The sequence below is a fragment of the Coregonus clupeaformis genome, chromosome 1 (genome assembly GCF_020615455.1).
Source record: "Coregonus clupeaformis isolate EN_2021a chromosome 1, ASM2061545v1, whole genome shotgun sequence".
NCBI classification, from domain to species: Eukaryota; Metazoa; Chordata; class Actinopteri; order Salmoniformes; family Salmonidae; genus Coregonus; species Coregonus clupeaformis.
This window is the reverse complement of record NC_059192.1, coordinates 67581948-67726126: the sequence shown is the minus strand read 5'-3', so window position 1 is coordinate 67726126 and position 144179 is coordinate 67581948. Positions and strand designations below refer to the sequence as shown.

Sequence of the window (144179 nt, the reverse complement as noted above, 5' to 3'; positions counted from 1 at the left end):
TTAAATTCTAAATATATGTTTTGTTTTACAATTCCAATTCAATTTCAATTAAAACAGTCCAAACTATCTAATTCCAATTCCATAACTTGATGATTTCTGAAATTCTAATTCAACTTAAATTCTCCACATCATGAGTGAATTGAATAATTGAATTGGAATTTGAAATTGATTTGGAATTGAACCAAACCCTGGTATACGCATACTACAAGGCACTTCAGAAGAATTTCACATATACCAGCCTGTTCTTGTAGACTAGACGTAACATAATAAATGTAAATACGGGTCACTCAACTATGATATGTTACATTTGGTATGGTTACATAAGACAGATGGTTACTTAAGGCAAAAACAAAAGTAGGGTGGTTGGTCGGGGTGGATGGGTGAGCATATAACGAGAACGTCTAACAACTCAAAGGTTGTGAGTTCGAATCTCATCACGGACAATTTTAGCTAATTAGCAACATACTTTTTACTTACTTTTTAGCTACTTTGTTAGCATGTTAGCTAACCCTTCCCCTAACCCAAACCTTAATATGCTAGCTAACACTTTCCCTAACCCTATCCTTAACCCTTTTAGCTAACCCTTCCCCTAACCCTAACCCTTTAACCCTAACCTTAACCCCTAGCCTAGCTAACGTTAGCCAGCTACCTAAGTTAGCCATCTAGCTAGAATTCGTAACATATCATGATTTTTGCAAATGCGTAAGAAATTGTACTCTTTGCAAATTCGTAACATATAATACAAATTGTAATTAGTAACATATCATACAAAATGGGTGATGGACATCCACAAATTAATAAATACCATACGAAACTTAAAATATCATAGTAATTGGGGTGTCTCTGCTTTACATACAGAATAATACGAAATGCTCTGAGACAAGCACACAGGTCCTAATCCAGGCACTTGTCATCTCCCGTCTGGATTACTGCAACTCGCTGTTGTCTGGGCTCCCTGCCTGTGCCATTACACCCCTACAATTTATCCAGAACGCTGCAGCCCGTCTGGTGTTCAACCTTCCCAAGTTCTCTCATGTCACCCCGCTCCTCCGCACACTCCACTGGCTTCCAGTTGAGGCTCGCATCTACTACAAGACCATGGTGCTTGCCTACGGAGCTGTGAGGGGAATGGCACCTTCAGGCTCTGATTAGACCCTACACCCAAACGAGGGCATTACGTTCATCCACCTCTGGCCTGCTAGCCCCCCTACCTCTATGGAAGCACAGTTCCCGCTCAGCCCAGTCAAAGCTATTCGCTGCTCTGGCACCCCAATGGTGGAACAAGCTCCCCCACAACGCCAGGACACGGAGTCACTGACCACCTTCCAGAGACACTTGAAACCCTACCTCTTTAAAGAATACCTGGAATAGTATAAAAGTAATCCTTCTACCCCCACCTCCCCCATCCCGCCTCTGCTAAATGACGTCAATGTAAATCACAGTAGGATTGGTGAGGATAATGTATTGGAGGAAGAACTAAAGTGCAGGTGACGCCTTGCGAGGATATCTGGCTTGGTGAAGTTCAAATTATAACGTACAGTGGGGAGAACAATGTCACGGTTTCGGCCGAGGCTGCCCCTCCTCCTTGTTCGGGCAGGCTTCGGCGGTCGTCGTCCCCGGAGTACTAGCTGCCACCGTTCGATGTTTCATGTTTGTTTGGTTTTGTCTGTTTGTAACACCTGTCCCTTGTTAGTGTTTGATTGTGTTTCCTATTTAAGTTTCGTATGTTGGGTCAGGTGTTATGTGTGATTGTTTTTGTCAGCTGTGTTCTTGTTGATGTTTTTTTCTCTCATTCTGTTTTGTTTGAGAGTCCGCACTGCGTGCGCCTTTTCTTGTTTTACGCACTGATGGTTGTGTGCGTTTAGTCGCTCTTGCCTCCCGGTTGGGTTGGCATTTTCACCTGTTTGGAGTTCTTTGTGACTACTAAAGACTGTTGACGAACACCTTTGTGCCTGCGCTTGATTCCCTGCACCACATCCACACTCAGCGTTCTGACAGAATCACACATCACCCATGGAATCAGCAGGAGCAACCGCGCCAACAGAGAGCATGGAGGACCGTCTTCATGGACAGGAGGACCGGATCAACCAGATCGGTCATGCCCTGGAGCGGGTGATGAACACTCTCCACCGATGGGAAAACAGCGGGGTACCCACGGCCCCACCTACCGGACCATCCCCATCGGTCAGTCCTCCTGTTCAACTTCCGGAACCCAGTGGGATTCGGCTCTCGCTCCCGAGGGCGTACGACGGCTCCGCTGCCGGGTGTCAAGGGTTCCTGCTGCAAGTGGAGCTCTACCTCGCCACCGTACACCCGGCGCCCTCGGGACACGAGAGCGTCTCCGCCCTCATCTCCTGTCTCACCGGCAAGGCGTTGGAGTGGGCCAACGCCGAATGGAGGAGAATGGACACCGCTACCACTACCTATGCGGAGTTCTCCCGCCGCTTCCGTGCCGTGTTTGACCATCCACCAGAAGGGAAGGCGGCGGGGGAGCGTCTGTTCTACCTCCGACAGGGGATGAGGAGCGCCCAGGACTTTGCTCTGGAATTCCGGACTCTAGCGGCAGATGCAGGGTGGAATGAGCGGGCCCTCATAGACCACTTCCGTTGCAGCCTCCGGGAGGACGTCCAGAGAGAGTTGGCGTGCAGGGATACAGTGGGGAAAAAAAGTATTTAGTCAGCCACCAATTGTGCAAGTTCTCCCACTTAAAAATATGAGAGAGGCCTGTAATTTTCATCATAGGTACACGTCAACTATGACAGACAAATTGAGAATTTTTTTGGGAGAAAATCACATTGTAGGATTTTTAATGAATTTATTTGCAAATTATGGTGGAAAATAAGTATTTGGTCACCTACAAACAAGCACGATTTCTGGCTCTCACAGACCTGTAACTTCTTCTTTAAGAGGCTCCTCTGTCCTCCACTCGTTACCTGTATTAATGGCACCTGTTTTAACTTGTTATCAGTATAAAAGACACCTGTCCACAACCTCAAACAGTCACACTCCGAACTCCAATATAGCCAAGACCAAAGAGCTGTCAAAGGACACCAGAAACAAAATTGTAGACCTGCACCAGGCTGGGAAGACTGAATCTCCAATAGGTAAGCATGTTGGTTTGAAGAAATCAACTGTGGGAGCAATTATTAGGAAATGGAAGACATACAAGACCACTGATAATCTCCCTCGATCTGGGGCTCCACGCAAGATCTCACCCCGTGGGGTCAAAATGATCACAAGAACGGTGAGCAAAAATCCCAGAACCACACGGGGGGACCTAGTGAATGACCTGCAGAGAGCTGGGACCAAAGTAACAAAGCCTACCATCAGTAACACACTACGCCGCCAGGGACTCAAATCCTGCAGTGCGAGACGTGTCCCCCTGCTTAAGCCAGTACATGTCCAGGCCCGTCTGAAGTTTGCTAGAGTGCATTTGGATGATCCAGAAGAGGATTGGGAGAATGTCATATGGTCAGATGAAACCAAAATATAACTTTTTGGTAAAAACTCAACTCGTCGTGTTTGGAGGACAAAGAATGCTGAGTTGCATCCAAAGAATACCATACCTACTGTGAAGCATGGGGGTGGAAACATCTGCAAAGGGTCCCTTTCTGCAAAGGGACCAGGACGACTGATCCATGTAAAGGAAAGAATGAATGGGGCCATGTATCATGAGATTTTGAATGAAAACCTCCTTCCATCAGCAAGGGCATTGAAGATGAAACATGGCTGGGTCTTTCAGCATGACAATGATCCCAAACACACCGCCCGGGCAACGAAGGAGTGGCTTCGTAAGAAGCATTTCAAGGTCCTGGAGTGGCCTAGCCAGTCTCCAGATCTCAACCCCATAGAACATCTTTGGAGGGAGTTGAAAGTCCATGTTGCCCAGCGACACCCCCAAAACATCACTGCTCTAGAGGAGATCTGCATGGAGGAATGGGCCAAAATACCAGCAACACTGTGTGAAAACCTTGTGAAGACTTACAGAAAACATTTGACCTGTGTCATTGCCAACAAAGGGTATATAACAAAGTATTGAGAAACTTTTGTTATTGACCAAATACTTATTTTCCACCATAATTTGCAAATAAATTCATTAAAAATCCTGCAATGTAATTTTCTGGAAAAAAAATTCTAATTTTGTCTGTCATAGTTGACGTGTACCTATGATGAAATTACAGACCTCTCTCATCTTTTTAAGTGGGAGAACTTGCACAATTGGTGGCTGACTAAATACTTTTTTCCCCACTGTACCTCGTTGTCGTTTGACCAACTTGTCGACATGGCCATTCGGCTGGACACCCTGCTCGCCACCCGTGGACGTCCCGGGTGGGGTTCGCCCATTTCACCCTCCAGCACCTCCGAGCCGAGCCCTATGGAGCTCGGGGGTGCTGGCGCTAGAGAACGGAGGAATAGGAACCCGAGGGGGGCCGTTCCCTGCACTAACTGTGGCCGTGGAGGGCACACCGCGGCTAGGTGTTGTGGAGGGTCCCCCGGTGGAGGAGAAGGCAGGCCACGCATTGGGGGGTCCCCCCAGGTGAGTAGGCGCCCTACTTACCCAGAGCTTTCTGTCGTTCACCTAACCTTGCCTGTTTGTTTTCCACAGGTTGCACCTCGTTCCCAGCATAAGGCGCTAGTAGATTCAGGCGCAGCTGGGAATTTTGTAGATCGCCAGTTTTGTGTAGAGTTAGGGATTCCTCTCCTTCCCGTTGATAAGCCTTTCCCTGTTCATGCCCTAGATAGCCGTCCGTTAGGATCTGGGTTAATTAGGGAGGTCACAGCACCCCTTAAGATGATGGCGCAGGAGGGTCATGAGGAAACGATTCAGCTCTATCTGATTGACTCTCCTGCGTATCCGGTGGTGCTGGGGCTTCCCTGGTTGATGACCCATGACCCTACTATTTCGTGGCGAGAGAAAGCTCTTAAAGGGTGGTCTGCCCAGTGTGAGGGGCGGTGTCTGGGTGTTTCCATAGGGGCGACCTCGGTGGAAAGTCCGAATCTAATGCCAGCACTGCATATTCCCCCCGAGTATGAGGATTTGAAACTGGTGTTTAGTAAAACTAGGGCGGCGCAGCTGCCGCCTCATAGACTGGGGGATTGTGCGATAGATCTCCAGTCAGGAGCAGCTCTCCCGCGGAGCCATGTGTATCCCTTGTCTCAAGAGGAGAGGAAGGCAATGGAAACTTACATCGCTGAGTCTCTGAGACAGGGATACATACGGCCCTCCACTTCACCCGCTTCCTCGAGTTTCTTTTTTGTGAAGAAAAAGGATGGAGGTCTGCGCCCGTGTATTGATTACCGCGGTCTCAATCAGATTACGGTGAAGTACAGCTATCCACTTCCTCTGATTGCGACTATGACGGAGTCATTACACGGTGCTCAGTTCTTCACAAAATTGGATCTCAGGAGCGCTTATAACTTGGTGCGCATTAGAGAGGGCGATGAATGGAAGACAGCGTTTAGCACGACCTCCGGACATTACGAGTATCTCGTCATGCCATATGGGTTAATGAATGCTCCCTCAGTCTTCCAATCCTTCGTCGATGAGATTTTCCGGGACATGCAGGGACAGGGAGTAGTCGTGTACATAGACGATATTCTGGTGTACAGTTCTACCCGAGCAGAGCATGTAGCCCTGGTGCGCCGAGTATTGAGGAGGCTGTTGGAGCATGACCTATATGTCAAGGCAGAGAAATGTCTGTTCTTTCAGAAGTCGGTCTCCTTTCTGGGTTATCAGTTGTCTGCGTCAGGGGTGAAGATGGAGGTGGACCGGGTGTCAGCTGTGCGTAATTGGCAGACCCCAACCACTGTGAAGGAGGTGCAACAGTTCTTGGGTTTTGCGAATTATTACCGGAGGTTTATCCGGGGTTTTGGACAGGTGGCAGCTCCCATAACGTCTCTGTTGAAGGGGGGTCCGGTGCGCTTGCGGTGGTCAGCTGAGGCGGACAGGGCTTTTGGGAAACTGAAGGACCTGTTTACCTCGGCGCCGGTGTTGGCGCATCCGGATCCCGCTTTACCTTTCCAGGTAGAGGTAGACGCGTCAGAGGCCGGTATAGGGGCCGTTCTCTCCCAACGGTCTGGCACACCACCTAAACTCCGTCCCTGTGCTTTTTATTCTAAAAAGCTCAGTCCGGCGGAGCGGAATTATGACGTAGGAGACAGGGAGCTGTTAGCCGTGGTACAGGCCCTAAAGGTGTGGCGGCATTGGCTTGAGGGGGCTCAACACCCTTTCCTCATTCTAACTGACCACCGTAACCTGGAATACATCCGGGCAGCTAGGAGACTGAATCCTCGCCAGGCCCGCTGGACTATGTTTCTAGCCCGGTTTGTGTTTAAAATTACTTACATCCCTGGGTCCCAGAACGGGAAGGCAGATGCCCTGTCTCGGCGGTATGACTCGGAGGAGAGGTCCGTTGAGCCCACTCCCATACTACCAGAGTCTTGTCTGGTTGCACCGGTGGTATGGGAGGTTGATGCCGAGATCGAGCGGGCGTTACGCACCGACCCAAGTCCTCCACAGTGTCCAGTGGGTCGGACGTACGTTCCGCTCGAGGTACGCGATCGCCTCATTTATTGGGCTCATACGTCCCCCTCCTCTGGACATCCAGGTATCGGCCGGACAGTTCACTGCCTTAGCACTAAGTACTGGTGGCCAACGTTAGCCAGGGATGTGAGGATTTATGTCTCCTCCTGTTCGGTGTGTGCCCAGTGTAAGGCGCCCAGACATTTGCCCAGGGGTAAGCTACAACCCCTGCCCGTTCCACAACGACCCTGGTCCCACCTCTCGGTGGATTTTGTTACAGACCTTCCCCCCTCACAGGGGAATACTACCATCCTGGTCGTTGTGGATCGGTTCTCGAAGGCCTGTCGTCTCCTTCCCATGCCGGGTCTACCCACTGCCCTACAGACCGCTGAGGCTCTGTTTACCCATGTCTTCCGGCATTACGGGTACCCGAGGATATAGTGTCTGATCGAGGCCCCCAGTTCACCTCCAGAGTGTGGAGAGCGTTTATGGAACGGTTGGGGTTTCGGTAAGCCTTACCTCGGGTTACCATCCGGAGAGTAATGGGCAGGTTGAACGTGTTAACCAGGATGTGGGTAGGTTTCTGAGGTCTTATTGCCAGGGCCGGCCGGAGGAGTGGGCGAGATACGTTCCTTGGGCCGAGATGGCACAGAACTCTCTCCGCCACTCCTCCACCCAACTAACCCCTTTCCAGTGTGTGTTAGGGTACCAGCCGGTTCTGGCACCTTGGCACGAGAGCCAGACCGAGGCCCCTGCGGTGGATGAGTGGGTGCGGCGCTCGGAGGAGACATGGAACGCTGCCCACGTACATCTGCAGCGGGCCATCCGTCGGCAGAAGACGAGCGCCGATCTCCACCGCAGTGAGGGGACTGTGTACGCACCTGGAGATCGAGTCTGGCTCTCGACCAGAAACCTGCCCCTCCGCCTGCCCTGCCGGAAGCTGGGTCGGCGGTTTGTGGGGCCATTCAAAGTCCTGAGGAGGTTGATCGAGGTGTGTTACAGGTTAGAACTGCCTATTGATTATAGGAATATTAACCCCTCGTTCCATGTGTCTCTCCTCAGGCCGGTGGTAGCTGGTCCACTCCAGGAGTATGAGATAGAAGAGACTCCTCCGCCCCCGTTGGACATCGAGGGGGCTCCGGCGTACACTGTGAGGTCCATCCTTGATTCGAGACGCCGGATGGGGGGTCTCCAATATCTCGTGGAGTGGGAGGGGTACGGCCCGGAGGAGCGGTGCTGGGTGCCGAGGAGGGACATATTAGACCAGTCCCTGCTGACCGAGTTCCATCGGGGTCATCCTACGCGCCCTGCTCCGCGTCGTCCTGGTCGTCCCCGAGGCCGGGGTCGGCGCACGGCTGGAGCCGCGCGTCAAGGGGGGGGTACTGTCACGGTTTCGGCTGAGGCTGCCCCTCCTCCTTGTTCGGGCAGGCTTCGGCGGTCGTCGTCCCCGGAGTACTAGCTGCCACCGTTCGATGTTTCATGTTTGTTTGGTTTTGTCTGTTTGTAACACCTGTCCCTTGTTAGTGTTTGATTGTGTTTCCTATTTAAGTTTCGTATGTTGGGTCAGGTGTTATGTGTGATTGTTTTTGTCAGCTTTGTTCTTGTTGATGGTTTTTTCTCTCATTCTGTTTTGTTTGAGAGTCCGCACTGCGTGCGCCTTTTCTTGTTTTAGGCACTGATGGTTGTGTGCGTTTAGTCGCTCTTGCCTCTTGTTGGGTTGGCATTTTCAACTGTTTGGAGTTCTTTGTGACTACTAAAGACTGTTGACGAACACCTTTGTGCCTGCGCTTGATTCCCTGCACCACATCCACACTCAGCGTTCTGACAAACAAGTATTTGATACACTGCCGATTTTGCAGGTTTTCCTACTTACAAAGCATGTAGAGGTCTGTAATTTTTATCATAGGTACACTTCAACTGTGAGAGACGGAATCTAAAACAAAAATCCAGAAAATCACATTGTATGATTTTTAAGTAATTAATTTGCATTTTATTGTATGACATAAGTATTTGATACATCAGAAAAGCAGAACTTAATATTTGGTACAGAAACCTTTGTTTGCAATTACAGAGATCATACGTTTCCTGTAGGTCTTGACCAGGGTTGCACACACTGCAGCAGGGATTTTGGCCCACTCCTCCATACAGACCTTCTCCAGATCCTTCAGGTTTCGAGGCTGTCGCTGGGCAATACGGACTTTCAGCTCCCTCCAAAGATGTTCTATTGTGTTCAGGTCTGGAGACTGGCTAGGCCACTCCAGGACCTTGAGATGCTTCTTGCGGAGCCACTCCTTAGTTGCCCTGGCTGTGTGTTTCGGGTCATTGTCATGCTGGAAGACCCAGCCACGACCCATCTTCAATGCTCTTACTGAGGGAAGGAGGTTGTTGGCCAAGATCTCGCGATACAAGGCCCCTTCCATCCTCCCCTCAATACGGTGCAGTCGTCCTGTCCCCTTTGCAGAAAAGCATCCCCAAAGAATGATTTTTCCACCTCCACGCTTCACAGTTGGGATGGTGTTCTTGGGGTTGCACTCATCCTTCTTCTTCCTCCAAACACGGCGAGTGGAGTTTAGACCAAAAAGCTCTATTTTTGTCTCATCAGACCACATGGCCTTCTCCCATTCCTCCTCTGGATCACCCAGATGGTCATTGGCAAACTTCAGACGGGCCTGGACATGCGCTGGCTTGAGCAGGGGGACCTTGCGTGCGCTGCAGGACTTTAATCCATGACGGCGTAGTGTGTTACTAATGGTTTTCTTTGAGACTGTGGTCCCAGCTCTCTTCAGGTCATTGACCAGGTCCTGCCGTGTAGTTCTGGGCTGATCCCTCACCTTCCTCATGATCATTGATGCCCCACGAGGTGAGATCTTGCATGGAGCCCCAGACTGAGGGTGATTGACCGTCATCTTGAACTTCTTCCATTTTCTCATAATTGTGCCAACAGTTGTTGCCTTCTCACCAAGCTGCTTGCCTATTGTCCTGTAGCCCATCCCAGCCTTGTGCAGGTCTACAATTTTAACCCTGATGTCCTTACACAGCGCTCTGGTCTTGGCCATTGTGGAGAGGTTGGAGTCTGTTTGATTGAGTGTGTGGACAGGTGTCTTTTATACAGGTAACGAGTTCAAACAGGTGCAGTTAATACAGGTAATGAGTGGAGAACAGGAGGGCTTCTTAAAGAAAAACTAACAGGTCTGTGAGAGCCGGAATTCTTACTGGTTGGTAGGTGATCAAATACTTATGTCATGCAATAAAATGCAAATTCATTACTTAAAAATCATACAATGTGATTTTCTGGATTTTTGTTTTAGATTCTGTCTCTCACAGTTGAAGTGTACCTATGATAAAAATTACAGACCTCTACATGCTTTGTAAGTAGGAAAACCTGCAAAATCGGCAGTGTATCAAATACTCTCTGGTCTTGTCCACAATGGACAAGACCAGAGAGCTGTGTAAGGACATCAAGGATAAAATTGTAGACCTGCACAAGGCTGGGATGGGCTACAGGACAATAGGCAAGCAGCTTGGTGAGAAGGCAACAACTGTTGGCGCGATTATTAGAAAATGGAAGAAGTTCAAGATGACTGTCAATCACCCTCGGTCTGGGGCTCCATGCAAGATCTCACCTCGTGGGGCATCAATGATCATGAGGAAGGTGAGGGATCAGCCCAGAACTACACGGCAGGACCTGGTCAATGACCTGAAGAGAGCTGGGACCACAGTCTCAGAAAAAAACATTAGTAACACACTACGCCGTCATGGATTAAAATCCTGCAGAACACGCAAGGTCCCCCTGCTCAAGCCAGAACATGTCCAGGCCCATCTGAAGTTTGCCAATGACCATCTGGATGATCCAGAGGAGGAATGGGAGAAGGTCATGTGGTCTGATGAGACAAAAAGAGAGCTTTTTGGTCTAAACTCCACTCACTGTGTTTGGAGGAAGAAGAAGGATGAGTATGGAGGTGGAAACATAATTCTTTGGGGATGCTTTTGTGCAAAGGGGACAGGACGACTGCACCGTATTGAGGGGAGGATGGATGGGGCCATGTATCGTGAGATCTTGGCCAACAACCTCCTTCCCTCAGTAAGAGCTTTGAAGATGGTTCGTGGCTGGGTCTTCCAGCATGACAACGACCCGAAACATACAGCCAGGGCAACTAAGGAGTGGCTCCGTAAGAAGCATCTCAAGGTCTTGGAGTGGCCTAGCCAGTCTCCAGACCTGAACCCAATAGAACATCTTTGGAGGGAGCTGAAAGTCCATATTCCCCAGCGACAGCCCCGAAACCTGAAGGATCTGGAGAAGGTCTGTATGGAGGAGTGGGCCAAAATCCCTGCTGCAGTGTGTGCAAACCTGGTCAAGACCTACAGGAAACGTATGATCTCTGTAATTGCAAACAAAGGTTTCTGTACCAAATATTAAGTTGTGCTTTTCTGATGTATCAAATACTTATGTCATGCAATAAAATGCAAATTAATTACTTAAAAATCATACAATGTGATTTTCTGGATTTTTGTTTTAGATTCCGTCTTTCACAGTTGAAGTGTACCTATGATACATTTTACAGACCTCTACATGCTTTGTAAGTAGGAAAACCTGCAAAATCGGCAGTGTATCAAATACTTGTTCTCCCCACTGAATATATATAAATTGCAAATATGTCATTTGAGATGGGCTGGTCGTACATATAGGGTCGGTTTCCCGGAAACTGATTAAGCCTAGTCCTGGACTAAAAAGCATGTTCAATGGAAATTCTCCATTGAAATAGGTTTTTAGTGCAGGACCAGGCTTAATATGTGTCCGGGAAACTGGCCCATATTATATTATGTCGGAAAAAGTCAGTTATGAATTATTCTGTCCTAGTTAAAACCAAGTTATCATCCAATAGGCTTTGATTACATTTCCAATATCCTCGCCCACGTGGAAATTCTGTAAGAGTAATATATATGCCAATTATTTGATGGTCCGACCGCATTCTGTCCCCTATCAACACTTTTTAAGCTTTTGGTGCTAGAGAGAATGACATAAGAAAGTAGTCAAGACGACTAGCTTGATTGAGCCTCCGCCATGTATATCTCACTAGGTCAGGATATTTAAGCCTCCATATATCCACTAGTTCCAATATATCCATGACATTCGTGATTTCCTTAAGTGCATGAGGGTGATAGTTTGTAGTGTTTTTTCCTTTACGGTCCATAGAGGTATTTAAAACCGTATTATAATCTCCCACCATAATAATAGAGTCTTGTATTGCTTGTAGGATTGATCAACTATTATACATATTTTCAAAGAAGCGTGGATCATCATTATTTGGACCGTATAGGTTAACGAGCCATATCTGTTTATGGTCCAATAACATATTTAAAATCATCTATCTACCTTGAGGATCTGTTTGGACAATTTGCACATTAGGATCAAAATTACTGTTAATTAATATCACACTTTTTGAATGTCTTTGCCCATGGGAGAAATATATTTCACCCCCCTAGTCCTATTTCCACACAACTTCATCTAAAATTGTTGAATGACTTTCCTGTAAACAATAGATATTATATTCCTTCTCTTTTAGCCAGGTAAATACTGGTTGTCTTTTCTTATTATCTCCTAAGCCATTACAATTACAGTGAGGGAAAAAAGTATTTGATCCCCTGCTGATTTTGTACGTTTGCCCACTGACAAAGAAATGATCAGTCTATAATTTTATTGGTAGGTTAATTTGAACAGTGAGAGACAGAATAACAACAACAAAATCCAGAAAAACGCATGTCAAAAATGTTATAAATTGATTTGCATTTTAATGAGGGAAATAAGTATTTGACCCCCTCTCAATCAGAAAGATTTCTGGCTCCCAGGTGTCTTTTATACAGGTAACGAGCTGAGCTGAAAAATTACAGTCCTCTACATGCTTTGTAAGTAGGAAAACCTGAAAAATCGGCAGTGTATCAAATACTTTTTCTCCCCACTGTATGGATTCTGTGAAGATTTGAATTTTTTTTTGAAATTGTATGTGTGTATAATCTATTACTACAGATTTGATGATGTAATGATGGAACAAATAATATTCATATACCAACTTGCGCACCCAAACGTAGATGTACGTCAGGGTTGGGACAAATATTAAAGTTATCTGAGTTGGTTCCGTTTATGGATCATTTGATAAAGATAAAGTTAAAGCAGGATCTGGGAGATAGTCTCAGGAAAAGTGTGGTGTATGTCCACTTTTGCCCAATGAAAATATAAACGGTTATGGGATTTTCTCCGTCCGGGTAGTACATTTAAAATAAAACTCCCCATAAGGCCTGAAATTAGTTTTTTTTCCACAGTATGAGAGGAGTTGCTATATTTATCGAATAAACCCTTTTTCCCATAGAGTTAGAGCGAATTAAGATGGAATCTCAACGTAATTTATAACGTAGTACAAAGCCTAACTTAGGGTTTTCCATCAAGATAATTATAATTGCGGAGCTAATGTGATGTAGTAAAGTAATTTCAATATGTCACAAGAGACTAGTTAATCTGTTTTTAATAAAAGGAGCAAGATCTGTTTTTCCTTCAATGGATGTCGATTTAATTCTGTAATGAATACTCGGACAGAGTGGTAAGATCCAATCGCAGAATAGCGATGCTTTATTAGAGTACAGACAAGGGAATAGCTTAATCGTGGTCGGGCGGGCTGTGGTCAAAACCGGGCCAGGCAGAGACAGGCAGAGGTACCAAGGGAGCGGGCTTAGTCGTAGTCGAGGTCACAGACACAGGATCAGAGGACGGTAATCACTGGGGTAGACAAGCAGAGGATTAAGCAATTCGGGGAGTCAAACAACAAGGCACAGGTCGGATACACGGGTAATCAAAAACAACAAACTCTCTCTCTCTCTCTCTCTCTCTCTCTCGGAACAAAATGCTTAGCAAGTCACAATGGAACAATACCTCGCACCGACTGAACTTCTGAGCACACCTTATATCCTCCACTAATTACTGGCAGGTGTGCTCAGAACTCAGGTGAACCAGATCGAGTCTGATGACTCCCCCTCTCGGTAGATCGGGGAAGTGTCAGACTCTGTCTAGACCCAGCCAACCCCCGATCCCTTACAGTATCCCCCTCCCCAGGGCCGGCTCCTGACGGCCTTCTACCTCTACCGGGTGGTCTTCCTCTGGGTCGGGGTCCTGGATGATCTGGGTGTTCAGCGTGGAAGGTGGCCTTGAGAGCGGGGTCCAGTATGTCCTTAGCAGGGATCCAGGACCATTCCTCAGGTCCATATCCCTCCCAGTCCATGAGATATTCGATGCCCCCTCGTCTCCGTCTTGACTACAGTATCTCGTGAACTGTACAGGTGGTGTCCTGTTCATCCTCCAAAGGTGGTGTAGTAGGTTGTTGAGCAATTGGGGGGTACATCGGGCTATAGTGGACAGCCTTCAACAGGGAGACGTGGAACGTAGGGTTTATCCCGTAGTGTCGAGGGAGTAACAGACGGTAGGTGACAGGGTTAATACGTCTCAGTACCTTGAAAGGCCCGATGTACCTGGGTTGGAGCTTCTTGCAGCTCCGTCGGAACCGCAGGTCTCGGGTAGACAGCCACACTCATTGCCCGGGTTGATAAGTGGGAGTAGGTCTCCGGCGTCGGTCGGCGTAGGTCTTTTGCTGTTGTGAGGCCTGACTGAGATGTTGATGGGCCGTCTCCCAGACCTGCGCACTCCGACGGAACCACTCGTCCACAGCCGGTACCATCCCGGGTGCGGTATCCCAGGGGAACAGGGGTGGTTGATACCCTAGAACACACTGGAAGGGCGTTAGACGTAGGGAGGTGTGAATGAGTGAGTTCTGAGCATACTCTACCCAAGGAAGGAATCGGCTCCACTCTTGCGGCTGCCGCGAACATTGTTGCCGTAGATATTTCCCAATTTCCTGGTTGAGCCGTTCTGTCTGCCCATTGGCCTGGGGATGATATCCAGAGGTGAGGCTCACCGAGATGCCCAAGAGTTCGCAGAAGGCCTTCCATACCCGGGATACGAACTGGGGTTCCCCGGTCGGAAACAATATCCTCCGGAACACCAAACTGCCGGAACACCTGGTTAAACATAGTCTCAGCCATCTGAGTGGCGTTAGGTAAACGGGTCATGGGGACTAACCGGCACATCTTGGAGAATCGGTCGATGACCACGAGAATTACAGTATGGCCCTCTGATTCCGGTAGATCGGTAACAAAGTCCATAGCAATGTGCGACCAGGGTCGTTGAGGAGTTGGAAATGGCATCAGCTTACCCTCCGGTAGTGCACGAGGCGCCTTGGACTGAGCACATACTGGGCAGGATAATACGTAGTCTCTGACGTCATCTGTGAGGGAATCCCACCAGTATTTTCGGCTGATGAGTCATGTAGTTCGAGTGATTCATCCTGGGATGAGCAGATCCCAGCGACGTGTGGCACCATTCCATCAGTTGAGGTCGAAGCGGAGCTGGTACAAACACCTTAGACACCGGGGTTTCTGGAGGGGCTGGTTCCGCTTGTAGGCTCTCCTGAATAGTGTCATCGATAGCCCACCTCACAGGACCAGCACGGCAACTCATGGGGAGGATAGGTTCTGGTTCCACGGGTCTTTCCGGGCGCTCGAACCGTCGGGAAAGCGCGTCCGCCTTACAATTCTTGGATCCGGGAATATAAGAGACAGTGAATTGGAAACGGTTGAAGAATAAAGACCATCTTGCCTGTCGGGAGTTCAGTCGTTTCACACTGTGAAGATACTCCAGATTGCGGTGGTCCGTGAGCACTTGGAACGGATGATCTGCTCCCTCCAGCCAATGTCTCCACTCCTCCAGTGCTAACTTCACCGCCAGTAATTCCCGATTTCCCACGTCGTAGTTCTGCTCGGCCGGATTCAGCTTCTTAGAAAAAAAAAGCACAGGGTCGTGATTTAGGCGTCTCACCTTGGCGCTGGGATAGCACGGCTCCAACTCCAACCTCCGAGGCATCCACCTCCACGATAAACGGCAAGGTAGGATCCGGCTTACATAAAATGGGAGCGGTGGTAAAGCGTTGTTTCAACGTCTCGAAAGCCTGCACTGCCCCCTCCGTCCATTTCAGACTACGACCCTTGTAGCTGGTCATCGCCGACAGGGGAGCTGCGGTTGTGCTGAAATTACGCACGAACCGTCTATAGTAATTGGCGAACCCTAAGAATCTCTGGAGCTCCTTCACCGTCTGGGGTTGAGGCCAGTCTCGTACAGCTTGCACCTTGGATTCATCCAGTTTTACCCCGTCGGGAGTGAGTATGGCCCCAAGGAAGGAAATCGTAGTGACATGGAATTCACTCTTTTCGGCCTTCACGAACAGAGAGTGTTGTCGGAGTCGATCCAGAACCTGTCGTACATGGGACACATGTTCACTCAGAGAGTTAGAGTAGATGAGGATGTCATCAATATACACTATAACAAAGCGATCAATCAAGTCCCTGAAAATGTCATTCATGAACGCCTGGAACACAGAGGGCGCGTTAATAAGTCCATAGGGCATGACACAATATTCATAATGTCCTCGATGGGTGATGAAAGCGGTCTTCCATTCATCCCCTTCTCTAATGCGCACCAGATTGTACGGCCTGCCCCACCTGCTCGAGGGCTGCTGGAATCAAAGGAAGAGGGTAACGATTTTTAATGGTTATCGTTCAAACCTCGATAGTCTATACAAGGACGCAGTCCGCCATCCTTTTTCTTAACAAAGAAGAAACTGGATGCGGCGGGAGACGTAGATGGGCGAATGGCCCCTTGCTGTAGTGCCTCATCAATATACTGGCTCATAGATTCTCGTTCCGGCTGTGACAAAGGGTAGATTCTTCCGCGAGGAGGTGTAGCCCTGGATAGCAGATCAATTGCACAGTCCCAGGCCCGATGCGGTGGTAACACGGTAGCCCTCTCCTTGGAGAACACCTGCGCGTAATCCTGGTACTCTGTTGGAACAACAGTAGACACCGCACCCTGCGCATCCTCCACAGTAGACGTCTTGCAAGGTAAATTGAGGCACTCTGCCCTACATACCTCACTCCAAGCCGTGATATCGCCAGATTTCCAGGAGATGACAGGATCATGGGTAACGAGCCAGGGGTGACCGAGAACTAGCGGCTCCCGTGGAGCGGAGATGACAAAAAAAATGATGTTCTCATGGTGTATGGAGCCCACTTGTAACTGGATTACCATGGGCTCACCGTCTAGCGCGTTGACTCGCAGGGGAGGTTGAATTGGGATAAGTTGAACTCCCAATTCCTCAGCGAGACCCACATCCATAAAACTGGCAGCCGCCCCGGAATCAATAAGACCTTCCAATCTGCGCACTCTCTCTCCAACAGATAAGGTAACTGGCACATACATTTGTTTGGATGTGATGTTGAAAACGGAAGTCTCACTCACCGGTTTGGCAGTTCCGAGGCGATATTCTGGGGTACGGTTTGGTCGTACCGGACATTGCCGAATGAAATGACCCGACTGACCACAATACAGGCATAGTCCGTCTTGCCGACGTTGTTGTCTCACCGAACCCTGTAGGGGTGACCGTCCCAGTTGGATAGGTTCCTCCTCAGATTCTCTCCTCCGCTCTGACGATTGCATAGGACCAGTGACCGAGGGCTCCCGGACTGTGGATACCTTGTGTTGCACCATCTGATTATCAATAGCGATGGCGATGTTGATAAACTCATGTAGTGCAGTGATATCTCCCCGACAAGCCAACTCAGTCTGTACTTCTTTGCGCAGCCCTCTTCGGAAAACGGTGAGCAAAGCAGTCTCGCTCCATCCGCTACCGGCTGCTATAGTACGGAACTCTAAAGCGTAGTCGGCTACTGTGCGACGGCCCTGCTGAAGTTCGCATAGTTGGTCTCCCACACTACGCCCAGATACTGGGTGGTCGAACACCTCTTGGAACAGTCTCTTGAACTGAACTTCCGCATTCAACTCGGGGACCTCAGCTGCCCAAAGCGCAGTAGCCCAATCCAGTGCTCTTCCCGTTAGCAGAGAAATCATGAAATCCACCCTGCTACGGTCATCGGGAAACATAGTATGATTATATGACATATACAGGAACGTCTGGAGTAGAAACCCCTGACATTTGCCAGGTTCCCCGTCGTACCTTGTCGGTAGAGAAATCGGAGGTGCATGACGAGGACTGACCGTGCTCGGGGTGGTGCCTTCAGCCGCACCAGCGTTGAGTAGCTGCAGGAGTTCATTCATCCGTTTCTCCTGTATCTCCCATCGCCGAACCAGATCGAGTCTGATGACTCCCCCTCTCGGTAGATCGGGGAAGTGTCAGACTCTGTCTAGACCCAGCCAACCCCCGATCCCTTACAAATTCGTTTGATTGCTATGATTGTGAATTTATTCCCTTTGCGCATGTGACATTTTTGCAAAGAAACCCTTCAATGTACTTTAATGCTATTTTCTGGTAATTGTTTCATTATTATGTGCCAGTATTTGTGGGATTTCTTTGTACAGTGGGGAAAAAACGTATTTAGTCAGCCACCAATTGTGCATGTTCTCCCACTTAAAAAGATGAGAGAGGCCTGTAATGTTCATCATAGGTACACGTCAACTATGACAGACAAATTGAGAGAAATAAATACCAGAAAATCACATTGTAGGATTTTTAATGAATTTATTTGCAAATTATGGTGGAAAATAAGTATTTGGTCACCTACAAACAAGCAAGATTTCTGGCTCTCACAGACCTGTAACTTCTTCTTTAAGAGGCTCCTCTGTCCTCCACTCGTTACCTGTATTAATGGCACCTGTTTGAACTTGTTATCAGTATAAAAGACACCTGTCCACAACCTCAAACAGTCACACTCCAAACTCCACTATGGCCAAGACCAAAGAGCTGTCAAAGGACACCAGAAACAAAATTGTAGACTTGCACCAGGCTGGGAAGACTGAATCTGCAATAGGTAAGCAGCTTGGTTTGAAGAAATCAACTGTGGGAGCAATTATTAGGAAATGGAAGACATACAAGACCACTGATAATCTCCCTCGATCTGGGGCTCCACGCAAGATCTCACCCTGTGGGGTCAAAATGATCACAAGAACGGTGAGCAAAAATCCCAGAACCACACGGGGGGACCCAGTGAATGACCTGCAGAGAGCTGGGACCAAAGTAATAAAGCATACCATCAGTAACACACTACGCCGCCAGGGACTCAAATCCTGCAGTGCCAGACGTGTCCCCCTGCTTAAGCCAGTACATGTCCAGGCCCGCCTGAAGTTTGCTAGAGTGCATTTGGATGATCCAGAAGAGGATTGGGAGAATGTCTGGTGCAAAGTAGCAGATTTTCCATTAAAAGGCACATTGAGTAACATTTTATTAGCAGAATGTAGAAATGATTTAGAGAAGTTTGAGGAAACTAGGAAAGGCAAGACGTCAAATAGATTGGGATTAATTTAGAAAGTGGGAGAGGGAAGCTGAAAGACAGTCTGACAGGAAAGTTAAAGGAACAATGGTGAAAGAAAGTAACGAGAAGAAACAGACAGAGGAAGATTTCTTCGGATGGGGCCACAGTGTCTCCGGACCGCTCCTGTCTCAGCCTCCAGTATTTATGCTGCAGTAGTTTATGTGTCGGGGGGCTGGGGTTAGTTGGTTATACCTGGAGTACTTCTCCTGTCTTATCCAGTGTCCTGTGTGAATTTAAGTATGCTCTCTCTAATTCTCTCGTTCTCTCTTTCTCTCTGAGAACCTGAGCCCTAGGACCATACGTCAGGACTACCGGGCATGATGACACCTTGCTGTCCCCAGTCCGCCTGGCCTTGCTGCTATTCCAGTTTCAACTGTTCTGCCTGCGGCTACGAAACCCCTACCTGTCCCAGACCTGCTGTTTTCAACTCTAAATGATCGGCTATGAAAAGCCAACTGAGAGACCTGAGCCCTAGGACCATACGTCGGGACTACCGGCCGTGGTGACTCCCTTGCTGTCCCCAGTCCGCCTGGCCTTGCTGCTATTCCAGTTTAAACTGTTCTGCCTGCGGTTATGGAACCCCTACCTGTCCCAGACCTGCTGTTTTAAACTCTAATGATCGGCTATGAAAAGCCAACTGAGATTTATTCCTGATTATTATTTGACCATGCTTGTCACTTATGAACATTTTTGAACATCTTGGCATGGTTCTGTTATAATCTCCACCCGGCACAGCCAGAAGAGGACTGGCCACCCCTCATAGCCTGGTTCCTCTCTAGGTTTCTTCCTAGGTTTTGCCTTTCTAGGGAGTTTTTCCTAGCCACCGTGCTTCTACACCTGCATTACTAGCTGTTTGGGGTTTTAGGCTGGGTTTCTGTACAGCACTTCGAGATATTAGCTGATGTAAGAAGGGCTATATAAAATAAAATTGATTGATTGATTGATTGAAGATCAGAAAAGAAGCGCAAGAGTATTCTAACAATTCGGCTCGAATATGAAAAAGTCCAATCATAACATTGGGCAGTATTTCCCTGCAGACGGGAAATATGCGAGACCGGATACAAATTCATTGCTTTAACTAATTATGACAATTTGTTGGTTACGCTACCCTTTTGAACCGCATTGCATATCATTGCATCGGACTTGCTAATATATTTTCTATATGCTATCCAACTACCCAACGTTCATTGACTTGATTATTCACTTAATTCTTAGTTTAGCTAAATGGTATAGTCATTGTGCGTTTTCGATTGACATTGTTAAATGGGGTGCTTGGTAAGTTCGCTCTGGCTATTTGTTCAGATTTCGGAGTACAAGAGCGCAGAATAACTGATGAATTTACGAACGCTCAACACCCGTTGCATATGGCCGGTGTAAGTAAACGTCAGGGAAAATAACTTCATTAAATTATTGTCACACCCTGGCTCTGGGACTCTATATGTTGAGCCAGGGTGTGGATAGTCTATATGTTGTATTTCTATGATGGCCTGAGTGACTCCCAATCAGAGGCAACGAGTGTCAGCTGGTTGTCTCTGATTGGGAGCCATATTTAACTGTCTGTCTTTCACTTTGTGTTTGTGGTTTCTTGTTCTTGTTCAGTTTGTTTATGTAACCAGAGACATCACGTTTTCGTCGGTTATTTTGATCGTGTGATCAGTCTAATAAATAATATGTTCGCATTCAACGCTGCGCCTTGGTCCTCCTCTATTAACGACGATCGTGACAGAAGAAACCACCGGAACTGGACCAAGCAGCCTAGTGAGGAGCAGAGTGGGTGGACTTGGCAACAGTGGAGGCAGAACTTCGACTGGGTCAAGCCGAATGAGGAGCTGAATGGCAGAGATTGGAAGCAGAAGAGCGAGAGTTGGGCGAGAATTATCGAGGCCTGGCCCACGGGGGAGAGAGACTCCCAGAATTTTTTTAGGGGGGGGGGCTCACGACGTCGGACCAGCAGGAGGCCGCGATAGAGCGGCCCAGCGGGTTGCCAGAGGAGGCCGCCAGGTTACGGGGGCCACTGGTTGAAGAGGGGATGGAGGATGTAGAGGCACGGCGAGAGGTACTGGCGTGTGTTGCCAGTCCGGTCCGGCCCGTTCCAGATCCCGGTGTAGGGCCAGTGGTGTGTGTCCCCAGTACGGTCCGGTCTGTTCCTGCTCCCCGCACCAAGTCAGGGGTGCGCATCGTCAGCCCGGTCCGGCCCGTTCCTACTCCATGCACCAAGCCAGGGGTGCGCATCGTCAGCCCGGTCCGGCCCGTTCCTACTCCACGCACCAAGCCAGGGGTGCGCATCGTCAGCCCGGTCCGGCCCGTTCCTACTCCACGCACCAAGCCAGGGGTGTGCGTTGTCAGACCCGCACAACCCGTGCCTGGGTCACCGGTGCCTGGTAAGGTACCGGTCAGCTGCTCCACACAGGAGCCTAAGCGGTCCGCTTCAACGATGTCCGGTCCAGCTCCAGCCAGCGGGGCCAGACCGAACCAGGGGCGCCACGGGGGGATGGTGGAAGGGTGGTGGTCAAGCCCGGAACCGGAACCGCCTCCGAGGAGGAATGCCCACCCAGCCCTCCCCTGGTTTGTGTACGTTTAGGCGCGGTCGCAGTCCGCGCCTTTAGGAGGGGGTACTGTCACACCCTGGCTCTGGGACTCTATATGTTGAGCCAGGGTGTGGATAGTCTATATGTTGTATTTCTATGTTGGCCTGAGTGACTCCCAATCAGAGGCAACGAGTGTCAGCTGGTTGTCTCTGATTGGGAGCCATATTTAACTGCCTGTCTTTCACTTTGTGTTTGTGGTTTCTTGTTCTTGTTCGGTTTGTTTATGTAACCAGAGACATCACGTTTTCGTCAGTTATTTTGATCGTGTGATCAGTCTAATAAATAATATGTTCGCATTCAACGCTGCGCCTTGGTCCTCCTCTATTAACGACGATCGTGACAATTATTGCCAGCAGCACAGTTAGTTTTCAACACTTTGGAGTGTAATATTCATATGTGTCAGCATACTGAATTGTAATTGGATGCATTATACTGTCATATCATACTGTGCTATGATTGGTTAAGACCACCTAGGTGGTGAGGTCATTCTAAAGATGATCATGGCCAGAGACACATGGACATGGACATGCCAGTTATAGCTAGTTAATAAAGAGCTACATTTATAAATATCCTGTAGTCCTGCATTTTATTATTTTGTACAAAGCATACAAAACAAGACATGGTGTCAGAGTAAAAGGACTAATGGATTTTGCTGGAGTTCCTTCACCTCGAATGGATTGGGGGTCTACAAATCTACCCGATGCATGGCGTAAGTTCAAACAGCATGTGGAGCTGATGTTCACGGGTCCTCTGAAGGAAAGAGGAGAAGAGGAAAAGTGCAGCTACCTGCTCCTCTGGATCGGTGAAAAAGGGAGAGACATTTACAACACATGGACACTTACCGAGGCTGAATCAAAGGTAATGAAAACATACTACGATCATTTTGAAGCATATGTTGTACCAAGGACCAATACAATTTTCGCTAGGTACAAATTCCATGAGAAAGTACAAGGCGCTAGCGAATCGTTTGAACAGTTTGTCACTGAGCTGCGTCTGCTTGTGAAAGACTGTGATTATGCAAACAAGGATGAGATGGTCAGGGACCGTATTGTATTTGGAATACACTCACCACGAGTGAGAGAGAACTTTTGAATGTTGGATCAGAGTTAACGCTGGACAAAGCTATCGACATAGCCAGATCTCACGAGCTAGCACAGGTTCAGATGAAAACCATTTCAGGCGGCAGCACGAGCGCATCACGTGAACAAGCAGTGCACGCAGTCAGGCAGACATCAAAGCACACCTCCAGTGCCCAGAGAGCATGTTTCAGAACGGAGACAGACAGAACTCCAAAACAGAGCGACACAGACTCCAAACGCCCCAAAACATGTGGATATTGTGGATACAAAGTGCATGGCGAACAGGGGAATTGCCCAGCTAAAGGCAAACAGTATACTAAATGTGGAAAATGGAATCACTTTGCAAAAGTGTGCAGAGTTTACCGTGGAAAAACAGTTCATACAGTGAGTGAAGATGAAATGTCAATCAAAGAGTCAAATGCTGATGAACTGTTTATTGATTCAGTGACACAGAAAAGTCAGATATCAGAGACAGAGCAAGCCTTTGCTGACATTGAGATAGGAAGACAAGGCACAGAGCTAAAATTCAAACTAGACACTGGTGCACAAGTAAACATTATTCCTCTGAGTAAGTACAGAAGCTTGACATCTGAGTGTGAGCTACAGCCCACCATGCGCAGACTGACTGGTTATGGTGGTGAACAGCTCCTAGTAAAAGGCACATGCACTCTCAAATGCAAATACAAGGAAAGGGACATGATGTTGGACTTTTACGTTGTTGACACTCGAGCACCTGCAGTGCTAGGTCTTAAAGCATGTTTAGACATGGACCTTATCAAGCTAGTTTTATCAGTGACAGCACCAGTAGAGATAGAGAATGTCATGGAGGAGTTTGCTGATGTTTTTACAGGAATAGGACTATTCCCAGGAGAATGTACCATTCACCTTGACCCAGACGCAATCCCTGTGGTCTACCCACCGAGAAAGATTCCACTTGCTCTCCGCGCCCGTCTGAAGAAAGAGTTGGAGAGCATGGAGCAATCTGACATCGTCACCAAGGTTACAGAACCGACGGATTGGGTCAACGCGTTAGTGGTGGTGGAGAAACCACGCACAGGCAAGCTCAGAGTATGTCTCGACCCAAGAGACTTGAACAAGGCTATCAAACGCCCCCATTACCCCTTACCGACGCTAGATGGCATCGCACACAAGCTAGCGGGCGCACGCTACTTCAGTGTCATGGACGCCAGATCAGGCTACTGGGCTATCAAGCTCACAGAAGAGTCATCTAAGCTCACAACGTTCAACACACCATTTGGACGCTACAGGTTCCGTCGCCTGCCTTTTGGGATTATCTCAGCCCAAGACGAGTTTCAGCGAAAGATCGACGAGGTGTACGACGGAGTCGTGGCAATTGTGGACGACATCCTTGTCTATGGTCGAACCAAAGAGGAACACGACAGAAACCTCAGTGCGATGCTGCAAAGGTCCCGCGAGAGAGGAGTCCGGCTCAACCCCGAGAAGAGCACAGTCGGCGCTACAGAGGTCAGCTACTTCGGACATCTTCTCACAGCGAATGGAATCAAGCCAGATCCGCAGAAGATCTCAGCCATAAAGGAAATGGAGCCACCAAAGAACCGCGCAGAGCTGGAAACAGTGCTTGGCATGGTCAACTACTTAGCCAAGTTCGCACCCAGCCTCTCCAATGCTAATGCACCCCTGCGTAAGCTACTAAAGCAGTCCAGTGAGTTCCTCTGGGACAACCAACACGACATCGCTTTCCAGAAAGTGAAAGACTTGATCACTAGAGAACCAGGACCAATCCTTGCCTACTACGACCCCAACAAAGAACTCAGACTCCAGGTGGACGCGTCAAAGTATGGACTAGGGGCAGTGCTACTGCAAGAAGGAAAACCCATCGGCTACGCTTCCAAATCTCTCACAGACTGTGAAATCAACTACGCTCAAATCGAAAAGGAGCTGTATGCCATTCTGTTTGGATGTAAGCGTTTCCATCAGTATGTCTATGGACGACAAGTCATTGTGGAATCAGACCACAAGCCCCTCGAGTAAATCATGAGGAAACCGTTAGCCGCAGCCCCGCCAAGGCTACAGAGAATGATCCTTCAACTACAAAAATACGACTTCACAATCACTCACCGTCCAGGCAAAGACATCCCTGTCGCAGACACACTCTCCAGGAAGTTTCTTACCTACAAGGACAGCAGCCTCAGTGAAGGCATGGACATGCAGGTGCACACTGTGTACAGCAACTTACCAGTTAGTGACACAAAACTGAAGGAGATCCGAGCAGAAACCGAAAAAGACACACAACTCACACAGCTGAGGAAAGTCATACAGTCAGGATGGCCTGAGGAGAGGAGAAAATGCCCTCAGAGCGTCTCAGAGTTCTGGAACCATCGTGACGAACTATCACAGATCAATGGAATCATTTTCAAAGAAGAGAAAATCATCATTCCTACCAGTCTCAGAGAAGAGATTTTGACAAAGATCCATGCTGGACACATGGGCATGGAAAAGTGCAAACAGAGACCACGGGGCATTTTGTTTTGGCCCGGAATGTGCAAACAAATAGAGGACATGGTTGGTAAATGCCCCACCTGTCTTGAACGACGCCCCTCGAACACCAAAGAGCCAATGTTACCTCACCGTATCCCAGACCGACCCTGGTAGGTAGTGGCAACCGATCTGTTCACGTGGAACAACGAGGACTACATTATAACAGTGGACTACCACAGCAGGTACTTCGAACTCGACAAGCTTCACAGCACCACATCTGCAGCTGTGATACACAAGCTGAAAGCAGCCTTTGCCAGGCATGGCATTGTAGAGACTTTAATATCTGACAATGGGCCCTGTTACAAATCAAATGAGTTTGAATCCTTCACAAAAGCATGTAAGTTCACACACGTCACCACAAGCCCACATTACCCTCAAAGTAATGGCCTTGCTGAAAAATCTGTGCAGATCGCTAAATCACTCATGGACAAAGCAAAAGCAGACAAGAGAGACCCCTACCTCAGTCTCCTTGAATACCGCAACACTCCAGTTGACAACTTCAAATCACCAGCCCAGCTGTTGATGAGCCGCAGACTTCGCTCAATCCTTCCCAGCACCAACCAGCAGCTGCAACCTGAGGTCGTCAGCTACAAGGAAATGCATGCAAAACGTGCACAGAGGCAACAACAGCAAAAGCGATACTACGACAGGTCAGCCAGACCACTGCCACCACTGAACGACGGAGAATCAGTTAGAATCCAGGAGCATGGCTACTGGAAGCCAGCAGTCGTCATCCAACCAGCTGTCACTGAACGTTCATATCACGTTCGCACCGCAGAAGGAGCGGTGTACCGCCGCAATCGTCGTCACCTACTGAACACAAAAGAACAACACACTGACGAGATGAACTGTTCCCCTGAAAGAGAACGGGATGAACTAAACACAGACACAACACAACATTAACCATACTTACCTGCAACACCACAAGAACTGTTGACTGACACAGAAGCATGCTCAGCTTCATATCACACAAGGTCAGGAAGAGAGGTCAAGCCTAGAGCTGTCCTAGACCTGTGAAATGTCAAAGGGTGTAGGCGGATCGCTGCCCTAAAAGAGTTTCCAGACTGTAAACTTGTTATTGAAAGTTAACTTGAAATGCTTTGGTATTGTATTTGTTTGATATGTTGAGATGTCATTGCTACAGTGAAAAGCTGAGTTGCTGAGAAATATTTGTTCTAAAAGTAACAGTATGCTGAATCATTGTTTGTCTGTTATGTTGATGCAGTTGGTGCAGTTTAAATGGTTACTTACCTCGAGTTCAAACTACAGAGCATATATTCAAAAGAAACGCTTTATTGTTCTACATATTTTTTCTTTTTTTTTAAAGAAGGGGGATGTAATATTCATATGTGTCAGTATACTGAATTGTAATTGGATGCATTATACTGTCATATCATACTGTGCTATGATTGGTTAAGACCACCCAGGTGGTGAGGTCATTCTAAAGATGATCATGGCCAGAGACACATGGACATGCCAGTTATAGCTAGTTAATAAAGAGCTACGTTTATAAATATCCTGTCGTTCTGCATTTTATTATTTTGTACAAAGCATACAAAACAAGACATGGAGAACATTGAAAAAGCCTATCCAGCTCTGCTAGGGTGAGTGAAATGGTCAGAGTGAGGAGCTGTTCTCTTATTTGTGTATGGAGTTAGCTAGCAAGCTAGCCAACTTTAGCCAGTTAGCTTGGGTGCTTGACTGCCTTTGTGAAGTCAGAGAGCTTGGATCATCCCTGCTCCTTGGCCAGAGCGCCAGTTGTGCTCTGAGCAGTCTGAAAGGTTCCAAACACCCGAAGTCGTAAAACGTTTAACTAGTCATTTGTTATGCTAACAAGCTAGCAAGAGGCTGCATTAGCAACAGCATCAACTTCTGGTAGACATGCGAAGCTCAACTGAAAGGTTACCATTTGTTTACGGTATACTAAAATGAACTAATAGTATATACAGTGGGGGGGAAAAAGTATTTAGTCAGCCACCAATTGTGCAAGTTCTCCCACTTAAAAAGATGAGAGAGACCTGTAATTTTCATCATACGTACACGTCAACTATGACAGACAAATTGAGAATTTCTTTTTGCAGAAAATCACATTGTAGGATTTTTTATGAATTTATTTGCAAATTATGGTGGAAAATAAGTACTTGGTCACCTACAAACAAGTAAGATTTCTGGCTCTCACAGACCTGTAACTTCTTCTTTAAGAGGCTCCTCTGTCCTCCACTCGTTACCTGTATTAATGGCACCTGTTTGAACTTGTTATCAGCATAAAAGACACCTGTCCACAACATCAAACAGTCACACTCCAAACTCCACTATGGCCAAGACCAAAGAGCTGTCAAAGGACATCAGAAACAAAATTGTAGACCTGCACCAGGCTGGGAAGACTGAATCTGCAATAGGTAAGCAGCTTGGTTTGAAGAAATCAACTGTGGGAGCAATTATTAGGAAATGGAAGACATACAAGACCACTGATAATCTCCCTCGATCTGGGGCTCCACGCAAGATCTCACCCCGTGGGGTCAAAATGATCACAAGAACGGTGAGCAAAAACAGTACAGAGCAAAAACACAGTAGAGCCCTCCTTGTCACTAAGACAAGGTCTTTTTCACACACAGTGAAAACTCACACCCAGTGAAACTCACACACAGTGAATTCTCCTCCACACACAGGAGAGCCCTCCTTGTCACTAAGACAAGGTCTTCTTCACACACAGTGAAAACTCACCCGTCTCTGACCAGGTTATCCCTGCTCCTACAAAGATCCTAGTCAGAGATGTCCCTGCTCCAAAAGGGCAACTCATCCCAGAATTTCTCCTTTAATTAAAGATACCTCTCTTCCAACAGAGTTCACAATTAAAGATTCTAGGACTTCCCCTATCAGAAATAACTGCTACAAGAAAGTTTCTAACTATGGGTGTCTTTGCTTCAACAAAGACCTAATGTGCATAACCTGTTCCCAGAACAGGATTTTCTATGATGTTTGAAAGAAAATCAGTCTCACCCTTAATTTATTTGGTCTGTTCGGGATGGTGTATCCGCACACTGATGCCCCCTGCCGGGTCCGACGCAGGGAGTGTGTGCTCCCTGAGCCACGCCTAACGTAGCCCCTGTGCACAGTTAACCTTGGTGTCCCCGGGAACGATCAGCAAGCGGAGTTAGCCATCCCATCCTTGTTGCCAAGAATTGTAGTGGAAATTCGAACCAGAAAAGAAGATACTGTAGATTCTTCAAACAACATATTTTTATTATAAGATTAGCAAATCTGGAGCTGGTTAACAATCCACTCAACAGCAGTGCAAAGTTAAGAGCCCAACAAACAAGAGTTGGGTCTCAGCCATTATAGGAAAATACAACCTCTGTCTATGTGGCAATTTACAGGTGTGTGAGCTCATGGTGGGAACATAGCACAAAAACAAGTGATAACGCCAGTTTTGTTACTCCTTTCTGATGATAGAATTGTCGCTGCTGCTCAAGCTAATCTCCACACAGATGTGCCCTTGAAAGATACGAAAAGAACAGGATGACCCAAAACTGTGGTCACTCTCAGAGGCACTTTGTCTTTGGCCGCGTGACCAAATTATTAAGAAACAAGAGGAAAAACACTGGCTTCTTCTTACATGAGAGAAACAGACAGTGGAAATGTACAGGTTTAAGGCTCATACAGCACATGTGTATAACAAAGTTTGTAATTTTGCCACGATACCTGTTTATATAAGGTCCCACAGTTGACAGTGCATGTTGGAGAAAAAACCAAGCCATGAAGTCGAAGGATTTGTCCGTAGAGCTCCGAGGCAAGATTGTGTCGAGGCACAGATCTGGGGAAGGGTACTCAAAAATATCTGCAGAATTGAAGGTCCCCAAGAACACAGTGGCCTCAATCATTCTTAAATGGAAGAAGTTTGGAACCACCAAGACTTCTCCTAGAGCTGGCCGCACGGCCAAACTGTGCAATCGGGGGAGAAGGGCCTTGGTCAGTGAGGTGACCAAGAACCTGATGGTCACTCTGATAGAGCTCCAGAGTCTCTGTGGAGATGGGAGAACCTTCCAGAAGGACAACCATCTCTGCATCACTCCACCAATCAGGCCTTTATGGTAGAGTGGCCAGACGGAAGGCACTCCTCAGTAAAAGGCACATAACAGCCCGCTTGGACTTTGCCAAAATGCACCTAAAGACTCTCAGACCATGAGAAACAAGATTCTCTGGTCTGATGAAACCAAGATTGGCCTGAATGCCAAGCGTCACGTCTGGAGGAAACCTGGCACCATCCCTACTGTGATGCATGGTGGTGGCAGCATCATGCTGTGGGGATGTTTTTCAGCGGCAGGGACTGGGAGACTAGTCAGGATCGAGGGAAATATAAACGGAGCAAAGTACAGAGAGATCCTTGAAGAAAACCTGCTCAATGTTCCTAAGCACACAGCCAAGACAACGCAGGAGTGGCTTCAGGACAAGTCTCTGAATGTCCTTGAGTAGCCCAGCCAGAGCCCGGACTTGAACCCAATTGAACATCTCTGGAGAGACGCTCCCCATCCAACTTAACAGAGCTTGAGAGGATCTGCAGAGAAGAATGGGAGAAGATCCCCAAATACACAGTTGAAGTCGGAAGATAAACCTTAGCCAAATACATTTAAACTCAATTTTTCACAATTCCTGACATTTAATCCTAGTAAAAATTCCCTGTTTTAGGTCAGTTAGGATCACCACTTTATTTTAAGAATGTGAAATGTCAGAATAATAGTAGAGAGAATGATTTATTTCAGCTTTTATTTATTTCATCACATTCCCAATGGGTCAGAAGTTCAATTAGTATTTGGTAGTATTGCCTTTAAATTGTTTAACTTGGTTCAAACGTTTCGGGTAGCCTTCCACAAGCTTCCCACAATAAGTTGGGTGAATTCTGACCCATTCATCCTGACAGAGTCAGGTTTGTAGGCCTCCATCCTTGCACACGCTTTTTCAGTTCTGCCCACACATTTTTTATAGGATTGAGGTCAGGGCTTTGTGATGGCCACTCCAATACCTTGACTTTGTTTTCCTTAAGCCATTTTGCCACAACTTTGAAAGTATGCTTGGGGTCATTGCCAATTTGGAAGACCCATTTGCGACCAAGCTTTAACTTCCTGACTGATGTCTTGAGATGTTGCTTCAATATATCCACATAATTTTCCTTCAGAAAATAGATTGGCATCATGAGGAAGTGCACCAGTCCCTCCTGCAGCAAAGCTCCCCCACAGCATGATGCTGCCACCCCGTGCTTCACGGTTGGGATGGTGTTCTTCGGCTTGCAAGCCACCCCCTTTTTCCTCCAAACATAACAATGGTCATTATGGCCAAACAGTTATATTTTTGTTTCATCAGACCAGTGGACATTTCTCCAAAAAGTATGATCTTTGTTCCCATGTGCAGTTGCAAACCGTAGTCTGGCTTTTTATGGGGTTTTTGGAGCAGTGGCTTCTTCCTTGCTGAGCGGCCTTTCAGGTTATGTCAATATAGGACTCATTTTACTGTGGATATAGATACTTTTGTACCTGTTTCCTCCAGCGTCTTCACAAGGTCCTTTGCTGTTGTTCTGGGATTGATTTGCACTTTTCGCACCAAAGTACGTTCATCTCTAGGAGTCAGAACGCGTCTCCTTCCTGAGCGGTATGACAGCTGCGTGGTCCCATGTTGTTTATACTTGCGTACTATTGTTTGGAAATTGCTCCCAAGGATGAACCAGACTTGTGGAGGTCTACAATGTTTTTTCTGAGGTCTTGGCTGATTTCTTTTGATTTTCCCATGATGTCAAGCAAAGAGGCACTGAGTTTGAAGGTAGGCCTTGAAATAAATCCACAGGTACACCTCCAATTGACTCAAATTATGTCAGTTAGCCTATCAGAAGCTTCTAAAGCCATGACATAATTTTATGGAATTTTCCAAGCGGTTTAAAAGCACAGTCAACTTAGCGTATGTAAATTTCTGACCCACTGGAATTGTGATACAGTGAATTATAAATTAAATAATCTGTCTGTAAACAATTGTTGGAAAAATTACTTGTGTCATGCACAAAGTAGATGTCCTAACCGACTTTCAAAACTATAGTTTGTTAACAAGAAATTTGTGGAGTGGTTGAAAAAAGAGTTTTAATGACTCCAACCTAAGTGTATGTAAACTTCCGACTTCAACTGTAGGTGTGCCAAGCTTGCAGCGTCATACCCAAGAAGACTCGAGGCTGTACGCTTTTTTTGCTTTATCATTATGGGGTATTGTGTGTAGATTAATGAGGGATAAAAAAACAAACAATTTAATCAATTTAAGAATAAGGCTTTAACGTAACATTCAAGGGATCTGAATACTTTACGAATGCACTATATATAGAGATTTATTGCAGGACGTAACATATCAAATCAAATGTTATTTGTCACATACTTCGTAAATAACAGGTGTAGACTAACAGTGAAATGCTTACTTTCGGGCCCTTCCCAACAATGCAGAGAGAAACATTTAAAAATAATAACAGAAGGAATAAATTCACAATGAGTAATGATAACTTGGCTATATACACGGGAGTCAGGCGCAGGAGTGTGAAGAAGGAATATGCTTTAATCAGCCCGATAAGGTAGTCCGCAGCAATGCGTAAACATGATCCCAGTGCGACTAAAATGCGTACTGGGAACCAAACATACACGGGTAAATATTCCCGGGGATAAAATAACAAAAATGCTCAACCTAGCATTCGATACCTCCACAAAGTAACAATAACACACAAAGACATAGGGGAGCAGAGGGAATACTTATACAGACACTGATGAGGGGATATGTACCAGGTGTGTGTGAAAACAAGACAAAACAAATGGAATGATGAACAGAGGAGCGGCAGTGGCTAGAAGGCCGGTGACGATGAACGCAGAAGCCTGCCCGAACAAAGAGAGGAGGCAGCCTTGGAGGGATTCGTGACAAGAGGTTGTTGTCCTGGCACCACTGAACAATTTTTTTCAGACTATCAAGCAAAAGGCACAATCTATTTCGGAATAAGAATCCCAGTTTAATTATCAATTTCTTTGCTAGCTCATCTAAATGTGTTTTAAATAACAAGGTATTTCCATGAGGGGAATCACACAATTTGGGCAACATTCAATGTGCAGATATTAAAGTCTGTGCACAAAGTCGCATTACACTGTGCTGTACTCTTCTGCCTACTCTGTGAACCAGGCTATAGCTGATATTTGTCATACAAAAAGCAATTGTTGACCTTAAACTGGTACTGAATGCAGATAAAACAAAGTATATGCTATTCTCCAGAGCCCACAACATTGACTCCACAGACTTTAATGTCTGCATGTTGAATGGTGCCTAAATTGAGCGAGTTCTCTCATATACAGTGCCTTCAGAAAGTATTCATACCCCTTGAATTGTTCCACATTTTTTGTTACAGCCTGAACTCAAAACATATTAAATATTTTTTTTTCCTCACCCATCTACACACAATACCCCATAATGACAAAGTGAAAACATGTTTTTGAAAATTAAATACAGAAATACACTACCAGTCAAAAGTTTGGACACACCTACTCATTCAAGGGTTTTTCTTTATTTGTAAGATTTTTTGCATTGTAGATTAATAGTGAAGACATCAAAACTATGAAATAACACAAATGGAATCATGTAGCGTCCAAAAAAGTGTTAAACAAATCAAAATATACTTTATATTTGAGATTCTTCAAATAGCCACCCTTTGCCTTGATGACAGCTTTGCACACTCTTGGCATTCTCTCAACCAGCTTCATCAGGTAGTCACCTGGAATGCTTTTCAATTAACAGGTATGCCTTCTTAAAAGTTAATTCGTGGAATTTATTTCCTTCTTAATGCTTTTGAGCCAATCAGTTGTGTTGTGACAAGTAGGGGGTGTATACAGAAGATAGCCCTATTTGGTAAAAGACCAAGTCCATATTATGGCAAGAACAGCTAAAATAAGCAAAGAGAAACGACAGTCCATCATTACTTTAAGACATGAAGGTCAAATTGGTGCATTCACCTTATAGCCAGTGGGATAACCACTTTAAAATTGTGTTTTATTTTTTTTTTGGGGGTAGAAGGATTACTTTATCCTATCCCAGGTATTCCTTAAAGAGGTGGGGTTTCAAATGTCTCCGGAAGGTGGTGAGTGACTCCGCTGTCCTGGCGTCGTGAGGGAGCTTGTTCCACCATTGGGGTGCAAGAGCAGCGAACAGTTTTGACTGGACTGAGCGGGAACTGTGCTTCCGCAGAGGTAGGGGAGCCAGCAGGCCAGAGGTGGATGAACGCAATGCCCTCGTTTGGGTGTAGGGACTGATCAGAGCCTGAAGGTACGGAGGTGCTGTTCCCCTCACAGCTCCGTAGGCAAGCACCATGGTCTTGTAGCAGATGCGAGCTTCAACTGGAAGCCAGTGGAGTGTGCGGAGGAGCGGGGTGACGTGAGAGAACTTGGGAAGGTTGAACACCAGACGGGCTGCGGCATTCTGGATGAGTTGTAGGGGTTTAATGGCACAGGCAGGGAGCCCAGCCAACAGCGAGTTGCAGTAATCCAGACGGGAGATGACAAGTGCCTGGATTAGGACCTATGCCGCTTCCTGTGTAAGGCAGGGTCCTACTCTCCGAATGTTGTAGAGTATGAACCTACAGGATCGGGTCACCGCCTTGATGTTAGCGGAGAATGACAGGGTGTTGTCCAGGGTCACGCCAAGGCTCTTCGCACTCTGGGAGGAGGACACAACTGAGTTGTCAACCGTGATGGCAAGATCATGGAACGGGCAGTCCTTCCCCGGGAGGAAGAGCAGCTCCGTCTTGCCAAGGTTCAGCTTGAGGTGGTGATCCGTCATCCACACTGATATGTGTGCCAGACATGCAGAGATGCGATTCGCCACCTGGTTATCAGAAGGGGGAAAGGAGAAGATTAGTTGTGTGTCGTCTGCGTAGCAATGATAGGAGAGGCCATGTGAGGATATGACAGAGCCAAGAGACTTGGTGTATATCGAGAATAGGAGAGGGCCTAGAACTGAGCCCTGGGGGACACCAGTGGTGAGAGCACGTGGTGCGGAGACAGCTTCTCGCCACGCCACTTGGTAGGAGCGACCGGTCAGGTAGGACACAATCCAAGAGTGAGCCGCGACGGAGATGCCCAGCTCGGAGAGGGTGGAGAGGAGGATCTGATGGTTCACTTTATCAATGTTAGGCCTACTGCTGCTAGGTAGCTCTCTCTCTGCTCTCCCCCACCCCCTCTGTCTGTCCTTGATTGCAGGAGTGAAGTCTGGTGTGCGGGAGTCAGGGTTCCAGCTGCAGCTCATTCACCATAATCACCTCAGCCTTTAAGACCCGGTCAAACTTGCCACTCATCGTCAGATCATAGTCAAGACGACCATGTTAGTTTTGCTGTTGACTCAACCTGCTTGTTTTCGCCCTTTGTGTTTTTGGCCTGTTCTAGTTACTTTTCTCCTGTGCCACAGATTATTGGAACCTGACTCCTGCCTCCGCTTCACTCCTGCCACCACCATCCTGCTTTCCACTACCGGACCTCCCTTTTGGACTCACCACGGACACTAGGACATTACGGTACCACACCTGCACTGAACCTGGATCTGTTACCCTCCCTGTAAACCTGGACTTGCTCTTCCCCTATTATTGGAAACCTGGACAAATTGAACTTTGTAAATAAACCTGTTAAACCTTCTCTGGCTCGGTGTAGTTGTCTGCATTTGGGTTCAAATCCAGTTAAATCATGACAATCAAAGGCAGCAGACAGGTCTAGAAGGAGAAGAGCAGAGGGGAGAGTTAGCTTTAGAAATGCGGAGAGCCTCCGTGACACAGAGAAGAGCAGTCTCAGTTGAATGACCAGTCTTGAAACCTGACTGGTTTGGATCAAGAAGGTCATTCTGAGAGAGATAGCAAGAGAGTTGGCTAAATACGGCACGCTCAAGAGTTTTGGAGAGAAAAGAAAGAAGGGATACTGGTCTGTAGTTGTTGACATCAGAGGGATCGAGTGTTGTTTTTTTTGAGAAGGGGTGCAACTCTCGCTCTCTTGAAGACGGAAGGGACATAGCCAGCGGTCAAGGATGAGTTGATCAGCGAGGTGAGGTAAGGGAGAAGGTCACCGGAGATGGTCTAGAGAGGAGGGGATAGGGTCAAGCGGGCAGGTTGTTGGGCGGCCGGCCGTCACAAGTCGCAAGATTTTATCTGGAGAGAGAGGGGAGAAAGAAGTCAAAGCATAGGGTAGGGCAGTGTGAGCAGGACCAGCAGTGTCATTTGACTTAACAAACGAGGATCGGATGCTGTCAACCTTCTTTTCAAAATGGTTGACGAAGTCATCCATAGAGAGGGAGGAGGGGGGGAGGGGGAGGAGGATTCAGCAGGGAGGAGAAGGTGGCAAAGAGCTTCCTAGGGTTAGAGGCAGATGCTTGGAATTTATAGTGGTAGATAGTGGTCTTAGCAGCAGAAACAGATGAAGAAAATGTAGAGAGGAGGGAGTGAAAAGATGCCAGGTCTGCAGGGAGTCTAGTTTTCCTCCATTTCCGCTCGGCTGCCCGAGCCCTGTTCTGTGAGCTCACAATGAGTCATCAAGCCACGGAGCTGGAGGGGAGGACCCGAGCTGGCCGGGAGGATAGGGGACATAGAGAGTCAAAGGATGCAGAAAGGGAGGAGAGGAGGGTTGAGGAGGCAGAATCGGGAGATTGGAGGGAGAAGGATTGAGCAGAGGGAAGAGATGATAGGATGGAAGAGGAGAGAATAGTGGGAGAGAGAGAGCGAAGGTTGCGAAGGCACATTACCATCTGAGTAGGGGCAGAGTGAGTAGTGTTGGAGGAGAGCGAGAGAGAAAAGGATACAAAGTAGTTGTCGGAGACATGGAGGGGAGTTGCAGTGAGATTAGTAGAAGAACAGCATCTAGTAAAGATGAGGTCAAGCGTATTGCCTGCCTTGTGAGTAGGGGGGGGGACGGTGAGGTCAAAAGAGGAGAGGAGTGGAAAGAAGGAGGCAGAGAGAAATGAGTCAAAGGTAGACGTAGGGAGGTTGAAGTCCCCCAAAACTGTGAGGGGTGAGCCATCCTCAGGAAAGGAACTTATCAAGGCGTCAAGCTCATTGATGAACTCTCCAAGGGGACCTGGAGGGCGATAAATGACAATGATGTTAAGCTTAAATGGGCTAGTGACTGTGACAGCATGGAATTCAAATGAGGAGATAGACAGATGGGTCAGTGGAAAAATAGAGAATGTCCACTTGGGAGAGATGAGGATTCCTGTGCCACCACCCCGCTGACCAGATGCTCTCAGGGTATGCGAGAACACATGGTCAGACGAGGAGAGAGCAGTAGGAGTAGCAGTGTTTTCAGTGGTAATCCATGTTTCCGTCAGCGCCAAGAAGTTGAGGGACTGGAGGGTAGCATAGGCTGAGATGAACTCTGCCTTGTTGGCAGCAGAACGGCAGTTCCAGAGGCTGCCTGAGACTTGGAACTCCACGTGGGTGGTGCGTGCAGGGACCACCAGGTTAGAGAGGCAGCAGCCACGCGGTTTGAGGCGTTTGTATAGCCTGTGCGGAGAGGAGAGAACAGGGATAGACAGAGGCATAGTTGACAGGCTACAGAAAATGGCTACAATAATGCAAAGGAGATCGAAATGAAATGAACTAAACATCTGGGAAAGGAGAGAGCGGGGCCTCCCTCACCACAACACCCAAATATAACTCTCCCAACTTCCACCTCAGAAACTATAATTGTTGTAAACTACAGCGGTTCAATGTTTTCTAGGAATAGACTAACTTAGTTTATTCAGCTAGCTAACTTGGTACAGTATTCTTCTGTGAAAATCGTCTAGGGCACCTAGTCATAAGACGCCACAGCCAGCTAGCATGCCGGACTCCAACAACACGGTTTAGCACCAATACTCGGCCACAACAAACCATCAGTGTGTCAACACGCCAAGCAGATCATGTGTGTCCGTGTCTAACGTTGTGGGTTAGTCCCGACAGCTTGAGCGAGTCTGTCGTCAACTTATTCAGCCAGTTAGTTAGCTAGAATAGTCAGCACACTAGCTAGCCATTGCTTTCAGACAAAGAAGAAACCCCTCCTTTCACGGCACGAACACACAGAGAGAGCCAAGCTAATGTTAACTAGTCACCCATGTCCCGAATTCCTTGAACGACTCTGGCTACCAATTTGTAAAAACAAAACAGAAATGTAGGTTTTAACTTACCCCTAGCAGCTAGTGTTAGCTAGCAGCAAGTGCAAAGCTAGCCACTGAATTGACTCAGCCAGTTCGCGTCTGTTCGCTAGGTCGTTCCAGCTATTGTTTACTAGTAGCTATCCAGGTAGCAACAAGCTAGCTAAATTTCAAGCACAGTAGCCACTTACTACCTAACGTTAACGGTTCAGACAATGAGGTTAGAAAACAGCTGAATGGTAGGCATTATTGTATGTAATTATTGTAGGCAGCCAGCTGGCGTAATTACAGGCACTCTCAGGCGTGAAACAACTATACCGTTGCTAATAGTTGCCAGTAGCTACCCGCCAGCTAGTCCAGGTAGTGGGTTAGCTAGCTAGCTTCGTGCTTCACCGGGCTCAGCCGAATAAAATACTAACCTACAATAATTACATACAACAACCCACGATAACTACCTACAATACCTAACTACAATCTAAATACATAGTTTAAGCTTTACTCGACAACGGCCAAACTATGTATAAACTATGTATAAAGCCAAGCTTACCCGACGACCTCACCCGACAACCTCCTCCTCTCCTACACTCCTCCTCTCCGCTATGATGAAACGGGCTCTCATGAGGACCGCCACAGGAATGGAAGACCCAGATTTACCTCTGCTGCAGAGGATAAGTTAATTACAGTTACCAGCCTCAGAAATTGCAGACAAATAAATGCTTCACAGTGTTCAAGTCACAGACACATCTCAACATCAACTGTTCAGAGGGGACTGTGTGAATCAGGCCTTCATGGTCGAATTGCTGCAGAGAAACTCTGGCCTGCTAGCTCCCCTACCTGTACGAAAGCACAGTTCCCGCTCAGCCCAGTTAAAGCTATTTGCTGCTCTGGCACCCCAATGGTGGAACAAGCTCCCCCACGACGCCAGGACAGTGGAGTCACTGACCACCTTCCGGAGACACTTGAAACCCTACCTCTTTAAGGAATACCTGGAATAGTATAAAGTAATCCTTCTACATCTGGTTTGGGCTTAGTGGGACTATCATTTGTTTTTCAACAGGACAATGACCCAACACATCTACAGGCTGTGTAAGGGCTATTTTACCAAGAAGGAGAGTGATGGAGCGCTGCATCAGATGACCTGGCCTCCACAATCCCCCGACCTCAACCCAATCGAGATGGTTTGTGATGAGTTGGACGGCAGAGTGAAGGAAAAGCAGCCAACAAGTGCTCAGCATATGTGGGAACTCCTTCAAGACTGTTGGAAAAGCATTCCAGGTGAGGCTGGTTGAGAGAATGCCAAGAGTGTGGAAAGCTGTCATCAAGGCAAAGGGTGGCTATTTGAAGAATCTCAAATATAAAATATATTTTGATTTGTTTAACACTTTTTTGGTTACTACATGATTCCAAATGTGTTATTTCATAGTTTTGATGTCTTCACTATTATTCTACAATGTAAAAAATAGTAAAAATAAAGAAAAACCCTTGAATGAGTAGGTGTGTCCAAACTTTTGACTGGTAGTGTATCTCATTTATATAAGTAGTCAATACTTTGTAGAATCGCGGCGATTACAGCTGTGAGTCTTTTTGGGTAAGTCACTAAGAGCTTTGCACACCTGGATTGTACAATATTTACCCATTATTCTTGAAAAGATTCTTCAAGCTCTGTCAAGTTGATTGTTGATCATTGCTAGACAGCCATTTTCAAGTCTTGCCATAGATTTTCAAGCCGACTGGAAAACGGATGGCGCATTCATCAAGCCATACGGCATCACCAGGTATTCGTAATGCCCCTTGGTTGTGCCGAATGCTGTCTTCCATTCGTCCCCTTCTCGGACACGCACCAGGTTATACGCACTCCGGAGATCTAATTTTGTGAAAAAGCGCGCCCCATGCTTTGACTCGATCACAGATCGGATGAGGGGCAGACGATAACTATAACGTATTGTCCCCTTGTTCAATGCTCGGTAATCAATGCACGGGCACAGACCTCCGTCTTTCTTCTTCACAAAAAAAATAAACTTGAGGAGAAGGGCGAAGTGGAGGGACTTATGAACCCATGGCGCAGGGACTCGGAGGCGTATGTCTTCATCGCCTCCGTTTCAGCCTACGACAGGGGATATACAGTGCCCTCCACTATTATTGGCACCCCTGTTTAAGATGTGGTCGAGGACTTCCAAAAATTCTCCTTTTAAACAACATAGAACCCAAATGCAAAAAAAGAGAAAAATCCAACCTTTTATTTAAGTACATTACTTTGGTGGTAAAAAAAAAAATCACACATTTAGAAAAAAAATAACTTGAAATCATGTGTCCCACAATTATTGCCAATTATTGTTTTTTTCAACAATGTCTGGTACAGGCAGGGATGACTGGGGCCTTCAGCAAGTAAGACGCAGGGGGTAAGAAAGAATTTGAAAATCAAATATATAAATTCCCACTATGCCCATGATAAAGTTAACTACATTAAGTTGTTTGCTGCTTTGAGCAAAACTTGTATGTAATATAATCCTAACCCTAACCCTAACCGCTCTTACCAGGTGACGTGGAGAGGATCTGTGTCTGCACCACGTACACTCACTACTGTCCCCCAGGGCTTGGCCCTCTCCTCTCTATACACCAAGTCACTCGGCTCCGTCATATCCTCACGTGGTCTCTCCTATCATTGCTATGTGGATGACACTCAACTACTTTTCTCCTTCCCCCCTTCTGACACCCAGGTGGCGACACGCATCTTTTATTTTTATTTTTTTTATTTCACCTTTATTTAACCAGGTAAACCAGTTGAGAACAAGTTCTCATTTACAACTGCGACCTGGCCAAGATAAAGCAAAGCAGTGCGATAAAAACAACAACACAGAGTTACATATGGGGTAAAACAAAACAAAGTCAAAAATACAACAGAAATACATATAATATATAGTGTTCAAATTTAGCAAGTTATGGAGGTAAGGCAATAAAATAGGCTATTGTGCAAAATAATTACAAATTAGTAATAACACTGGAATGATGTGCAAGAGATGATGTGCAAATAGAGATACTGGGGTACAAATGAGCAAAATAAATAACAATATAGGGATGAGGTAGTTGGGCGGGCTAATTTCAGATGGGCTGTGTACAGGTGCAGTGATCGGTAAGGTGCTCTGACAACTGATGCTTAAAGTTAGTGAGGGAGATAAGTGTTTCCAGCTTCAGAGATTTTTGCAATTTGTTCCAGTCATTGGCAGCAGAGAACTGGAAGGAATTGCGGCCAAAGGAGGTGTTGGCTTTGGGGATGACCAGTGAGATATACCCGCTGGAGCGCAGACTACGGGTGGGTGTTGCTATGGTGACCAATGAGCTAAGATAAGGCGGGGATTTGCCTAGCAGTGATTTATAGATGGCCTGGAGCCAGTGGGTTTGGCGACGAATATGTAGTGAGGACCAGCCAACAAGAGCGTACAGGTCACAGTGGTAGGTATTATATGGGGCTTTGGAGACAAAACGGATGGCACTGTGATAGACAACATCCAATTTGCTGAGTAGAGTGTTGGAGGCTATTTTGTAAATGACATCGCCGAAGTCAAGGATCGGTAGGATAGTCAGTTTTACGAGGGCATGTTTGGCAGCATGAGTGAAGGAGGCTTTGTTGCGAAATAGGAAACCGATTCTAGATTTAACTTTGGATTGGAGATTCTTAATGTGAGTCTGGAAGGAGAGTTTACAGTCTAACCAGACACCTAGATATTTGTAGTTGACCACATACTCTAGGTCAGACCCGTCTAGAGTAGTGATTCTAGTCGGGTGGGCGGGTGCAAGCAGCGTTCGGTTGAAGAGCATGCATTTAGTTTTACTAGTGTTTAAGAGCAGTTGGAGGCTACTGAAGGAGTGTTGTATGGAATTGAAGCTCGTTTGGAGGTTTGTTAACACAGTGTCCAATGAAGGGCCAGATGTATACAAAATGGTGTCGTCTGCGTAGAGGTGGATCTGAGAGTCACCAGCAGCAAGAGCGACGTCATTGATATACACAGAGAAAAGAGTTGGCCCAAGAATTGAACCCTGTGGCACCCCCATAGAGACTGCCATAGGTCCAGACAACAGGCCCTCCGATTTGACACATTGAACTCTATCTGAGAAGTAGTTGGTGAACCAGGCGAGGCAGTCATTTGAGAAACCAAGGCTATTTAGTCTGCCAATAAGAATGCGGTGGTTGACAGAGTTGAAAGCCTTGGCCAGGTCAATGCGTGCCTGGCAGATATCTCAGCTTGGATGTCGGCCCACCACCTCAAGCTCAACCTCGACAAGACAGAGCTGCTCTTCCTCCCGGGGAAGGCAGCACAGGTCCTAATCCAGGCACTTGTCATCTCCAGTCTGGACTACTGTATCTCGCTGTTGGCTGGGCTACCCGCGTGTGCCATTAAACCGCTGCAGCTTATCCAGAACGCTTTAGCCTGCCTGTCATCCCGTCCCTCTGCACACTCCAATGGCTTCCAGTCGAAGCTCGCATCCACTACAAGATCATGGTGCTTGGCTACAGAGCAGCAAGAGGAACTGCCCCTCCCTATCTTCAGGCTATAATCAAACCCTACACCCCAACCCAAGCACTCTGTTCTGCCACCTCTGGTCACTTGGCCCTCCCACCCCTATGGGAGGGCAGCTCCAGCTCAGCCCAGTCCAAGCTCTTCTCTGTCCTGGCACTCCAATGGTGGAACCAGCTTCCCCCTGAAGCTAGGACAGCAGAGTCCCTGTCCATCTTCCGAAAGCTCCTGAAACCCTACCTCTTCAAAGAGTATCTTAAATAATCCCCTCCTCACCTCGAACCCCCCCCCCCCCCATTTTTTTGTTGTTGAAATTTTAATCTAATCTTCTTTTCTGTCTCTTCCTTGTCTCTCCTCCTATTCTCCTTTTTGCAGATATGTGGTTCTGGACTTGATGGAGAGCGACCTCCACCAGATCATCCACTCCCACCAGCCACTGACCCCGGAGCAGACGCGCTACTTCCTGTATGAGCTCTTCCGTGGCCTCAAGTATGTGCACTCGGCCAACGTCATCCACCAAGACCTCAAGCCCTCCAAACTGCTGGTCAGCGAGAACTGCGAGGAGTCCCACTCCTTTATGACCGAGTACGTGGCCACGCGCTGGTACCGCGCCCCCGAACTAATGCTCTTGCTGCACCACAGCCTGGCCATTAACCTGTGGTCCGTGGGCTGCATCTTCGCTGAGATGCTGGGCCGCAAGCAGCTGTTCCCCGGGAAGCTCTATGTCCACCAGCTGCAGCTTATTGGGTGTTGGGCACCCCTCCAGAGGGTGTGATGGGGGCTATCGGGGCCGACCGGGTGCGCTCGTAAGTGCGGAGCCTTCCGTCGCGCGCCCCCGTGCCCCTAGCCAAGTTGTACCCGCAGGCCGAGCCTGCTGCGCTGGACCTGCTGGCCGCCATGCTGCGCTTCGACCATCGTGAGCGGAGTGGAGCACCATTACTTGTCCAAGTACCATGACCAGGATAACGAGCCCATCTGCGTGCACGCCTTTGACTTTGAGTTTGACAAGGCACCCATGAGCCGGGAGCAGATCAAAGAGGCCATCCTGATGGAGATCCAGGACTTCCACTGGCGGAAGCAGAACAACCGCCAGAAGATCCAGTTCAGGCCCTTACAGAGGCAGGCTGGTGGTGGTGGCAGCAATGACCAACGGTCTGCTCAAATCTCCTCTGTCAACCTAATCAATGTCATTAGCTTCCATGCCATGACTGTCGCAGGTATCGCAGATGCAGCCGCAACCAGTGTCAGAGACTCAAGCCAATCAGCATCAGCATCACAAAACAACATGAGGGAGCCAGACTTTTGGCAGTCAGCTGCTGTCCTTCAGTAATCAGGCCCCGCCCCTTTTAGAGGTGACCCCGTGCCAATGTCTGACCCACACGTTTCCTCCCCTGACCCATACAGAGAGTTGCCAGGATGTGGACATGCCCAGCGCCATGCTTTTTCTCATGCTCTCCCAGGCCCAAGCTCAGTCACTATCGCAGTCCTTCACTCAGTCACTGTCCAAGGGGGCAAGGAGAACAGCCTGGAAAGGGACCTGGAAAGATGGAGCCATTTCCGAGGACACCAAAGCAGCACTCAAGGCGGCCTTGCTGAAGTTGGCTCTCAGAAAAAAAGCCTGAGGTAAATTGTACCAGTCTACATTTTTGGGTTTCCTCGCCTCTTAAAAAGCTCTGACATGTGCTTGTGTCATACTGTGTTCCTTTTAAAGGGATCTTTCAGCATGGGCATGACATTTAAAGCATGCTAACTGGTGGACATTGACTTACATTGGGTTTTGTGAGTGGAGGGATGGACATTGTGAATGGAGCTTCCCTCAGACCCAGCCCCACCCTCACCCTCAGCTGCTCCCCCTGGAGACTTTCTTGATGAAAGCCCCAGCACTGTCACCGAGAGAAACCAATGGCAACATGAGAGCTGTGGGAGGCCAGAACAACATCAACTTTCACCCTAACCCAGTCACTAGTGGTGCCGGGCCCATGGAGAAGCTGTGCTCAGCTCTGAGAGAGAAGCCCAGGCCCCAAACACAGAACCCTCTCTGTGGGGCCTTGGGGGCCACGTCCCAGCCTCAGCCCAGCTTAAGGTTCACAGACATCCACACGGTCACACTGCAGCTCTGAAAGTCACAGGTGGGTCTGAGTTGAGGTCCTCTGGCCTTGCTTTCTTCTTACTCTTGCTCTCTTTTAGTGACCCCATTTATATTTTCAAATCAATATTGTAGTTATGTATATTTTCTTTAGTCAGAATATTGACCATATACTATACCAGACAATATCTCATCTGGTAATCTAACATTTGTTTTGGGGTTATAAAAGTAGGTGAAGAACTAAACCACTGACTTACAAAATCTAGAGGGCGCACTTGGGACACAATACTAACAGCAAAATACTGATAGTGAACTGAGTGGGACTTGCTATCAGTTAAAGCTATTCATTATATATAGCCATTAATTCTTGAAGAAAATACCTTTAATGCCTTATGAGTTCAATTGCCTAACCCTATCAGAACCCAAAACATAAGCTGGTTTTACTCAATTGTTTGTAAACAATGGAATTGTAAACACGGTATAGCTTGAAAACATGGTTAAAAGTAAAATGTTGATCTCATGAATGGTGAGTCCTTGCATCCATAGCTCCGTCTATGGAGAAGAAGAAAATGGACTACTTCATAATTTAGATAGCTCTCCATGGCGCTGCCCATGCTGCCACAGAAGCGATCAATGGCAAAGATGAGAGGCTCTACCCTCTAGCTTTTCTAACTATGGTGTGAACTTAGACATTGGTGATGCCAGGTTTCAACGTCTCGTTGCCACTCTCAGGTGGAAGATGTGCTGCCTCTGGTGTTCTCCATCACCCCTAAGGGCAGTGGGGCCGGGTACGTAGGGGGCTTTGACCTGAGGCTATTGTTAAAAAAGAGGATAGTCTAAGTTTGGAACAGTGCTAAAGTTGTTTATTAGCTGTAAACATTTTGTGCAACAGAACCAATTACAACTGAAGTATCTGATCATCAATGAATTCGAGAAAAATCCATTTGTTTTTTAACACAGCAGCCGCATATCATCAGGTACATGAACTTGTAACTTTTTTCATTCCGGAAACTATCATTTTTCTAATGTATAATTTTTTATTCCATGATATTCTTGTTACAAAATAGAATTGTGTTGACTGTGATTAGGGCATGGGAATATAAGAGCATTTGCGAGGCTACATTAACAAACTAGGCATGCATAGCTCACATGATCCTCAAACCAAAGACTGGCGAAACTCATATTTCTAAAAGTGAATTCAAAGGCACTTTGGCATTTTTCATTTCATTATTATTTAATTCAACAACAAAAAATATTGAGATGTTGTATTATACAGCCTTAATGCAAAATGTATAGGCATGTTGTCACGACTCCCTCCAAAGCTGCCACCTCTCCTTGTTCGGGCAGGCTTCGGCATTCATCGTCACCGGCCTTCTAGCCACTGCCGCTCCTCATTTCATCATTCCATTGGTTTTGTCTTGTTCATTACACACACCTGGTTCATATCCCCTCACCAGTACCTGTGTACGTGTTCCCTCTGCCCCCTTCTCTTTGTGTGTGATTGTTTATTGTGAGGATAGTGAAGTTCGGTGGAGCTCCTTGTATTTTGTATCGCCGGGTTATTTTCCCTGTGTGCCTTGTTGGTTCCAGTGCGCCTGTTTTGCGCACTGCACTGTTTTGACGCATTACTGCATAACTCTGTTTTCCGGAATACGAGACTTGCAGCTGTAGTTGCTGCAAAAGGTGGCTCTACAAAGTATTGACCTTGGGGGGAGGTGAATAGTTATGCACGCTCAAGTTCTGTTTTTTGTCTTATTTCTTGTTTGTTTCACAAAAAAATATGTTTTGCATCTTCAAAGTGGTAGGCATGTTGTGTAAATCAAATGATACAAACCCCCCAAAAATCAATTTCAACAAAATAGGAAAAATGCTAAGGGGGGTGAATACTTTCGCAAGCCACTATAACAGCATGACGTCGTGCTCAAGTCGTATACTGGTTGTACAAAGATATTTTATTCAACTAGTTTACAACCATAACATGATGTTGTAAAGATGTCATGTGCCAAATTTTGCACACTGGGAACATATACTGTAAGATGGGTAGTGTGTAGCTAGGTTTCCATCCAATTTGCGACAGATTTTAATGTGAATATTCTAAAATCTGCATAAAACAATATGCATTATCCCACCAGAGATGTGTTTCCATCAAACTGAATCATTGCGAATAAAAGGCTGTGCTTGATGACATAGTGCAAATAAAAATAACTTTTTTAAATTCCCATTTACCGAATGAAAAATATAAATTAAATGGATTTCCATCGCATTTTCAACTCTACTGATTGTTTTGTCACAAAAACTGTTGCATTATATAGCAAACGTTCCCACTCTGGTCTTGGCACATGCGCTCTAGCCAACAGCTCACAGATACAGTGCGGGTAGGTTACCTGCATTATGACATTATTATGGACAAGAGCGATATTCTTTATATTTGTCAAACGGCAGCCAAGCATCGATCATCATGTCACCAGAAATAAGATATTTATTGAAAAGGAGCATCAAGCTCATGTGCACTTTCACCACCCTGTGGGAGGACCACAAGTTTACTCCAAGTGACTCCAAGTTTACTTCGATATGATGGTTATTATATATTTGCGCATAAAGGCATTTCCACCACGATTTCTCGCATGATTAATTTTACCGACACAAAAAGATCCCACCATGTCGAACTAACAAATTGTCTGTCTGGATTTATAATATTGTACCAGCATATTCTGTTTCGATCAGCCGGTCGTGACTTTTTTCATGCGTCAGGTAATCCATCCGCATGAAATGGTGTCAGCATTATGACAAACATTTTCGTGAAGGATATTTAATCAAAATATAACTTGAAATAGTTTAACCTGTCCCTGCTATCATGAGTTAAGTACCCACAAGCTCCATGCTATACTGTAATTAAACCAAGTTTAAAACAATAGTGAAGTAAAGAGTGCTGCCTACAATATGTGGTAACCAATCATCTAAATACATAGATGTTCCCATCCATTCAACCTTGAGAGAGTCCGAGAGTTTAGGCCTACTTAGCCTTATTCTGTGCTTCATACCATACACACATTGTGAAAAATCTGGAATATTGACTCTTTGAACTGTAACCATAACGTATTTACTCTCTCTTAGACCAAAACAGATGTGAAATTCATAGTGTCAATTCTGTTGGATTTTGAACTGTATGTCCTTTGAGTAGATCTTATAGGCCTGATGTTACCTTATACCCTACAATCCCTGACTCTACATTCACTATTGAATACATCAAGATCAGTAGGCTAAAGTTGAAACTTTAAGGGCCGGTTTCTCTGACAGATTATGTCTAGTCCTGGACTAGAAAAAAAGCATGCTCAATGGAAAATCTCCATTGAAAGTGCTTTATAGTCCAGGTCTAGGCTTAATCTCTGTCCAACAAACCATCCCTAACCACTCAGTAATGCTACATTATTATTGTGAACAAAATTATTTTATGAGGGACAATAGCTATGCTCACATAGGCACACACAGGGGTTGTGTAGACATAACATAAAGGTAATATGTCGTTTGTACTGAATGTTCTTTGGCACAGAAATTGTAGCACTCAAATCTTTAAGCTTACATAGAGCAAGCACAGTGAATGATAAAGCATGTACACAACACCTAAAATCACACACACGTAATCCTCATAGCTGTGTTAACTCACCATTTCCCTGTTAATCCCTCTTTTGCTCCACCTCTCCAGAGGTGCAATCACTCCACTTCATCTTACAGGGATGAAAGGAGTAATGGTGACTGAGAAAGAAAGGAGAGAAAACAATTGGTTGAATCAGAGGGTGGCGGAGTGTGGACCTAAAATATATACCGCAAAAAGACAAAGAACGCGGAGAAATGGAGCATGTTTATTCAATCCCTTTCATTTCCAGGCATATGTCAAAAGCATATGAGAAAGAGTAAAAAGCATATGAGAAAGAGAGACTCTAAGAAACACACCTGCTCCAAAAGGACACACACAGAATAGAGAACCATTTGTACAAACTGGCTGCTATTTCATCAGCCCCAAACAAAACTTAAGGTGTAATCATAATGATACAAAAGAAACTCAAAATTACCATCTTGGGTAAAGGCGAACACCAAGAAGGCAGAACCACTTTCCTTAAATGTATCCATAATGGAAAGAAAATGTTCTTTATTAATGTGTATGCTCCAAATTCACATGATTCTACGTTTTTTTAATTCTCTGAACAGCATATTGTTAGAATTAACTGAATTCCATCTGGTTATTGGGACAGACATTAATGACATGCTGGACAAATCTAATAAGACCAACTACAATTCACACGCAACCAAGGCTCTACAGCATATACTCTCTTATCACAACCTCATTGACACCTGGTGAGCACATAATCCTAAAGCAAAAGAGTACACTTTCTACTCAAACAGGCATAAATCATTTTCACGAATCGATTTCATACTATTATCTACACCTCGACATGCGTATGAGCTTGTCTGACCACCACGCTTACTACTGCCAACTTCAAATGTCAGAATCTCACAAGATGGCGTTTCAATGTTTCATTACTACAAAATCCTACATTCTGTGATCAATTTGAAATTGAACTAAATTAATTCATAATGATCAATATAAATTCAGTTGATGACCACCGGATTCTATGGGATGCCACCAAAGTTTTTTTTTTTTATAATGCAACTGCATTTGCATCTGGGTTGAATAAATCACAATTAAAGAAGAAAATGTTTTTAACTGTGTTAGAACGTTCTCAACAAACACTCTTTTTAGACCAAGTAGCTAATACTCTTTCAAAGTCAAGACAGAACTTGATTTATTGATAAGACAGAGAGCAGTTGTTTACTGGCCAACAAACTAAATCTACACCAAGCCAGACTAAGTTCTTTCCAAAATAATTAAGAACTCCTCTACTCTCAACAGAGGAAGCCACCTCGCTGGGAGCCCAAATCTCTCTCAATGAACTCAAAATGGCATTGGATAGCATGAATAAAGAGAAATCACCTGTTTTATTCGGCTCATGTCCCTAATACAATTTGATTTGATTTGATTTCATCGACTGGATGGGACGGTATTCCTCCTGAGGTCTATACATTTTTTGGGAATCAATTAGGTCCACTACTGCTCGAAATGATTAATCAAGCCGTTTACAAAGCTTCATTTTGGAGAGATGTGAACACAGCATTAATTTAGCTTTTATTGAAAAAAGGTAAGGATGTCACCCAGTGTTCTCACTATCGCCCCTTATCTTGAATGGTCATATCTCTGGTCTGTCTTGGAACATATGGGAATTGATTTCAATTTCATTAATATGATTAGAATATTATATGCCAATCCCACAGCCATAGTTATAACAGGCAATATCTGCTCTGCTCCGTTTAGAATCATTAGAAGCAGCAGACAAGGAGATCCAATTTGGCTTCTGCTATTCTTATTATCCATGGAACCTCTGGCCCAGGCAATTTACCAATCAAAGGAAACACCAATTTCTAAAAAATCTACTGATCATTTCATCTCATTATATGCAGTCAATATTTTACTATATCTAAACAATGTATCTCAATTGTTCCCAAATGCATTGAAGATCATAGATACATTCATCTTAATCTCAAGTTATACAATTTATCTAACCAAATCATCCCTACTGTCTCTCAAGACCCTGATGGAGGACTCCATCTCCACCAATCGATTCCCATTTGAAATATTTACATTTAATTACATTTTAGTCATTTAGCAGACGCTCTTATCCAGAGCGACTTACAGTTAGTGAGTGCATACATTCTTTTAATTTTTTTATACTGGCCCCCCCATGGGAAACGAACCCACAACCTTGGCGTTGCAAACGCCATGCTCTACCAACTGAGCCAAATCCCTGCCGGCCATTCCCTCCCCTACCCTACCCTGGACGACGCTGGGCCAATTGTGCGCCGCCCCATGGGTCTCCCGGTCGCGGCCGGCTACGACAGAGCCTGGATTCGAACCAGGATCTCTAGTGGCACAGCTAGCACTGCGATGCAGTGCCTTAGACCACTGCGCCACTCGGGAGATTAGAGAGTAGATTTGGGAGTAGATATGTTTCCTTCATTAGATAAAACCATTGCCAGAAACTTTAACAGAACGCTCAAATCAATTCAATCTGACCTCAGCAGATGGAATAATATCTGAGTTGCATTAACCAGCAGAATATCTATTGTCAAAATGAATATATTGCCATGGCTGAATTACTGTAGTTCAACGCTTCCCATGGCTCCCCCTTCTGGCTAATGGTTTAAAATTAATTGTGCAGTTTCAACATTTATATGGCAAGGTAAATGATCGCAGATAAAATGTGTACATTTACAAAGAGGGAAAGACATAGGAGGACTATCTGTACCAAACTTTAATTAGTATTTCCAGACTCTAGCATTTCACCCCATCCTAAATTGGTTTAGACATGACTCTTCTGCCCCCTGGCTGAGTTTAGAGAGAAATATGGCGTCTCCTATTGCCCTGGAAGTGTCACGGTTTACTATGCCAGAACCCAGAAGCAGACAAGGACAAGGTACGTTGAGAGAAAGGTGAGTGTTTAATTAATAGATTCCGAGTGAGGCTGAATAATCCAGGGAACAGAGCGGGTGGCGTGGATGGGTTGTTGAGGGTGCAGTGGTTGGTCCGGTACTGGCTCGGCAGCCGCCGACCATCCGGCAGAGGTTGGGTGAAGGTTCCGGGTGAGAGACTGCAGACAGAACAAAACGGAGGTCAGTACACAGCAAGAAACAAGGTGCAAAACAACAAAACTAACACTAATGGCTCAGAGGCTGATACGCTGACAAACATACTGTTCATAGCTAACGATCCGGCAGGAACTGGATGTTAGGCCAGAGCCTAAGAAGGGTGATGATCAGGACCAGGTGTGCAGATTGCTGATGGGATGCAGGTGCGGAAAACAAGAGCGCTCCCGGAGCGTTCCCGAACCCTCGGGAAGCTGGAGATTACGAACCGGAACACTAGTCACCAGACAGGACCCGACTCAGACAGCCGGGATCGTTACAGTACCCCCCCCTCCGACGAACGCCACCGGGCGGACTCCCCGAGCGCCAGGATGGAGGCGGTAGAAGTCACTGATGAGGTCCGCATCCAGGACCTGTCGCCGCGGAATCCAACTCCTCTCTTCAGGGCCATACCCCTCCCAGTCCACGAGATACTGGAAACCCCGGCCCCGCCGTCTGGAATCCATGATGCGACGCACCGTGTAGGCAGGACCACCTCCGATCATTCGAGGAGGAGGAGGAGGAGGCGGAGGAGGCAACAGAGGACTGAGGAAGACAGGCTTGAGGCAGGAGACATGAAAGGTGGGATGGACTCTGAGCGTCCTCGGTAGTTTGAGTCGAACTGCCACTGGATTGATCACCTTCTCCACCACAAACGGACCAATGAACTTCGGTAACAACTTCCTAGACTCAGTCCGTAACGGAAGATCCCGTGTGGCCAACCAAACCCTATCTCCGATGGTATAGGTGGGAGCGGGGATCCGGCGACGATTCGCCTGGAGCTGATACCGGTCCGAAACTCTAAGGAGTGCCTTTCTGGCCCGATGCCAGGTCCGGTGGCAACGACGAATATGGGCCTGAACAGAAGGCACTGAGAGCTCCTTCTCCTGAGAAGGAAACAGGGGAGGTTGGTAGCCATACAGGCACTGGAAGGGAGACATCCCAGTGGCAGATGTAGGAAGAGTATTGTGGGCATACTCAACCCAAGGCAACTGAGAGACCCAGGAGGTGGGGTTGGAAGAGACCAGACAGCGTAGCGTGGATTCCATCTTCTGGTTGGCTCTCTCCGCCTGACCATTGGATTGGGGGTGAAACCCAGATGTGAGACTGACTGTAGCTCCAATGGCCAAACAGAAGGACTTCCAGACAGCAGAGGTAAACTGAGGGCCACGGTCGGAAACGATATCACTGGGCAAACCGTGGACCCTGAAAACCTCCCCTAACCAGGATCTCGGACGTCTCCGAGGCAGAGGGAAGCTTGGCAATAGGCACAAAGTGGGCGAACTTGCTGAATCTGTCCACGATAGTCAGAACGACCGTGTTCCCCTCAGAAGCGGGCAACCCAGTGACGAAGTCCAGGGCCAGATGCGACCATGGTCGCCGGGGAATAGGAAGGGGGTGAAGTAGTCCAGAGCTGGGCCGATTGGTACTCTTATTCTGCGCACACACTGGACAGGCAGCAACAAAACCCCCGAGTATCCTCGGCCATGGCAGGCCACCAAAAACGTCTGCGAAGAAACGCCATTGTCCGAGCCACGCCAGGGTGACAAGCCATCTTGCTGGCGTGGGACCATTTGAGGACAGCAGGACGAACCGACTCAGGCACAAACAACCGACCGGGTGGACCGTTACCGGGACCGGGCTGAGTCCGAAGGGCCGCCAGCACCTCCTCCTCAATCTTCCACATAACTGCTCCCACGACGCAGTTCCGGGGAGGATTGTCTCGGTCTTGGACCCACTCTCCTCCGTCTTGGAGAACATCCGGGACAAGGCGTCCGCCTTGCCGTTCTTAGATCCAGGTCGGAACGTCAGGGCAAACTTGAATCGTCCGAAAAACAACGCCCACCTGGCCTGACGGGAGTTGAGACGTTTAGCCGATTGCACGTAAGCAAGATTCTTGTGGTCAGTCCAGACAATAAACGGTTGCTCCGCCCCCTCCAACCAGTGGCGCCACTCCTCCAAGGCAAGTTTCACCGCGAGAAGCTCCCGGTTACCCACATCGTAATTCCTCTCCGCAGGCGAAAGGCGACGAGAGTAGTAGGCGCAGGGATGGAGTTTACTGTCCGTGGAGCATCGCTGCGACAGGATGGCGCCAACTCCCACATCAGACGCGTCCACTTCAACGACGAACTGACGGGCCGTGTCCGGTTGAGAGAGAATCGGTGCGTTGGTGAATCGCCTCTTCAAATCCAGAAACGCTCGATCCGCCTCCGGATTCCACTTGAAGGTCCTGATACTGGAAGTCAAGGCAGTTAACGGAGCGGCCACACGGCTGTAATCCCGGATGAATCTGCGGTAGAAATTCGCAAACCCCAAAAATCTCTGGAGCTGCAATCTCGTACCGGGCTGGGCCCATTCCAGAACCGCTCTAACCTTCTCCTGGTCCATCCTAATCTCTCCCCTGGAGATGATGTACCCGAGAAAGGATGTCGTGTGGGCGTGAAACTCGCACTTCTCGGCCTTCACGAACAGACGATTCTCCAACAATCGCTGCAGAACCTGCCGGACATGCTGGACGTGGTCGGAAGGTTCCTTCGAGAAGATCAAAATGTCATCCAGGTAAACAAACACAAAGAGACCGATCATATCTCTCAGGACGTCGTTCCCCATACTCTGGAATACCGCTGGAGCATTGGTCAGTCCAAACGGCATCACCTGATACTCGAAGTGACCCATCGGTGTATTGAAACCCGTCAACCACTCGTCCCCCTCTCTGATCCGGACCAGGTGATACGCATTGCGTAGGTCTAGCTTGGTGAACACCGTAGCACCCTGTAAGGAGTCGAAGGCAGAACTCATCAAGGGCAGGGGATACTTGTTCTTGACCGTGATGTCATTCAACCCCCGATAATCAATACACGGTCGAAGAGAGCCATCCTTCTTACCCACAAAGAAGAATCCTGCCCCCAGGGGTGATGACGAGGGACGAACGAGACCAGCAGCTAGGGACTCCTTGATGTAGGTCTCCAACGCCTCACGTTCAGGTCGGGAGATACTGTATAACCTTCCCTTGGGGTAGACAGCTCCAGGGACCAGGTTGATGGCACAATCATATGGTCGGTGGGGGAGGGAGTGACAGAGCCTTCTGCTTACTGAAAACTTCCCCCAAATCGTGATATGTCTCGGGAACCAGGGACAAATCTGGGGGTTTAGCCTCAATCACCTGACTGGGAACCGAATGGGGGCAGGCAGTCTTGAGACAGTTAGCATGACAATCAAGGCTCCAACTCGTTACCTTGCCCGTCACCCAATCGAACGTGGGATTGTGTTCCTTCAGCCAGGGGTATCCAAGGACCAGAGGAACATGGGAAGACGGCAGAATGAAGAATGAAATCATCTCAGAATGATTCCCCGACAACCGCATCTTAACCGGTTCAGTCCTCATCGTGATACGTGCCAGACTACTGCCGTTCAGAGTGGTCGCTTCAATGGCTTCCGGCAATTGCTCCTTGGAAAGCCCCAGCTGTTCCACCAACTCGGCATCAAGAAAGCTTCCATCGGCACCTGAATCGATAAAAGCGTTAAGCGCTAAGCTCTGATTCCTGTTCACAAGGGTAGCCGGGAAACGGGGTCTGACAGAGGTACTGAGAGGTTGAAACTGGCTCGCTAAAAGTCCTCCCAACTTTAGCGAGCCGGGCAGTTTGACGACCGCCGGGAACAAGTGGAGATGTAATGTCCCGAGCTACCACAGTAGAGGCAGCAGTTGGTCTTACGTCTATGTTGACGCTCCTCCTTGGTTAACCCGTGCCGCCCCCACTTGCATGGGTTCAGAATCGGGAGCGAGGACCTCTCCACTAATCCATTGTGGTGGAGAATGATCGACGTGTTCTGGTCCACCACCCGACCCGACTGGGAACTGAGAAGCTGATCGATTGGACGGACCCCATTGCTTCTCCCTCCTTCGCTCTCGGACTCGATTATCCACCCGAATAGACAAGGCTACCAAGCTGTCCAGGTCACTAGGCTCCGGATAGGAGATCAACTCATCCTTGAGCTGCTCCGACAGACCCTGGTAAAAGGCCGCTTGCAGAGACTCCTCGTTCCACCCACTCTCCACAGCCAACGTCTTGAACTCGATCACGAAGTCGGCCACGCTGCGAGTTCCTTGGCGAAGCGAAAACAGGCGCCTAGCTGCGTCCCTCCCTCGGACGGAATGGTCGAAGAGCTTCCTCATCTCGGCCGTGAACCCCTGGTATGAAGCCATGCAGGGATCCTGTCGTTCCCAAACGGCTGAAGCCCACTCCAGCGCTCGACCACGCAGCAACTCAATCACAAAGGCTATCCTAGCCTTGTCTGTGGCATAAGAGTAGGGCTGTAGATCGAACACTAATCCACACTGCATAAGGAAGGAACGGCATCTTCCCAGCTCCCCCTCATATTTATCCGGCGTCGGAACCTTGGGCTCACGGATGGACACAGCTTCAGAAGCGGCAGGCGAGATGGGTGAAACCGGTAGTGGATCCTCCACCGGACACTTACGTTGGTTCTGGACCTCCGTCAGACCGGTAGAAAGGTTCCGAACTGACAACGCGATCTCCCGTAGTACCGTGCTATGATGGCCCAACATCTTCTCCTGCTGGGTAATAGCATGGCGAACGGAGTCCAGGTCCGCTGGGTTCATTACTGGCCGGATCGTTCTGTCACGGTTTACTATGCCAGAACCCAGAAGCAGACAAGGACAAGGTACGTTGAGAGAAAGGTGAGTGTTTAATTAATAGATTCCGAGTGAGGCTGAATAATCCAGGGAACAGAGCGGGTGGCGTGGATGGGTTGTTGAGGGTGCAGTGGTTGGTCCGGTACTGGCTCGGCAGCCGCCGACCATCCGGCAGAGGTTGGGTGAAGGTTCCGGGTGAGAGACTGCAGACAGAACAAAACGGAGGTCAGTACACAGCAAGAAACAAGGTGCAAAACAACAAAACTAACACTAATGGCTCAGAGGCTGATACGCTGACAAACATACTGTTCATAGCTAACGATCCGGCAGGAACTGGATGTTAGGCCAGAGCCTAAGAAGGGTGATGATCAGGACCAGGTGTGCAGATTGCTGATGGGATGCAGGTGCGGAAAACAAGAGCGCTCCCCGGAGCGTTCCCGAACCCTCGGGAAGCTGGAGATTACGAACCGGAACACTAGTCACCAGACAGGACCCGACTCAGACAGCCGGGATCGTTACAGGAAGAGGTGGTCTTCACTGATATATCCCTTAAACAATGTATGTAAATTATGTTTTGGTCCTATTATTGCTCACACAATTTCTATTTGGCGCAACATTTTTAAACAATGTAATTGGGAATCAAAATGGCATGCCCATACTCCAATATTTCACAATAATGCCTTGCGATCTGGAGGGCGGCCTTTTGCATCTCCCCAATGGTCCAAATGTGGAATCCATACCCTTACCGATATCATGGACAGTAAATATGACTTTGGCATCCCGTAATCCGAACCATCAATTTATACATTTTAAGTTTGTTCACAGACTGTATTTAACGCCAAGGAAACATTTTACGATGAAATTGGCCCCAACTCTAAACTGTCTAAATCAGGTGGGAACATTCCTGCATATGATGTGGGAGTGCCCTGCAGTTAAATGCTTCTGGGGAAAAGTAAAACAATTCTTTTTGAAATCCATTAAAATATTCAATGCTTTGCATTATGTTACTTAACGATGATAGCCCCCTCTGGTTGTTGTGGGGGTTTGCGGGGGAGATTTGGGGGAATCTAAGAGGAGACTCAGGGGATGGATGGGTGGGAGGGGGACTGATAAGCAACCTTGGTTGCTGGGTGGGATGGGAAGGGGTGGGAAGCATGCGTTCTTCAGGGCTGGAGAATGGGTTGGGGTTATCTTTGTATGCATTTATTTAAAAAAAAAATGTTTTACCTGTAACCCCCCTCTGAAAAAGAAAAATGATGAAACTAAATAAAAAGTTGGTCACAAAAAAAGAAAGAGAATAAGAAAGAAAGGAAGTGTGTCAAATAAGAAAATACAACATTGAGTAAATTACAGAGAGTAATTGAAAACACACTTTAGAAGCAAACTAGCTAGACTGATCATTGTATAATGTCCAAACAGGGATTAACACACTTTTTGTGTGAGTGATTGGAGTTAAGTAACAATAACGACTGTTTAGTTACAGCTAATAAAGTTAATGAATAGTTGGTGGGGGAGGTAGTAAATACTTTATTGTTCAAAATTCAAGTAGCAGGTCTGGCTAATGGTTAACCACAATCAAAGTGAATGATCATTATAGGGGCTGGCCAGATAGCTAGAACAGGGACGGATCAGGAAAGAAAGGTGTGAACTGTTCTCACTGCTCTCCCTTTCTGGGTGTTTGCCTACATAAGCTCAGTGGGGTTACCCACCAGCGTTTGGCCATCGCAACGCAGCACCAATGTAAAGTAGTCCAAAAACCTTGGCCGGAGGCCGAACTGAATTTTAAGTGACTGCTGTCCCATTTGTGTGTCTTTGCACATTACTCTCCCTCTTCCCTTGCTCTTTCTCTCCATCTGTCAGTGTGACTGGGGGGAGTTTGTTTAGCCAACTACAGCACAAGCCCCCTCTTTTCTCTCCTGAGGGGCTTCGGGACAAAATGTCTTATCCCCCTGTGTCTCCTCATGGGTAAAAGCCCGCCCCGTCCCCCCGCCCCTATATAAGAGCCGGTGAGGGAGAGATGATAAGAAGTTAGTCTTGGGACAAGCTCGGACCATGCAGTGTAAAGTCCTTCTCTGCCTCTATTTCCTGACAATCATAAAGTATGGTGAGTATTGTGCCATTGCCCTCACACTCATGATAACAAACAAGCCACATTCATTTGCACGTTTGTCCTGGTTTCACATTCAACCCAGGTGACTCTATCTGAGAGTATGGCTTTGTATGAGTTCAACTATATGAGAGTGTGGCTTTGTATGCGTTCAACTATCTCAGATAGCTGAATGATTGCTGTAATGTTGTTTTCTGATAGTGTCAATAGCAGTAGTAATAGTGAAATGAGGATTGGTTTTAGGTGTTAGACCGTTATTCTGGTAAGCATTGGATTTACATTATGTTAGTATGCAGGTAAAACTTAAGTGTTGGTCATTTTGTTTATGGAGAATTCTAAGGTTTATATGTCAGACATTGGATAGTTTTTTGCTCAACACCTAATATTGACAGTTGTCGGACTAGGATACAGCACATGCCTACAGTACGGTGGTGAATGAACATGCGTAGTTGCACATTATAGAGAATATATTAATTATTGCTTTTACTATGTGCATATATAATTACTGTTTGTTGGTAACCATTTTATTTTTCTTTAAATGTGATACATGTGAAATAGTTATTTTAAAATTAATTAAAAGGCACAATCCAAAGTCTTTCAGCCAAAAGGCAGTCCTGCCACTTGGTTTGCTACAAAGCTAATGGATGGGGTTGGAGAAATTTTACCACTTTCTGATTAATAGATGGAGCTATGATGCAAGGACTGACCACTGTCCATGAGATCAACATGTTTAAGCTAGACATTGTCAGTGGCGTGTATTCATGGTAAAAAACACATTTCCGTCTCTCTTCCGTCTCTCCATCATTTTCCTTCAATTCACAAGAGACTGAATATATCTCACTGGAGAAAGTTCAGAGCGAATGAAACAGCGCCTCTCCGTCTCTTTATGTGTAGCCCATCTATCTGATGCTGTCTGGTCAAAAGGTGTATGATATTGTTGCTGCCCGTAGCATTGAATACAAAGGAAGCCAGCAAGCATTTGGCCCCTCTTGATAAAAAATTAAAAATAATAATAATAGCCAATCAGCGTTGAGCTAAACTGAGTGAGCTCAACTGTAAATGGTCCTGGCGCATCAACAACAAAAAAAGTGTCAAGGGAAGCCAGTTTGGATTTGGAGAAATATTTCAATTGTTGCATCTCGTTGTGTTGTTGTCCTCTGGTGGCTATAGCTAGCTAGCTAGCTAAAATTGTCCCTTTCCTAAATTAGCCATGGATGGAGATAGGGATTTGAACTTGTGGTTTTACTTAATTCTCCGTACTGGCAAATGATTATAACGGCGATTCTGATCCAACCATAAATTCGTACATTGTGCCCCTTGCCTAAGAGGATGGACGTTCAATATGTAGCTAGATGTAGTAGGCTGATGTTAACTAGCTGGTTCATCGTTGCCCATGAAAGGAAGTTAGGCTAGCGAGCAAGCATTTTAGCCAGGTAGCCTAGAACAACAAAAACTAAAAGCGTGTACTGTATGACAGTTATAGACCGTTTCAGCAACATAAAAAAGAGGAGGATGGCACTGGCGCTTTTTTGTTACGGGCCCTGGATCGCTATTGTTTCACTTTGCCAGAATGAGCTGCAGAAGATCCTGAAAAAAACTATTTGTGTTTCCATCTATGCTCATAAGTGCTTAGGGTTAATCACAGACTCTTGAACTTGCCGAGTACAGTGTATTTGTAATGCCTTATCATCTTGTCACTTGTCTTCCACTTCTTACCATGCTCATTCATCTGCATAGCTTGTTTGAATGATTCTTGTGCTGTGTATTAGGCCTCTCACTATTGTTTCATGTTGCCAGAATGAGCTGCAAAATATTCTGAAACAAACTTAATTGTGTTTCCATCTATGCTCATAGGTGGCCTGCAGGCAAACAACATCACACAACGTTGAATGTACATTGATATTGTATTGTATTATCAACTGAATAAATTAAATCCAACCAACAAAAAACACAACTAAATGTGCATGTTGAAACTATTGTACTTGCCTGGTACAAGACGTACAGTACTTGCCTGGTATTTGCTTTTTGCAATGCCTGATCATCTTTCCTCATCTTACACTTCTTACCGTGATCAAACATTTGCATTTCTTGTTTGAATTATTATTGTACTGTTTTATTTCATTGCTGTGTATTAGGCCGCTATGAAGGCCAGGACGTTATTGTAAATGAGAGCATGCCTTGCCGATTTTAAGAATGGTTGTGTCACGACTTCCTCCGAAGCTGCCTCCTCTCCTTGTTCGGGCAGGCTTCGGCGCTCGTCGTCACCGGCCTTCTAGCCACTGCCGCTTCTCATCTCATCATTCCATTTGTTTTGTCTTGTTTTTACACACACCTGGTTCATATCCCCTCATCAGTACCTGTATAAGTATTCCCTCTGCCCCCCATGTCTTTGTGTGTGATTGTTTATTGTGGAGGTGACGATAGCTCGGTGGAGCTTTATATATTTGTATCGCCGGGATATTCACCCGTGTGCTTTGTTTTCTCCAGTGCGCCGTTATACCGCACCGTAGTGTTTTATGCATTGCTGTGTACCGCTGTATTTGCCGAATAAACCATTTATTCAGTGATTTACCCTCCTGCACCTGACTCCGTCCAAATCACCTGCTACAGGTTGATTAAACAATTCTGCATTTACATAGTGAAGATTAAAGATTACAAGTACACACAATTACACACATTGTTACAGATACTCCAAAAGCACAATATCAACAGTCATATCACAATGTAATCTTGTTTTTCTCTATCCACCTCCCTAAAAATGTTTTCTTAGAGAATAGTATTGTATTAGAATAGTTCAGAATAGTTTTTTCAGAATATTTTTCAGATTATTCTTTACTTTTTAGAAAGATGTAGCAATTCTATCTCACATCTTGAGGTTTCACTCATAATTCAAATTCAAAACCATGTTTACCGGGATAGTTTATGCATCAATTATTCTGTTTGTTGTCACTAATTACCTATCTTGTCGTCTACCTTCTTACAGGTCAGACACTGATCTTACGTGTCTTAGGGTCCACTAATCAGATCTTTCTTTTTATCAAGATTCCTACTATACAGTGCATTCGGAATGTATTCAGACCCCTTCCCTTTTTCCACATTTTGTTACGTTACAGCCTTATTCTAAAATTGATTAAATTATTTTTTTCCTCATCAATCTACACACAATACCCCATAATGACATCTTAGCAAATCTAGATAATAATACAAAATAAAAAAACGTATTTACATAAGTATTCAGACCCTTTGCTATGAGACACGAAATTGAGCTCAGGTGCATCTTGTTTCCATTGATCATCCTTGAGATGTTTCTACAACTTGATTGTAGTCCACCTGTGGGACATGCAGTTGATTGGATAGGATTTGGAAATGCACACACCTGTCTATATAAGGTCCCACAGTTGACAGTGCATGTCAGAGCAAAACCAAGCTATGAGGTCGAAGGAATTATCCGTAGAGCTCCGAGACAGGATTGTTTCGAGGCACAGATCTGGGGAAGGGTACCAAGAACACAGTGGCCTCCATCATTCTTAAATGGATGAAGTTTGGAACCACCAAGACACTTCCTAGAGCTGGCCGCTTGGCTAAACTGAGCAATCGGGGGAGAAGGGCCTTGGTCAAGGAGGTGACCAGGAACCCGATGGTCACTCTGACAAATATCCAGAGATCCTCTGTAGAGATGGGAGAACCATCCAGAAGGACAACCATCTCTGCAGCCCTCCACCAATCAGGCCTTTATGGTAGAGTAGCCAGACAGAAGTCACTCCTCAGTAAAAGGCACATGACAGCATGCTTGGAGTTTGTCAAAAGGCACCAAAAGGACTCGGACCATGAGAAACAAGATTCTCTGGTCTGATGAAACCAAGATTTAACTCATTGGCCTGAATGCCCGTCTATAGGAAACCTGGCACCATCCTTACGGTGAAGCATGGTGGTGGCAGCATCATGCTATGGGGATGTTTTTCAACTGCAGGGTCTGGGAGACTAGTCAGGATCGAGGGAAAGATGGACGAAGCAAAGTACAAAGAGATCCTTGATGAAAACCTGCTCCAGAGCGCTCAGGACCTCAGACTGGGGTGAAGGTTCACCTTCCAACAGGACAACGACCATAAGCACACATCCAAGACAACGCAGGAGTGGCTTCGGAACATCTCTGGAGAGACCTGAAAATAGCTGTCCCCATTCAACCTGACAGAGCTTGAGAGGATCTGCAGAGAAGAATGGGAGAAACTCCCCAAATACAGGTGTGCCAAGCTTGTAGCGTCATACCCAAGAAGACTCAAGGCTGTAATCGCTGCCAAAGGTGCTTCAACAAAGTACTGAGTAAAGGGTCTGAATACTTATGATATTTATTTAAAATGTATTTTATACATTTGCAATCATTTCTAAAAACCTGTTTTTGCTTCATCATTATGGGGTATTGTGTGTAGATTGATGAGGATGTTTTTTTCCCAATCAATTTTAGAATAAGGTTGTAACGTAACAAAATGTGGAAAAAGTCAAGGGGTCTGAATACTTTCCGAATGCACTGTACATATGCCTTTTAGTAGGCACTTTTATCTAAAGCGATTTACGGTAGTGCATAAATACAGAAAATCACATTGTAGGATTTTAATGAATTTATTTGCAAATTATGGTGGAAAATAAGTATTTGGTCACCTACAAACAAGCAAGATTTCTGGCTCTCACAGACCTGTAACTTCTTCTTTAAGAGGCTCCTCTGTCCTCCACTCGTTACCTGTATTAATGGCACCTGTTTGAACTTGTTATCAGTATAAAAGACACCTGTCCACAACCTCAAACAGTCACACTCCAAACTCCACTATGGCCAAGACCAAAGAGCTGTCAAAGGACACCAGAAACAAAATTGTAGACCTACACCAGGCTGGAAAGACAGAATATTGGTTTGAAGAAATCAACTGTGGGAGCAATTATTAGGAAGTGGAAGACATACAAGACCACTGATAATCTCCCTCGATCTGGGGCTCCACGCAAGATCTCACCCCGTGGGGTCAAAATGATCACAAGAACGGTGAGCAAAAATCCCAGAACCACACGGGGGGACCTAGTGAATGACCTGCAGAGAGCTGCGACCAAAGTAACAAAGCCTACCATCAGTAACACACTACGCCGCCAGGGACTTAAATCCTGCAGTGCCAGATGTGTCCCCCTGCTCAAGCCAGTACATGTCCAGGCCCGTCTGAAGTTTGCTAGAGTGCATTTGGATGATCCAGAAGAGGAATGGGAGAATGTCATATGGTCAGATGAAACCAAAATATAACTTTTTGGTAAAAACTAAACTCGTCGTGTTTGGAGGACAAAGAATGCTGAGTTGCATCCAAAGAACACCATACCTACTGTGAAGCATGGGGGTGGAAACATCATGCTTTGGGGCTGTTTTTCTGCAAAGGGACCAGGACGACTGATCCGTGTAAAGGAAAGAATGAATGGGGCCATGTATCATGAGATTTTGAGTGAAAACCTCCTTCCATCAGCAAGGGCATTGAAGGTGAAACGTGGCTGGGTCTTTCAGCATGACAATGATCCCAAACACACCGCCCGGGCAACGAAGGAGTGGCTTCGTAAGAAGCATTTCAAGGTCCTGGAGTGGCCTAGCCAGTCTCCAGATCTCAACCCCATAGAAAATCTTTGGAGGGAGTTGAAAGTCTGTGTTGCCCAGCGACAGCCCCAAAACATCACTGCTCTAGAGGAGATCTGCATGGAGGAATGGGCCAAAATACCAGCAACAGTGTGTGAAAACCTTGTGAAGACTTACAGAAAACGTTTGACCTGTGTCATTGCCAAGAAAGGGTATATAACAAAGTATTGAGAAACTTTTTGTTATTGACCAAATACTTATTTTCCACCATAATTTGCAAATAAATTCATTAAAATCCTACAATGTGATTTTCTGGATTTTTTTTCCTCATTTTGTCTGTCATAGTTGACGTGTACCTATGATGAAAATTACAGGCCTCTCTCATCTTTTTAAGTGGGAGAACTTGCACAATTGGTGGCTGACTAAATACTTTTTTTCCCCACTGTACTGTAGGCCTAGTATGTGTTCAAAGCCAATGGGAATGCATGCTTTTCACAACAATAATTTGTTGTTCTAACATTGTGTTGTAAGTTCTCTTTTTTATCTCTGTTATCTGTATTTCTCATGAAATTCCACTCGTGGAACAAGCAACAGTCAGGAATTTAGTCTGCCATAGGATACATACAGTGGGGAGAACAAGTATTTGATACACTGCCGATTTTGCAGGTTTTCCTACTTACAAAGCAGGTAGAGGTCTGTAATTTTTATCATAGGTACACTTCAACTGTGAGAGACGGAATCTAAAACAAAAATCCAGAAAATCACATTGTATGATTTTAAAGTAATTATTTTGCATTTTATTGCATGACATAAGTGTTTGATCTCCTACCAACCAGTAAGAATTCCAGCTCTCACAGACCTGTTAGTTTTTCTTTAAGTTTTTCTGTTCTCCATTCATTACCTGTATTAACTGCACCTGTTTGAACTCGTTACCTGTATAAAAGACACCTGTCCACACACTCAATCAAACAGACTCCAACCTCTCCACAATGGCCAAGACCAGAGAGCTCAGGGATAAAATTGTAGACCTGCACAAGGCTGGGATGGGCTACAGGACAATAGGCAAGCAGCTTGGTGAGAAGGCAACAACTGTTGGCGCAATTATTAGAAAATGGAAGAAGTTCAAGATGACGGTCAATCACACTCGGTCTGGGGCTCCATGCAAGATCTCACCTCATGGGGCATCAATGATCATGAGGAAGGTGAGGGAAAAACCATTAGTAACACACTACGCCGTCATGGATTAAAATCCTGCAGCGCACGCAAGGTCCCCCTGCTCAAGCCAGCGCATGTCCAGGCCCGTCTGAAGTTTGCCAATGACCATCTGGATGATCCAGCGGAGGAATGGGAGAAGGTCATGTGGTCTGATGAGACAAAAATAGAGCTTTTTGGTCTAAACTCCACTCGCCGTGTTTGGAGGAAGAAGAAGGATGAGTACAACCCCAAGAACACCATCCCAACCGTGAAGCATGGAGGTGGAAACATCATTCTTTGGGGATGCTTTTCTGCAAAGGGGACAGGACGACTGCACCGTATTGAGGGGAGGATGGATGGGGCCATGTATCGCGAGATCTTGGCCAACAACCTCCTTCCCTCAGTAAGAGCATTGAAGATGGGTCGTGGCTGGGTCTTCCAGCATGACAACGACCCGAAACACACAGCCAGGGCAACTAAGGAGTGGCTCCATAAGAAGCATCTCAAGGTCCTGGAATGGCCTAGCCAGTCTCCAGACCTGAACCCAATAGAAAATCTTTGGAGGGAGCTGAAAGTCCGTATTGCCCAGCGACAGCCCCGAAACCTGAAGGATCTGGAGAAGGTCTGTATGGAGGAGTGGGCCAAAATCCCTGCTGCAGTGTGTGCAAACCTGGTCAAGACCTACAGGAAACGTATGGTCTCTGTAATTGCAAACAAAGGTTTCTGTACCAAATATTAAGTTCTGCTTTTCTGATGTATCAAATACTTATGTCATGCAATAAAATGCAAATGAATTACTTAAAAATCATACAATGTGATTTTCTGGATTTTTGTTTTAGATTCCATCTCTCACAGTTGAAGTGTACCTATGATAAAAATTACAGACCTCTACATGCTTTGTAAGTAGGAAAACCTGCAAAAGCGGCAGTGTATCAAATACTTGTTCCCCCCACTGTATATAGACCACTGATATTTTATCTTTTTTTCACTCTTTCTTTCAGTCTCCCCAACTGATGTTTGGGTCCGGCCATATGCGTCTGCCCTTCTCCCCTGTTCTATCTCAGTCCCTCCTGTAGACGACTCTCTCCTGGGGGTCAGTTGGACCTCCAATGGATCTCATATAGCCTCCTTCGGGACGACAGATGACAACCATGTCGACAAAGGCTTCAATTGGGACACCAGTTTATTTGTCAATGGGACCTTCTCTCTGACTGTGCTTAATGCCACTCTTGACCAACAGGGCGTGTATGAGTGTAAAGTCAGTTACAACATCTCCGAGCTACACTCCAGCAATGTCACGTTGGGCATCAAAGGTAAGTCTTTCGTAGTCCTTTAAGTTTTAAATTAGGTCTATTGCCCTGCTTAAATACAACCTCTCTTCCACACTTCCGTGACGTAATGAATGATCTAACATGGTTGGATAGGTAAAAACATGAGATCCTCTTCACAGCTTTCACCAATCCAATAACATCCACTAAAGGGAGAAAGGAAAGGATGCCATTTAGTCGTTTCTAATTTGTAGTTGTTCTCTCATGTGACCTTCATGTATCCAGTTCTCTCAGACAAGTAAGGGCAACAGGTAGGATCTAATAGATGATGGGAAGTTAAGTTAACAAATTGGGACACAACTGATTATGTGAATCTGAACACTTCACCATAAAATCAAATAAATGAATCTCTCTATCTCATTCTTAGTTCCACCCACTCTCTCCATTCCCTCCACGGTGGTTGTGCTGGACGTGGAGAGTGAGCTTCAGTGTATTGCAGAGGGTTTTAGCCCTCCACTCATCTACTTCTCCTGGACCAGAGCTGGGGAGGTGGTCCAGCTAGAGCAAGCGGTCACAGCGGTCGACCGCACCCCAGAAGGGACCTACTGGGCAGTCAACATCTTGAAATTCATCCCTTTGGTGGACGACCAGAATGTGATCTATGGCTGTGTGGTCACTCATGCCGCCCTGGACAAACTGCTGAGCTTAGAGTTTCAACTCAGCTTTGTCTGTAAGTGTCAACTTTTTCAATTCATTACTATCATTTTATTAATACAATACATGGTTATCAACATGATACAACGTTTTCAGATTTTTTATATGGGTTAGAAGTTCATTGAACTTTTTAGAATGTTCTCACTAACCACGTTTCCTTCTGCAGATCATTTCTTCGTTCGACATCGTAGGATCTTTTTGTGTCGGTAAAATTAATAATGCGAGAAATGACAGTGGAAATGCCTTTATGCACTAATATTGATATAATAACCATCATATCGAAGAAAACTTGGAGTCACGAGATGATATGGTGTGTGGTCCTCCCACTACGACTTGGGAAACCATGCAGTTTAAATTAGGCTACAGATGAAATAAGTTATGATGGAACTTCACAGCGTGGGGAAAATGCAATGTATGAGCTTGATGCTTCTTTCCAATAAATATCGAAGGTCTTATTCTGGTGAAAACATTCTCGCTCTTATCCATAATCCCATCATAAAACCACACAGACTACAAACACTGTATCTGAGAGCTGTTGGCTAGAGCACAAGTGCCAAGACCAGAGTAGGCACATTTTATATTAACGGAACAGTAGAGTTGAAGATGCAATGGAAACACATTGAACATGAGATTTTTATTCGGTACATGAAAACTTAAGTGAAAAAGTTAATTTTGTGTGCACTATGTCATCACACACTGATTTTTATCTGCAACAAGTCAGTTTGGTGGAAACACCACTGGTGGGAAAATGTGCATGTTTTCTTTTTGCGTATTTTTGAATATTCGCATAAAAATATGTCGCCAATTGGATGGAAACCTAGCTACTAACCAGGTTTCCATCCAACCTTTATATGTGAGTAAAGTACATGACAGGCCTGATGGAAACAGAAAACATATTTCAGTAAACTTTCCAAATGTCGAGAAAACAAAACTATCTACACAAGGTTAGATCTTTTTGTGTCGGTAAAAGGAATTATGTGAGAAAACGTTTAGGTGGAAACACTTTTATGTACAAATATTGATATAATAACCATCATATCAATGTAAACTTGGAGTCATGCGATGATGTTGTGTGGTCCTCCCATTACGACTTGTCGGGAAAGCATCCAGTTTATTGAAATCCACTTATTCCTTTAATTTAACATGTACAGCAGAAAAACACCCCCAAAGCATAATGTTTCCACCTCCATGTTTGACGGTGGGGATGGTGTTCTTGAGGTCATAGGCAGCATTCCTCCTCCTCCAAAGACGGCGAGTTGAGTTGATGCCAAAGAGCTCGATTTTGGTCTCATCTGACCACAACACTTTCACCCATGTGCTTTCTTGAGCAGGGGGACCTTGCGGGCGCTGCAGGATTTCAGTCCTTCACGGCGTAGTGTGTTACCAATTGTTTTCTTGGTGACTATGGTCCCAGCTGCCTTGAGATCAGTGACAAGATCCTCCCGTGTAGTTCTGGGCTGATTCCTCACCGTTCTCATGATCATTGATGCCCCATGAGGTGAGATCTTGCATGGAGCCCCAGACCGAGTGTGATTGACCGTCATCTTGAACTTCTTCCATTTTCTAATAGTTGCGCCAACAGTTGTTGCCTTCTCACCAAGCTGCTTGCCTATTGTCCTGTAGCCCATCCCAGCCTTGTGCAGGTCTACAATTTTATCCCTGATGTCCTTACACAGCTCTCTGGTCTTTGCCATTGTGGAGAGGTTGGAGTCTGTTTGATTGAGTGTGTGGACAGGTGTCTTTTATACAGGTAATGAGTTCAAACAGGTGCAGTTAATACAGGTAATGAGTGGAGAACAGGAGGGCTTCTTAAAGAAAACTAACAGGTCTGTGAGAGCCGGAATTCTTACTGGTTGGTAGGTGATCAAATACTTATGTCATGCAATAAAATGCAAAATAATTACTTAAAAATCATACAATGTGTTTTTCTGGATTTTTGTTTTAGATTCCGTCTGTCTCTCACAGTTGAAGTGTACCTATGATAAAAATTACAGACCTCTACATGCTTTGTAAGTAGGAAAACCTGCAAAATCGGCAGTGTATCAAATACTTGTTCTCCCCACTGTAGGTACAGCAGATCCCCTTATTGTATGGGACACTTTTAAATGTGCCTTTAGAGGCCATGCAATTCAGTACTCATCTCTAAAATAAAAGGTAATTAGGTCAAAAGAGTCCATATTAACAAAGGAAATAGAAGGACTAACAGCACAGATAGATAGCAATAAAAACTGTACCATTGTCACGAGTTACAAAGCCAGAACCCAGAAGCAGACCAGGACAAGGTAAGTTGAAACGAAGGTGAGTGTTTATTTACAAATTCAAGAGTGATGCTGAATAATCCAGGGAACAGAGCGGGCGGCGTTGATTAGTTGTTGGGGGTGCAGTGGTTGATCCAATCATGGCTCGGCAGCCGCCGACCACCAGGCAGAGGTTGGATGAAGGTTCCGGACGAGTGATGTTCATGGCTAACGATCCGGCAGGGAATGGATGTTAGGCCAGAGCCTAAGAAGGGTGATGATCAGGACCAGGTGTGCAGATTGCTGATGGGATGCAGGTGCGGAAATCAAGAGAGCTCCCCGGAGCGTTCCAGAACCCTCGGGAAACTGGAGATCACGAGCAGAAAACTAGTCCACAGACAGGACCCGACTCAGACTGCCGGGATCGTTACAGTACCCCCCCCTCCGACGAACGCCACCGGGCGGACTCCCGGAGCGCCAGGATGGAGGCGGTAGAAGTCACGGATGAGGTCAGCATCTAGGATCTGTCGCCGCGGAATCCAACTCCTCTCTTCAGGACCATACCCCTCCCAGTCCACGAGATACTGGAAACCCCGGCCCCGCCGTCTGGAATCCATGATGCGTCGCACCGTGTAGGCAGGACCACCTCCGATCATCCGAGGAGGAGGAGGAGGAGGCGGAGGAGGCAACAGAGGACTGAGGAAAACAGGCTTGAGGCAGGAGACATGAAAGGTGGGATGGATTCTGAGCGTCCTCGGGAGTTTGAGTCGAACTGCCACCGGATTGATCACCTTCTCCACCACAAACGGACCAATGAACTTCGGTAACAACTTCCTAGACTCAGTCCGTAAAGGAAGATCCCGTGTGGCCAACCAGACCCTATCTCCGATGGTATAGGTGGGAGCGGGGATCCGGCGACGATTCGCCTGGAGCTGATACCGGTCCGAAACTCTAAGGAGTGCCTTTCTGGTCCGATGCCAGGTCCGGTGGCAACGACTGAATATGGGCCTGAACAGAAGGCACTGAGAGCTCCTTCTCCTGAGAAGGGAACAAGGGAGGTTGGTAGCCATACAGGCACTGGAAGGGAGACATCCCAGTGGCCGATGTAGGGAGAGTATTGTGGGCATACTCAACCCAAGGCAACTGAGAGACCCAGGAGGTGGGGTTGGAAGAGGCCAGGCAGCGTAGCGTGGATTCCATCTTCTGGTTGGCTCTCTCCGCCTGACCATTAGATTGGGGGTGAAAACCAGATGTGAGACTGACTGTAGCTCCAATGGCCAAACAGAAGGACTTCCAGACAGCAGAGGTAAACTGAGGGCCACGGTCGGAAACGATATCACTGGGCAAACCGTGGACCCTGAAAACCTCCCTAACCAGGATCTCGGACGTCTCCGAGGCAGAGGGAAGCTTGGCAATTGGCACAAAGTGGGCGAACTTGCTGAATCTGTCCACGATAGTCAGAACGACCGTGTTCCCCTCAGAAGCGGGCAACCCAGTGACAAAGTCCAGGGCCAGATGCGACCATGGTCGCCGGGGAATAGGAAGGGGGTGAAGTAGTCCAGAGCTGGGCCGATTGGTACTCTTATTCTGCGCACACACTGGACAGGCAGCAACATAACCCCGAGTATCCTCGGCCATGGCAGGCCACCAAAACGTCTGCGAAGAAACGCCATCGTCCGAGCCACGCCAGGGTGACAAGCCATCTTGCTGGCGTGGGACCATTTGAGGACCGCGGGACGAACCGACTCAGGCACAAACAACCGACCGGGTGGACCGTTACCGGGACCGGGCTGCGTCCGAAGGGCCGCCATCACCTCCTCCTCAATCTTCCACCTAACAGCTCCCACGACGCAGTTCCGGGGAGAATTGTCTCGGTCTTGGACCCACTCTCCTCCGTCTTGGAGAACATCCGAGACAAGGCGTCCGCCTTGCCGTTCTTAGATCCAGGTCGGAACGTCAGGGAAAAATTGAATCGTCCGAAAAACAACGACCACCTGGCCTGGACGGGAGTTGAGACGTCTAGCCGATTGCACGTAAGCAAGATTCTTGTGGTCAGTCCAGACAATAAACGGTTGCTCCGCCCCCTCCAACCAGTGGCGCCACTCCTCCAAGGCAAGTTTCACCGCGAGAAGCTCCCGGTTACCCACATCGTAATTCCTCTCCGCAGGCGAAAGGCGACGAGAGTAGTAGGCGCAGGGATGGAGTTTACTGTCCGTGGAGCATCGCTGCGACAGGATGGCGCCAACTCCCACATCAGACGCGTCCACTTCAACGACGAACTGACGGGCCGTGTCCGGTTGAGAGAGAATCGGTGCGTTGGTGAATCGCCTCTTCAAATCCAGAAACGCTCGATCCGCCTCCGGATTCCACTTGAAGCTCCTGATACTGGAAGTCAAGGCAGTTAACGGAGCGGCCACACGGCTGTAATCCCGGATGAATCTGCGGTAGAAATTCGCAAACCCCAAAAATCTCTGGAGCTGCAATCTCGTACCGGGCTGGGCCCATTCCAGAACCGCTCTAACCTTCTCCTGGTCCATCCTAATCTCTCCCCTGGAGATGATGTACCCGAGAAAGGATGTCGTGTGGGCGTGAAACTCGCACTTCTCGGCCTTCACGAACAGGCGATTCTCCAACAATCGCTGCAGAACCTGCCGGACATGCTGGACGTGGTCGGAAGGTTCCTTCGAGAAGATCAGAATGTCATCCAGATAAACAAACACAAAGAGACCGATCATATCTCTCAGGACGTCGTTCACCATACTCTGGAATACCGCTGGAGCATTGGTCAATCCAAACGGCATCACCTGATACTCGAAGTGACCCATCGGTGTATTGAAACCCGTCAACCACTCGTCTCCCTCTCTGATCCGGACCATGTGATACGCATTGCGTAGGTCTAGCTTAGTGAACACCGTAGCACCCTGTAAGGAGTCGAAGGCAGAACTCATCAAGGGCAGGGGATACTTGTTCTTGACCGTGATGTCATTCAACCCCCCGATAATCAATACACGGTCGAAGAGAGCCATCCTTCTTACCCACAAAGAAGAATCCTGCCCCCAGGGGTGATGACGAGGACGAACGAGACCAGCAGCTAGGGACTCCTTGATGTAGGTCTCCAAAGCCTCACGTTCAGGGCGGGAGATACTGTATAACCTTCCCTTGGGGTAGACAGCTCCAGGGAACAGGTTGATGGCACAATCATATGGTCGGGTGGGGAGGGAGTGACAGAGCCTTCTGCTTACTGAACACTTCCCCAAATCGTGATATGTCTCGGGAACCAGGGACAAATCTGGGGGTTTAGCCTCAATCACCTGACTGGGAACCGAATGGGGACAGGCAGTCTTGAGACAGTTAGCATGACAATCAAGGCTCCAACTTCGTTACCTTGCCCGTCACCCAATCGAACGTGGGATTGTGTTCCTTCAGCCAGGGGTATCCAAGGACCAGAGGAACATGGGAAGACGGCAGAATGAAGAATGAAATCATCTCCGAATGATTCCCCCGACAACAGCATCTTAACCGGTTCAGTCCTCATCGTGATACGTGCCAGCCTACTGCCGTTCAGAGTGGTCGCTTCAATGGCTTCCGGCAATTGCTCCTTGGAAAGCCCCAGCTGTTCCACCAACTCGGCATCAAGAAAGCTTCCATCGGCACCTGAATCGATAAAAGCGTTAATCGCTAAGCTCTGATTCCTGTTCACAAGGGTAGCCGGGAAACGGGGTCTGACAGAGGTATTGAGAGGTCGAAACTGGCTCGCTAAAAGTCCTCCCAACTTTAGCGAGCCGCGCAGTTTGACGACCGCCGGGGACAGGTGGCGAGGTAATGTCCCGAACCACCACAGTAGAGGCAACAGTTAGTCCTACGTCTGAGTTGGCGTTCCTCCTTGGTTAACCCGTGCCGCCCTACTTGCATTGGTTCCGAATCGGGAGACAGGACCTCTCCACTAATCCTGTGTGGTGGACGATGATCGACGTATTCTGGTCCAATCCCCGACCCGACTGGAACCTGAGAAGCTGATCGATTGGACGGACCCCATTGCTTCTCCCTCCTTCGCTCTCGGACTCGATTATCCACCCGAATAGACAAGGCTACCAAGCTGTCCAGGTCACTAGGCTCCGGATAGGAGATCAACTCATCCTTGAGCTGCTCCGACAGACCCTGGTAAAAGGCCGCTTGCAGAGACTCCTCATTCCACCCACTCTCCACAGCCAACGTCTTGAACTCGATCACGAAGTCGGCCACGCTGCGAGTTCCTTGGTGAAGCGAAAACAGGCGCCTAGCTGCGTCCCTCCCTCGGACGGAATGGTCGAAAAGCTTCCTCATCTCGGCCGTGAACCCCTGGTATGAAGCCATGCAGGGGTCTTGTCGTTCCCAAACGGCTGAAGCCCACTCCAGCGCTCGACCACGCAGCAACTCAATCACAAAGGCTATCCTAGCCTTGTCTGTGGCATAAGAGTAGGGCTGTAGATCGAACACTAACCCACACTGCATAAGGAAAGAACGGCATCTTCCCAGCTCCCCCTCATATTTATCCGGCGTCGGAACCTTGGGCTCACGGAAGGACACCGCTCCAGACGCGGCAGGCGAGATGGGTGAAACCGGTAGTGGATCCTCCACCGGGAACTTGCGCTGGTTCTGGACCTCCGTCAGACCGGTAGAAAGGTTCCGAACTGCCGACGCGATCTCCTGTAGCTCCGTGCTATGATGGCCCAACATCTTCTCCTGATGGGTAATGGCATGGCGAACAGAGTCCAGGTCCGCTGGGTTCATTACTGGCCGGATCGTTCTGTCACGAGTTACAAAGCCAGAACCCAGAAGCAGACCAGGACAAGGTAAGTTGAAACGAAGGTGAGTGTTTATTTACAAATTCAAGAGTGATGCTGAATAATCCAGGGAACAGAGCGGGCGGCGTTGATTAGTTGTTGGGGGTGCAGTGGTTGATCCAATCATGGCTCGGCAGCCGCCGACCACCAGGCAGAGGTTGGATGAAGGTTCCGGACGAGTGATGTTCATGGCTAACGATCCGGCAGGGAATGGATGTTAGGCCAGAGCCTAAGAAGGGTGATGATCAGGACCAGGTGTGCAGATTGCTGATGGGATGCAGGTGCGGAAATCAAGAGAGCTCCCCGGAGCGTTCCAGAACCCTCGGGAAACTGGAGATCACGAGCAGAAAACTAGTCCACAGACAGGACCCGACTCAGACTGCCGGGATCGTTACAACCATAGAGGCTCAGAATAAGTTAGAGGAAAAACAAAAAGAAATGGAGGAACTTATTCAAGAAAGATCAAGTGTAATGTATTATAAAAATAAAGCGAACTGGATGGAATATGGGGAAAAATACACCTTTTTATTTTTTAATCTTCAACATAGAAATGCTACCAAAAAGAATTTACTGAAACTTGTTACAAATGACGGAGTCACCCATGATTCACCAAACAATATTTTGAAAGAGGAAGCAAAGTACTTTAAGCATATGTTTTCATTTCAGTCTCCTCCATCTCCACTAACCGAAGCAAATTGTATGAATTTGTTTTCTATTAATAATATGAAATTGACAGCTGTACAGAAAGACTCATGTGAAGGCCAAATTACAGAGGAAGAACTTCTTGATGCAATTAAAGCCCTTAAATCCGGGAAAACTCCAGGGCTGGATGGCATACCAGTGGAGGTATACCAAACCTTTTATGATATACTCAGAGGACCGTTATTAATATGTTTTAACCACTCCTATATAAATGGTAGATTATTAGACACTTAACAAGAAGGTCTGACTTCATTAGTACTTAAACAGGATCCAAGTTGTAAATATAAAGATCCAGTCCATTTAAAAAAATTGGAGGCCTCTTACACTTCAGTGTTGTGATGAAAAACCTCTAGCAAAATGCATAGCGCATAGAATTAAAAAGGTATTGTCAGATATTATTCATCCTTATCAGACAGGTTTTCTACATTGGAGATAATATAAGTCAAGTACTGGAAACAATAGAACACTATGAAAAATATGGGAAACCAGGCCTGGTATTCATAGCTGACTTTGAAAAGGCTTTTGATAAAGTACGACTGGAGTTTATATATAAATGCCTGAATATTTCAATTTAGGAGAATCTCTTATAAAATGGGTTAAAGTTATGTATAGTAACCCTAGGTGTAAAATATAAAATAATGGCTCCTTCTCAGAAAGTTTTAAACTATCAAGAGGAGTAAAACAAAGTCGTCCACTATCGGCATATCTATTTATTATTGCTATTGAAATGTTAGCTGTTAAAATCTGATCCAACAATAATATAAAGGGATTAGAAATCCAGGTCTTAAAAGCAAAGGTGTCATTGTATGCTGATGATTGATGTTTTCTTTTAAATCCACAATTTGGATCCCTCCACAGCCTCATAGAGGATCTAGATACTTCTGACCTCTCTGGATTACAACCAAATTATGATAAGTGTACTATATTACGTATTGGATCACTAAAAAATATAACTTTTACATTACCGTGTAGTTTACCAATAAAATGGTCTGACTGTGATGTGGACATACTCGGTATACATATCCCAAAAGAAAGAAATGATCTTACTCCAATACATTTTAATAGAAAGTTAGCAAAAATAGATAAGATCTTGCTACCATGGAAAGGAAAATACCTGTCTATTTGTGGAAAAATCACCCTGATTAACTCTTTAGTCATATCCCGGTTTACCTATTTGCTTATGGTCTTGCCTACACCTAGCGACCTGTTTTTAAAAATGATATGAGCAAAAAAGATTCAATTTTATTTGGAATGGCAAGCCAGACAAAATGAAAAGGGCCTATTTATATAATGAATATAAATTCGGAGGGCAGAAATTCTTAAATATTAAAGCATTAGACCTATCACTAAAATCTTCAGTCATACAAAAGTTATAATTAAATTAGTAAGAATGTCTCACCCAATGTTCAAGAATGGCCTTTTTCCCTTGATTTAGATAACAAACTCTCACTTTCAGTTATTTGAAAAGGAAATCATCTCCCAAATATCACTATTTATGAAAAATGTATGCACTCACTAACTGTAAGTCGCTCTGGATAAGAGCGTCTGCTAAATGACTAAAATGTAAAATGTAAATGTATTTCTAAAACAAGCCATAGAAAGTTGGTTGCAATTTCAATTTAATCCTCCAGAAATGACAGAACAAATAATGCAACAAATATTGTGGTTAAACTCAAATATACTAATTGATTTTTTTAAAACATTTTTTTTGGACAAAATGTTTAAAAAAGGTACAGTGAGGGAAAAAAGTATTTGATCCCCTGCTGATTTTGTATGTTTGCCCACTGACAAAGAAATGATCAGTCTATCATTTTAATGGTAGGTTTATTTGAACAGTGAGGGACAGAATAACAACAAAAATATCCAGAAAAACGCATGTCAAAAATGTTATAAATTGATTTGAATTTTAATGAGGGAAATAAGTATTTGACCCCCTCTCAATCAGAAAGTTTTCTGGCTCCCAGGTGTCTTTTATACGGGTAACGAGCTGAGATCAGGAGCACACTCTTAAAGGGAGTGCTCCTAATCTCAGCTTGTTACCTGTATAAGAGACACCTGTCCACAGAAGCAATCAATCAATCAGATTCCAAACTCTCCACCATGGCCAAGACCAAAGAGCTCTCCAAGGATGTCAGGGACAAGATTGTAGACCTACACAAGGCTGGAATGGGCTACAAGACCATCGCCAAGCAGCTTGGTGAGAAGGTGACAACAGTTGGTGCGATTATTCGCAAATGGAAGAAACACAAAAGAACTGTCAATCTCCCTCGGCCTGGGGCTCCATGCAAGAGCTCACCTCGTGGAGTTGCAATGATCATGAGAACGGTGAGGAATCAGCTCAGAACTACACGGGAGGATCTTGTCAATGATCTCAAGGCAGCTGGGACCATAGTCACCAAGAAAACAATTGGTAACACACTACGCTGTGAAGGACTGAAATCCTGCAGCGCCGGATTTTTGACGTACCGATTCCATGGCATAGTGTTTATGAACTGATACTTAAAACGACGCCGGATTCAAAACTTATAATTTTTCAATTGAAATTATTATATAAAATTCTTGCTACCAATAGAATGTTATTTATATGGGGGATACAATCTTCCCAGCTCTGCAGATTTTGCTGCGAAGAGACAAAATCATTAGATCATTTGTTTTGGTACTGTCCATTTGTAGCTTGTTTTTGGACACAGGTCCAGGAATGGCTAAAGGATTGCAATATTTACCTGGAGCTAACCCTGCAGATAGCATTACTGGGTGATCTGAAAAGTAATAGTCAATCGATCAATAATATAATAATACTTTTAGCAAAAATGTTTATTTTCAATTTACAATCTGTAGAAACAATGAGAATAGAAAGGTTCAGAACTTTTGTAAAACATCACAGTACAGTTGAAAAATATATGGCAAATAGAAATCAAATAGGGATGGTATTAAGAGATAGATAGGTGGTGTTGAATGGAGTTGAAGGATGGGACTAATAACAACTAACAACAACTAATAACAACAAGATAACTAATAATGTAAGCAGACTGTGTCCATAATAAGTATATAGGTTATAGGTTGAGAGCTTTTGTGAAAGAGCACAGTTAGAAAGATATGGCATATAGAAGCAAACCGGATGGACATCATGAAAATGATCGGAGAGGTTGAGGGTAGAGAAAGTTCAGGAGTAAAAACAAACAAAATAAAATTATCGTAAAATTGACTGTGTCCATAAAATGTATATGGTATGTATAAGCTGGAAGTAGAGGCCTAAGCATTGTTGTTCACTAGTTTACTCCAATTAGGGAAAGGGTGGTGGGGTTGGAAAGTAATAAAGGGAAATATATTTTTTTAAAGGATATGTACAGTGGGGAAAAAAAGTATTTAGTCAGCCACCAATTGTGCAAGTTCTCCCACTTAAAAAGATGAGAGAGGCCTGTAATTTTTATCATAGGTACACGTCAACTATGACAGACAAAATGAGAAAAAGAAATCCAGAAAATCACATTGTAGGATTTTTAATGAATTTATTTGCAAATTATGGTGGAAAATAAGTATTTGGTCAATAACAAAAGTTTCTCAATACTTTGTTATATACCCTTTGTTGGCAATGACACAGGTCAAACGTTTTCTGTAAGTCTTCACAAGGTTTTCACACACTGTTGCTGGTATTTTGGCCCATTCCTCCATGCAGATCTCCTCTAGAGCAGTGATGTTTTGGGGCTGTCGCTGGGCAACACGGACTTTCAACTCCCCTCCAAAGATTTTCTATGGGGTTGAGATCTGGAGACTGGCTAGGCCACTCCAGGACCTTGAAATGCTTCTTACGAAGCCACTCCTTCGTTGCCCGGGCGGTGTGTTTGGGATCATTGTCATGCTGAAAGACCCAGCCACGTTTCATCTTCAATGCCCTTGCTGACGGAAGGAGGTTTTCACTCAAAATCTCACGATACATTGCCCCATTCATTCTTTCCTTTACACGGATCAGTCGTCCTGGTCCCTTTGCAGAAAAACAGCCCCAAAGCATGATGTTTCCACCCCCATGCTTCACAGTAGGTATGGTGTTCTTTGGATGCAACTCAGCATTCTTTGTCCTCCAAACACGACGAGTTGAGTTTTTACCAAAATGTTCTATTTTGGTTTCATCTGACCATATGACATTCTCCCTAATCCTCTTCTGGATCATCCAAATGCACTCTAGCAAACTTCAGACGGGCCTGGACATGTACTGGCTTAAGCAGGGGGACACGTCTGTCACTGCAGGATTTGAGTCCCTGGCGGCGTAGTGTGTTACTGATGGTAGGCTTTGTTACTTTGGTCCCAGCTCTCTGCAGGTCATTCACTAGGTCCCCCCGTGTGGTTCTGGGATTTTTGCTCACCGTTCTTGTGATCATTTTGACCCCACGGGGTGAGATCTTGCGTGGAGCCCCAGATCGAGGGAGATTATCAGTGGTCTTGTATGTCTTCCATTTCCTAATAATTGCTCCCACAGTTGATTTCTTCAAACCAAGCTACTTACCTATTGCAGATTCAGTCTTCTCAGCCTGGTGCAGGTCTACAATTTTGTTTCTGGTGTCCTTTGACAGCTCTTTGGTCTTGGCCATAGTGGAGTTTGGAGTGTGACTGTTTGAGGTTGTGGACAGGTGTCTTTTATACTGATAACAAGTTCAAACAGGTGCCATTAATACAGGTAACGAGTGGAGGACAGAGGAGCCTCTTAAAGAAGTTGCTACAGGTCTGTGAGAGCCAGAAATCTTGCTTGTTTTTAGGTGACCAAATACTTATTTTCCACCATGATTTGCAAATAAATTCATTAAAAATCCTACAATGTGATTTTCTGGATTGTTTTTCCTCAATTTGTCTGTCATAGTTGACGTGTACCTATGATAAAAATTACAGGCCTCTCTCATCTTTTTAAGTGGGAGAACTTGCACAATTGGTGGCTGACTAAATACTTTTTTTCCCCACTGTATATGTGTATGTATGTATGTGTGTATATACACTGCTCAAAAAAATAAAGGGAACACTTAAACAACACAATGTAACTCCAAGTCAATCACACTTCTGTGAAATCAAACTGTCCACTTAGGAAGCAACACTGATTGACAATAAATTTCACATGCTGTTGTGCAAATGGAATAGACAACAGGTGGAAATTATAGGCAATTAGCAAGACACCCCCAATAAAGGAGTGGTTCTGCAGGTGGTGACCACAGACCACTTCTCAGTTCCTATGCTTCCTGGCTGATGTTTTGGTCACTTTTGAATGCTGGCGGTGCTTTCACTCTAGTGGTAGCATGAGACGGAGTCTACAACCCACACAAGTGGCTCAGGTAGTGCAGCTCACCCAATATGGCACATCAATGCGAGCTGTGGCAAGAAGGTTTGCTGTGTCTGTCAGCGTAGTGTCCAGAGCATGGAGGCGCTACCAGGAGACAGGCCAGTACATCAGAAGACGTGGAGGAGGCCGTAGGAGGGCAACAACCCAGCAGCAGGACCGTTACCTCCGCCTTTGTGCAAGGAGGAGCAGGAGGAGCACTGCCAGTGCCCTGCAAAATGACCTCCAGCAGGCCACAAATGTGCATGTGTCTGCTCAAACGGTCAGAAACAGACTCCATGAGGGTGGTATGAGGGCCCGACGTCCACAGGTGGGGGTTGTGCTTACAGCCCAACACCGTGCAGTACGTTTGGCATTTGCCAGAGAACACTAAGATTGGCAAATTCGCCACTGGCGCCCTGTGCTCTTCACAGATGAAAGCAGGTTCACACTGAGCACATGTGACAGACGTGACAGAGTCTGGAGACGCCGTGGAGAACGTTCTGCTGCCTGCAACATCCTCCAGCATGACCGGTTTGGCGGTGGGTCAGTCATGGTGTGGGGTGGCATTTCTTTGGGGGGCCGCACAGCCCTCCATGTGCTCGCCAGAGGTAGCCTGACTGCCATTAGGTACCGAGATGAGATCCTCAGACCCCTTGTGAGACCATATGCTGGTGCGGTTGGCCCTGGGTTCCTCCTAATGCAAGACAATGCTAGACCTCATGTGGCTGGAGTGTGTCAGCAGTTCCTGCAAGAGGAAGGCATTGATGCTATGGACTGGCCCGCCCGTTCCCCAGACCTGAATCCAATTGAGCACATCTGGGACATCATGTCTCTCTCCATCCACCAACGCCACGTTGCACCACAGACTGTCCAGGATTTGGCGGATGCTTTAGTCCAGGTCTGGGTGGAGATCCCTCAGGAGACCATCCAACACCTCATCAGGAGCATGCCCAGGCGTTGTAGGGAGGTCATACAGGCACGTGGAGGCCACAAACACACTGAGACTCATTTTGACTTGTTTTAAGGACATTACATTAAAGTTGGATCAGCCTGTAGTGTGGTATTCCACTTTAATTTTGAGGGTGACTCCAAATCCAGACCTCCATTTGTTGATACATTTGATTTCCATTGATAGTTTTTGTGTGATTTTGTTGTCAGCACATTCAACTATGTAAAGAAAAAAGTATTTAATAAGATTATTTCATTCATTCAGATCTAGGATGTGTTATTTTAGTGTTCCCTTTATTTTTTGAGCAGTGTATATATATATATATATATATATATATATATATATATATATATATATATATATATATATAGTGGGGAAAAAAAGTATTTAGTCAGCCACCAATTGTGCAAGTTCTCCCACTTAAAAAGATGAGAGAGGCCTGTAATTTTCATCATAGGTACACGTCAACTATGACAGACAAAATGAGAATTTTTTCTTTTCCTCCAAACATGACGAGTTGAGTTTTTACCAAAAAAGTTATATTTTGGTTTCATCTGACCATATGACATTCTCCCAATCCTCTTCTGGATCATCCAAATGCACTCTAGCAAACTTCAGACGGGCCTGGACATGTACTGGCTTAAGCAGGGGGACACGTCAGCACTGCAGGATTTGAGTCCCTGGCGGCGTAGTGTGTTACTGATGGTAGGCTTTGTTACTTTGGTCGCAGCTCTCTGCAGGTCATTCACTAGGTCCCCCCGTGTGGTTCTGGGATTTTTGCTCACCGTTCTTGTGATCATTTTGACCCCACGGGGTGAGATCTTGCTTGGAGCCCCAGATCGAGGGAGATTATCAGTGGTCTTATATGTCTTCCATTTCCTAATAATTGCTCCCACAGTTGATTTCTTCAAACCAAGCTGCTTACCTATTGCAGATTCAGTCTTCCCAGCCTGGTGCAGGTCTACAATTTTGTTTCTGGTGTCCTTTGACAGCTCTTTGGTCTTGGCCATAGTGGAGTTTGGAGTGTGACTGTTTGAGGTTGTGGACAGGTGTCTTTTATACTAAATAATAATTGGTCATTTAGCAGACGCTCTTATCCAGAGCGACTTACAGGAGCAATTAGGGTTAAGTGCCTTGCTCAAGGGCACATCGACAGATTTTTCACCTAGTGGGCTCGGGGATTAGAACCAGCGACCTTTCGGTTACTGGCACAACGCTCTTACCCACTAAGCTACCTGCCTCCCCGTACTGATAACAAGTTCAAACAGGTGCCATTAATACAGGTAACGAGTGGAGGACAGAGGAGCCTCTTAAAGAAGAAGTTACAGGTCTGTGAGAGCCAGAAATCTTGCTTGTTTGTAGGTGACCAAATACTTATTTTCCACCATAATTTGCAAATAAATTCATTAAAAATCCTACAATGTGACTTTCTGGATTTTTTTTCCTCAATTTGTCTGTCATAGTTGACGTGTACCTATGATGAAAATTACAGGCCTCTCTCATCTTTTTAAGTGGGAGAACATGCACAATTGGTGGCTGACTAAATACTTTTTTCCCCCACTGTATATATATATATATATATATATATATATATATGCGAGAAGAAAAAAAACATATGGGGGATTGGAAGTGATGCAGACAATTACGTTGATGGAAGTTACAATCTATCTGCAATATTAAAACTGATCTACCCCCTGAAAAATGAAAAATAAAATATAAATAAAAAGTGTATCTTTAATTTACAATCTGTAGAAACTATGAGAATAGAAAGGTTCAGAACTTTTGTGAAATATTACAGCACAGTTGAAAAATATATAGTAAATAGAAATCCCATATGGATGGTGTTAAGAGATAGTTGGGAGGGGTTGAACAGAGCTGAAGGGTGTAAAATGTATATAGGTTCAGAACTTTTGTGAAACAGCACAGTTCAAAATATATTGCAAATAGAAATGAAACTGGATGGACATCAGAAATAGATGAAAGAGGTTGATGGTAGAGGAAGGACAGGACTAAAAACAAACAAAATATAACTATTGTAAAATAGATTGTGTCCGTAAAATGTATATAGTATGTATAAGCTGGAAGTAGAAGCCTAAGTGTTGTTGTTCATTAGTTTATTCCAAATATATTGATAAAAGTCACCTTGTCCAAGAGAGATTTACATGGTTTTTTATTTGGCTTTTCATTATTTGACAGTTAAAGGGCATAAAACAACAACAGACCCTATACTACACCCCCCCCAACCACCACCACCACCCTCAGTCCCATGCTACAACACCAACCCCCAATTACATTTTTATATTTTAGTAATTTAGAAATCTATCATTTCTCTTTCCTCCCCAGACCTCCCGACCGTCACCCTCTCCGCAGTGCCCTTGCCCTCCCGCGACTCTTTGCTCACCCTCTCCTGCGACATCGAGGGCTTCTATCCGGAGGACGTCTCTGTGTCCTGGCTACAGAATGGCACAGAGCTCCCCGCACCTCTGCTGAGCAAGGCGGGCCCGGACGGCACCTTCAGAACCAGGCGCTACTACACCCTGAGCCCCGAGCAGAGGGAGCTGGCCGGGGAGGTGGAGTGTGTCGTCCATCAGCCCAGCGTCACTGAACCTGTGGTCACCTCCTTAGACCTGGCCGAGATCGACCCCATCATAGGTAACAGAGAGTTGAGAGGGGATAGGGAGGGAGAGAGAGAGAGGGGAGGGGAGGGGAAGGGAGGGACAGAGAGAGTTCACAAATCCAACAAATCCCAACATTGGGTTTGATAAAATTCTTAGCTGGGTTTCCAACATAACCCCCTCTTAGAAACAACAGAGGGTGGTAAGTAGCCCAGAGGTTAGAGAGATAGCCCAGTAACCAAAATGATTACTTGATGAAAAAGTGTGGACTGAACTGGCCACTGGAGGGCTTCTGGTGTCAGATCAGTACTACCAATACTGTTGTGCCCTTGGTCAAGGCACTTAACCCCAAAACTAGCTCTCCATTCAGGGGCGCTGCACACGGCTGACCCTGTGCCTCTCAACATATGTGTGTGTTTCTGAGGTTGGGGGGAAAAGGCAGAGAACGAATTTATGTCCTTACCAAATTGACAATAAAGTATCTATTCTATTCAGCATGGCCTCAAACATATTCTACCCTCCTCACTTGTGTGTCTCCTCTCCCAGAGACAGAAACTGTGCTGACCAAGTCTGCCAAGGCATCTGTGGCTCTGATGTGCATCTCTCTGGTGCTGGTCTTTCTGCTCTGCTTTGGCTTCTCCTGGAGAAGGAGTGATGGTGAGTAAGACAGACTTTATTATTTCACTTTATTAATAATATACATCGTATTTAAATGTCCATATAATTCCATATTTATATCTGAATAATAAATATAAATACAGTATATAATGAATGAAAATTGTATATACAGTATATTATACTATATAGATTGGCTGGTGCAGCATATATAAAAACCTTGTAAAACTGACTATCCTACCGATCTTTGACTTTGCGATGTCATTTACAAAATAGCCTCCAACACTCTACTCAGCAAATTGGATGTAGTCTATCACAGTGCCATCCGTTTTGTCACCAAAGCCACATATACTACGCACCACTGTGACCTGTACGCTCTTGTTGGCTAGTCCTCACTACATATTCGTCGCCAAACCCACTGGCTCCAGGCCATCTATAAATCACTGCTAGGCAAATCTCCACTTTATCTTAGCTCATTGGTCACCATAGCTACACCCACCCGTAGTATGCGCTCCAGCAGGTATATCTCACTGGTCATCCCCAAAGCCAACACCTCCTTTGGCCGCCAGTCCTTCCAGTTCTCTGTTGCCAATGACTGGAACGAATTGCAAAAATCTCTGAAGCTGGAGACTCTTATCTCCCTCACTAACTTTAAGCATCAGTTGTCAGAGCACCTTACCGATCACTGCACCTGTACACAGCCCATCTGAAATTATCCCACCCAACTACCTCATCCCCATATTGTTATTTATTTTGCTCATTTGCACCCCAGTATCTCTATTTGCACATCATCTCTTGCACATCTATCATTCCAGTGTTAATACTAATAGTAATTATTTTGCACTATGGCCTATTTATTACCTTACCTCCATAACTTGCTACATTTGCACACACTGTATATATATTTCTGTTGTATTTTTGACTTTATCTTTTGTTTTACCCCATATGTAACTCTGTGTTGTTGTTTTTATCGCACTGCTTTGCTTTATCTTGGTTAAATAAAGGTGAAAAAAAAATATATATATATATATATAATATATACAGTGGTGAGAACAAGTATTTGATACACTGCCGATTTTGCAGGTTTTCCTACTTACAAAGCATGTAGAGGTCTGCAATTTGTATCATAGGTACACTTCAACTGTGAGAGACGTAATCTAAAACAAAAATCCAGAAAATTACATTCTATGATTTTTAAGTAATTAATTTGCATTTTATTGCATGACATAAGTATTTGATACATCAGAAAAGCAGAACTTAATATTTGGTACAGAAACCTTTGTTTGCCATTACAGAGATCATACGTTTCCTGTAGGTCTTGACCAGATTTGCACACACTGCAGAAGGGATTTTGGCCCACACCTCCATACAGACCTTCTCCAGATCCTTCAGGTTTCGGGGCTTTTGCTGGGCAATACGGACTTTCAGCTACCTCCAAAGATTTTCTATTGGGTTCAGGTCTGGAGACTGGCTAGGCCACTCCAGAATCTTGAGATGCTTCTTACGGAGCCACTCCTTAGTTGCCCTGGCTGTGTGTTTCGGGTCATTGTCATGCTGGAAGACCCAGCCACGACCCATCTTCAATGCTCTTACTGAGGGAAGGAGGTTGTTGGCCAAGATCTCGCGATACATGGCCCCATCCATCCTCCACTCAATACGGTGCAGTCGTCCTGTCCCCTTTGCAGAAAAGCATCCCCAAAGAATGATGTTTCCACCTCCATGCTTCACGGTTGGGATGGTGTTCTTGGGGTTGTACTCATCCTTCTTCTTCCTCCAAACACGGCGAGTGGAGTTTAGACCAAAAAGCTATATTTTTGTCTCATCAGACCACATGACTTTCTCCCATTGCTCCTCTGGATCATCCAGATGGTCACTGGCAAACTTCAGATGGGCCTGGACATGCGCTGGCTTGAGCAGGGGGACCTTGCGTGTGCTGCAGGATTTTAATCCATGCCGGCGTAGTGTGTTACTAATGGTTTTCTTTGAGACTGTGGTCCCAGCTCTCTTCATGTCATTGACCAGCTCCTGCCGTGTAGTTCTGGGCTGAACCCTCACCTTCCTCATGATTGACCGTCATCTTGAACTTCTTCCATTTTCTAATAATTGCGCCAACAGTTGTTGCCTTCTCACCAAGCTGCTTGCCTATTGTCCTGTAGCCCATCCCAGCCTTGTGCAGGTCTACAATTTTATCCCTGATGTCCTTACACAGCTTTCTGGTCTTGGCCATTGTGGAGAGGTTGGAGTCTGTTTGATTGAGTGTGTGGACAGGTGTCTTTTATACAGGTAACGAGTTCAAACAGGTGCAGTTAATACAGGTAATGAGTGGAGAACAGGAGGGCTTCTTAAAGAAAAACTAACAGGTCTGTGAGAGCCGGAATTCTTACTGGTTGGTAGGTGATCAAATACTTATGTCATGCAATAAAATGCAAATTAATTACTTAAAAATCATATAATGTGATTTTCTGGATTTTTGTTTTAGATTCAGTCTCTCACAGTTGAAGTGTACCTATGATAAAAAATTACAGACCTCTACATGCTTTGTAAGTAGGAAAACCTGCAAAATTGGCAGTGTATCAAATACTTGCAAATATGTCATTTGAGATGGGCTGGTCCTACATATAGGGTCGGTTTCCCGGAAACAGATTAAGCCTAGTCCTGGACTAAAAAGCATGTTCAATGGAAATTCTCCATTGAAATAGGTTTTTAGTGCAGGACAAGGCTTAATATGTGTCCGGGAAACTGGCCCATATTATATATAACACTTTTATTGTGATAGGTTGAGATTTATAGATACAGTGGGGTTCGAAATTATTGACACCCTTGATAAAGATAAGCAAAAAAGACTGTATAAAATAAGTAATACAAATACTGAGCTAAATTGTATGCTAAAAGAAACTGGAAAATTACATTATATTATGCTAATACAATTGCTCAGAGAAAGAGATTTTAACAAGTAATACTTTTTTTCTCAAAAAGATAGGGGTCAAAATTATTGGCACCCCAGTTTTCAATACCTTTCAATACCTCACCTTGTGAGGTTAACGGCACTGAGCCTCTTTCTAAAAAAAATATGAGATTGGAGAACACATTGGGAGGGATCTTAGTCCATTCATCCATACAGAATATTTCCAGATCCTTGATATCCTTCGTCTGCACTTATGGACTACCCTCTTCAATTCAAACCACAGGTTTTCAATGGGCTTTAAGTCCGGAGGCAGAGATGGCCATTGAAAAATGTTTCTTTTGTGGTCAATTTACCATTTCTTTGTGGATTTGGATGTGTGCTTGGGGTTATTGTCTTGCTAAAAGATCCACTTGCGGCTAAGTTTCAGCCTCCTGGCAGAAGCAACCAGGTTTTTAGCTAAAATGTTCTGATACTGGGTAAATGGGTTCATGATGCTGTTGACCTTAAAGGATAAGTTCTTTTTTAGATGTAAATGGCATGTTATAGAAAGGTCCAGACACCTTTTTTGTGACTTCACTTGTTTTTGAGAAACTTACCCCAAACTGCAAATCACTTCCTCATCCTCATTGTGTAGTATGGGTGCCCTGAAAAAACATGAACAAAGGCGCCAAAAAGACCCAAATACGTCCTTTTAGAAACGGCAAAGCTGTCATTATAGTGATGCAGGTCTTTAGATGTTGTACACATGAAATTGTGTCATTCCGAACTTTATCCGCAACGTCATATTCCCTTTTGTGCAACTAGAGCCGTTTCCCCTATCCAGCTGTTCCATTCTCTGTATAGCCTGCTGCTATAGGTAACTGCCAAAATAAAGGAAACACCAACATAAAGTGTCTTAATAGGGCGTTAAGCCACCATGAGCTGCTAGAACAGCATCAATTCTCATTGGCATAGATTCTACAAGTGTCTGTAACTTATTGTGTGGAAGCACTCCATGCTTTCAATATGTGTTTCCTTTATTTTGGCAGTTACCTGTAGAATGAAGGGAGAGGTTTCGCTCAAGTCGCAACAAAATGGAATATAACGCTGCGGATAAAGTTCGGAATTACACAATAAATTAAAAAATGTACGATTTTATTTGATCTTTTATAAACAATAAAATACATACACATACAAATAACAACATCAACTACATCAAACCTGCCCAGACCCACTAGCACACACCCCATTTCCAGCACCCGCATCATTTTATTCCACATGGCCTGAAACTGCACCATTTTGTTTCTCTCCGTATCGTACACACTTTCAATATTTAAATAATAAATCATTTTATTTTTCCATTGTGTTAATGATGGCGGATTGATTGATTTCCAAGTTTTTAGTATACGTTTTTTCAAGATAAGTGATGAGAAGAGAATCGTCCAACCCATTGGGTATCTCACTACACCCAATATGCCACGTCTTGAAATATGCAGACAGACAGATTAAAAGTAAGTTTACATTGTAATACTTCTGACAGCCAACTTTCTAACTCCGCCCACAATTTCTGGACGTTATAGGATTTCCAGAAAGCATGTGTTATTGAGTCATTATTAGTTTTACACTTAAGACATGACTCTGCCGTTGTGCTGTAGAATTTGGGAATTTTGTCTCCTGTATAATACATTCTTGGATATGATCTCTGCAAGGTATTGTATATCTTCCCTATCATATGAACATCCTTTTCTAACTAAAATAGGATTCCCTCAAGGTTGCTTTGATTTCCAAAATATTTCAAATCGAAATGTAGTTACAGTATATCTAACTTTTAAGTTGCATGTATTTTAAACCATCACATTGGTCAGTCCAAAATTACTTCTTAATTCTCTTATGGAAATAAATGTGTTTCCTATTACCTAATTTACGGTCTCTATGCCTTTAGTTTCCATGTGGACCAATTTATCGGTGAATTCTGAAAAGCTATCCAAGGATTGTTTTTTAAGATTGTTTTTAGGAAGTGATATTTGTTTTTGTACTGTTCTTACCTATGTTTATGTTCTTAGCTTTATCCTTTGAAAATAGACATGTAAAAATATTCTGGGGATTAGCATGAGCGTCTTCAATATGTAACCATTGCTCCTCTTTAGTGCATTTATATATGTCGCAAGTAAAAGCCTTGGGTAGCGAATTGATACAATTCCAAGTCTGTAAGGTTAAAACCACCCTCAGATTTAGGAAGATGTCAAACCTTCCTTTTATTCTAGGAATTTTACTTGCAAATATAAAGTTTGTTATGACCAAGTATACTTTTTTTATGTATTTGTTGGGGTAATTGGTATTACTGAAAATAAATACAAAAACTTTGGCAGCCATGCCATTCTAAGGTAGGTTTATTATACCTGTAAGATTTATTGGAAGATGTATTCCGTTTAATTAGATCTGCTTTCATATTGTTGAGTAATGGACTATAATTGTCTTTATATATTTGTTGTTTTTTGTCACTTATTAAGCATCCTAAGTATTGCATTTTTTTGTGGTCCATTATTTCATTTTTTCCACATTCATTTTATATCCAGATTTTTTTGGTATTCTGATATTTTTTTAGCAAAGGGGGCATTGTGTTTTCAATATTGGTCAGGTATATCAAGAGGTCATCATCAAATAGGTTTAGTTTATATTCATGTTTACCAATACTGATACCTGTTACGTTTGGATCCTGTCTAATTATTTTTGCAAGTGGTTCAATTGCCAGTGCAACCAGGAGGGGGGATAGGGGACATCCCTGTCTTGTGCCCCTTTCTGAAGCAATTTCATCAGATAATGTATTATTTGTGTATATTTTTGCTTTAGGGCATTTATAAAAAACAAAAACAAATGTATTATTTCAGCTGGAAAGTTGAAAGTTTCCAAAGTGTTGAATAGAAAAAGCCATTCAAGATGGTCTAAAGCCTTTTCGGCATTAACAGCCATTATTGATAAATCTATATCTTGTTTTTTTGCGTATTGAATTAAACTAAAACATGTTCTTGTATTTGTTTGTAAGTGTCTATTTTTAATAAACCCTGTTTGATTGATATCTATCAAGTCTGGTAAGACTTTTGCCATTCTATTGCTTCTAAGCTTTGTTATTGTTTTATTTTCACAATTTATTAAACTTATGGTTCAATAATCAGCAGGGGACTCTCCAGATTTCCTGGTTTTAATATAACTGAAATAACTGTTTGATACATGGGACTAGGAAGTACTCAATTGATTGACGTGTGTTGTCATTTGTGTAAATAGGGGGGCTACTTTGTCCCAAAATGTTGAATAGAACTCAATGGGAAAGCCATCCATTCCTGGTGCTTTTCTCAGTGTGAATATATTTATTCTTGGGTGATCTCTGTTTTAAGTGATTATTTTTTGTCTGCTGGTAATTGCTTCAGAGTTGTTGAGTCTAAGAAGGCTATAGGATCCGTCCAACTGTTGTTTAATTCTGATGTATGTACATTTTCATAGAAGCTTTTAAAATGGTCATTAATCGCGTTGTTTTTAATTACAGTCTTTGTATCTTTATCTTTTAAAATTATAACTGCTTTAGCATGTATTCATTTTGTGAGAGCTGTGAGATATTTACTGGGTGTATTTGCCATTAAGTAGTATGCTTTATTTTAGTTTAAACTGTAGCTGTTGGCTCTCTTCAAAAGTAAAATATCGTATTCCTGCTTAAGTTCCGAAATTGTATTTTCTTCTTTACCATGTAAAGATTTTCATGGACTTTTTAGAGGATAGTGATTTATTTTTCAAAAATTTTAATTTCTAAATCAAATTTAACTTTAGCAGAGTATGAGATTATCATCCCCCTATGTATGCCTTAAAGGCATCCCAAATTATATCGGGGGTCGACCCAGGTTTAGACGGGGCTTAGACTGTAATGGGATAATTATCTCCAGGTGTCCTGTAAATAATTTGTAGAGATTAAATTTTTCAGCCTCTTTGGAGGCTCCCTAAATTTGCCTTTTTTATTACTACGTCTGTCAATCTTATCGAATTTATAATTTAGGTCACCTGCTAAAATAATAGTTCCTGTCTGGATTTGATCTAATATAGCTTGAATTCTATCTAAAAACACCAGATTTGCCCCGGGTGGGATATACAATGAAATCAATGTGTATTTTTCACCATGTAAGGTACAATTCAACATTCGAAAACATCCTTCTTGGTCAATGTGCTGGGATATAAGGGAAAATGTTGTATTCTTATTTATCAGGATGCCTACACCTCTGCTGTTACTACAGTAGGTGGCAGCATGGTCCTCTCCATCCCAGCTCCTCTTTAAATGTTCATTTTCTGCTTTTTAAAAATGTAACTCTTGCAAGACAACCACATCTACTGACAATATCTTTAAGTGTTCAAGACCCATATCATTTTTTTCATCATGGAGCCCATGCACATTCCATGTGATAAATTGGATTTTGTTGGTCTTTACTTGTATAGAATCAAAGTTAATCTTATCTGTTCCGTCTATCATTGAAAAACCAAGTAAAACATTTTAGCAAACAAGACATATGAGGGTGGTGGGCATTCCATAGAATGGGAGGATCATACATAGTTATTGTAAACATTACATAAATAGAGCATGTGGGCTGAGAAGACATACATTTAAAAAATAAAAAAAATAAAGTCTGTCTTTGTACTTGCTTTTTAGGGCTTTTTAGCTCAGACTTCTCTACTAATGTGCTCCAAAAAATGTGGATACATACATTGTACATACAGTTGAAGTCGGAAATGTACATACACTTAGGTTGGAGTCATTAAAACTTGTTTTTCAACCACTCCACAAAGTTCTTGTTAACAAACTATAGTTTTGGCAAGTCAGTTAGGACATCTACTTTGAGCATGACACAAGTAATTTTTCCAGCAATTGTTTACAGACAGATTATTTCACTTATAATTCACTGTATCACAATTCCAGTGGGTCAGAAGTGTACATACAGTAGGTTACGAAAGTATTCACCCCCCTTGGCATTTTTCCTATTTTGTTGCCTTACAATCTGGAATTAAAATGGATTTTTGGAGGGTTGGTATCATTTGATTTACACAACATGCCTACCACTTTGAAGATGCAAAATATTTTTTATTGTGAAACAAACAAGAAATTAGACAAAAAAACAGAAAACTTGAGCGTGCATAACTATTCACCTCCCCAAAGTCAATACTTTGTAGAGCCACCTTTTGCAGCAATTACAGCTGCAAGTCTCTTGGGGTATGTCTCTATAAGCTTGGCACATCTAGCCACCGGGATTTTTACCCATTCTTCAAGGCAAAACTGCTCCAGCTCCTTCAAGTTGGATGGGTTCTGCTAGTGTACAACAATCTTTAAGTCAAACCACAGATTCTCAATCGGATTGAGGTCTGGGCTTTGACTAGGCCATTCCAAGACATTTAAATGTTTCCCCTTAAACCACTCGAGTGTTGCTTTAGCAGTATGATTAGGGCCATTGTCCTACTGGAAGGTGAACCTCCGTCCCAGTCTCAAATCTCTGGAAGACTGAAACAGGTTTCCCTCAAAAATGTCCCTGTATTGGAGAAATGTCCTTCCCAGTCCCTGCCGATGAAAAATATCCCCACAGCATGATGCTGCCACCACCATGCTTCACTGTGGGGATGGTGTTCTCGGGGTGATGAGAGGTGTTGGGTTTGCGCCAGACATAGCGTTTTCCTTGATGGCCAAAAAGCTCAATTTTAGTCTCATCTGACCAGAGTACCTTCTTCCATATGTTTGGGGAGTCTCCCACATGCGTTTTGGCGAACACCAAACGTGTTTGCTTATTTTTTTCTTTAAGCAATGGCTTTTTTTCTGGCCACTCTTCCGTAAAGCCCAGCTCTGTGGAGTGTACGGCTTAAAGTGGTCCTTTGGACAGATACCTTTGCAGCTCCTTCAGGGTTATCTTTGGTCTCTTTGTTGCCTCTCTGATTAATGCCCTCCTTGCCTGGTCCGTGAGTTTTGGTGGGCGGCCCTCTCTTGGCAGGTTTGTTGTGGTGCCATATTCTTTCCATTTTTTAATAATGGATTTAATCGTGCTCTGTGGGATGTTCAATGTTTCAGATATTTTTTTATAACCTAATCCTGATCTGTACTTCTCCACAACTTTGTCCCTGACCTGTTTGGAGAGCTCCTTGGTCTTCATTGTCCGCTTGCTTGGTGGTGCCCCTTGCTTAGTGGTGTTGCAGACTCTGGGGCCTTTCAGAACAGGTGTATATATACTGAGATCATGTGACAGATCATGTGACACTTAGATTGCACACAGGTGGACTTTATTTAGCTAATTATGTGACTTCTGAAGTCCCAAGGGGGATGAATACTATTGCAAGGCACTGTACACTACGTTGACTGTGCCTTTAAACAGCTTGGAAAATTCCAGAAAATGATGTCATGGCTTTGGAAGCTTCTGATAGGCGAATTGACATCATTTGAGTCAATTGGAGGTGTACCTGTAGATGTATTTCAAGGCCCTACCTTCAAACTCAGTGACTCTTTGCTTGACATCATGGGAAAATCAAAAGAAATCAGCCAAGACCTCATAAAAAGAATTGTAGACCTCCACAAGTCTGGTTCATCCTTGGAAGCTATTTCCAAACGCCTGAAGGTACCACGTTCATCTGTACAAACAATAGTACGCAAGTATAAACACCATGGAACCACGCAGCCGTCATACCGCTCAGGAAGGAGACGCGTTCTGTCTCCTAGAGATGAACGTACTTTCGTGCGAAAAGTGCAAATAAATCCCAGAACAACAGCAAAGGACTTTGTGAAGATGCTGGAGGAAACAGGTACAAAAGTATCTATATCCACAGTAAAACGAGTCCCATATCGACATAACCTGAAAGGCCGCTCAGCAAGGAAGAAGCCACTACTCCAAAACCTACGGTTTGCAACTGCACATGGGGACAAAGATCTTACTTTTTGGAGAAATGTCCTCTGGTCTGATTAAACAAAAATAGAACTGTTTGGCCATAATGACCATTGTTATGTTTGGAGGAAAAAGAGGAAGGCTTGCAAGCCGAAGAACACCATCCCAACCGTGAAGGACGGGGTGGCAGCATCATGCTTTGCTGCAGGAGGGACTGGTGCACTTCACAAAATAGATGGCATCATGAGGAAGGAAAATGATGTGGATATATTGAAGCAACATCTCAAGACATCAGTCAGGAAGTTAAAGCTTGGTCGCAAATGGGTCTTCCAAATGGACAATGACCCCAAGCATACTTCCAAAGTTGTGGCAAAATGGCTTAAGGACAACAAAGTCAAGGTATTGGAGTGGCCATCACAAAGCCCTGACCTCAATCCTATTGAAAATGTGTGGGCAGAGCTGTGTGCGAGCAAGGAGGCCTACAAACCTGACTCAGTTACACACAACTTATTGTGGGAAGCTGGTGGAAGGCTACCCGAAATGTTTGACCCAAGTTAAACAATTTAAAGGCAATGCTACCAAATACTAATTGAGTGTATGTAAACTTCTGACCCACTGGGAATGTGATGAAAGAAATAAAAGCTGAAATAAATCATTCTCTCTACTATTATTCTGACATTTCACATTCTTAAATAAAATAAAGTGGTGATCCTAACTGACCTAAGACAGGGAATTCTTTACCAGGATTACATGTCAGGAATTATGAAAAACTGAGTTTAAATGGCAGGTAGCTTAGTGGTTAAGAGCGTAGTGCCAGTAACCGAAAGGTCGCTGGTTCTAATCCTTGAGCCGACTATGTGAAAAATCTGTCGATGTGCCCGAGTTGCAAGGCACTTAACCCTAATTGCTCCTGTAAGTCGCTCTGGATAAGAGCGTCTGCTAAATAACTAAAATGTAAATGTAAATGTATTTGGCTAAGGTGTATGTAAACTTCCAGCTTCAACTGTATGTTCCTTGATACGGTTGGTAAAGCTGACGACTTCTCCGAGTTGAAAGACACAGACTGGCTGGGCGACTTTGCTTTTGGTGTGGACATATTGGGGCATCTGAACGATCTAAATGTGAAACTGCAGGGAAATTGTGTTTTTGTGCATGAACAGTATTCCAACGTGAAAGCGTTCAAGGCCAAACTTATGTTGTTCTCCAGACAAATGAGCAGCTGGTCTCTCGCTCATTTTCCGACACTGGCCGCACTGAACGCGTCCACATCGCAGTGCCGCACTGAGACATACAGTAGCACTTTGATCGACCTGCATGCTGAGTTTTCCCGCCGCTTCTCAGATTTCACCAAGATTGAGACTGAGCTGGAACTTGTATCATGCCCCCTGTCTTTAGACAATGAGAAATCACCACCAGACACAGTTGGAGTTCATCAACATCCAATGTGGCAATGCTTTGAAGGAGAAATACAAAACAGCAACAATAGACCAGTTCTATGGCTCACTGAATTAAACACAGTTTCCAAACATTAAAAAGCACGCCCAAAGGATGCTTGTTTTATTCGGGTCCACATATGTGTGTGAACAAACGTTCTCAGTCATGAATTACAACAAATCCCGTCACAGGTCAAATTTAACAAATGACCACTTGTCAGCTGTTCTGAGAATCTCTACATCAGGGCTGCCCAACCCTCTTCCTGGAGATCTGCTGTCCTGTAGGTTTTCCGTCCAACCCTAATTTAGCATATTTGATTCAGCTAGTTAAGGTCTTGTTGAGCAGCTAATAAGTAGAATCAGGTGTTAAATTAGGGTTGGACTGAAAACCCACAGGACGGTCGATCTCCAGGAAGAGGGTTGGGCAGCCCTGCTCTACTTCAGAGATGACACCAGACTTTGATGCCCTTACCAAGAGAGGTGTCCAGACCCATTGTTCACATTAAGACTTGAATAACCGTGACTGGGGTAGGCAAGGATTATGCTTTTTCATGGTGATGGTTATGCAGTGAGAATTATCCAGCAATGCACTTGGATACAGGTAATAACTAATCAGTCAGATTTGGGCTGAGGTGATTGGATAACTGTAAATATGGCTCACAATGGAGATGAGAATTGTTCCTTAATATGCTTTCAAAAACAGACCATTCCAAGTGAAACGGATTACCATATGTTTCACTCAAATTTTTGACTGGAGACATTTTGCATGTCTCCAGTCACATAATATATATCTATTTTTGTAAGTTTGCATATTGTGACTGTAAGTTTGATTGTACTTTACAAGGGCAGAGATGCAGGATCTGTTTGTGTGTTTGACTCTGTCTGTGATGTTATAAATTATATCAATTTTGTGTTCACAAAAAACAAGGGTAGAGATGGTACAAGGGTAGAATTGTTCTGCAAGCATATGTACACCTACAGTACACTAGTAGTTGCGTGTCAATGTGAAAATGAATAAAGGCTTCACATGTTTTGTCACGCATATAGTATGTGGCCATTCACTTGGTTTCAAAAACTTAATGTGGCCCTTGAGCCAAAAGGTTTACCCACCCCTGGTATAGAACCTGTTTCAAATTATCACTTTTATGCTCAACATAGCCACTTCATATGCGCACTCTCACTCCGAAATGGGGAAAATATGCTTTCTATTTTATTCAGCTAAGTTAAATTATATTCTTCTTACTTTCAAATCATATAATATAAAATAATGGCACCGGACTTATAAGCATATCTTGTCTGCTAAGTGAACAAGCCTACAGCCTATGGCATGGCACGTAGCCAGATAACATACAGTAGGCCAACTCATATTCTGTTCTTCTGAAATACATTTTCTTCGTATCATAATGTTTCTTTAGACCTGCCTAAAATAAATAATGGATTTATTGTGATTTTACATTTACATTTACGTCATTTAGCAGACGCTCTTATCCAGAGCGACGTACAAATTGGTGCATTCACCTTATAGCCAGTGGGATAACCACTTTACAATATGTATATATATATATATATATATATATATATATATATATATATATATATATCAGTGGGGGGAAAAAGTATTTAGTCAGCCACCAATTGTGCAAGTTCTCCCACTTAAAAAGATGAGCGAGGCCTGTAATTTTCATCATAGGTACACGTCAACTATGACAGACAAATTGAGAATTTCTTTTCCAGAAAATCACATTGTAGGATTGGCAAAGAGCACGTGGCAAAGAGCTTCCTAGGGTTAGAGGCAGATGCTTGGAATTTAGAGTGGTAGAAAGTGGCTTTAGCAGCAGAAACAGATGAAGAAAATGTAGAGAGGAGGGAGTGAAAAGATGCCAGGTCCGCAGGGAGTCTAGTTTTCCTCCATTTCCGCTCGGCTGCCCGGGGCCCTGTTCTGTGAGCTCGCAGTGAGTCATCAAGCCACAGAGCAGGAGGGGAGGACCGAGCCGGCCGGGAGGATAGGGGACATAGAGAGTCAAAGGATGCAGAAAGGGAGGAGAGGAGGGTTGAGGAGGCAGAATCAGGAGATTGGATGGAGAAGGATTGAGCAGAGGGAAGAGATGATAGGATGGAAGAGGAGAGAGTAGCGGGAGAGAGAGAGAGAGCGAAGGTTGCGACGGCGCATTACCATCTGAGTAGGGGCAGAGTGAGTAGTGTTGGAGGAGAGCGAGAGAGAAAAGGATACAAAGTAGTGGTCGGAGACATGGAGGGGAGTTGCAGTGAGATTAGTAGAAGAACAGCATCTAGTAAAGATGAGGTCAAGCGTATTGCCTGCCTTGTGAGTAGGGGGGGACGGTGAGAGGGTGAGGTCAAAAGAGGAGAGGAGTGGAAAGAAGGAGGCAGAGAGAAATGAGTCAAAGGTAGACGTAGGGAGGTTGAAGTCACCCAGAACTGTGAGGGGTGAGCCATCCTCAGGAAAGGAACTTATCAAGGCGTCAAGCTCATTGATGAACTCTCCAAGGGAACCTGGAGGGCGATAAATGACAAGGATGTTAAGCTTGAATGGGCTAGTGACTGTGACAGCATGGAATTGAAATGAGGAGATAGACAGATGGGTCAGGGGAAAAAGAGAGAATGTCCACTTGGGAGAGATGAGGATTCCTGTGCCACCACCCCGCTGACCAGATGCTCTCGGGGTATGCGAGAACACATGGTCAGACGAGGAGAGAGCAGTAGGAGTAGCAGTGTTTTCAGTGGTAATCCATGTTTCCGTCAGCGCCAAGAAGACTGGAGGGTAGCATAGGCTGAGATGAACTCAAATCAAATCAAATCAAATTTTATTGGTCACATGCGCCGAATACAACAAGTGCAGACATTACAGTGAAATGCTTACTTACAGCCCTTAACCAACAGTGCGTTTATTTTAAACAAAAAAAGTAAGAATAAAACAACAACAAAAAAAAAGTGTTGAGAAAAACAAAGAGCAGAAGTAAAATAAAGTGACAGTAGGGAGGCTATATACAGGGGGTAACGGTGCAGAGTCAATGTGCGGGGGCACCGGCTAGTTGAGGTAGTTGAGGTAATATGTACATGTGGGTAGAGTTAAAGTGACTATGCATAAATACTTAACAGAGTAGCAGCAGCGTAAAAAGGATGGGGTGGGGGGACAGTGCAAATAGTCCGGGTAGCCATGATTAGCTGTTCAGGAGTCTTATGGCTTGTGGGTAGAAGCTGTTGAGAAGTCTTTTGGACCTAGACTTGGCACTCCGGTACCGCTTGCCGTGCGGTAGCAGAGAGAACAGTCTATGACTAGTTGCTGCCTTGTCTATGACTAGTTGCTGCCTTGTTGGCAGCAGAACGGCAGTTCCAGAGGCTGCCTGAGACCTGGAACTCCACGTGGGTGGTGCGTGCAGGGACCACCAGGTTAGAGAGGCAGCAGCCACGTCAAATAGTCAAATATAATACATCAAATAGATGTATTATAATTGTTTTAATGTTAGATGTTCCAAAGGCACGAATCAGCGGCTTCTATGATGATTGTGGACTACGGGAAAGGAGGACCGAGCACGCCCCCATTCTCATCGATGGGGCTATCATGGTCCAAACACACCAAGACAGTCGTGAAGAGGGCACGACATAGCCTATTCCCCCTCAGGAGACTGAAAATATTTGGAATGGGTCCTCAGATCCTCAAAAAGTTATACAGCTGCACCATCGAGAGCATCCTGACTGGTTGCATCACTGCCTGGAATGGCAACTGCTCGGCCTCCGACCGCAAGACACTACAGAGGGTAGTGCGTACGGCCCAGTACATCACTGGGGCCAAGCTTCCTGCCATCCAGGACCTCTATACCAGGCGGTGTTTACCATACGGCAAGCGAAACCGGAGCGCCAAGTCTAGGCTTCTTAACAGCTTCTACCCCCAAGCCATAAGACTACTGAACAGCTAATCAATTGGCCACCCGGACTATTTGCATTATCCCCCCCACCCACCCCCTCTTTTACGCTGCTGCTACTCTCTGTTTATTATCTACATAGTCACTTTTACTCTACCTACATGTACATATTACCTCAATTACCTTGACTAATGTCACGCCCTGGCTCCGGGGACTCTAGTATGTTGAGCCAGGGTGTGAGTTTTCATGTGTTTATGTTCTAGTTGTTGTAGATCTATGTTGGCCAGGGTGGCTCCCAATCAGAGACGGCTGTAGCTCGTTGTCTCTGATTGGGAGTCATACTTAGGTAGCCGTTAGGCATTCATTATTTGTGGTTTCTTGTTCTTATTTGGTTTGTGTTCAACCGTAGACATCACGTTATCGTCTGTTGTTTTGATCGTGTGATCATTTATATAATAAATATGTTCACCTTCAACGCTGCGCATTGGTCCTCCTCCTTAGACGATCGTGACAGAAGAAACCACCAGAACTGGACCAAGCAGCCTAGTGAGGAGCAGAGTGGGTGGACTTGGGAACAGTGGAGGAAGAGCTTCGACTGGGTCAAGCCGAATCAGGAGCTGAATGGCGGAGATTGGAAGCAGAAGAGCGAGAGTTGGGCGAGAATTATAGAGGCCTGGCCCACGGGGAAGAGAGACTCCCAGAAAATGTTTAGGGGGGGGCTCACGACGTCGGACCAGCAGGAGGCCGCGATAGAGCGGCCCAGCGGGTTGCCAGAGGAGGCCGCCAGGTTACGGGGGCCACTGGTCGAAGAGGGGATGGAGGATGTAGAGGCACGGCGAGAGGTACTGGCGTGTGTTGCCAGTCCGGTCCGGCCTGTTCCTGTTCCCCACGTGGGGCCAGTGGTGTGTGTTCCCAGTACGGTCCGGCCTGTTCCTGCCACTCGCACCAAGTCAGTGGTGCGCTTCGTCAGCCCGGCACGGCCCGTTCCTGCTCCCCGCACCAAGTCGGTGGGGCGCTTCGTCAGCCCAGCTCGGCCCGTTCCTGCTCCCCGCACCAAGTCAGTGGTGCGCTTCGTCAGCCCGGTCCGGCTCGTTCCTGCTCCCCGCACCAAGTCAGTGGTGCGCTTCGTCAGCCCGGTCCGGCCCGCTCCTGCTCCCCGCACCAAGTCAGTGGTGCGCGTCGCCAGCCCAGTCCGGCCCATTCCTGCTCCCCGCACCAAGTCAGTGGTGCGTTTCGTCAGCCCTGTCCGGCCCGTTCCTGCTCCCCGCACCAAGTCAGTGGTGCGCGTCGCCAGCCCGGCACGGTCCCGTTCCTGCTCCCCGCACCAAGTCAGTGGTGCGCCGTCAGCCCGGTCCGGCCCGCTCCTGCTCCCTGCACCAAGTCAGTGGTGCGTTCGTCAGCCCGGCTCGGCCCGCTCCTGCTCCCCCACACCAAGCCAGTGGTGTGCGTCCGTCAGTCCGGCACGGCCCGTGCCCTGTTCCACCGTTAGGCGGGTCGGCACCGGTCAGGTGCTGCGTCACGCCGGAGCTAGAGCAATCCGCTCCACCAGTGTTCAGTTCAGCTCTGGTCAGCAGGGCCAGACCGGACCAGGGGTACTTTGGGGGGTTAGAGAAGGAGTGGGGGTCATGTCCGGAGCCGGATCCGCCGCCGAGGCGGAGTGCCCAATCGGTCCCTCCCCTGTTGTATTTGGTTGGCGCGGTCGGAGTCCGCGCCTTTAGGGGGGGGTACTGTCACGCCCTGGCTCCGGGGACTCTAGTATGTTGAGCCAGGGTGTGAGTTTTCATGTGTTTATGTTCTAGTTGTTGTAGATCTATGTTGGCCAGGGTGGCTCCCAATCAGAGACGGCTGTAGCTCGTTGTCTCTGATTGGGAGTCATACTTAGGTAGCCGTTAGGCATTCATTATTTGTGGTTTCTTGTTCTTATTTGGTTTGTGTTCAACCGTAGACATCACGTTATCGTCTGTTGTTTTGATCGTGTGATCATTTATATAATAAATATGTTCACCTTCAACGCTGCGCATTGGTCCTCCTCCACAACTAACCTGTGCACCCGCACATTGACTCTGTACAGGTACCCTCTGTATATAGCCTCGATACTGTTATTTTACTGCTGCTCTTTAATTATTTGTTGTTTCTTTTTCTTTTTTCTTTTCTTTTTTACTCATCTACTTTTTACTTAACACTTATTTTTCTTAAAACTGCATTGTTGGTTAAGGGCTTGTAAGTAAGCATTTCACTGTAAGGTCTACACCTGTTGTATTCGGTGCATGTGACAAATAAAATTTGATTTGATTTTGATTTGATTTGATTCTATGCGTGGAGGCCTGGAGAAGCTAAATGTGTTCATGTTAATTAACGGTCAATTACCCTGAACAAGACAAAGGAGATGATTGTGGACTACAGGAAAAAAAAGAGGACTGAGCACGCCCCCATTCTCATCGACGGGGCTGTAGTGGAACAGGTTGAGAGCTTCAAGTTCCTTGGTGTCCACATCACCAACGAACTATCATGGTCCAAACACACCAAGACAGTCGTGAAGAGGGCACGACAAAGCCTATTCCCCCTCGGGAGACTAAAAAGATTTGGCATGGGTCCTCAGATCTTCAAAAAATTCTACAGCTGCACCCTCGAGAGCATCCTGACTGGTTGCATCACCGCCTGGTATGGCAACTGCTTGGCCTCCGACCGCAAGGCACTACAGAGGGTAGTGCGTACGGCCCAGTACATCACTGGGGCAAAGCTTCCTGCCATCCAGGACCTCTATACCAGGCGGTGTCAGAGGAAGGCCCTCAAAATTGTCAAAGACTCCAGCCACCCTAGTCATAGACTGTTCTCTCTGCTACCGCACGGCAAGCGGTACCGGAGTGCCAAGTCTAGGTCCAAAAGACTTCTCAACAGCTTCTACCCCCAAGCCATGAGACTCCTGAACAGCTAATCATGGCTACCCGGACTATTTGCACTGCCCCCCCACCCCATCCTTTTTACGCTGCTGCTACTCTGTTAAGTATTTATGCATAGTCACTTTAACTCTACCCACATGTACATATTACCTCAACTACCTCAACTAGCCGGTGCCCCCGCACATTGACTCTGCAACGGTACCCCCCTGTATATATAGCCTCCCTACTGTTATTACACATTGACTCTGTACCGGTACCCCCCTGTATATATAGCCTCCCTACTGTTATTACACATTGACTCTGCACCGGTACCCCCCTGTATATATAGCCTCCCTACTGTTATTACACATTTTGTTGTTGTTTTATTTTTACTTTTTTTGTTAATAATAAATGCACTGGTAGTTAAGGGCTGTAAGTAAGCATTTCACTGTAATGTCTGCACCTGTTGTATTCGGCGCATGTGACCAATACAATTTGATTTGATTTGATTTGAAACTGGCAGACTTTTGCATGACAATAACCGGCTGACAAAATGTCATGTACCCCACAGCCCTAATCCCGGTTGCTTAGGGATATATTGTTCTATCAATTTTAAAGACTTAATTTAAACTATGTTGTGTGGCTTCTACATATAATCACAGTTTTGACGGTACAAAACGGAGCTACTATCTCCCCATGTGTCCTATCGGTACAATAGATGTGTAGAACATCTAAAGACCTGCATCACTAAAAGGACGTATTTCTGTGTTTTTGGAGACTTTATTCATGTTTTTCCATACTACACAACGAGGATGAGGAAGTGATTTGCTGTTTGGGGTAAGTTTCTCCAAAAGTGAAATCACAAAAAGTTATCTGGACCCATTTATAACATTGAATTTGCATAAAAAAATTGATTTGGTTGTAAAAAAGAAAACTTCTCCTTTAACACTAGAACCACCATAGGTCAACACCCACTGACGTTTGAGTTTGTAAAAAAAATTATAGCCCTCCCAAAAAAAGCAATGTCCTGCTCCTTCCCTGACTTTTCCTAAATGTTTGTACTTTACATTGCTCATTTGTCCGAATTTTGAAATCACAAACAGAAAAGTATTTAGAGCCTTTTTACCTGTTTTTTTCACACCTATTCCCTGCCAAGACAATGTGCTGTAGGACTTTGGTACTCAGCCAGGCGCTAATGTGTCTCTCTCTCCTCACTGAATGAATGACAAATGGATGAATGGGTGATAATTGTGCACATTACTTCACAATTGAATTTAAATTAGGCCTAACTGAATGATAAGGAGGGTGAAGAGGTTGATTTAGTTTAGAAAGTGTAATGATGAGTTTGTGTTATGCATATTTATCATCGTTTGCGCTCATGTTAATAATTTGACTGCGTGCCTTGCGTGTTGATACCATTCTCTTTTACGTTTTACTTTGTAAAAATAAGCTGTTACGGGACTGTTTTATTTACTATAACGCTATTACTAATCACATTTATTGTAAGGGAAACTAAAACATGCTATGTGTTTTTTTTGTATTTTTGCTTCATGCTACGTAGTTTTTTTGTTTTCTAATGTTACCTAAGACCTTTATAAACACAAGCATATATTAAATGTATTTATTAGACTGTTAGAATATTGATGCGTCATTGACTGGAAGTGCCCAGGACCACTGGAAGCAAAATTGCCCCATAACATCAAAGATCCACCACCTGATTTTACAGTAGGTATGGGGTACTTTTTCTGCATATGCATCTTTCTTTTGAAGCAAAACCCAGCACTGGTGTGAATGGCCAAAGAGCTATATTACCATGCCATCCAACAAATCTAAATGCCTGGAATTTGCTAAACGGCATTGGCACTTGGATTGGAACCGGTGCTATGGTCAGATTACATGAAAATAGAGCTATTTGGCCACGCAAAGTATAGTGGTGGGTTTTGCGTCGAAGGAAAGATGCATATGCAGAAAAAGTACCCCATACCTACTGTAACATCAGGTGGTGGATCTTTGATGTTATGGGGCTATTTTGCGTCACCGGTCTTGGGGCCCTTGTTAATGTCAACAGCATCATGAACCTTACCCAGTACCAGGACATTTTAGCCAAAAACCTGGTTACCTCTGCCAGGAAGCTAAAACATGGCCTCAAGTGGATCTTCCAGCAAGACAATAACCCCAAGCACACATCAAAATCCACAAAGAAATGGTTAATTAACCACAAAATCTAAATTTTGCAATGGCCATTTCAATCTCTGGACTTGAAGCCCATTGAAAACCTGTAGTTTGAATTGAAGAGGGCAGTCCATACGCGCAGACAAAGGATATCAAGGATCTGGAAAGATTATGTATGGAGGAATGGTCTATGATCCCTCCCAATGTGTTCTCCAATCTCATAAAACATTTTAGAAAAGGGTGAAGTATTGAAAGGTATTGAAAACAGGGATGCCAATAATTTTGACACCTATCTTTTTGAGATTACTTGTTAAACAAAATCTCTTTCTCTGAGTACTTGTATTAGTAAAAAATAATATCATGTTTTCATTTTTTTAGCATACAATATAGCTCAGTATTTGTATTATTTATTCATTTTTTTGCTCATCTCAAGGGTGTCAATAATTACAGGCCTCTCTCATCTTTTTAAGTGGGAGAACTTGCACAATTGGTGGCTGACTAAATACTTTTTTTCCCCACTGTATATAATTGCACTTTTATTATGAAGTTTTGTAACACCACTAGTCTCAGAAAATTGTGTTCATATCACCACTGACGTCTCTCTCCCTCTCCTCTCTCTCTGTCCCTCTCCCTTGTTCCCTCCCCAGAGAAGCAGAAGTCTCTAAACGTATCGGGGATCATTCTGCCTCCCCGGGTCATTGTGGGTCAGAAGGGCAGGGTGACTGTTAGTGTGGAGGGGAGGAGGGTGGACAGGGTCCAGATTACCTGGTTCCTCAATGACACCCCCATCTCAGACACCTCACACACAGGTAGAGCCAAACCACAATATGTCACATAACATATTATAAGCTTTATTCTAAGACATTTTCGAGGCCCAGAAATGATTATAATAGGTTATAAAGCATTATACTATTATAAAGCATTATAGCATTATATACACTCTACAGCATATGTACTTGGACAGTGAAGTTTTAAAAAATGTTGTGGCTCTATACTCCAGTGTATTTTAAGTAGTCAAAAGTTTAGCATTTGGTCCCATACTCCTTGCACGCAATGACTGCATCAAGCTTGTGACTCTTAGAAAGAACATTTCTCCTTATTTATCCTTCAGTTAGTATTGGACAAAATGTAAACCAAAACACAACCAAAACAAACTGCAAATGCATCCAACTAGTTTGTAGAGTCACAAGCTTGATGTAGTCATTGCGTACAAGGAATATGGTACCAACCACAAAAAGTTTGACTATTTTAATACACTCTAAGTGAATTTGTCCAAATACTTATGAATTCTTCAATGCATAAAATAAGTGCTTTCATTTCAAAATGGTAAAACAGATATATATGAAAATGTATTCAAATAAAAGGTGACATTCTGTACTGTTGCCTCATATGAAACATTTGATTTCAAATCCGAAATGCTAGAGTATAGAGCCAAATTGAAAATGTTAGCTTCACTGTCCAAATGCATATTGTGTTAAGTGTATATACACGTAGAGCCAGACCACAATATGTCTCTTTCGGTAACACTTTAATTACAGCCTACAGGTATAAAGCGTTATTATACAGTTAGATGGCATTGTAAGACATGTCATAAGCATGTATTATCCCCTTATTATGTTTTATTATAATCTCATAATGATCCTGACTGAATAACTGACAGAATTTTTACAGAATCTTCAGCCAGTTTAAAATGTCCTACATAGACAGTAGGCACTATAAAGAATCAGACAAGTTATCAAGTATTATACAAGTAATTATACAAGGACATTTAATTCACTAAAATGTTACCTTCACTTTGTTTTGTAATTTATTTTGCATTTTGCCTTTGTGCAGCACATAAGTAACTTGCTGCCTTTTGTCTTTTTCATGTCATAATTCTACTAACAAATACTGTCCTACATCAAATGACCAGAATCCCGTCCCTCATTCAAAGCGTACGCTAACAACACTAACTTTCTCCGTAACCAACTAAGCACCATGTTTCTACCCTATGGTCTCACTCTCAACTCCCCAGTGTCAGAGAAGGGTCCCCTGCTGCCCTCTGGTAGCAACATGGGCTATTACAAGCTGCACACACAGGGCCCGCTGCACTCGACGGGGGACAGCAGCAAGCAGCGACTGCTGTCCTCGCTCTCCTTCATCCCCCAGATCTGTATCCACAAGGGGGCGGTGTTCAAGTGCCAGGTGTCTTATGTGGGGAAAGACAAGGTGGTGGTGGAGAGGGTGTCGGACAAGTTCACCATATTAGGTAAGGGACAGCTTTCGCACCAGGGTTGAAGTCAATTTCGCTTCAATTCAGGAAATTTGATTGAATTAAAATGGAATTGAACCCAAAACTGTCTCTCTTACAGAAACACTCTCTTACTTTTCCTCTTCCTTCTGTCTCAGGGTACAGTGCCTTCAGAAAGTATTCATACCCCCTGACTTATTCCACATTTTGTTGTGTTACAGCCTGAATTAAAAATGGATTAAATAAAATAAAAATGTCACCCATCTACACACAATACCCCATACCCCGGACGCTTATAAGAAATCCCGCTATGCCCTCTGACGAACCATCAAACAGGCAAAGAGTCAGTACAGGACTAAGATTGAATCGTACTACACCGGCTCTGACGGTCGTCGGATGTGGCAGGGCTTGAAAACTATTACAGACTACAAAGGGAAGCACAGCCGCGAGCTGCCCAGTGACACAAGACTTCCAGACGAGCTAAACCACTTCTATGCTCGCTTCGAGGCAAGCAACACTGAAGCATGCATGAGAGCACCAGCTGTTCCGGATGACTATGTGATCACGCTCTCCGTAGCCAATGTGAGTAAGACTTTTAAGCAGGTCAACATTCACAAGGCCGCAGGGCCAGACGGATTACCAGGACGTGTACTTCGAGCATGTGCTGACCAACTGGCAAGTGTCTTCACTGACATTTTCAACATGTCACTGACTGAGTCTGTAATACCAACATGTTTCAAGCAGACCACCATAGTCCCCGTGCCCAAGGACACTAAGATAACCTGCCTAAATGACTACCGACCCGTAGCACTGACGTCTGTAGCCATGGCTCACATCAACACCATTATTACAGAAACCCACTCCAATTTGCATACCGCCCCAACAGATCCATAGATGATGCAATCTCTATTGCACTCCACACCGCCCTTTCCCACCTGGACAAGAGGAACACCTACGTGAGAATGCTATTCATTGACTACAGCTCAGCATTCAACACCATAGTGCCCTCAAAGCTAAGCTAAGGATCCTGGGACTAAACACCTCCCTCTGCAACTGGATCCTGGACTTCCTGACGGGCCGCCCACAGGTGGTAAGGGTAGTTAACAACACATTTGCAACACTGATCCTCAACACGGGGGCCCCTCAGGGGTGCGTGCTCAGTCCCCTCCTGTACTCCCTGTTCACCCAAGACTGCATGGCCAGGCACGATTCCAACACCATCATTAAGTTTGCCGACGACACAACAGTGGTATGCCTGATCACCGAGAACGATGAGACAGCCTATAGGGAGGAGGTCAGAGACCTGGCCGTGTGGTGCCAGGACAACAACCTCTATCTCAACGTGACCAAGACAAAGGAGATGATTGTGGACTACAGGAAAGAAAAGAGGACTGAGCACGCGCCCATTCTCATCGACGGGGCTGTAGTGGAACAGGTTGAGAGCTTCAAGTTCCTTGGTGTCCACATCACCAATGAACTATCATGGTCCAAACACACCAAGACAGTCGTGAAGAGGGCACGACAAAGCCTATTCCCCCTCAGGAGACTAAAAAGATTTGGAATGGGTCCTCAGATCCTCAAACATTTCTACAGCTGCACCATCGAGAGCATCCTGACTGGTTGCATCACCGTCTGGTATGGCAACTGCTCGGCCTCCGACCGCAAGGCACTACATAGGGTAGTGCGTACGGCCCAGTACATCACTGGGGCCAAGCTTCCTGCCATCCAGGACCTCTATACCAGGCGGTGTCAGAGGAAGGCCCTCAAAATTGTCAAAGACTCCAGCCACCCTAGTCATAGACTGTTCTCTCTGCTACCGCACGGCAAGTGGTACCGGAGTGCCAAGTCTAGGTCCAAAAGACTTCTCAACAGCTTCTACCCCCAAGCCATAAGACTCCTGAACAGCTAATCATGGCTACCCAAACTATTTGCACTGCCCCCCCACCCCCACGCCATCTTTTTACGCTGCTGCTACTCTGTTAATTATTTATGCATAGTCACTTTAACTCTACCCACATGTACATATTACCTCAACTACCTCAACTAGCCGGTGCCCCCGCACATTGACTCTGCACCAGTACCCCCCTGTATATATAGCCTCCCTACTGTTATTTTATTTTACTTCTGCTCCTTTTTTCTCAACACTTTTTTGTTGTTGTTTTATTTTACTTTTTTTATTAAAAAATAAATGCATTGTTGGTTAAGGGCTGTAAGTAAGCATTTCACTGTAATGTCTACACCTGTTGTATTCGGCGCATGTGGCCATTACAGTTTGGTTTGATTTGATTTGAATGACAAAGTGAAAACATGTTTTTATAAATTTTTCAAAAGTCTTGAAAATGAAATATAGAAATATCTCATTTACATGTTTAAATCAACTTTGGCAGTGATTACAGCTGTGAGTCTTTCTGGGTAAGTCTCTAAGAGCTTTCCATACCCGGATTGTACAATATTTGCATATTATTATTTTTTTAATTCTTCAAGCGCTCTCAAGTTGGTTGCTGATCATTGCTAGAAAGCCATTTTCAAATCTTGCCATAGATTCTCAAGCCGATTTAAGTCAAAACTGTAACTAAGCCACTCAGGAACATTCAATGTCGTCTTGGTAAGCAACTGCAGTGTATATTTGGCCTTGTGTTTTAGGTTATTGTCCTGCTGAATGGTGAATTTGTCTCCCAGTGTCTGTTGGAAAGCACACTGAACCAGGTTTTCCTCTAGGATTTTGCCTGTGCTTAGCTCTATTCCATTTCTTTTAACCCCCCCCAAAAAAAAACAACAACTAGTCTTTGTCGATGATAAGCATACCCATAACATGATGCAGCCACCACCATGCTTGTAAATATGAAGAGTGGTACTCAGTGATGTGTTGTGTTGGATTTGCCCCAAATTAATGCTTTGTATTCAGGACATAAAGTTAATTTCTTTGCCACATGTTTTTGCAGTTTTACTTTAGTGCCTTATTGCAAATAGGATGCATGTTTTGGAATATTTGTATTCTGTGCAGGCTTCCTTCTTTTCACTCTGTCATTTAGGTTGGTATTGTGGAGTAACTACAATGGTGTTGATCCATCCTCAGTTTTCTCCTATCACAGCCATTAAACTGTAACTGTTTTAAAGTCACCATTGATCTCCCTGATCTTTGTGGTTGAATCTGTCTTTGAAATTCACTGCTCGACTGAGGGATCTTACAGATAATTGTATGTGTGGGGTACAGAGATGAGGTAGCCATTCAAACATCATGTTAAACACTATTATTGCACAGAGCGAGTCCATGCAACTTACTATGTGACTTGTTAAGCACATTTGTACTCCTGAACTTATTTATGCTTTCAAATTTTTTTCTATAAACATCATTCCACTTTGACATTATGGGGTATTGTGTGTAGGCCAGAGACATCCATTTTCTATTCAGGTGGAAAAAGTCAAGGGGTGTAAATACTTTCTGGAGTCACTGTATCTGTAATAATTGTATTCAAATTACTTGTCCTGTCCTCTCTTACTTTTCTTCAGCTCCCCCTGAGGTCTCAGAGATTCAGCTCACAGAGGCAGGTGTTGACTCCGGTAAGATGAACTCAAGTTCATTTAAATACAGTACAAAAAACAGTACATTGCATATCAGGATTGGAGTCAATTCCATTGTGCCGCACTGTTACCAACTGAACCACACAAGACTATATGCTGCATGTCTCTTTCCCCTCTTTCCTCCAGGTGTGGTCACCCTGACCACCCAGGCCTCGCGCTTCCATCCAGACATTATCACCTTCCGTTGGTTCTGCCAGGGGGGTGAACTGAGCCCCGTGGCCTCCCAGGCCCTGTCTGCCCCACGGCCCGACACCCAGGGCTTCTTCTCAGCCATGAGCCAGTGCAAGCTGCCCCGCGCCGAGCTGGAGCACGGCGGCACCAAGGTGTGGGTGAGCGTCCATCACATTGCCCTCAAGCTCCCCGTCACCCGCGAGACCCGAGGTGAGAGGAGGGTGGTGTTTGTGATGGTTAAAGGGGTATTATTTGTTACCTTACCTTAAATATAAATTTTAGTTTATGGAAAGGGAGAGACCGCAATTCAAGCTTTGGTTTTGTTTACCTAAGAGTCCACAGACTGCTTTTAGGCTAAGGAAACAAGTACATAATTTCATAATTTGGGTGAACTACCCCTTTAAGGGAGGAGGGGAAGGAGTAATGATATATTTTGTGTGTTTTTCCTCAGAAGTTGTATAAATGTAACATAAAAGAAGTCTGAGGAATGACCAATGTTCCCTCTAAAAACGCGCGCACGTGCGCAGTAGCCCCGAGACTGCTGCGCAGCTCCACGGGACTGCCACCCAGAAATAGGCCTATCAGCCCACAGAGAGAAGCACGAGATTGAAATTCACTCAACTTTCTAAATCAGTGGTCACCAACCGGTCGATCACGATCGACTGGTCGATCTCCAAGGCATTCCTAGTCGATCGCCAAGCATTTCTGTAAAAAACCCAACGATAAAGCCTTGTGTTCCTATTTTATTTTCTTTGTCTCGGGCTGTTGGCGGTAGGTGCACCCGATTCAGCTGCCCTGCGCACGGGTAGGCGAACTGTTGCCATTTTGAACCATTTCATTTGTCTGAAGGTACAAACTCTGACTTCCCCGCGGGCCCAGAGAGCAAATCAAGTGCACTATAGGCCTACCTCTGACCAGTCGGATGGCTCAGATGACCGTGTCTGCAGTAACATATCAGGCATAAAAGAAAGCTACAGCAAAGTTGATACTGTGAGATTTCAAAACATTTAAAACCATGATTGAGAGAGACTGTCAACAAACACAGCAAAGAGATGCTGTTTTTATGAGTGAGTTAATGTTTAAGTTCTTACTCTGCACTGTCAGCACTTTGTATTCAACACTTTTATAAGCCATAAAATGCGCGTTCTTCCTATTTCCTCTCAGCGCTACAACAAGCACTGCATCAGTAACATGCTGACCACACCGCTCACGTTACGTGCGCGAGCGTTGCAAATAACTGTACACATACATGTTACTCAATCATTTCATCCAATCTGCGTAGCCAGGCACTAAAATATAACATGCTGACTAGACTGGGCGCGCGCGTGCATCCGCTTGCACATGTTGATTTTGTCCAGCCACACCAAATGCAATCAGGACAAGCAGGTTGAAATATCAAAACGAACTCTGAACCAAGTCGAAATGCATGAAACATTCATGGCAATTTAACTAGCAAGCTTGCTGTTGCTAGCTAATTTGTCCTATTGGGTTGTTCTATTTTAGCGCCTGGCTACACAGACGCTCGTTGACGCACGCGAGCAGTTTGGATTAAATGATTGAATAACATGTATGTGTACATTTATTTTGCAACGCTCGTGCACGTAACGCGAGCGGTGTGGTCAGTTACATGCTGACCAGACCACTCGTGTTATGTGCGCTCGCGTTGCAAAATAAATGTACACACATTATTCAATCATTTAATCCAAACTGCTTGCGTGCATCAACGAGCGTCTGCGTAGCCAGGCGCTAAAATAGAACTTGGTTCTATTTTTGAAACTTGACGCGCTGCAAGTCCCGCCTCTCCCATCTTCTCATTGGTTTTTAGGCGCATATACCCACGTGGGTGATTGAAAGCTGAACTGAGGTCTACACTCGAGTCCAGTTGGTGGTGGTAATGCACCTTAAAGTTGGTTGCCAACCGCCAAAGTCCAAAGAAGAAGAAGAAGACTGAAGGTGGAGATTACTAGAAACTAACTAGGTTTACCCTATTATCTGTGGATTAATTGTCGGAGTAGAGGACCTTGTGCATTTCAGGTAAAATAACAACCCAAAATGTATTTCCCATTACAAATTAGCTAGCAACAGCAAGCTAGCTAGCTAAATTGCCATTAATGTTTCATGCGTTTAGACCTGTCCCCAAATTAATATAGTTTGTTTTGATATTTCAACCTGTGTGTCCTGATCACCTCTGGTATGGATGGACAAAATCAACACGTCTAGTCAGCATGTAATGAATGAGTAGGAAAGTGTATCTATAGGCTTGCGTTGTTGTTATTATTAGCGGCTTAGGTCTTTTTTAATATCGAGGAATAGTTCACTTTCTCTTTTCATAGGAGTAACAACATGAATTTGAGCATGAGGCAGAAATAATGCGGTGCGACTCGAGTTTCGCCATCAGCTGGAAGATGCTGTCCCTTTTTGGTCAGTGTCAGTGGAGGAAAAGGAGAGCAGAGGGATGTTGAGAGGTGGACCCTCATTCTGCTAATCTCTCCCTCCGCTGAGACTGACCATCAGATGCAGGCACCATCAACCCAGTAAAATATTAAAATATATGCTACTGAGCCGTGCTTCACAAGTAATACAACAACGGATCTATTACCGGTGTGATCATATACAGTGCTTTCAGAAAGGATGGCGAATCCATGACTTTTTCCACATTATGTTACGTTACAGCCTTATTCTAAAATGGATAAAAAATGTACAAATCCTCATCAGTCTACACACAATACCTCATAATAAAATCAGATTTTTATAAATGTAAAAAAAAAAAATGAAAATACTTTATTTACATAAGTATTCAGACCCTTTGCTGTGAGAGTCGAAATTGAGCTCAGGTGCATCCTGTTTCCATTGATAATCCTTGAGATGTTTCTACAACTTGATTGGAATCCACCTGTGGTAAACTCAATTGATTGGACATTATTTGGAAAGGCACACACCTGTCTATATAAGGTCTTACAGTTGACAGTGCATGTCAGAGCAAAAACCAAGCTATGAGGTCGAAGGAATTGTCCGTAGAGCTCCGAGACAGGATTGTGTCGAGGCACAGATCTGGGGAAGGGTACCAAAAAATTTCTGCAGCATTGAAGGTCCCCAAGAACACAGTGGCCTCCATCATTCTTAAATGGAAGACGTTTGGAACCACCAAGAATCTTCCTAGAGCTGGCCACCTGGCCAAACCGAACAATCAGGGGAGAAGGGCCTTGGTCAGTGAGGTGGCCAAGAACCCGATGGTCACTCTTACAGAGCTCCAGAGTTCCTCTGTGGAGATGGGAGAACCTTCCAGAAGGACAAACATCTCTGCAGCACTCCACCAATCAGGCCTTTATGGTAGAGTGGGCAGACGGAAACCACTGCTCAGTAAAAGGCACATGACAGCCCGCAATAACATCTGCTAACCATGTGTATGTGACCAATACATTTTATTTTGATTTACAGTACTGTTTTTAATTGGTTGATGTTGCATAGGCTTACGTTTTTTGAGTCATGTAAAAAAGAGCTGTAGATCTTGGCTTTCATTTTGACTCAAAGTGATCTTGATTCAGAAAAGGTTGGTGACCACTGTTCTAGAGTTTTCCCTGTCAACACTATCAACATTTCCCTTTACTGTGGCAATTGTGATCGAATCAATGCAATATTAGCCACTTTCAATGCAACATACCGAAACAAAACGAACTATGCAAGAGATTTTGTTGTAGGCAGAATGCATCGGAGTAGGATTCTATTGCATTGACACTCACTACTCACCCCAGACTCTACACAGACCGGTGCGGCATAAACAATCAGAGCTGCAGTAGGCCTATATGCAAATAGACCATTGCCATATATGGATCTGTGCCATTTACTTTGAACTTGACTGTGTTTACAGCATGAGCGGTCATGAGTAGATTGCGCTTGTTTTGAAATCAAAGCGAGAGCTGCATGTAGCCACATGTGCACATTTTGTTTATATCCTTTGCTAGTTAGTGAGTGTATAGCCCAGTTATAGATCATTTGTAGTCAGCAATAGGGGAGTGATTGCTTCCTACAAGAGCACAAAACGTGTACATTTCTAGACATCTTTGAAAAGCAAGTAAGGTAAAGAGCTTTTTTTTGTCTTAAAGGTGCACTGTTGTTTTTTGAGACGGTCTTGAATGAGCTAAGTAGCCAATAGGCAGAGGGTAGCATAATTTGTCTGATTCTCTGTAATAATGGTATGGGAATAGTAATGTATTTTATTTAGAAAAGTGGTTTCTTACATCAAAGAACACAACAACATTTTCAGACACCTCCTTGTCTGAAGGACAAGTGGATAAACAGGTTAATGTCAAGCCCTGCATGTTTTTTTGTCAAATGTCTCATGGAATGTAGGTCTAAATTCAACACCACACATTGGCTGCTACTGTAGGCTGAATGATAGAACAGCTATTTCCATGTTAAAATGTTATGGGATGCATTTTCTCCATTGTTTTTTATGGTAGGCCACACTGGTAAGCTTACATTATGATCAAATAGCCACAGTAGCCTACATGGCCACTGTTAAAACTGAAACTTAAAGCGGTACAGCCTCAGTGTTCACAGTAAATATGCGCTGGAAGTTGCAAAGAATTTTCACAACGTTCAAGTTTGCACTCAGCAGACCTGAAATTTGCTCAGTGCGGAAAATGTTTTGAGGGAACATTGGTCATGACTAAATGTATTCCACTCATCTTCTATTACATCTTGTTCCTCGCAGGTTTCATAAAGAGGCCCAACGTGTCTGAGATTATCAGCTCCGCCTCCTTCCCTAGTCAACATTTGACATTGGGCTGTGACATGACTGGGTTTTACCCTCCAGACATCTCGGTTACCTGGCTCCGTCTGAGGGAGGGAGAGGTGGATGACCGAGAGGAAGAGGTGATAGAAGGAGGAGAAATCTGGGGCCCCATGCTGAGTGGTCCCAGTACCTACCGTGCCAATGCGACTCTGAGGAAGGGGGAAATAAAGGAGGAGAAGAAGGAGAGAGCAGGAGGGGTGGTGTGCCGAGTGGAGCACTGTTCGCTGGAGGAGCCCATCGAGAGACGGTGGAGAAACGTTAATATCGGTACCCGTTTCTCTCTAGTCTACATTCATGTCATTTGTCAGTGTTAGTATAGACTTCATTTAAATGTTGTTTAGCAGTACGCCAACCGTTTTAAGACTGTAACTGGTCGCATACACTTTCTTATGGGTTATGAATAACCTATCGAACAGTATAAAAATAAAGTATATGTTACATTCAAGGAATTCTATCTACCATACATTTTCAAAATACTTTGACCTTTAATCCTCCCTCTTTCTCTCTCTCTTTTTTCCAGCTGCTCCCTCCATCCCCTCCTCTCTTACTGTCCGTTGGACCAGCGAGGGTGTTGGGGTTTTCTCTCTCCTGTTGACGGGAGGCCACCCAAAAGCTAAGGTGCTTTGGGCAGCTGGGGGCACCACCCTCATACCGCTGGTGTCCAACGAGACAGGCGGGAAGGGAGAGGACGGACAGAGAGAGCTTAGGAGCGTGTGTGTATTGGAGAGATCCACTCGCAGGCTCAGTCAGACAGACGGAAATGGTCAGATGGACAGTCGGAAAAACGGACACACACTTAGTGGGTGTTTATTAACACTACTGAAACAGTACCTGTCCATGTTAGAACTGGATTGTGTTCATTAAGCATCAAACGGAAGAAAAAGGACTGAAAAGGATTTGCCTAATAATAAACGCTAATTTTACATTGACAATTTATCCAGTAAAGTGAATGAATAAATATCTCTTTATATCTCTTAATGTTTGTAGAAACAAAAGCCGCAGTCACGGACCCCGACGCGGAAGGAATAGAGTACATCGACGAAAGAGACGGAGAGAACAACAACGTGGAAAGAAAGGTGACGCAGATGGAGGTGGAGGACGAGAGTGGGGAAGAGGGAGAAGAAGGAATGGAAACGTTGCACATAAACAGGGTGAACGTGAGAAAGGGGCCTAGAGGGGACGAGAGAGCACGACTGAGAGTGAGCGTGGAGATCACCCACCCGGCCCTCAAGCTGCCTGTGCACCGAACATGGACAGGTACTGTATTACACTGCTTATCCTATAAATCATTTGACAGCATATAACATTGCTATATGCTGTCAAAGTAACAGCATATATGAACTAGATGTTAACTTTACAAGTAAAGTTGTTGGGCTTGCTTTAGCTCTTTAAAAGTATTTTTGTGGTAATGGAAGAAGTTTAAAAAGTTTTACTTTACTATTTAAAGCAAAGCAGTTACATATAGTCAAAGTTACATTTAGTAAAATAATTGGTCTTATTATTTTGATAGACTACTATATCAACCTTATTACATTTACATTTCAGTCATTTAGCAGACGCTCTTATCCAGAGTGACTTACAGTTAGTGAGTGCATACATTTTCATACTGGCCCCCCGTGGGAAACGAACCCACAACCCTGGCGTTGCAAGCGCCATGCTCTACCAACTGAGCTACAGAGTACCTGTAGATTGTGGGGCAGATAGATCGCAAAAATGGCTAAACTACAGTTGTTGCGTGTGAAAACTGATACAAGAAAGATACAGAACAAAGCGATCTTCTGTCAGAAGATGGGAATAAAAGGCAGGATCATGTGGACAACACTCTAAGGAAAGCAAAGCAACTCTGAATCATTCATGCTGTGGGTTTCAGATAAACAAAGTTTGATTTTAGTTGAATGATGATTTAATGATTAGAACGTTTTAGGCTATTATTTGGGAGAGAAATATGATGGTGCATCCAGTGATGACAGCTCTTTAAAAGTATTTTTGTGGTAGTTGAAGAACTATGTAGAATAGGTTTGTATGTAGCCCTACTGATAGCTATGAATCCCATGAAAGTGGATGGAGGACAAAAAGAAGGACAAAAAGCTTAATTTTTAAAAGTATATTTAAAAAAATTAAATTAAATTTGCTTTAGCTCTTTAAAAGTATTTTTGTGGCAATGGAAGAAGTAAAAAAAAGTTTACTTTACTATTTAAAGCTAAGCAGTTATATATAGTCAACATTTAATTTTCTAAAATAATTGGTCTGATTATTTTGATAGAATACTATATCAACCCTATTACTTTAGATTGTGGGACAGTTAGATTGCAAAAATGTCTAAACTGCAAATTTTGCGTGTGAAATCTGAAAGAAGAAAGACAAGACAAAGCGATCTTCTGTCAGAAGATGGGAATAAAAGGCAGGATCATGTGGACAACACTCTTAGGAAAGCAAAGCAACTCTGATTCATTCATGCTGTGTGTTTCAGAAAAATAGATGTGCGATTTACTTTAGTGAAACGTTTAGTATAAATTAAATTCGATTTTAGTTGATTGATGATGTAATGATAATAAAGTTTTAGGCTATTATTTGTGGAAAGAAATATGATGGTGCATCTAGTGATGGCAGCTCTTTAAAAGTATTTTTGTGGTAGTTGAAGAACTATGTAGAATAGGTTTGTACAGTGCTTTCGGAAAGTATTCAGACCCCTTCACTTTTTCCACAATTTGTTAAATTACAGCCTTATTCTAAAATTGATGAAATTGTTTTTTCCCCTCATCAAACTACACACAATACCCCATAATGACAAAGCAAAAACTGGATTTTAGAATTTTTGCAAATGTATTAAAATAAAAAATGGAAATATCACATTTACATAAGTATTCAGACTCTTTACTCAGTACTTTGTTGAAGCACATTTGGCAGTGATTACAGCCTCAAGTCTTCTTGTGTATGACGCTACAAGCTTGGCATACCTGTATTTGGGGAGTTTCTCCCAGTCTTCTCTGCAGATCCTCTCAAGCTCTGTCAGGTTGGATGGGGAGTGTCGCTGCACAGCTATTTTCAAGTCTCTACAGAGATGTTAAATCAGGTTCAAGTCCGGGCTCTGGCTGGGCCACTCAATGACATTCAGAGACTTTTCCCAAAGCCAGTCCTGCGTTGTCTTGACTGTGTGCTTAGAGTCGTTGTCCTGTTGGAAGGTAAACCTTCGCCCCAGTCTGAGGTCCTGAGCACTCTGGAGCAGGTTTTCATCAAGGATCTCTCTGTACTTTGCTCCGTTCATCTTTCCCTCGATCCTGACTAGTCTCCCAGTCCCTGCTGCTGATAAACATCCCCACAGCATGATGCTGCCACCACCATGCTTCACTGTAGGAATGGTGCCAGGTTTCCTCCAGACCGGACACTTGGCATTCAGGTCAAAGAGTTCAATCTTGGTTTCATCAGACCAGAGAATCTTGTTTCTCATTGGTCAGAGTCCTTTAGGTGCTTTTTGGCAAACTCCAAGCGGGCTGTCATGTGCCTTTTACTGAGGAGTGGCTTCCGTCTGGCCAATCTACCATAAAGGCCTGGTTGGTGGAGTGCTGCAGAGATGGTTGTCCTTCTGGAAGGTTCTCTCATCTCCACAGAGGAAATCTGGAGCTCTGTCAGAGAGACCATCGGGTTCTTGGTCACCCCCCTGACCAAGGCCCTTCTCCCCCGATTGCTCTGTTTGACCGGGCGGACAGCTCTAGGAAGAGTCTTGATGGTTCCAACTTCTTCCATTTAAGAATGATGGAGGCCACTGTGTTCTTGGGGACCTTCAATTCCGCAGACATTTTTTAGTACCATTCCCAAGATCTGTGCCTCGACACAATCCTGTCTTGGAGCTCTACGGACAATTCCTTTGACCTCATGGCTTGGTTTTTGCTCTGACATGCACTGTCAACTGTGGGATCTTATATGTGCCTTTCCAAATCATGCCCAATCAATTGAATGTACCACAGGTGGACTCCAAGCAAGTTGTAGAAACATCTCAAGGATGATCAATGGAAACAGGATGCAGGTGCGCTCAATTTCGAGTCTCATAGCAAAGGGTCTGAATACTTATATGAATAAGGTTTTTCTTTTTTTCTTTTTTTCTATAAATTAGCAAACATTTCTAAAAACCTGTTTTCACTGTGTCATTATGGGGTATTGTGTGTAGATTGATGAGGACAATATTTTAAATCAATTTTAGAATAAGGCTTTAACGTAACAAAAAAGTCAAGAGGTCTGAATACTTTCCGAATGCACTGTATGTTTACCTACTGATAGCTAGGTGTAATTCCAGCTAATAAATAACATGTTCAGGCTAACAGTCATCACTGAAAAGTACATTTCCTGAAGAAAATGTGGTGTGCTTGCTAGTTTGTATGGTTTTGAAATAAGTTATAGTAGTGGTGACTGATTATACTTAAAATAAAAGTAGGTAGATGAAAATATTGATTGATTGATTGATTGATATGATAGGATAGCCTGAACCTGTGGAAGTTGGTTTGGTGTATCTAGCTTGAATGGTTCAAAAGTTACAGTTAATCTTGGTGGGTATTATATGCTAATTCATGCACATTTAAGTAGTTATAATTCCTAGTGCAAACCAGAGCTAGAGCGAACAAGAGCTAGCTAGCTATGCCCAGGACCAGAGCTGGACCAAAGCTAGTGCAGACTAGAGCAGTAGTTTTGGTCAGTAAATCTGTGGCTATGGTCAGTATTTGTGGTTTTGTATTTGTGTTCAGTAGTTGTGTGGTTGTGGTCAGTTGTGGACAGTAGCTTTGTGGTTGTGGTCAGTAGTTGTGGTCAGTAGTTGTGTGGTTGTGATCATTATTTGTGTGGTTCAGTAGTTGTGTGTCTAATAGTTGTGGTCAGTAGTTGTGTGGTTGTGTTCAGTAGTTGTGGTCAGTAGTTTTGGTAAGTAGGTGTGTGGTTCAGTAGTTGTGGTGAGTAGTTGTGAGGTTCTGGTCAGTAGTTTTGGTCAGTTATGGTCAGTAGTTTTGTGGTTGTGGTCAGTAGTAGTGGTTTAGTAGGTGTGGTCAGTAGTTGTGTGGTTGTGGTCAGTAGCTGTGGTCAGTAGTTGTGGTCAGTAGTGGTCAGTGATTGTAGTCAATAGTATTGTTATTGTGGTCAGTAGTTGTGTAGTTGTGCTCAATAGGTGTGTGGTTCAGTAGTTGGGGTCAGTAGTTGTGGTCAGTAGTCTTGGGAAGTAGGTGTGTGGTTCAGTAGTTGTGATCATAGTTATGTGGTTGTGGTCAGTAGTTGTGGTTTGTAGTTTTGTGGTTGTGTCCAGTAGTTGTGGTTTAGTAGTTGGTCAGTAGTTGTGTGGTTGTGGTCAGTAGCTTTGTTCAGCAGTTGTGGTCAGTAATGGACAGTAGTTGTGGTCAATAATATTATGGTTGTGGTCAGTAGTTGTGGTCAGTAGTTGTGTGGTTGTGGTCATTAGTTATGTGGTTCAGTAGTTGTATGGTCAGTAGTTGTGTGGTCAGTAGTTGTGGTCAGTAGTTGTGTGGTTGTGGCCAGTAGTTGTGGTCAGTAGTGGTCAGTCGTTTTGGCAAGTAGGTGTGTGGTTCAGTAGTTGTGTTCAGTAGTTGTGTGGTTGTGGTCAGTAGCTAGTTGTGGTCAGTAGTTTTGTGTTGTGGTCATTCGTTATCGTTCAGTAGTTGTGGCCAGTAGTGGTGTGGTTGTGGTCAGTAGTTGTGGTCAGTCTAAACTACAGTTGTTGCGTGTGAAAACTGAAAGAAGTGTGATGAGAAGTGATCGGGTTAAATATGAAGCGAGTGAATGGAGCAGCAGGATCAACGTACATCCCGCCCTTCTCTTTACAGACAGGCAAACTTGCCAGTTGAGTTATTTAGAGGACGGGGCACGATCCTGAGAAGGAGGATGAAGCTAGTAAGCATTAGAACTCTTCTCTTTATCGTTCCAGGTCGTCCAGACCGGGAAGCGTTCAAAATCTTCTCTGTATCATTCCAGGTCATGCCATAATGTAGTTATTTTGGTAGATACTTCCCCCTATTAGCTGAAATCTGGGGGTTTTCAAAGCCATTTTAGCTGTCGCGCTAGCTGTTTGGTCCAAAACAGTTTCACAAATCAAGGGAATTTGTCACGCTATGAAGACATTGGCACATGTTGCTAGGCAACCACCATGTAGTTACCATTGCAGGCCTGCTCCCTCCATGGCTAAAGACAGTGTGAGAAACATGCTAACAAATGTTTGTGCTATGAAACTAAATAAATACTGCACTCTCTGACCCACAAAACGTCTCGAATAGGTTTGTATGTAGACCTACTGATAGCTAGCTGTAGTTTTATCTAATACATCAACTTTTCAGGCTAACAGTGATCATTGAAAAGTACATTTCCTGAAGGAAATGTGGTGTGTTTGCTAGCTTGTTTAAAAATATGTATGGTTTTGAAATACGTTATAGTAGTGGTAGTGTCTGCAGTAGTAATGGTGGTTACTGATTATGGTTGAAAAAGTAGGTAGATTAAAATATTGATTTAATTGATTTGATTGATTGATTGATAGGATAGTCTGAACATGTGAAAGTTGTTTTGGTGTCTCTAGTTTGAACGGTTGTTGGTGGGTATTCTATGCAAATGTATGCACATTTAGTAGTTATACATTTACATTTACGTCATTTAGCAGACGCTCTTATCCAGAGCGACTTACAAATAGGTGCATTCACCTTATAGCCAGTGGGATAACCACTTTACAATTATTATTATTTTAATTTTTTGGGGGGGTAAGGGGGGGGTAGAAGGATTACTTTATCCTATTCCAGGTATTCCTTAAAGAGGTGGGGTTTCAAATGTCTCCGGAAGGTGGTGAGTGACTTGTGTTATAATTTATATTACAGACCAGAGCTAGACCGGAGCTAGTGCGAACCAGAGCTAGCTAGCTATGCACAGGACCAGAGCTAGTGCAGAACAGACCAGTAGTTGTGGTCAGTAGTTATGGTCAGTAGTTGTGTAGTTGTGGTCAGTAGTTGTGTGGTCAGTAGTTGTGGTCAGTAGTTTTGTAGTTGTGTGGTTGTGTTGCAGGTTCTTTGGGCCCTACAGGATGGATGGTCAGTAGTTGTGGTCATACGTTGTGTGGTTGTGGTCAGGGGTTTTGTCAGTAGTTGTGGTCAGTAGGGGTCAGTAGTTGTATGGTTGTGGTCAGTAGTTGTAGTCAGTCGTTTTGGTAAGTAGCTGTGTGGTTCAGTAGTTGTGGTCAGTAGTTGTGTGGTTGTGGTCGGTAGTTGTGGTCGGTAGTTGTGGTCAGTAGTTGTGGTCAGTAGTGGTGGTCAGTAGTTTTGTGGTTGTGGTCAGTATTTGTGGTTTAGTATTTGTGGTCAGTAGTTGTGTGTTTGTGGTCAGTAGTTGTGGTCAATAGTGGCCATTAGCTTTGATAAGTAAGTGTGTGGTTCAGTAGTGTGGTTGTGGTCAGTAGCTAGTTGTGGTCAGTAGTGTTGTGGTTGTAGTCAGTAGTTGTGTGGTTGTGGTCAGTAGTTGTGGTCAGTAGTTGTGTGGTTATGGTCAGTATTTGAGGGTTAGTAGTTGTGGTCAGTAGTTGTGTGGTTGTGGTCAGTAGTTGTGTGGTTGTGGTCAGTAGTTGTGGTCAGTACCTTTGGTAAGTAGGTGTTTTGTTGTGGTCAGTAGTTTTGTCAGTAGTTGTGGTCAGTTGTTTTGGTCATTAGTTGTGTGGTTCAGTAGTTTTGGTAAGTAGGTGTGTGGTTCAGTAGTTGTGGTCAGTAATTGTGTGGTTGTGGTCAGTAGCTAGTTGTGGTCAGTAGTGGTCAGTAGTTTTGTGGTTGTGGTCAGTAGTTGTATGGTTGTGGTCAGTTGTTGTGGTCATTGTCTAAACTACAGTTGTTGAGTGTGAAAACTGAAAGAAGTGCGGTGAGAAGCATCTCCCTCCGAGTTGCCTTGGCAGGCCTGCTCCCTCCATTGTTAAAGCCAGTGTGAGAAACATGCTAACAAACATTTGTGCTATGAAACTGAATAAATACTGCGCTCTGACCCACAAAACGTATTTGCTAGAATCATGACAAAGCAAGGAAAGAGAACTTCAAAATGTTTTTTTTTTTATTTGCAGCTGATTTGTGTCAAAAGTTGCAGTGTTGCATTTACAGTGAATGGAATGTTGAAAATGATGATGTCACAATGGGGCCTTTAGAATGCTGAGGAAATCTCGTGAAAGTGGATGGAAGACAAAATGTGTTATAGCTTAAAAAGTAAAAAATATATCAAAAAATTGTATACAAGCACACTATTCCAGACCGATCTGCATGTTCTGAAGTTTGAATGACGTTTCTAGCTTATACAGTGTAGGAAGTATAGCGTTCCAAAGAAAAATAATATGTCAAAAACTTAAAATGGGGGTCTTGCTTCACAAACCCCATTAATAATACAGTGTAACTACAGTATAAAAGTCAGAAGTTTGTCAAATATTTAAAGTTGGCACTTTTGCTTCGCAAGCCCCATTAATGAATTAATTAATTAATTAATATATTACAGTGGCTTGCGAAATAATTCACCCCCCTTGGCATTTTTCTTATTTTGTTGCCTTACAACCTGGAATTCAAATGGATTTTTTGGGGGTTTGTATCATTTGATTTACACAACATGCCTACCACTTTGAATATATTTTTTATTGTGAAACAAACAAGAAATAAGACAAAAAAACTGAAAACTTGAGCGTGCATAACTATTCAACCCCCAAAGTCAATACTTTGTAGAGCCACCTTTTGCAGCAATTACAGCTGCAAGTCTCTTGGGGTATGTCTCTATAAGCTTGGCACATCTAGCCACTGGGAATTTTGCCCATTCTTCAAGGCAAAACTGCTCCAGCTCTTTCAAGTTGGATGGGTTCCGCTGGTGTACAGCAGTCTTTAAGTCATACCACAGATTCTCAATTGGATTGAGGTCTGGGCTTTGACTAGGCCATTCCAAGATATTTAAATGTTTCCCCTTAAACCACTCAAGTGTTGCTTTAGCAGTATGCTTAGGGTCATTGTCCTGCTGGAAGGTGAACCTCCGTCCCAGTCTCAAATCTCTGGAAGTCTAAAACAGGTTTCCCTCAAGAATTTCCCTTTATTTAGTGCCATCCATCATTCCTTCAATTCTGACCAGTTTCCCAGTCCCTGCCGATGAAAAACATCCCCGCAGCATGGGGATGGTGTTCTCGGGGTGATGAGAGGTGTTGGGTTTGCGCCAGAAATAGTGTTTTTGTCACGGTTCTCTAAGACCGAACCCAGAAGCAGACCAGGACAAGGTGAGTTGAACGAATGAGAGTGTTTATTTACAGATAAAGATGCAGAATAGTCCAGTAAACGGAGCGGGTGGCGGAGATGAGTAGGTGGTGGTGAAGTAGCAGATGAACTGATGGCACGGCAGGGGTTGGGTGAAGGTTCCGGGAGAATGACTGTAGACAGAACAAACGGAGGTAAGTACAAGGCAGGTCAACAAGGTGCAAAAAACAACAAAACTAACGCTAGTACTCTGAGGCTGATACGCTGGCAAAACATACTGTTTATGGCTAACGATCCGGCAGGGAATGGATGTTAGGCCAGAGCCTAAGAAGGGTGATGATCAGGACCAGGTGTGCAGATTGCTGATGGGATGCAGGTGCGGAAATCAAGAGAGCTCCCCGGAGCGTTCCAGAACCCTCGGGAAACTGGAGATCACGAACATAAAAACTAGTCCACAGACAGGACCCGACTCAGACTGCCGGGATCGTTACAGTACCCCCCTCCGGCGAACGCCACCGGGCGGACTCCCGGAGCGCCAGGATGGAGGCGGTAGAAGTCACTGATGAGGTCAGCATCTAGGACCTGTCGCCGCGAATCCAACTCCTCTCTTCAGGACCATACCCTCCCAGTCCACGAGATACTGGAAACCACGGCCCCGCCGTCTGGAATCCATGATGCGTCGCACCGTGTAGGCAGGACCACCTCCGATCATCCGAGGAGGAGGAGGAGGAGGCGGAGGAGGCAACAGAGGACTGAGGAAAACAGGCTTGAGGCAGGAGACATGAAAGGTGGGATGGACTCTGAGCGTCCTCGGGAGTTTGAGTCGAACTGCCACCGGATTGATCACCATTCTCCACCACAAACGGACCAATGAACTTCGGTAACAACTTCCTAGACTCAGTCCGTAGGGAAGATCCCGTGTGGCCAACCAGACCCTATCTCCGATGGTGTAGGTGGGAGCGGGGATCCGGCGACGATTCGCCTGGAGCTGATACCGGTCCGAAACTCTAAGGAGTGCTTTTCTGGCCCGATGCCAGGTCCGGTGGCAACGCTTAATATGGGCCTGAACAGAAGGCACTGAGAGCTCCTTCTCCTGAGAAGGGAACAAGGGAGGTTGGTAGCCATACAGGCACTGGAAGGGAGACATCCCAGTGGCAGATGTAGGGAGAGTATTGTGGGCATACTCAACCCAAGGCAACTGAGAGACCCAGGAGGTGGGGTTGGAAGAGGCCAGGCAGCGTAGCGTGGATTCCATCTTCTGGTTGGCTCTCTCCGCCTGACCATTAGATTGGGGGTGAAAACCAGATGTGAGACTGACTGTAGCTCCAATGGCCAAACAGAAGGACTTCCAGACAGCAGAGGTAAACTGAGGGCCACGGTCGGAAACGATATCACTCACCCGTGCCCTGAAAACCTCCCTAACCAGGATCTCGGACGTCTCCGAGGCAGAGGGAAGCTTGGCAATTGGCACAAAGTGGGCGAACTTGCTGAATCTGTCCACGATAGTCAGAACGACCGTGTTCCCTCAGAAGCGGGCAACCCAGTGACAAAGTCTAGGGCCAGATGCGACCATGGTCGCGGGGAATAGGAAGGGGGTGAAGTAGTCCAGAGCTGGGCCGATTGGTACTCTTATTCTGCGCACACACTGGACAGGCAGCAACATAACCCCGAGTATCTCGGCCATGGCAGGCCACCAAAAACGTCTGCGAAGAAACGCCATCGTCCGAGCCACGCCAGGGTGACAAGCCATCTTGCTGGCGTGGGACCATTTGAGGACCGCAGGACGAACCGACTCAGGCACAAACAACCGACCGGGTGGACCGTTACCGGGACCGGGCTGCGTCCGAAGAGCCGCCATCACCTCCTCCTCAATCTTCCACCTAACAGCTCCCACGACGCAGTTCCGGGGAGAATTGTCTCGGTCTTGGACCCACTCTCCTCCGTCTTGGAGAACATCCGAGACAAGGCGTCCCGCCTTGCCGTTCTTAGATCCAGGTCGGAACGTCAGGGAAAAATTGAATCGTCCGAAAAACAACGACCACCTGGCCTGACGGGAGTTGAGACGTCTAGCCGATTGCACGTAAGCAAGATTCTTGTGGTCAGTCCAGACAATAAACGGCTGCTCCGCCCCTCCAACCAGTGGCGCCACTCCTCCAAGGCAAGTTTCACCGCGAGAAGCTCCCGGTTACCCACATCGTAATTCCTCTCCGCAGGCGAAAGGCGACGAGAGTAGTAGGCGCAGGGATGGAGTTTACTGTCCGTGGAGCATCGCTGCGACAGGATGGCGCCAACTCCCACATCAGACGCGTCCACTTCAACGACGAACTGGACGGGCCGTGTCCGGTTGAGAGAGAATCGGTGCGTTGGTGAATCGCCTCTTCAAATCCAGAAACGCTCGATCCGCCTCCGGATTCCACTTGAAGCTCCTGATACTGGAAGTCAAGGCCGTTAACGGAGCGGCCACACGGCTGTAATCCCGGATGAATCTGCGGTAGAAATTCGCAAACCCCAAAAATCTCTGGAGCTGCAATCTCGTACCGGGCTGGGCCCATTCCAGAACCGCTCTAACCTTCTCCTGGTCCATCCTAATCTCTCCCCTGGAGATGATGTACCCGAGAAAGGATGTCGTGTAGGGCGTGAAACTCGCACTTCTCGGCCTTCACGAACAGGCGATTCTCCAACAATCGCTGCAGAACCTGCCGGACATGCTGGACGTGGTCGGAAGGTTCCTTCGAGAAAGATCAGAATGTCATCCAGGTAAACAAACACAAAGAGACCGATCATATCTCTCAGGACGTCGTTCACCATACTCTGGAATACCGCTGGAGCATTGGTCAGTCCAAACGGCATCACCCTGATACTCGAAGTGACCCATCGGTGTATTGAACCCCCGTCAACCACTCGTCTCCCTCTCTCTGATCCGGACCATGTGATACGCATTGCGTAGGTCTAGCTTAGTGAACACCGTAGCACCCTGTAAGGAGTCGAAGGCAGAACTCATCAAGGGCAGGGGATACTTGTTCTTGACCGTGATGTCATTCAACCCCCGATAATCAATACACGGTCGAAGAGAGCCATCCTTCTTACCCACAAAGAAGAATCCTGCCCCCAGGGGTGATGACGAGGACGAACGAGACCAGCAGCTAGGGACTCCTTGATGTAGGTCTCCAAAGCCTCACGTTCAGGGCGGGAGATACTGTATAACCTTCCCTTGGGGTAGACAGCTCCAGGGAACAGGTTGATGGCACAATCATATGGTCGGTGGGGAGGGAGTGACAGAGCCTTCTGCTTACTGAACACTTCCCCCAAATCGTGATATGTCTCGGGAACCAGGGACAAATCTGGGGGTTTAGCCTCAATCACCTGACTGGGAACCGAATGGGGACAGGCAGTCTTGAGACAGTTAGCATGACAATCAAGGCTCCAACTCGTTACCTTGCCCGTCACCCAATCGAACGTGGGATTGTGTTCCTTCAGCCAGGGGTATCCAAGGACTAGAGGAACATGGGAAGACGGCAGAATGAAGAATGAAATCATCTCCGAATGATTCCCCGACAACAGCATCTTAACCGGTTCAGTCCTCATCGTGATACGTGCCAGACTACTGCCGTTCAGAGTGGTCGCTTCAATGGCTTCCGGCAATTGCTCCTTGGAAAGCCCCAGCTGTTCCACCAACTCGGCATCAAGAAAGCTTCCATCGGCACCTGAATCGACAAAAGCGTTAATCGCTAAGCTCTGATTCCTGTTCACAAGGGTAGCCGGGAAACGGGGTCTGACAGAGGTACTGAGAGGTTGAAACTGGCTCGCTAAAAGTCCTCCCAACTTTGGCGAGCCGGGCAGTTTGACGACCGCCGGGAACAAGTGGAGATGTAATGTCCCGAGCTACCACAGTAGAGGCAACAGTTGGTCTTACGTCTATGTTGACGCTCCTCCTTGGTTAACCTGCTCGCCCCACTTGCATGGGTTCAGAATCGGGAGAGAGAACCTCTCCCCTAATCCTTTGTGGTGGAGAATGATCGACGTGTTCTGGTCCACCACCCGACCCGACTGGGAACTGAGAAGCTGATCGATTGGACGGACCCCATTGCTTCTCCCTCCTTCGCTCTCGGACTCGATTATCCACCCGAATAGACAAGGCTACCAAGCTGTCCAGGTCACTAGGCTCCGGATAGGAGATCAACTCATCCTTGAGCTGCTCCGACAGACCCTGGTAAAAGGCCGCTTGCAGAGACTCCTCATTCCACCCACTCTCCACAGCCAACGTCTTGAACTCGATCACGAAGTCGCCACGCTGCGAGTTCCCTGGCGAAAGCGAAAACAGGCGCCTAGCTGCGTCCCTCCCTCGGACGGAATGGTCGAAGAGCTTCCTCATCTCGGCCGTGAACCCCTGGTATGAAGCCATGCAGGGATCCTGTCGTTCCCAAACGGCTGAAGCCCACTCCAGCGCTCGACCACGCAGCAACTCAATCACAAAGGCTATCCTAGCCTTGTCTGTGGCATAAGAGTAGGGCTGTAGATCGAACACTAATCCACACTGCATAAGGAAAGAACGGCATCTTCCCAGCTCCCCCTCATATTTATCCGGCGTCGGAACCTTGGGCTCACGGAAGGACACCGCTCCAGAAGCGGCAGGCGAGATGGGTGAAACCGGTAGTGGATCCTCCACCGAACATTGCGTTGGTTCTGGGCCTCCGTCAGACCGGTAGAAAGGTTCCGAACTGACAACGCGATCTCCTGTAGTACCGTGCTATGATGGCCCAACATCTTCTCCTGATGGGTAATGGCATGGCGAACAGAGTCCAGGTCCGCTGGGTTCATTAATGGCCGGATCGTTCTGTCACGGTTCTCTAAGACCGAACCCAGAAGCAGACCAGGACAAGGTGAGTTGAACGAATGAGAGTGTTTATTTACAGATAAAGATGCAGAATAGTCCAGTAAACGGAACGGGTGGCGGAGATGAGTAGGTGGTGGTGAAGTAGCAGATGAACTGATGGCACGGCAGGGGTTGGGTGAAGGTTCCGGGAGAATGACTGTAGACAGAACAAACGGAGGTAAGTACAAGGCAGGTCAACAAGGTGCAAAAACAACAAAACTAACGCTAGTACTCTGAGGCTGATACGCTGGCAAAACATACTGTTTATGGCTAACGATCCGGCAGGGAATGGATGTTAGGCCAGAGCCTAAGAAGGGTGATGATCAGGACCAGGTGTGCAGATTGCTGATGGGATGCAGGTGCGGAAATCAAGAGAGCTCCCCGGAGCGTTCCAGAACCCTCGGGAAACTGGAGATCACGAACATAAAAACTAGTCCACAGACAGGACCCGACTCAGACTGCCGGGATCGTTACAGTTTTCCTTAATGGCCAAAAAGCTCAATTTTAGTCTCATCTGACCAGAGTACCTTCTTCCATATGTTTGGGGAGTCTCCAACATGCCTTTTGGCGAACACTAAACGTGTTTGCTTATTTTTTTCTTTAAGCAATAGCTTTTTTCTGGCCACTCTTCCGTAAAGGCCAGCTTTGTGGAGTGTAATGCTTAAAGTGGTCCTATGGACAGAAACTCCAATCTCTGCTGTGGAGCTTTGCAGTTCCTTCAGGGTTATCTTTGGTCTCTTTGTTGCCTCTCTGATTAATGCCCTCCTTGCCTGGTTCGTGAGTTTTGGTGGGCGGCCCTCTCTTGGCAAGTTTGTTGTGGTGCCATATTCTTTCCATTTTTTAATAATGGATTTAATTGTGCTCTGTGGGATGTTCAATGTTTCAGATATGATTTTATAACCCAACCATGATCTGTACTTCTCCACAACTTTGTCCCTGACCTGTTTGGAGAGCTCTTTGGTCTTCATGGTGCCGCTTCCTTGGTGGTGCCCCTTGCTTAGTGGTGTTGCAGACTCTGGGGCCTTTCAGAACAGGTGTATATATACTGAGATCATGTGACACTTAGATTGCACACAGGTGGACTTTATTTAACGAATTATGTGACTTCTGAAGGTAATTGGTTGCACCAGATCTTATTTAGGGGCTTCATAGCAAAGGAGGTGAATACATATGGACGCACCACTTTTCCGTTATTTATTTTTTAGAATTTTTTGAAACAAGTTATTATTTTCATTTCACTTCACCAAATTGGACTATTTTGTCCATTACATGAAATCCAAATAAAAATCCATTTCAATTACAGGTTGTAATGCAACAAAATAGGAAAAATGCCAAGGGGGATGAATACTTTTGCAAGGCACTGTACATCACAAGAAATACACTTAATTTATATATACAGCATAGAGTACAGGTCAAAAGTTTGGACACACCTACTCATTCAAGGGTTTTATTTTATTTTTTACTATATTCTACATTGTAGAATAATAGTGAAGACATCAAAACTATGAAATAACACATATGGAATCATGTAGTAACAAAAAAGTGTTAAACAAATCAAAATATATTTTATATTTTATATTCTTCAAAGTAGCTTTGCACACTCTTGGCATTCTCTCAACCAGCTTCATGAGGAATGCTTTTCCAACAGTCTTGAAGGAGTTCCCACATATGCTAAGCACTTGTTGGCTGCTTTTCCTTCACTCTGCAGTCCAACTCATCCCAAACCATCTTAATTGGGTTGAGGTCGGGTGATTGTGGAGGCCAGGTCATCTGATGGAGCAATCCCTCACTCTCCTTGGTCAAATAGCCCTTACACAGCCTGGAGGTGTGCTTTGGGTCATTGTCCTGTTGAAAAACAAATGATAGTCCCACTAAGCGCAAACCAGATGGGATGGCGTATCGCTGCAGAATGCTGTGGTAGCCATGCTGGTTAAGTGTGCCTGGAATTCTAAATAAATCACAGACATGGTCACCAGCAAAGCACCCCCACACCATCACACCTCCTCCCCCATGCTTCACGGTGGGAACCACACATGCGGAGATCATCCGTTCACCTACTCTGCGTCTCACAAAGACACAGCGGTTGGAACCAAAAATCTGGACTCATCAGACCAAAGGAAAGATTTCCACCGGTGTAATGTCCATTGCTCGTGTTTCTTGGCCCAAGCAAGTCTCTTCTTCTTATTGGTGTCCTTTAGTAGTGGTTTCTTTGCAGCAATTCAACCATGAAGGCCTGATTCACGCAGTCTCCTCTGAACAGTTGATGTTGAGATGTGTCTGTTACTTGAACTCTGTGAAGCATTTATTTGGGCTGCAATCTGAGGTGCAGTTACCTCTAATGAATTTATCATCTGCAGCAGAGGTAACTCTGGGTCTTCCTTTCCTGTGGCGGTCTTCATGAGAGCCAGTTTTATCGTAGCACTTGACGTTTTTTGCGACTGCACTTGAAGACACATTCAAAGTTTTCCAGATTGACTGACCTTCATGTCTTAAAGTAATGATGGACTGTCGCTTCTCTTTGCATATTTGAGCTGTTCTTGCCATAATATGGACTAGGTCTTTTACCAAATAGGGCCATCTTCTGTATACCACCCCTACCTTGTCACAACACAACTGATTGGCTCAAACGCATTAAGAAGGAAAGAAATTCGACAAATTAAACTTTTAACAAAGCACACCTGTTAATTGAAATGCATTCCAGGTGACTACCTCATGAAGCTGGTTGAGAGAATGCCAAGAGTGTGCAAAGCTTTCATCAACGCAAAGGGTGGCTACTTTGAAGAATCTCAAATATAAAATATATTTTGATTTGTTTAACACTTTTTTGGTTACTACATGATTCCATATGTGTTATTTCATAGTTTTAATGTCTTCACGATTATTCTACAATGTAGAAAATAGTAAAAATAAAGAAAAACCCTTGAATTAGTAGGTTTGTCCAAACTTTTGAATGGTAATGTATATCACAGGACATACATAACTCTAACTCCTGTCATTTTTTTTATCTTGCAGAGCCCAATGAAGAGGTTTCATCTTCACTGTGAATGAGGCTTACAGAAGGTGTTTTTTTATAACATAGATTTAAAATACTTATATGGTATACGTCTCCTCAGAATGTCAAACTTGATCTTATAACTAAACATTTCACTGCTAGTTTACACCTGTTATTTACGAAGCATGTGACAAATACATTTGATTTGATGCTTATTCCCGCATGACGTCATTTGTAATTGTATGATTCATACATTTCATATTAATTTCATATTTCGTTTCATGTTCCAGTACAAAGTTTGTCGCATAATCTTCTAAAAATGTATTAATTTTCAAAAATGTAATTTTGTCAATAAAATTTTGGTCCACGTTTTATGCAGATTTTCATTTAAGTTTGGGGAATAAAACAGTTCTCTATCTTTCTTTATGCTGACATTCTATTGTGTTGTTCAGTGTTTTTGCATGGTGACACTGTGTGAACCTGATGCATTTCAAAAATAGACAAGCTTCTCTGTCTCTTTCACCTCGACAACAATTGAAACAAGGGGAGTGCATTTCACATGCCTTCACATTGCACATTTCACACACATGTGCCTTGATCTCAGTGTTAATGCTTAATTATTCACTTTTTAATGATTTATGATTATATTACTTCTGTTCTGTGCAGTGTCAATGCATATGCTCTATCATTGGGTTGGTGCTTGTGAATCCCTGAAGTAGCCAAAGCCATATTTACCATATTAATTTAGTTTACTTTGGTTGCTCTTATAGATTTGGACTCTTGTACAGAAAAGGAACAAGGTTATTGTCTTTTTATAGTCAAGCAGACATGGGTCCGTGAAAGAAAGCTCCAATTGCCAGGGGATTAAAAATCCATGTGGTATAGTACTGTCTGCAACGAATATTGATATAAAGTAATACATTTAGACATAAAATATTAAATATTGATATAGCCTACATTACAGCCGCACACTATCGGTCCTATTCAATCGCGCTTCCCGCAATGATACGCATGCAACGTGCCTAAATATATTTTATATTTGAGATTCTTCAAAGTAGCCACGCTTTGCCTTGATGACAGCTTTGCACACTCTTGGCATTCTCTAACAACCAGTTTCATGAGGTAGTCACCTGGAATGCATTTCAATTAACAGGTTAGCCTTCTTAAAAGTTAATTTGTGGAATTTATTTCCTTCTTAATGCGTTTGAGTCAATCATTTGTGTTGTGACATTGTAGGGGGGGTATACAGAAGATAGCCCTATTTGGTAAAAGACCAAGTCCATGTTATGGCAAGAACAGCTCAAATAAGCTAAGAGAAACGACAGTCCATCATTCCTTTAAGACATGAAGGTCAGCCAATATGGAACATTTCAAGAACTTTGAAAGTGTCTTCAAGTGCAGTCGCAAAAACCATCAAGCGCTATGATGAAACTGGCTCTCATGAGGACCACCACAGGTTTGGAAGACCCAGAGTTACCTCTGCTGCAGAGGAGAAGTTCATTACAGTTACCAGCCTCAGAAACTGCAGCCCAAATAAATGCTTCAAGTCACAGACACATCTCAACATCAACTGTTCAGAGGGGACTGTGTGAATCAGGCCTTCATGGTCAAAACCACTACTAAAGGACACCAATAAGAAGAAGAGACCTGCTTGGCCCACCGTAAAGCATGGAGGAGGAGGTGTTATGGTGCTTGCTGGTGACACTGTCTGTGATTTATTTAGAATTCAAGGCACACGTAATCAGCAAGGCTACCATAGCATTCTGCAGCGATACGCCATCCCATCTGGTTTGGGCTTAGTGGGACTATCATTTGTTTTTCAACCCGACAATGACCCAACACACATCCAGGCTGTGTAAGGGCTGTTTTACCAAGAAGGAGAGTGATGGAGTGCTGCATCAGATTTTTTAAAAACATTTTAGTCATTTAGCAGACGCTCTTATCCAGAGCGTGCATACATTTTCATACTTTTTTCATACTGGCCCCCCGTGGGAATCGAACCCACAACCCTGGCGTTGCAAGCGCCATGCTCTACCAACTGAGCTACACGGGGCCCTAGCCTCCGCAATCCCCCGACCTCAACCCATTTGAGATGGTTTGGGATGAGTCGGACGGCAGAGTGAAGGAAAAGCAGCCAACAAGTGCTAAGCATATGTGGGAACTCCTTCAAGACTGTTGGAAAAGCATTCCAGGTGAAGCTGGTTGAGAGAATGCCAAGAGTGTGCAAAGCTGTCATCAAGGGAAAGGGTGGCTATTTGAAGAATCTCAAATATAAAATATATTTTGATTTGTTTAACACTTTTTTGTTTACTACATGATTCCATATGTGTTATTTCATAGTTTTGATGTCTTCACTATTATTCTACAATGTAGAAAATAGTAAAAATAAAGAAAAGCCCTTGAATGAGTAGGTGTGTCCAAACTTTTGACTGGTACTGTATATACAGTGCATTTAGAAAGTATTCAGCCCCCTTGACTTTTTCCACATTTTGTTACGTTAGAGGCTTATTCTAAAATGGGTTAAAGTGTTTTTTCCCCCCTCATCAATCTACACACAATACACCATAATGACAAAGGAAATTTATAATAAACAAAAAAACTGAAATATCACATTTACAAGTATTCAGACCCTTTACTCAGTACTTTGTTGAAGCACCTTTGGCAGTGATTACAGCCTCGAGTCTTCTTGGGTATGACACTACAAGCTTGACACGCCTGTGTTTGGGGTGTTTCTACCATTCTTCTCTGCAGATCCTCTCAAGCTCTGTCAGGTTGGATGGGGAGCGTCACTGCACAGCTATTTTCAGGTCTCTCCAGAGTCTCTGAATACTTTCCGAATGCACTGTACATATATGGTCCTCTGTAGCTCAGCTGGTAGAGCACGGCGCTTGTAACGCCAAGGTAGTGGGTTAGATCCCCGGGACCACCCATACACAAAAATGTATGCACGCACGACTGTAAGTCGCTTTGGATAAAAGTGTCTGCTAAATGGCATATTATTATTATTATTATTTATTATTATTGTCAAGAGTAGTAGGCAAAGCCCAGACAGGATTGTTCAAAACCGTATTTTTTTTTTTTTGACTGTCCATTTTGCCATGTTATTCAATGCATTTCTCTGGCCGATAGTAGTAACGGCCAAATTCAATATTTTATCAAATAATTGTTTAATATATTTTTGGGATACCTAGAGGGGTCAACCCCCCTCCCCCCCACGGCTTAGACTTTTAATAATTAAGTGCCAAATAAAGTAACTGGGTTGACCGTAACAGGGCTGATGATTTCTTCTCACATCAGCCATGGATCCCCTTGTGACAGGGGGAATGGAAGCTTGTTGTGTGCAACAGGGAGAGGCAATTGAATGCCAGCTTCACACATTTTTTTGTTATTGTTAAAACATTTCTAGCCTGTCTTTATATCGGTAAATGAATCACTCATCACATGAAATAAATAATAATCTACAGAAATGACTTTGTCAAAGCAACTAAATAACTAGGGCTTTACAATGATGGTGACACTTGAGACATTTTGGGATTAAGTAGGTTAAAACTTCATAGACATTTTAGCAAGCCTTCATTCATTTTTAAAATCTGAATTATTGAATTCTCTATGTGGTCTATAATAAAGGGCACTTCATAGGGTTTCCCGAGTGGCACAGCAGTCTAAGGCACTGCATCGCAGTGCTTGAGGCGTCACTACAGACCCGGTTTTATAAAAGCCCCTGCAGCAGTCAAAAGAGCAGTTGGGAAAATTGCAGGTATAATGGAAAATGCACCTGTGGCGCCAGGTATTGTAGGCCTTGGTGTAAGTGCTAGGAGGGAACTCAATGTGATGGAAAGGAGTGCAGTAGAGAAATTGAGTCGTTTGCATGCTTTCAGTGCAACATAACTGTTTTTCATTCTGTGGCCTACTCCGTTACAGACGAAGTAACAATGCTGCACTGCTGAAGGACGGGAGTTTTGTTGATATTCAAGAACTGGTGATAAACTGTGCTCCAGACCTCCATCACTGCTTATGTGAAGGTACAAGCATTGTGTTGACAAAGTCCCTTAAACCCCAAACGCTATCCATCACTGATGCAGAGTTGGATATGCAGTGCACATTTCTTGTTGAGGTCAAGAGCAGGGACACAGTACATGCTGTATTCAGTGATGATACACTGCAGAAGGTTGTTAAAGTTCATTGTCAAGGAAAAACATACATTGCCACAATGACAAATGCATTTGAAACAGATTGAATGTGCCGCTTAGTTCACAGAACCGTGTTTATGTGAGTAGCCTCTAATGTCTGTTAGTGGTTTGGACTCTCAGCAAGGACTCTCAGGAACAAGTATGTTTTATTTTTCCCTCTACAACGCTCACAATAAGGGACTGTGACAAAACCGCGATTGAAAGCAATGCAGATATTTTCTACACACACAATTATTACCTGATAATCTTCTCTGATGTTTTCATGAACTTTCCAATACTTTGATTTCCCTGTAGCTCAGTTGGTAGAGCATGGCGCTTGCAACGCCAGGGTTGTGGGTTCGTTTCCCACGGGGGGCCAGTATGAAAATGTATGCACTCACTAACTGTAAGTCGCTCTGGATAAGAGCGTCTGCTAAATGACTAAAATGTAAAAAATTTAAATGATGCATTTCAGACACTTAATATAATATATTCAAGTCATTTGAAATGTCTTATTAGCCTTATAAACATAGAAATGTGGTTGCTGTTTGTGCTAGAATGTTTAAAAAAAAACTAAATTAAAAACATATCGGAGAAAGAGAGAGAAACAGCCAGCCAGCCATATTATATTAAACTTGCTACCATCTTTGTACCTGAAGTATGGTCTGGATGGTACAGTGCTTTACACTAGAACCGCCTTTCAGCCTATAAGTACCTGCTAGAGAACGTTGCCAGGCGTTATCTTTAGCATATGCATCAGATGCATATCAACCCAAAGGTGTGCAAACATAAGCACCAATGTTTAATAACTAGTGCATAAACTATTGTAAAAGATTAATTGCATGAAGAAATATTTGTGTAAATATATACATTTTAAAAACAATAGTTATTTGTTTAGATAGATGTTTTGTATAATTCTACAAAGTCCTAGAAAAAACGTAGGCCTGTAGACTATTTCCGTTTCCCTTACAATAAAAACATTACAGCGTAATCCATTTGATGAACTTTATTTGTAGATTTGATTAGTAATAGATTTATAGTAATTAGTATAGTGTAGTGTAGGTTATTCGTCGGTGTTACCGTCAATCAAGGAGTCTGCTTAGGCTGTATCGTGTTCAAAGGCCTTTATTCAAACCACGAGGTTCCAGCGTAAGTACGGACACAATGTCCGGAGAACCAGACCCAAATAAATCTTGCTGTATTCTAACTCTTCGTCGCTGCTCCCCCCTTTATATAGCCTTCCAAGAGTTGAATAGCTCCCTCTACTGTTCAATCCCCGTATCTTACCACCCACTTCCTGTCTGTCATATGTGACGTCACGCTAAAACCTTCCCTCTTGATAGCAATAATCAACCTTCCATTTCTTCCTGAAAAACCTTTAACAAAGACATAATTTTAATACACTACATATTCCCCCCTTCGAGACAAAACTAAAAAGTCTCGACAACAATAGGATTATGACCAGTAACAATTTATCTTATTGAGTCTCTTTAACCTTAAACCAAAAACATTCTTCTCTAGAGTGTAAATACCTTTCTATGAAATAACTGTTTATGAAGTATGAATACATTACTATGACATATGAAGAAATCTCTATGGAGTGTAAGAGCGAAAAACTATCCGGCAGCCATCTTTTCAGATATCCATCCATCAATCAAGACAGTAAAATTCTCTTACGGTCCCTCTGCCCCAGGCAACCACCTCGGTACTCCAGATAACCTCATAAACCATGTAAATACATTTGAAACTATGATGCAATTAAATACACATGTAAGGCCCTGCAAACAAAATCCTATCCATAAACATCCACTCTAAAGGCTGGTCAACCCATTGGACCTCAAAAGTGGACCTCTCCCTACCTAGACTTTCTGTCCCTAAGCATTCACCGAAATAAACAAAAACATCTAAGATCCTTACATGTAGTCAATAACATCAAACATCATTCTACAAAAATTAATACCTAAAAATATGACACAATTATGTATTACACATGTCTATATTTCATTGCAGACACTGGAATGTAGACCACTACACTTCATCTCCCTGTAGTCCCGACTTCCAATGGATTTGTTGATGGAATCGGCCACACCCTCCTTGTTTCATCTCCTCCAGTCATATTGTCGTTTCATATTGTCTTTGTTTGAGTATTTCAATCTCCACATGTCATCCAAATGCTTCTGGAAGAAAAAGAAAAAGACCAAACAGTATCTTTTCCAAAAAAAACACTTTCAAATTAAACATCAATATCCACTACGACTATAAAACTGATATATAAATGATGCATGAATCACATAAACCCATTCCCCCCTTGATTCATAAATCATACTACAAATCACACTAATATTAAAAAATTGAAACATGATCACATAATCAAAAAGGATATTTATCCATCAGTAGTCCATCTAGATCCCCTCGTCCATCTTCGTCCAGATCAGGAACAATCAACAACGGCATCTGAGTGTTGTCTCCAGGCATCACAACACCAACCCATCTTAATATCATAGCTTTTGCAAAGGTCAGTAACAAAGTACAAAAGCAAAACATGACACACAACGCTATCAGAGCTGCGACTAAAATCTGAACCATCACTGCTCCTATTGGGCCTAACTGATCTTGCAACCAAGACTTCGCTGACCATCCAGCTTTCTCAGATCTTCCAAATGCATCCCTGATATTCTTCAAGGCATCGATAACACTCGTGATATTATCGGTACTATCTGGGATCAAAGTATAACAATCATCCCCCCGTCAGATTCATAGCCAAACATAAGCCACCTTGTCTTGCCAAAATATAATCAAGAGCCATGTCATGTTTCAACAACGTCAGTCTGTGACTTCTTTGAGCATTTGACAGAAGGTGAAACCCTCTTATTGTTTCATTTGCAAAGCCCTGCAACGTATATGTAATATTATCAATATGATCTGCTAAGAATGTTACACCATACCATGGAAAAAGACCAAGTCCCCACTTCTCTCCCAGACTTATTCTCCAATGGTAAGCTTCAAGATTAGTAAATTTAGCCATGTAATGTCTTTTGTTCTAACATTGGTGCTAACACTATTGGATCCCTTGTAATCGAATGCGATATATTTATGGCTTTACCAACTGTCAATGTTGAAAGAGTTAAATTGCTTCCCACTGTTGTTCTAACAGACTGACGTGTTGGTGTTATGGTTGTTACTTCATTCCTAGTTTTCGTAACGTTTTGGTCTGACTTTTCTCCTAACTGGTCTAGGCCTATTTTGTCCAACCAAATCACTAGCTTCTCCTTTAACAGAGTTGCCCTTGGTGGCCTCTGCTGCTTCACATCCCACTGAAATATTCCCTGTTGCTTCTGGGACGTATTGGAAATCAATTTCTCCAAATCCTCTTTCCTTTCCATCCCCTGCATAGTCATCTCTGGCATCAGCAGAAATGTCACCATTATCAATGTTAACCCCAACACTGACAATCTCTCCCTCTTCCTGTTCTCCCCTATCTCCATCCTCTCTCTCTGCACGTGGTACCTCTTCTGTAGGTGCTTTAACACAATGTGACAAATGATACCACGTAGGAGACCCCTTAACCTGGACAGCTGTTCCAGTACTACGAACCACTTCAAATGGTCCTTCACGACGTTCGTTATACCACTTCCTCCTGAATACCTTTACGAATACTTTGTCTCCCGGTTGTACTGTATTCCTTTTATCCTCCTCAGGCGCCTTCTGCACCTCTTCTTGTCTTTGCCTGTCAGAAACATATGTGGACAACTTTTTATGAAAATTGGCCATATATGTAACGTACGCTCTCATTTCATCTTCCAACAGGGCCAAGCTTGGACCCTTTCCGCTTGTTCGCAAACAAGGCGTTGGCATCCTTCTTCCTGTTACCAACTCATGGGGTGTCATCGTAGATCACGTAACTCACTTGAGCGACACACCATTAGTGCTAAAGGAAGCGCCGCTATCCAGTTTAGACCTGTATGTTGACAAATCTTCACAATGCGATTTTTCAAGACACCGTTCATTCTTTCACATCCCCTGACTTTGTGGGTGATAAACTGCTCCAAGACGTTGCTTAATTCCCAATTTTTGCAACATCAATTTTACTGATTTATCCACAAATTCTCTTCCATTGTCTGAGGATATTCGATCGGGTAATCCCCACCTGCTTATGACTTCTCTACATAAGAACTTGGCAACCGACTGAGCATCCTTACGCTTGGTTGGACAAGCTTCCGTCCATCGTGAAAATCTATCTACAACCACCAACATGTATCTTTTCCCATCAACTGGTTGTATCATATCAACAAAGTCAATTACCAACTCACGCATAGGACCCCTGGGTGTAGGAATGTAACCTGGATGAACAGGTATCCCTCTTCGAACATTATTTTTAAGACAGATGGTGCATCTTCCTATCAAATAATCAATTTGTTCAAACAAATATGGAGCCCAAAAACCATATTCCTTTGTGATCTTTCTGTGAACCTCCCCCCTCGCAACATGAGCTAAGCCATGTGCTTCTTGAATCATCAGACCTAAAAGGTCTAGAGGCGCTACTATCAACCCCTCATGGTTTCTCCACAGACCAGTAACATCTTTGACCGCTCCTCGGTCTAGCCATAGCTGTTTGTCGATCATAGAAGCGGCTTCTTGCATCAAAATTACATCTCGAACCGTAATTTTGTCTTCCAAGTCCACTACATGAGTGACCAGAAAAACTTTACCCAATTTATCCGCTCCTGCGACGGCTTTTGCAGCTTCATCAGCAGCTTTGTTCCCTTGTGTCACTCTTGACATATCTGTCTTGTGAGCTGCACACTTAGCTATCGCTATCTCTGTAGGTTTCATCATAGCATGCAACAATTTCATGATTTGTGCATGATGTTGTATCGGAGAACCATCCGATTTCTTGAACCCTCGACCTTTCCATACCGCCCCAAACAAATGACATACACTATGTGCATATGCTGAATCAGTGTATATGGTTACTCGCTTACCTTCCGCTAACAAACATGCTTCTGTTAGCCCCACAAGTTCAGCAAGTTGTGCAGACGCAGGCTGTGGTATTACTTCAGCCTTTTCAACAACAAATCCCGTCCCTCTGCCTCTAACTACTGCATAACCAGCACATAACTTATCTCCCACCCGATAGCAAGACCCATCAGTCCAATACTCCAGGTCTGCCTCACGTAACGGAAAGGCTTGCAAATCTGATCGAAGCCTCGAATATCTCTCTGCCTCTTGGACACAATCATGTGGCTCACCATCCTCGGAAGTTGGTAAACTCTCGGCTGGATTTACTGTATCACATCTCACAAGGGTGACATCCTCCTGCTCTAAGAGTCTATGATAGTCTCTGAGCCTAGGCATAGTCAATGTATACTTCCCATAGTTCAGAAGATTTCTGAGACTATGATGAGTAAGAATTGTCACGGGGTAGCCCATCGTGACCGATGATGCTTTGTCATACATTGAATATACCCCCACCATTGCTCTGTAGCATAGTGGTAACCCTAGTTCTACCTCTGAATAAGCAGTAGAGTAGTAGGAAATAGGCTGAGGATTCGTCCCCATGCCTGTCGGTTGACAAAGAACCGCACATGCATATCTACCTCCAGTAGAAGTAGACACATATAGCAAAAAAGTTCTTTGAGTAATCTGGTAATGCAAGTGCAGGTGCCTCCTGCAACCTCTGTTTGATCGTTTCAAATGCCACCTGACCTTCCTGTGTCCAGGAAAGATTGCTATGGAGTTGACCACTCTCAGTACCCCTCACCATAGCCCTCAATGGAGCCATCAAACTAGTATAATCCTCTACCCAAGCTGAGGAATAACCAGCAATACCCAGAAATGTCATCATTTCTCTGACTGTTCTAGGTTTTGGAGCCTTACGAATAGTTTCCACCTGCTTGTCCGAAATGTTTCTGTGGCCATGAGTTATGTTTTGACCTAAATATACAACTTTCTCCTGACAATATTGCAACTTTTTCTGTGACACCTTGTGTCCCTTTTCTGCCAATACCTGTAGTAATTTAATTGAGTCCCTATGACATGTTTCCTTATTTTGTGAGCAAACCATTATATCATCCACGTACTGAATGACAGTGCTCTGCAATATCTGATCTATCCCTACCAAATCTTCCTTCAGTACTTTATTGAAGATATGCGGCGAATGCCGGTACCCCTGTGGCATTCTATTGTACTCATAGAACTGTCCCTTATAGGTGAACCCAAATAAATCCTGACTCTCTACACTAAGTGGAACACTGAAAAATGCTCCACATAAGTCCAGTACTGTAAAATGTGTCGCATCCGGAGGAACTTGAGCTAACAAGGTATGAGGATCTGGCACTTCTGCTGGAAAGTCAATCACTATCTCATTTACTGCTCTCAAATCATGAGCTACACGATAACTTCCATCTGGTTTTTTTACAGGCCACAAAGGCGTGTTACTCCGAGGGTGTTTTGTTGTCTTTAAAACCCCCTACTGTCGAAAGTCCATCAATTTGTGGTTCAATCCCTTTGATTGCTTCCTCTGTCAATGGATATTGATTTTTCCATGGAGGTTTGGCTCCTGGTCGAAGTTCAACCTTCACAGGTTGGGCTGATTTTACAAGTCCAATATCAGTACTATGTTGAGACCACAACCCTTCTGGAACTTGTTGCAACATCTCCTCTTTCATAGGATCTGAATCAATCTTCATATTGCAAATAGATTCATGTGTCATTCCTACAGCCTGTGGCTCTCCTTGTCCTTGAGCCGAAATCATTATTTTAAGAAATCGTTGATCTTCACTTCTCCAGATCGCCAAATTTTCTTTCGTTGGTCTGAAAGTAAGTTTCTCTGCTTCTGTCATCATTTCTCCTATTTGCTTTTGCTCATAGCCTTCTGAAACCAACAAGGTAACATGTGGCACACTCTTCTCAATCTCAAATTCTCTATTCAGATAATCATCTGTGTTTATCTTCATAGCTGCTCCTTGTGGTCCTAAAATAATGCAACTTGAGCTAAGTTGAACATTCTTCGGCTGATGACTCAACCATTCCTCTGAGTGTGGTTGAGCAGCATTCTTGAAATATTTGAGCGTACAATGGAATGGATATTCCGGAAGCTTCGCATCCGGCATATTTGCAACAATAAATCTTTCCCATATCTTAGCCTGCTTCATAAAATCTTCACTGAGATTTCCAATCCAGAATACTGAAGACGAATCCATCTCCGTCATCATCGACAATTGGTAAACCCTTTCCTTTGGCATTTCTATCAGACAGCCGTCTGGTGTACATCTGATTGTACAGTTCAACTTACACAAGGCATCTCTTCCCAATAATGCAACAGGTGTATGTTCTGATACCAGTATGGGTATTTTAATTTGTGATCTTTATAGCAGAGCTCAATTGGTTCCGTAAGAGGAATCAGCTGTTTTACTCCCTCAAATCCGATTGTCCTAACAAGTTGATTGGACATAGGGAGATGTGTAGCATCTTCAGGTCGAACACAGGTGAACGCAGCTCCGCTATCCGCCATTACTTCCAATGGTCGGTTGTTTATTTTCACCTCAATTGTTGGATCTCTTTCCGGTCCTGACGCTACCAGCTGACACCCCCCTTTCGGATCATCTAGGCACCCTAGAATCCTGGCTCCGGACCCCTGTAGGGGTTCACCGGTCCTCCAGATGCTCTTGCCTGGCCCCCGGTATCCTCCTCTAAAATTCCCTCTGTCTCCTCCTGACGAATTGCACCCACGGGCCCAGTGACCAACCTGTCCACAAGTAAAACATGCTTCTGAACGTTGCTGGAAGGATGACTTAAATCCTCCTCTTCCTCCGAAGTCTTCTCGTCCTCTTCCTCTCCAATTCTGTGTCTGTCCAGACATTGGCTGGGGATATGAATCAACTGGTCCCGCCATGGGTGACTGATACAATTGCGGTTGGAACTGTTCCGGTTGAAACTGTGGCAGTGATTGTTGGTTTGGTGCACACTGACTCTGCATAACCAAAGCTTGTTTCTTATCCTTTTTATTCTCTCCCAGGTGTATTAGATTAAGTTTCCTGAGAGTTTCCTCGTCCTGCTCTTTCTGGTTGAGTTCCTTCTTCCTGTACAGATCCACTTGATGAGCTATGTGATCTGTATAGACCCCTTTTGTCATGCTTCCAAGTCCAACCACTTCTGCCAGTTTGCTTCTTACTGGTGCGGGCAGTCCCATTTGCAGCTTAGCTCTCAAAATTGACTGCTCAATTTGACTCACATCTGGATCATTTCCAGTAATATTTCTCCACACTTGATGAACTCTTGACACATAGGCTCTCGGATTTTCTTGTTGTCCTAGTGGGTCAATCAGAATATTATCAGGATGCACATTTGTTGGAAATGTATCTTTCAATGCTCTCCACAGACGATTCCTACTTGCAGCCAACAATTCAGGATCGTTCACTGCCGGTCCCAACATATCTCATGAGTCCAGCCCCTCTGAAGACTTCTTCCATATCCGGAATCCCAATGAGATTAGCCAACAGTCTCTTAACGTCTCCTATGGCAGACTGGGTTCCCACCGTAATTTCCTCCAATTTCGAAATCCAAGGATAAGCCCCATTTTGAAGAATA

General features: G+C 44.7%; 1 protein-coding gene and 1 pseudogene across 4 annotated transcripts; both read left to right on the top strand.

The window, feature by feature from the left end:
* Positions 1 to 39660: 39660 nt before the first annotated feature.
* LOC121551390 lies at positions 39661 to 44735 on the top strand (annotated as a pseudogene).
* A 12576-nt stretch (positions 44736 to 57311) lies between these two features.
* On the top strand, positions 57312 to 131842 carry si:ch211-180a12.2. 4 transcript variants are annotated; one of them, XM_041884709.2, is made up of 13 exons: positions 57312 to 57388; positions 65183 to 65494; positions 65877 to 66179; positions 82520 to 82828; positions 83338 to 83448; positions 104196 to 104357; positions 105563 to 105796; positions 109289 to 109339; positions 109487 to 109741; positions 114246 to 114593; positions 114847 to 115125; positions 115314 to 115583; positions 131442 to 131842. In XM_041884709.2, exons 1-13 carry the CDS (start codon positions 57337 to 57339, stop codon positions 131471 to 131473), a joined length of 2718 nt encoding a protein of 905 aa, XP_041740643.2. In that variant the 5' UTR covers positions 57312 to 57336; the 3' UTR covers positions 131474 to 131842. The 4 variants fall into 4 exon arrangements, with proteins under 4 accessions (XP_041740643.2, XP_041740637.2, XP_041740654.2 ...); XM_041884703.2 differs by having other exon boundaries at positions 105461 to 105796; XM_041884720.2 differs by lacking the exon at positions 114847 to 115125.
* The last annotated feature ends 12337 nt before the right edge of the window (positions 131843 to 144179 follow it).

Coding starts and splice junctions, on each gene's coding strand:
- si:ch211-180a12.2 (XM_041884703.2), top strand. CDS start 57,337: ATGCAGTGTAAAGTCCTTCTCTGCCTCTATTTCCTGACAATCATAAAG. Junction 109,742..114,245: donor CGTCACCCGCGAGACCCGAG/GTGAGAGGAGGG, acceptor TGTTCCTCGCAG/GTTTCATAAAGAGGCCCAAC. Junction 114,594..114,846: donor GTGGAGAAACGTTAATATCG/GTACCCGTTTCT, acceptor TCTTTTTTCCAG/CTGCTCCCTCCATCCCCTCC.